Genomic DNA, 135,175 nt, shown 5'->3' on the forward strand with positions numbered 1-135,175 from the left:
TTGATGCTTTTAAAGCATTCATGTCGTTGGATGTTTGAGCTGATAAATGGTAGGTCTGAGATCTCTAGATTATTGCAAAGTGCTTGTTCTACATCTAGCCAAGGTTCATCTAAGAGGGTGTGTTTTAGCCATCCTGAGATAAACTGAAGCCTGTTGGCTAAGAAGTAGTGCTGAAAGTTAGGCAGTTCTAGTCCTCCTTTATCCTTGGTCTTTTGTAGTGTTTTTAAGCTTATACGTGGGGGTTTATTTTTCCAAAGGAATTTGGACATACATGAATCTAGAGATCTGAACCAATCTTGTGGCGGTTTAGTTGGGATCATTGAGAATAAATAATTTATTTTTGGTAAGACCATCATTTTTATAGCGGCAACCCTTCCCATGAGTGATATGGGTAGACATTTCCATCTAGCCAGATCATCTTCTACCTTCTTTAAAAGTGGGATATGGTTTAATTTAGCTAGATCTGCAAGCTTGGGAGAGACATTAATACCTAAATATTTTATATTTCCCGATTGCAGTGGTGTAGAAGAGGAATTATGGAAGGAGCAATTAATCAGTAGAACTGTAGATTTTGACCAGTTAATTGAGTAATCTGATATTCTTGCAAAAGAGTTTATCAATTCAATCACCCCAGAGATATTGGTTTGTGAATTTTGGAGAAAGAGTAACACATCATCCGCATAAAGGCTGATTTTATGTTCCACGTTCTTGCATTTTATGCCCTTAATTACTGAATTCTGTCTAATTGCTGCTAGTGGTTCAATAAAAATTGCAAACAGTGAAGGGGAGAGTGGGCATCCCTGCCTGGTGCCCCTCAAGAGACAGAAGCTGGAGGATGTCTGGTCATTTGTTCTAACACAAGCTGTTGGGGAATTATATAATATTTTTAACCAGTTTATGAAAGAGGATCCAAAACCAAATTTGTGTAAAGTTGCAAATAGAAATTTCCAGTTAACTCTGTCGAATGCTTTTTCTGCATCTAAAGAGAATATTGTAGTTTCTAGGTTTTTACTGTAAGAGTAGTCTATCAAATTAAGTAATCTACGTGTATTTGTTGATGAGTGCCTGCCTTTTATGAAACCAGTTTGGTCAGGATGAATTAAGAGGGGGGTTATTTTCTCCAGTCTCTTTGAGAGAGCTTTGCAGATTATTTTAAGGTCTACGTTTATAAGGGATATTGGACGATAGCTTGAGGGATATACAGGGTCTTTGCCTGGTTTTAGCAGGAGATTAATGTTTGCAGAATTCATATTTGATGGAAGTCTGCCCTTTTCTTTAATTTCCAACAACGTTCTGTAGAAAACTGGTGCTAGAATCGACCAGAATTCTTTGTAGAATTCTGCAGGAAAGCCGTCTGGACCTGGAGCCTTATTATTGTGCATACTTATCAGGGCTTCCTGGAGTTCACCTGGTGTCAGTGGTGAATCCAGTGCCATTGCTTGAGTGTCCAATAATTTTGGAAGAGTTATGTTGTCCAAAAACTGATCAATTTCTTTTTTAGATGGGTTTATTTGTGGTGAATACAACGTTTTATAGAAATCCCTGAAAATGTTGTTTATTTGTATCGGATCATATATTGTGTTCCCAGAAGGATCTTGAACAGCACATATAGTTGTTTTTTCTTTATTTATTTTTAGCTGGTTTGCTAGAAATTGACCGGATTTATTACCATGTTCGTAATTTTGTAGGCGTAGTCTTTGTACTAAGAATTTTGTTTTTTATCAATTATCTCATTTAATTCTAGTTTTGTTTTGCGTATTTTGTTCATTATTTCTTGATCTTGGTGGGACGCGTAGGCTTCTTCTAGTGATTTGATGTTTTTTTCTAATTCCTGAATATTTTTGTTTTCTTTTTTCTTTTTATGTGATGAAAAAGAAATTATTTTACCTCTCATCACAGCTTTCCCTGCTTCCCATAGAACAGAAGCTGATGTTTCGGGAGTGTCATTATAGTCCAAATATGAAGTCCACTCTTTTTTAAAATATTTAATAAAGTCTTCATCTTTAAGTAGTGATATATTAAATCTCCAGTTTTTTCTTGGCGTAGTATTATTCTTGTGCATTAGTGTTAAAGATACAGGACCATGATCGCTGACAGCTATAGGATGAATCTCAGTGTCTGAAATGTCGTTCAGCAGTGAGCTGCTGACCAAAAAATAATCCAGACGAGAGTAGGAGTGATGGACATGTGAGAAAAAAGTATATTCCTTACTGGTGGGGTGAAGGGAGCGCCATGCATCGCAAAGACCAAAGTCGCTCATATACTGTTTGATTATATTTATGGACTGCCAATTACGCTGAGTTCCCGCTGTATTGAGCCTATCCATGTCTTCATTTAGTCCAAGGTTGAGGTCGCCTCCAAGAACAAGTGTGCCATCTAAGTGTTCAGAGAGTGCACTGACAAAACCGTGAAAGAATGAGGGATCATCAACATTTGGACCATATACACTTGCAATACATAGCTTTTTATCAAGTATAGATATTTTAATGATTAAGAATCTGCCCTCTGGATCTATAACTGTATCGAGTACTGTGAAATTAATATTTTTATGTATTAAAATTGCTGCTCCCCTTTGTCTAGAATTATAACAAGCTGAGAACACATTGGGAAACTCAGGTGTTTTAAGTTCATTCGAACCTCTAAGAGGTCTGTGGGTCTCTTGTAAAAGGACAACATCTGCCTGTAGTTTTTTGAGTTGGTTAAATATTTTTAACCTCTTTACTCTGGAGCCAGCTCCATTTATATTCCATGTAATGAACCTCAGTGTACCCATAGATGTTTGTGTATAACTAGGGATGTATGCTGTGTGCGTCGCTTAGCCAGGTGGAGAGAATACGTCACTTGTTCATAAATAAAGAGAAGGAGAGAGAGAAAAAATGTGTGGCGAGATGCTCCCTGAGTCTGACTTTGTGTATGCATAGTTACTAATATGAGTAGGCTTGGCTTAAGTGTGTGTGTATCTTATATGACTGTGTGCGCTGTCTGACTGATGTAAATGTGCTGCCGTTGAGCGCATGGTGCGTATGTGTCGAAATAAAGGATGTTTGCGGATGAGTGTCGAAGCAGGTGATCGAGGCAGTGAAAGGAATAAAGAAAGAAACCAAGGACAGGGGTGAGCAGCATAAAACCAAGAGGGGGAAAAGAGAGGGAAAAAAAACGAGAAGAAAAAAAAAACAGAAACAAAACGTAAACATTCCAATTAAATCACTGACGGAGAGTGACGGTGTTAATTCTGCTATGAAATCACACTTTAAGATGCGATTTGATACTGGTAAGTTAAACAGATGTTAATGCAAGTTAGTGTGAGTGGATAGGGAAATGGTGTAGCTGATTCTTATCTGGTGTGAGGTTAATACAGCCACGGAGTGATGTTGGGGTCGCGGTGGAGCTGTCCGTCCACGTACAGCCGGTCCACAGCGATGACAGCGCGGGAGCCCTTCTGGATGAAGCCGCGTCGGATTGGGAAGAGGACCCTGCGTCGTTCCAAGATCTCTTTGGGGAACTGGTCGTTCACGCTGAAGTCCGTTCCTTTTAATTCCCTGCCGCGGCTTTTCACATGTTGCTTTTGTTTGAAGTGGCCGAATTTGGCCACGATAGGACGTGGTCTCCCGGCCGTAGCCCGAATGGGGCCGAGGCGATGTACCCGATCGAAGACGATGTTCTTCACAGTGTCCTCCGGCAGCTTCAGGTGGGTTTTGATGAAGCTTTTTACCGTGGTCTCCGCGTCGTCTCCAGCGGCTTCTGGAATACCAGAAAATACCAGATTATCACGCATGCTACGAGCTTGTAGATCGATAACTGTTTCTTTTATTTTTTTATTTTCTCTATTGAGCTGGGTAACATTATCTGTGAGACATTTCACCGACTCCCTTAGCGTGGCATTTTCAGCAGCAAGCGTTTCCACCTGCTGCTGGCTGTACTCCAGGGATTCTCGCAAGCATTTAAATTCTCGGTGAAGAATCTCCACCAAGGACAGCCTTGCGTCGAAACTGGACAATCGCTTGTCGATTGACTCCAGTATGTCAGCAATATCTTTGCCGGCTGGCGATGTTGAGCCGGGGGAATCTGCCGGGCGTTGTCTTTTCGACGACGGCGTCTCAGGTTTGGCCGGGGGAGCTGCACACTGGGTCTTCTTCATCACGAGATCCTGAAAGCACTGATCAATATAATCTTGGAGAGTCTCTAAACTCTCCTCGTTGTTCTCCAGGGTGTTGGAGATTATTTAGACAAATAGTGTTAGTTATAAGACAATTGATAAGTGTATTTGGTAATACTGAAGCTTAAATGAATTTGTTCAGATCTAAACTACCATTTGCTTTAATTTTCCGCCAAAATCTCCGGCGTCTGACGTCAGTTACAACATGAGTCGCTTACCTTGTCCGTCACTTCCGTCACTTACCTCACTTACCTTATCAGAAGTTTTCCATAATATCAAAAACATACTGATTCTCCTTCAGCCTCCTCTCTTTGCTTGAAGCATAAGCGTGAGTGTCATGTTCGGAGGCAATAAGACGCAGGGTTCTCAAGCACGAACCACTTTTTATTGAATTGTAGCAGCAGTGTACGTGGCTACATCAATTTCTGGAAAAACACATATACACACCGGTCTGCTAGCGACCTCTAGTGGCTGCCCTCATGGTAGCCTTACTAGGACAACATAAACAGATTTCACAACATCTCCCCCTTTAACAAAAGTACTTTAAACATAAAACAGTGTTGTCAGAACGCAGGACATCACGGGGGTAGACTACCCTCAGTCCTGATAAGGGATTATTCTGCCCTTAGAACATAGAAAGGAGATAGTCCTCAGTCTCTGAATCTGAGAGGTACTTTAATCTCCCGCCCCCTGGAAGTCACTCTCACAGGTGTGGTAGGGTGGAGAGGAGACCCCGGGACAGGGATTGGCAATGTCTGCCTTACTAGTGGTTCTCGGGAAGCGGCCGCCCCTTTAGTTGGAGTAGTCGGTGTAGCTGGAACAGTGCTCTGCTGCTGCTCCTCAGGATCAGCGGTGCCTGGGACAGGCTGAAGGTGTCGTCTGTTGCGGCGAGTCACGTTCCCATTTGCCATCTCCACCAAGTAGGATCTCGGCTCCTTAGACTTACTGATGACCTTGGCTGGAGTCGTCCACCCCTTTTCCCCGTCAAGCTTCACTACAACATCCTGGCCTGGGAGAAGCTCAGGAAGTGGACGAGCTGAATGTCTGCGGTTGTAGAAGAATCTGTAAGAGTCCTTAGCTGCAGCATCTCTTTGGCACACTGTGTCCCTATTGACTGGACTGGGCAGCAATGTCTTTTCGAGTACTGGGACGGTGGTGCGGATTTGACGTCCTGTCATAAGTTGAGCTGGGCTTGCACTGGTTGCTGCAATTGGTGTAGAGCGGTAACTCATTAAGGCTAAGCAGGGGTCAGGCTGTTTGAGAATGTACTTGGCCGTTTGGACAGCTCTTTCAGCAGCTCCATTTGACTGGGGGTAATGAGGGCTCGACGTAGTGTGGGTGAAGCCATAACTCAGTTTGAAGTCTTGGAACTCTGATGATGTGAACTGCGTCCCATTATCACTGACCAGTTCTAACGGGATGCCCCATCTAACGAACATGTGTTTAAGCTTGTTAATGACCTGTCTGCTGGTTGTTGTAGTGAGGGAAGCAATCTCAATGTCTCTTGAAAAATAGTCAACAACGACAAGAAAGTTCTTACCCTCAAGCTCGCAAAGATCAGCTGCAATCTTTTGCCAGGGGCCATTGGGCAGAGGAGTAGTCACGAGAGGTTCCCGTCGCTGTGTAGGCTTGTGCTCTCTGCAAAAGTTGCATGACCTTAGAGCTGGGCGATATATCGAGTTTTTAAAACATATCGATATTTTTTTATACGAGATATAAGATGTGACAATATCCTTTATATCGATATAGTCTATGTTACGTTATAATTATAGTTGTGGAGCCGCAAGTTTGCCTCTCTTTCGTCCACTTTTGTCTCTACGCAAATTTCCCCGCCTCGCCTTCACTGAAGACAACTCCCCCTCCTACCCCATCGCTTCACGTGCAGGCAGCGACAAGACGGACACGGCAAATCTCCGTTAACGAGTTACTGCGCATCGCCCCATGCGTGGGGCTGGACGGCGTCAACGTGCTAACGAGCTAAACATGCTAACGAGCTAACAGCGCTAACCCTAAAATCCTTTCATTCTCTCAAAAGTTGATAGTGCGCCTTATGTATGAATTCTGGTTGTGCTTGATGGCCGCGAACTGATTTTATGTGGTACACGGCGCTCAGCAATCTGTCACAAATGTTTGAGTACGACTTTGGTAAACTACGGAGCTGCACTGCTTGATAGATTGTCGGCGCATTACGGCTACCGAAGAGCTTCGCGGAGTGATACGTACTGTGCTTCAACGTAATATTACCGTACTGTGTGTGTATAAGGACCATAAATGGCACCTGTAAGAGACGTGGTTATGAAGCGGATTTCAAACTCCAGGCTGTCAGTCACGCAGTAAAACTTGGGAACCGAGCAGCTGTGAAATCTGTCTGTCTTTGTTATTACGCTCAGCATCTTTTAGTTTACATTTTGACTGCACAATTGTGAGCTCTTTGTTTAGCACAAAAACAACCTTGTTTTCTTTTATTTATGGAGCATTATTATTTAATGAATGCTCATAATTTAATTTTGAGTAATTTTTCATGTACATCTGTGCTGTATGTTAATAAAAGTGCCTGTGTGACATCTGGGACACAGCTTTGACTAAGAACTCTCTTTTTGTTCTTACTTTATGGCTTAAAAAAAAATATATCGAGATATATATCTTATATCTCCATCCAGCTAAAAAATATCGAGATATGAATTTTGGGTCATATCGCCCAGCCCTACATGACCTCACCTTATGTGTTATTTGAAGTCCAATGTTGGGCCACCACACTGTTGATCTTGCGCGCTCTCTACATTTAGTTAGTCCTTGGTGGCCTTCATGTAATCGGTCAAGGACACTGGGTCTAAGTGCTGTGGGAATTACGATGCGATCGTGGTAGAGCACTAGACCATCTGATTCTGAAAGGTGGCTTCTGGCTGCATAAAAGCCTTGCAGTGGTGAGCTCTTTGCCATTTTCCGAGGCCACCCTTGTCTGATGAAGATGATTGCTTTTTGAAGCTCTGGGTCCCTCTGTGTAGCTCTACGAATTTCCTCCAACTTATGTGACTTGATAGGTTTGCTTGTCACTACGTTGCTCACATATGCCTTGACATGGCTGTCTGTCTCGGACGGGTAGCATCCATGCAGTGGATGTCTGGAGAGTGCGTCCGCCACCACTAACTGTTTACCGGGAACATGCTCAGCAGTGACATTGAATCGCATCAGTCGCATCAGCAATCTCTGACATCTCAGTGGCGTTTTATCAAGGTCGTATGAGTTGATCAAAGGCACCAAGGGCTTATGGTCAGTTTGTAGACGTACATGACCCATGCCTTGGATGTAGCGGGTAAAACGTTCGCAGGCCCAGACAGATGCTAAACACTCTTTTTCGATCTGCGAATATCTTTTCTCTGCGTCTGTGAGCGTGCGAGAACAAAAGGCAACAGGCCGTAACTCCCCGTCATTGTCCTGTAACAGTGCAGCACCCAGGCCATAGCTGCTGGCATCCGCACTGACAACTGTTGGTCGGCCTGCATCATAATAACAAAGTGCTGGTGCAGCCACGAGCATTGCTTTTGCTTTGTTGAATGCTCGCTCCTGAGGCTCACCCCACACCCATACAGTCTCTTTTTTGAGTAGATTGGAGAGGGGGTGCAGCACAGTGGACAGGCCTGGCAGGAATTTTCCAACATAGTTTATTAATCCGAGTACCTGCCTGAGTTGTTCTACATTGGTGGGGCTGGGCATCCTGGCAATAGCCTCCACCTTGCCACCATCAGGTTTCACACCATCCGCACTGATGATGTGACCGAAGAACTGTAGTTCATTCTTTCCAAAGTGACACTTGGACCTGTTGAGCTTAAGTCCTGATGCTTTGATTGTCTGTAATACTGCACCTAAGCGTTGGTCATGTTCCTCTTTGTTAGCCCCGAAAACCAATATGTCGTCCATCACGACGACAGTCCCCTCTAGGCCCTTGAGCAAGGTGCTCATGAGCCGCTGGAAGATCTCGGGTGCTGAAGTTATGCCAAATGGCAGGCGTCTGAAGCAAAACCTGCCCATGGGAGTTATGAACGTGGTTAGTTTTTGGCAGCTGGGATCCAGTGGTATTTGCCAGAACCCACTGGAGGCATCCAAAGTGGAGAAAACTTTAGCCCCTGCTAACTTAGGAGTTATGTCATCCAATGTGGGCAAGATGTACCGTTCACGCTTTACTCCCTTATTCAGACGTTTTAAGTCCACACACACCCTGACCTCATCCTTGTTGCGCTTTGGAGCAGGCACCATTGGTGCACACCAGTCTGTTGGCTCGGTGACTTCCTCAATGATGCCAAGTTTGAGCATGCGCTTTATTTCCTTTTCCACTTTTGGGAGGAGAGGAAAAGGCACCCGGCGTGGGGTGGTTACACTGTACGGCACTGCATCTTCGGTCAGCTCGATTTTTACAGGTTCACAGTTCAGCAGGCCAATTTCTCCGAACACATCCTCTGTTAAGTCACTACTGATTTTGTTAACTCTAGTGACTAATCCCATGCGCTTTGCCACTGTCTTCCCCAGTAGGTTACTTGCATATTGCCCTTTTATAACTGTAATCCAGTACTGGTACTTTTGGCTTTTGTACTCTGTAGTAGCAAGGAATTTACCCATGCACTTGACTTTTCCACCAGGGCTGTACACAGTTGGCTTACACTGGATAAGTTTGGGTCTCTGCTGTAGCTTATTAAGGGTCGTTTCTGTCATAACAGTGGTGTCTGCGCCTGTATCAATTTTGAAATCAACTGGACTGCCATTTACCAATAGCTCAATGTCCCAGTCGCCATCTGAGCCTGACTCCTCAATGACTGTTGTTTTTGGCTCAATTACTGCTCCCAGGAAAAGCTCCCCTATGAAGAATGAATCCTCATCTGAGTCCTCTACAGCCTCAGCCCTGACCTCTTTTAGCATTTTGGTTTTGCATACAACTTCAAAGTGTCCCAACTTATTGCACTTTCTGCATCTTTTATTGCGGGCTGGGCAGTTTTCTCTTTTGTCATGCACCCTGTTGCATCTTTGGCATTTTGGTTTACTCTCACCATGTTGTTGCTCACGTACCTGATGAGGTTGGTAGTAACTCCTTCTCATGCTGTTATAATGCCTCTGTTTCACCTCATTCACCGTGCTTTCCACTCGGTCTGCACTTTGCCGTTTGACTTGTTCGCTCTGGCGTGCTAGTTGAATGGCTCTATCCAAAGTTAAGTCCGCCTCGAGCTGGAGTTTTTGTGAAACATCTTTGTCAATTAATCCAATGACGATACAATCCCGGATCTGCTCGTCTTTACTGCCGCCGAACTCGCAGTGCTGCGCGAGCTCGTACAGGCTCCGCACGAAAGCCTCGACCGTCTCCCCGGCCCTCTGGCTCCGTTTGTGAAAACAGGCACGGTCGTGGATAACGTTTCTCTTTGGGACAAAGTGCTCATCGAACTTTTGTATAACCAGATCATACTCAAACTGCGGACTTGGCCTGGCCTGCGTAGCAGCAGGAAACACAAACGAGCCATATATTGGTTCGGCATCTCTACCCATGGAGTAAAGAAGCGAGTTCACCTGCACTTCGCCGCTCTCCATCCCTAGCTTGGACGCCACTCGAAAACGGGAGAATCTCTGCCGCCATATCGGCCACTCTGCCGGCTGTGTAAAGTCGAACGGCTCCGGAGGTCCAAATTTAGCCATTTCTTCGCGTAACTTGGCGTGAAGTCCTCCATTCTGGCACGATGTCATGTTCGGAGGCAATAAGACGCAGGGTTCTCAAGCACGAACCACTTTTTATTGAATTGTAGCAGCAGTGTACGTGGCTACATCAATTTCTGGAAAAACACATATACACACCGGTCTGCTAGCGACCTCTAGTGGCTGCGCTCATGGTAGCCTTACTAGGACAACATAAACAGATTTCACAACAGTGAGTCTCAGTCTGAATCTGAGTCTCAGTCCTCTGAGACAAACAAAAGTGTGTTGTTTGTTTCAGAGGACTGTTTACAAACAAAAGCAATCAGGCAACTTACTAGAATATGAAAAAGTACAAGTGCACCAACAACTTTTAATGTACACCAAGTGAGTACACTACACAGCCCTGATAAAAGAGGTTTCTGTTAGTTGTCCTCTTACTAAATCTGCCCCATAGCATCTAAACCAGAATATTTTCTTGTTATCTGGTGCAACTCCTTTGCTCCCCTTTCCCTCCTCCCTAAGCTTCCAGCTGAAAATTTGAAAAGGACAGTAAAAATTAATTTCAACAAACTTTTCTTTTTGATTTTACAGAACCTTAAACACACTTTGATCAGTTCAGCTTACAATGAAATGGAAAATCCAGCTACAGCTAACATTTATATGATCTCCACCACTTTGTTTATGATGTTGACTGTTCGTCGAATAGTTCGCCGCGATGAATTATGGCATGACAGTCTCTCCTATTCTTTCTTAAAAGATGGTTCCAGTGTTTCCTGTGCAATAAAGGAAGCACTCAAGAGTTTTTCCTTTGTTTTTGGAAAATTAGAACAGCTCTTATTGTGGTGGCCACGCAGATACTTCCAGGTCACTTCTCTTGGCTATTGGAATACACCCTAAGACTAACACCAGGACACAGGGAATAAAGGGGAGGCTTAAAAAAGAGAAAACTCCAGGACTTAAATGTAACCTATGAGGAAACTCAAAAGACAACCTAATGACAAAAGCACAGGGTGCCAGTGGTGAACGTGTCATTTCTGGTATTCTATGGCAAATGCCAATCATGCTCCATGGTAGTGAGCACAGGACCCACTAGAGGACCTCAGGCTAAACTCATGAAGTCTGTTCCTGATTCACACCAGTGGCCACCTGAGGGTCATTTTGTAGCTCTGGCATGGCTCATCTTGTTCTGTCTTGCATAGAGGAGCAGGTAACAGTCCTGCTGATGGGTTATGGATCTTCTACGTCCCTGTCCAGATCTCGTAGGGTAACTTCCTGTCTCCAAGAATCTCCTCCATGCTCTTAAGAGCATGCTGGGAAACAGTAAACCTTCTGGCAATGCCATCCTCGAGTGGCTGGACTATCTGCGAAACCTCTATAGAGGCCATACTGCTTCACGCTAACGTCTTCTAGGACAATTACACAGTCTAATAAAATGTAGTCAATCAGATTCAAAAGCTAAAGGTCATCAGTTCTGTGCACATAAATTGATGAGCTTTATCAGACCTTCAGCGCTAAAGCTAAAACAAGCAATAATGGTGATTGTTGTGCTACCTGGGACAGTTCGGCGAGTATTAGGAAAATGTATGGAACAGTCTGGTGATCTGCTGTGAACACACAACTGATATTCAAAGGTTATTTTGAGATTCTTGGATAAGAGTTCATTCTTTGAAGACTTGGATCACATGGGTAGTGTAGGACACCAGATATCCAGCCCCATCCCGGAGTAAACTGGAAATAATAACTAAATCAAAACTGTTTTTAATGTTACGGCTTCCTCCCCAAGACCCGAGACAGCTTTTGATCATTCACGGTGACTAAAATCAATAAAAGAAACAATTCAAATAATGAACACATGAACAAGCAAAGCCACCTGTTCTGGTGACGCATACACATGCATGGTAAGGAAACATTATATCAACACTATTCTGCTTCTCGCCTTGTGGCATTGAAGTCATTAAGTGAAAGAAAATGGATGGATGGATAGTCCCAGGATACCTGGAATATAAAACTCAATTTACAACATACAGTTCACTTTGATGATGAGAAGTGAACTCCCCTTCTGCATGACTGTTTGTGCTTAAATTGTAAGAAATTTGTTTGTAAAATACTAGAAAAATGTGATTTGTTCATCTTTCATTTATTTACTTTGTAGTATTAATGGTCATTAATTGGTATCAGCAGAAAAAGATGTAAAAACACAAGTTTTACTATTTAGTTTTTTTCTTTCATTTGAAGGCGACTGTGGGCTGATAAACTGCTTTAAAAGAAGTGCAGTCGAATCAAATCAACAAACAAACAAACTACAGAGACCTACTTGTTTTAAACGGCTTGTGTGGACACAGACGTGAATGTTTGTGTTGAAGGAGCTGATTCTGAAACTGCTGAGTTATAAGAGTGATACGAACACAGGGGAGGGTGCCGTTGAGCAGATCAGAATGGGTGAGGAAATGTGTGCGGGACAATTCCTGATTGAGAGATGAATGTTTGGGAAATTCCAAATTGTTTCTGAAAGATCAGAAGTATTGTGTAATTTTACAGCCAAAATTGCAAAATAATTCCAGGCGGCCTGTTTGATGCTTGGGTAATAACATTCATTGATGAGCCGAGGGTGTAACAGCCTGTGCAGCCTGAGAACATATCAGCAGATCATGCCATGCCTTTAAAAAGAAAAAACACTAATTTTTCCAAGATCTGTGATTTGTCAGTCATGTTGAGAGCTTCCTGTCGTAAAACATCCTCCAGCGCTTTCACAGATACTTGCGGGTAATTTCATTAATCGTCGCAAACATATCTGACAACACCATGTTTTTACTCCAAGCTGATTACCTCTGAGCTTTCAGTTACAGAATCTTCACCTATCCAACATCAAGATTGCTTCACAGATAAAACTGAAATCTTTCCAAGTTTTGAAAACATATTAATTTCCCACCAGACACAAAGAACCAGCAGCTGGCAGCAAATGGAGCCAAGCCTGGAAAGCAGTTCAGACAGGTAAATCGAGCCACACTGGAACCACACACTCTAATGTATCTCACACTCTCTGTATTAAACACCTAGAGTCCCAGAGAGCAGCCATTTGGCTTTTCTACCTTTTAAAACCCGCCTTCCAGCCAAATGGCTGGTAGGCTTTTAGCTAGGCTTTAGCTTCAGCCAAGTGGAAGCTAAATTGTCTAGTCATCAATTTATATTGAAATTAAGTTGTTACCTGAGAATTCTAACTGCCAACTGCCTCTTTGTTTGTCTGGGGGGGGGGGCTGCTAAAAGCTGTGAACTTCCTTTTGTGTTCGTCTTGATGCATTCTCAATCATCCAGGGAAATAAATCTCCAAAAGTCACCAACTTGGAGTGGTTAGTTTCCTGAGCCACAAGGAAACTTGTGTTTCAGTTTGCCATCTTAGGGAGAAATCATCACACATGGGTGTATGTCCTTTGTTGCTGAGATTGATTGATAAAAACAGTACAAAAAACCCAACTATTTGTACACATATTTACAAATAATAGTAAAAAGTGAGTCAGCACATTTCAACATTTTCAGCAATCACTCACAATCCTGGCACTGCCATGGTATCTGTAGTCTGCATTTACCACATGTGTATCTGTAGCAGTGAACACATCGCATTTCCCGGCGACTCTTGCTGGCTGTGCCGAGGATGGTGGTTTTCCGTCTAAGAAGTTTTTGCTCAAGTGAAAGCGATGTGAAGAAATTGTCCGTGGTAACATTTCTGCCCTTGTCTAGGAATGGTTGCACAGAGGAAATCTGGCAGTCAGTCAAAGTTGTAAAATCACTTCTTGCTCTTTCATCATCTTCACTGCCCTGAGGTAAGGCAAGGCAAGGCAAGTTTATTTGTATAGCACAATTCAACAACAAGGTGATTCAAAGTGCTTTACAGAGACATTAGAAACAAGAACAAATAAAAAGCATGATTTAAAATTGAATAAAACAAGCAAATAAACTAACTAACTAATTAACAAACAAACAAACAACAGTATATAAAATCAAAACAGATAAAATCAGAACAGTAGATAAAATCAGTAGTTAAATGTAAGTTTTGAAATTTAAGCTTAAAGTGTGGATTTGGTACTTTATTCAAATGCAGCTGAGAACAGGTGAGTCTTCAACCTGGATTTAAATAAACTGAGTGTTTCAGCTGATCTGAGGCTTTCTGGGAGTTTGTTCCAGATATAAGGAGCATAAAAGCTGAATGAGGGACCATGGTTGGTATTTACTGCACTGGCTGTTGTTGGTTAAAGTAACTTTAAAGTAACTCCAGGCTTCTCTACAGTCAGAAATCTTCTCCAACAAGATAATGAATTATTATGAGCGTTTTATGTGTTTATGATATATGGCAGTCCTTTTGCTGCTATGTTTGTTTCTTGTCCTTTTTCTAAAAACATTTGGTTTTCCAGAATAATGTGAAGAGGCATTGCCTCGCTTCACTCAACAGGTGCTCATTAAGCAGGAGTTTCACAGAGATTAGAGGCTTTGCTACAGGATTAGCAAAATGTGAAGTGTTATTAATATTTTCTTTTCCACCTTCGAGCGATTTCCCTGTTATAACATATGTCATCGACACCTGAAACTTACCTGTAATTACTACATGGTGTGTGAATATTTCAAAATGTCAAAGCACTCAATCAATCTGACAGGTCTAACAACTGCTGAAACATCTGCTTTAGAAAAGAAAAATAAACATGAACTGTGGGGCAATAGCCTGAGAAAACTTTCAAACAGGTTTTACAGACTTCAGGCCCTCCAGATTATCCTTGTGATAACTGAGGATTAATGGAAAAACAACACTAAACGACTTTATGAATAACACTTTTATTGCTGCAGTATTATTTTTTAAAGAAACATCACAAACTGAACAAGACTTCTGCAGTTTCATGAAGACACTACGGGCATGGTGACTGTGAGGATCTGGGGGAAAGAAAACAGAAACACATCGTACAGCAGGTTAAAAGACTGAATTTGACTGAGTTGTGTGTGTGTGTATGTTTGCTGCAACGTTAAGCTGTTCTTTGCTGGTGTGGTTCCTGTGGCTGCTGCGTCATTTGAATTCTGAACTGTTACTCGTCATCTCACGTTGTGCAGTCTGCTAATTCACTCATTTTTATACTTATTTCAGATTTATTTTGACTGTTCATCATTTGGCACTTGCAGATTTGGGTCGTACATCACCACCTGCTAGCATCTCCTCCTCTTATTCCAGAAAGCATGTCCAACAAACTGTAACGGATCAACTCGCAACTCGGGTGTTCTCGAGCAGAAAACTCCAAAACATCCGAGTGTTTATCCTGAGTACTCCTACATCAGTAGGGAAAGAAAGCATCCAGCAATGCAGCTTTGAGATCAGGATTCACCATGGCAACAGGTAAATGGAGGGCTGACCATGATATTTATCAACCTCGTTTCATTATTTCTGAATTATTAGATAAAAATGATTAATGACATTCACAGCAAACCTTGCTTTAATGCTCCACAGTTTTCTAATCTGATCTAATGTCAGCCTTCACTGATAGATGTTGGCTCTCTAACAGCCACAGCAGGGATGCTTTACTGAGTTTCTGTGATAACCAGAGCTCTGTAGTCGTTTCACGTTTAGCTGAAAAAATGCAGGGCAGCTGCATTTAAAAGAATGTTTTAACACTTCACCTCAATACAGATGTATTGTACTTGGTCCAGCCCAGAGTCGATCATGACCAATTGGCTAATCCACCACCTTTCATTGTTTATACCGTTACAAAAACAACAAATAAACATAAAAAGAAAAAATCACCATCGGCCCACCGGGTGTGCCCGATGGGCAGTCCAGCTGTGCGGTCAGCTGGTGGGTAACAGGCATCTCGGAAAACGTTAGAACACTTATGCAAATATGTGACGTCTTGATAAATCGAGCAGGTATTTGAAGTTTACACAACAACATTCTCGCCTGAAAATACAGTGGCTTGCAAAAGTTTGAACTTTCCCACATTTTGTCACATTACAGCCACAAACATGAATCACTTTTATTGGAATTCCGCGTGAAAGACCAACACAAAGTGGTGCACACGTGAGAAGAGGAACGAAAATCAGACATGATTCCAAACATTTTTTACAAATAACTGCAAAGTGGGGTGTGCGTAATTATTCAGCCCCCTTTGGTCTGAGTGCAGTCAGCTGCACATAGACGTTGCCTGATGAGTGCTAATGACTAAACAGAGTGCACCTGTGTGTAACCTAATGTCAGTACAAATACAGCTGCTCTGTGACGGCCTCAGAGGTTGTCTAAGAGAACATTGGGAGCAACAACACCATGAAGTCCAAAGAACACACCAGACAGGTCAGGGATAAAGTTACTGAGACATTTAAAGCAGGCTTAGGCTACACAAAGATTTCCCAAGCCTTGAACATCCCCCGGAGCACTTTTCAAGCAATCATCCAGAAATGGAAGGAGTCTGGCACAACTGCAAACCTACCAAGACAAGGCCATCCACCTAAACTCTCAGGCCGAACAAGGAGAGCGCTGATCAGAAATGCAGCCAAGAGGCCCATGGTGACTCTGGACGAGCTGCAGAGATCTACAGCTCAGGTGGGGGAATCTGTCCATAGGACAACTATTAGTCATGCACTGCACAAAGTTGGCCTTTATGGAAGAGTGGCAAGAAGAAAGCCATTGTTAACAGAAACCATAAGAAGTCCCGTTTGCAGTTTGCCACAAGCCACGAGCTTCACCTTCCAGCAGGACAACGACCCTGAACATAAAGCCAGGGCAACAATGGAGTGGTTTAAAACAAAACATATCCATGTGTTAGAATGGCCCAGTCAAAGTCCAGATCTAACTCCAATCAAGACTCTGTGGCAAGATCTGAAAACTGCTGTTCACAAACACTGTCCATCTAATCTGACTGAGCTGGAGCTGTTTCAAAGAAGAATGGGCAAAGATTTCAGTCTGTAGATGTGCAAAGCTGGTAGAGACAGACCCTAAAAGACTGGCAGCTGGAACTGCAGCAAAAGCTGGTTCTACAAAGTATTGACTCAGGGGGCTGAATAATTACGCACACCCCACTTTGCAGTTATTTATTTGTAAAAAAATGTTTGGAATCATGTCTGATTTTTGTTCCACTTCTCTCGTGTTCACCACTTTGTGTTGGTCTTTCATCTGGAATTCCAATAAAACTGATTCGTGTTTGTGGCTGTAATGTGACAAAATGTGGGAAAGTTCAAGGGGGCCCAATACTTTTGTATGTTAAAAGTTTATTTTGTGATCCAGAAAGAGTAATATTTTAAACTCCGCCACTCTGCGTTCCTCCGCCGCTGCCTCATTTGAGGTTTGGAAGAAATGCATTCTGGGATATTTGCCTGGGTTTGGCTACAGTAGCTAGCAAGCTGATTGGAGACCAAAACAGCCAGTTAGATTTTTTTTGCATCCAAGTCTGTGATTGGTTGGTTTTGTGACACACTTCTAACGGTGTACAGAAAGAGTTGAGCGCACATGAAGCAGAAATGTTGTGAGCGCGAACGACACACTGAGAGCAGGTCCGCAGAGATCTGAGCAAGAGCAAATGCCAACAACTGAGCGAGAGGGGCTGCTATTGTGAGTGTGTGGATACTAGCAAACACTGAAATACATTTCTTACATGCAGAAATTAATTTGTTCGCTCAAAATCATTTTCTCCTCAACACACAACATTTTTTTTACGTGTGCTCAGAATAGAGGCACTAAAACAACGCCATATTTTCCCATCAGTGTGATCACTTATACATCTAACGATTGATCACTGATCAGTGTGTAGCATATTATAAAGGGGAAACTGACAGTCTCTGTGGACTAGCGCTACCATCTCACACTTCTGTTTAATCATTTGTCTGCTTGATGTTTATTCAGCTGTGTAAAAACTATAACTTTAATCTCAGCCAAACCGATTTACTCAGGAACAAATAAAATACTGAAAAAAGCCAAACAATAACATTTTTAAGTTATCAAAGTGACTTATATATGTTTAACCTGAGTAGCGAAAAGGATGTGCAGGGAGTTCGTTGTTCTCGCCAGTTCTCGTGAGCCTCGAACCCCGGCTAGCTACGAGCTGGTGGGTAACAGACGTGTCCGAAAACGTCGGAGCGCTTTTGCAAATATGTGATGTCTTGATAAACTGAGCAGATATTTGGAGTTTACACAGCAACATTCTCACCTGAAAATATGTTAAAAGTTTATTTTGTGACCGAGAAAGAATAATCAGAGTAATATGAAAATAAATAGCTGCTACCATTGTTGGAAACTGGAACTGGCTGGGCCGCGCTATGAATTCTGGGATAGGTTGGGCCACAAAGGATACACCCGACCAATCCTTCAAATCCAGGGAAATGAAGGCCGCATTTGGAGGAGTCTTCGAATTTGGACACCCTTCATCGCGACACTGTAAAGTAATCGGCCTACAAATGCGACCTCCGAAGGATGCGGCCCCTAAATTTGGACACAACTACGATACCGGACACAGCTTCTTCTTCTTTGGGCTTAACAGCAGCTGGCATCCTTGTACATGCAGTGCTGCCATCTTCTGTTTCAGTCCGTTATTACACTCTTAAATCCTACTACTTATTCCTGCGGCTTTCAGGATCTTGCAAAGCTTCAAGCGACGCGTCGACTATTAAATTAGTCGTCGACGATTTTAATAGTCTAGACTATTTGTGGCAGCCCTACTGTGGACATCATCACTGTCTCAGAGTCTCAGAGTTACAAAGATGCAGAGCAGAGATCTTTTTCTGAGACGATATTAAATCTGTGCTGTCTTCTTATAGTTCAAGGACTGAACAACTATTAAAGTGCTCGTGTTAAGGACACAAAGTTACAAATTAACATCTGACTGGGATTTCAGTGACTGTAAAAACATAAACTTTTACAGATCAACTTGCTCTTGAACTGAACCTGCTCACTCTCTTACCCCGGTAAGATGAGTTTACTCTCTTTCCAGAACAGAAAACCAGAGTTTCCCTAATGTGAAGGTTAAACAAACTAACCAACCAGCTTCCTGGAATAAGGCCCACACAGTGTGTTTTTGTCTCAAGTTTCTGAGGCTGACACACTGCTCTTGCACTAAGGAATGTGTTGCAATAGCAATGATATTGCTGTATAACATTTCTATAGCACATTAATATTTAAACTGGTGTTACTGCAGTCGACATGACATGGCACAGCTTGTAGTCTGAAGCTTGCAGGTTCTTCTTGTGCCCGTTTGAATTTTCTTCAACTGCTCTGTTTTCTCTCCAGAGTGAAAGGATGTGCATGATGGGTTAAAAGGTTTTACAGAATGACCTCAGAGCACATTTAGTCCTACGCCGCAGTTTCCAGAAACATAGCCACACTTAAAGTGATGCTGACCTCAGCAAGCTTGCTGTTGCTGGTGGCACTGCTTGGTAAGAAGCTCGTGTATAAATCCCAAAAACAACAATGGGCATCGAACACAATCCTGTATGTGACAGGGTCCAAGAACAGGGTGTATATTTTCTGTACCTGTGTGCTGCTGTTGTACTGTGCCACGCTGTTCTCCTGGTCAACCAGGAAGGGGTGGAAGATGTCAAGATGGAAGAGCGAGGGCCGAGCCGTTAACACCAGTCGATCCTCCCCCACATCCAGAACCAGAGAGCGAGACGACCCCTGTGCAGGAGACATCAACATATCGTATCATCGTGTTTAAGAGCAGAGCTGTCGATCTCTACTTTTAAGATGGTTTTGAGCAAGAATAACTAAGAAAGCAACTTTTTAATTTTAGCCAACTGGCACAGACCTCTCCAGCTGTTTGTGGAGGCCATCAGGTACATGTGACTATTGTAAGCTTGGTGTAAATATTTAAACAACAAGCATATTTTTAACTTTATGCTGGACTTTGTTAAATGGAGAGTGGTTTCCACACTGAAGTGTAAGTTAACCACTCAGGTTGTTTCTTGTTTCTGATATATTCAAAGACAAATATATCAGTGTGTTTTGGACAGACGTACTGCTCCTCCTCTATGTTTTCTCTAGGCTGGGGTAAAGCTCAAGGTAAACGCAAACCCTAACACTTACCGTATTTTCACGACCATAAGGCGCACTTAAAAGTCTTAGATTTTCTTCAAATAGTGCGGCGCGCCCTATAGCGCGGTGCGCCCTATGTGTTGTAAGGAGGACGTAGTAGAGAACACCATGAGAACGTTAAAGGGTGAAGTGTGGGCGTTGATCGTATATACCGGGACAATCGCACATACCTGTATAAAAGAACAGGTATGTGCATTATGCAGGACATCGTTGTTTTAACAACCCTGAAAATGGCAAAGAGACACGCTTATGAAGCACAGTTTAAACTGAAGGCCATCAGCTACGCGGAGGAACATGGAAATCGAGCAGCGGCGAGAGAATTTAAGATTAACGAATCGATGGTTCGCAAATGGAGGAAGCTGGAAAACAAGCTCCGGCAGGTCAAGAAAACGCAGCTGAGTTTCCGCGGACATAAGGCGAGGTGGCTCGAGTTGGAGGAAAGACTCGAGCGGTGGATCATCGAGCAAAGCGCGAGCGGGAGAAGCGTTTCGACGGTCACCATTCGGCTAAAAGCAGTTTCACTAGCTGAAGAGATGAACATCGAACATTTCCAAGGAGGTCCGTCTTGGTGCTTTCGTTTTATGAAACGGTGCCATTTTTCCATCCGGACCAGGACTACGGTAGCGCAGCAACTTCCAGCGGATTATAAGGAAAAGCTGGCCATCTTCCGCTCCTACTGCAGCAAACACATCGGCGACAAAAACATCCAGCCCAGCCACATCACTAACATGGACGAGGTCCCGCTCACTTTTGACATCCCGGTGAGTCACACTGTGGAGAAGAAGGGGACCAGCACGGTAGCGATACGCACAACGGGGTATGAAAAGTCTTCTTTTACTGTTGTGCTTGGCTGCCATGCTAATGGACAGAAACTGCCGCCTATGGTGATTTTTAAGCGAAAGACTTTGCCTAAAGAGAAGTTTCCAACAGGAATCATCATTAAGGCAAATGAAAAGGGCTGGATGGATGAGGAAACGATGAAAGAGTGGCTGAGGGAGGTGTATGTAAGGAGACCAGGTGGTTTTTTCCACGCATCACCATCGCTGTTGATCTGTGACTCTATGCGTGCCCATCTCACAGCCGATGTGAAAAAACTAGTGAAACAAATGAACTGTGAGCTTGCTGTCATTCCGGGAGGGAGGCCTGACAAAGGAACTCCAACCGCTGGACATCGGTGTGAACCGCCCGTTCAAAGTAAGGCTGCGAGCGGCCTGGGAGCGATGGATGACCGATGGAGACCACAGTTTCACTAAGAGTGGAAGGCAGCGCCGGGCGAGTTACGCCACAATTTGCCAATGGATTGTAGATGCTTGGGCTAACATGTCTGCTGGCACTGTTGTTCGAGCTTTCGCAAAAGCCGGCATCGTTTCCGAGGAGCCGCACGGCACGGAAAGTGACTCTGACGGTGAAGAAAGTGAACCTGGCATGTTTGATGGAGATTTAGCGCAGCTGTTCAATTCAGACACAGAGGATGAGGACTTCCATGGGTTTGATTGATGATAAAAATGTGAGTACCAAACTTTGTTTTGCTCCTGCTTTATTTTTAAATACGCACACTTGTATGCTTGTGTGTTGTTGATGATGACGATTACCGGCAATAGAAATGTGAGTAAGGTACCGAACTCAGGTTTGCTCCCGCTTTATTTTTAAATACGCATACGGTACTTGTATGCACCCTATGGTCCAGTGCGCCTTATGTGTGTGTTAAATACAGTAAGGGCACACATAACTGAGACTGCGCCTTTTAGCACAGTGCGCCTTATGGTCGTGAAAATACGGTAGATATATACACACACCAGTGCCTTGCTAAGACACCTCAGCTCTGTGACAGCAACAACAAAAAATGACCTTCAAAACATTTTTAATCTCATCTCATTTTCCCTAACAGCAAAGTAAAGCTAAAATAAACCAGCCTGTATTTGAGGATGACGTCTACCCTGAAAGAAACAGGTAGGCAGAGAGGACTGAAATAAATGTGTGGTTAATTATGTGTGTTTGTTTAATATCTCACCACTCCGGGAAGCTTTATCTCTGCAATCAGATACTCTGGTTCACCAGCAGGAGGCTCAACAATCATCGTGAACTCTGGTCTGCGCAAACTGAGGAAAGGGTTGACATTTCAGATCACGTTGCTTTTCGTGGAAAATGAGACAAACAGGACAATGAACAAAGGTTCACCTCTTAGTGGTTGCGGGTGACTTCTCCCTGCGGGATGAAAGAAAGCCAAAGAAATTTCAACATGTGTTGCAAATTATACAGAAACAGATTCCTGTGATGCAGGCCAATTTGCATCACTACAGCAGTGATGCAAATTGGCCTGCATCTTTATTGAGTAAGCCGAGTGCAATGATGTGTGTCAGTGTGTTTTCTGTTGAGCACAGTGGGGGTACATACGGAGGCTGCAGCTCTTCAATGACCGGCCTGCTCTTTGTGCGGATATTCTGCTCACTGACAGAACCCAAAAACTTTCTGTTTTTCAGGACCTTCCACTCTGCAAAAACACACACAACAAGTAGGGCTGGGTATCGTCACTGATTTCTAGAATCGATTCGATTCATAAGGTCCTGATTCGATTCCAATCGTGGAAATTTTGCCTTGAACAGTCAGAAATATTATAATTCTTATCATTTATCAGTACATTTCCATATTTTTATATCTATAAAAAAAAAGCTGACACTTCTGAGACTTTATCAAAGGTGTGAGCATCACAGCAGAGCCCTTTGTGTCAAAGTAACTGAGGATAAAACACAGAAAAACGTGAAGGAGATTTTCCTGGCCTGGGATTTTATAGCAGATGACCTTAAAAATATTCTGCAGTAGATCAAAAACAGAAGAAAACCATGAATCAGCATGTGAACATTACCTGATGCTGCTGAAGTGAAGCAGAGCAAAGTTACAGAGGTTTTATTAGAGACACAGTTAAGCATTTTGCAACTCTGCATAATTTTAAAAAGTTTAAATCTATTTAGTAGCCGATTAAACAGCAGAAATGAGGCTTTCTTGTCAGAAGTAAAAAACACAGCGGCCGACAGCGCTGTGAACAACGGTAGACTGGTGGGTGATAAGCAAGCGAATAATGCAGAAAACAGATTTTTAGATGGGAAACTGTTCATGAGAGAGAGAGAGAGAGAGAGAGCTGTGCATGAAGTGTGATTTTTATCGTGGTGGAAGCAAAACAGCAAAAGTCAGAGTGAATTCATGACGATGTTTGTGTGAAGCGAAATGTGAAGTTTAGTTTGGATCTTCTTTTGCTGCTGGTTCAGTCAATATTGTTTGGAGAGATAAAACCTGCAGCTTCAGAATCAAATGCAAAAAGGACGTAAACACACAGCATGGACCCCCCGAAACATCAACATCAGTGCGCCGGCGGCTTTCAGCCCGACCGTGTCCGTGTTCGTGTCGTCAGGTGAGAAAGGCGACATCTCACTGATTCTGATGCGTCGGCGGTCCGCACTTTGTGTTTATGTCTTTGTGCAGAATCTGCTTACATGCTCTGGTTTGCTGTTTTAGCTGTTTAGTGGTTGTTGAAATTTTGTGAGGTTTAACCTGAGATTCTGGCGTTTCGGGCAAAATAAATTTATATTTAAAAATCGATTCAGGATTTTAATGAATCTGATAATATGGCGTTATTCAAGCTAGACTCGATTTTAATTGGAAACGCGATCATCGAAACCCACCCCTAACAACAAGCGCGGAGTACGTCCAGAACAAGAATTATTAACACAGACACACACAGACACACTAACCTCTACTCAGCTCCAGATTGTATTTGTTTTCTAAACCCTCTACAGACACGAGGATAACAAACTGCTGGAATAAGGGATCCTTCTGCAAGACAAAAATCATACAACACTTTTTATGCAGAGTTTATAAATTAAGAAAGTTAATGAAGGTCAGTGCAATGAGGAGTCAAAGGAATATAAAATAAAAAATTCCTTTTTGATTGCAAAAGGAAAACAACCACAGGCACATGAACACACCTGACACTTCTGGAAGAAGTCCTGGTTAATGACAACGTCATAAGCTGTGCAACCCTGAGAGCCTGAAACAGACAAAGAAACATTAAAAATACTTTCACCACAACACAGGAAGCTGAAACGCTTCCATCCTGTCGGCAAATTGAATCAGGAAAGACGATGAATACAGACTGATGTTGTGTAGACCTTAGACCAGTCAGTCACAACATTAAAATACACAACTGAGAGATGAGGTAAACAACACGTACCGTACATTGTTACAATGTTATCGTTATTCAGAAACACTGTTTCATTAACCTTTAAATTAACCATTGACCTTCATTCATTCTGGTCGGTGTGTGTACACCATCGTATATACACCATCGTATATACACCAGGCTCAGTGCTCACTTGCCAAAGAATCGCAGACTTCTTAGTTATTGTTCTTGGTGATTTTAACAGAGGAAGCCTCAGTCAGGAACTCCCCAAATAAAGACAATTTTAATAAATCCAGGCAGTGGACTAAAATGTAACTTATGATCCTGCAAATGTGCCCATCCGTGCTGGAACATAGAAGTGACCAACAGCTCAGGTTAAGCAGTTTGAGGCAAGACTGACATGTGCAGAGGAGGGCTATTGGATATACTGGGCAAAGAGGAAGACTACATAGTAGTCAGACTGAGCAATAATGCATTTCTTGCATTTCTCATGGGTTCTAATGGGGGCCTTTCTTAAAATGACTGGTCCCAGTAACAAAGGCGCTTGTCGACTCAGAAATCGAGAGAAAACCAACAACACACCCAGCAGAACATTATGTTATTTACACGGGTGCACATAAGTGGTCCGCATGTGCGCATTCGCTGTCAAAATAAAAGACACACCAGATAAGAAGTTGCAACGCGCGTTTGCGTCCATATAAAAAGCACTGTTTTTGTCCTAGAGTGGGATTTTCACGGCACATTCTGCACCACATCTCTGTGCGTTCATCATTTGTTTGAAGCCAGCTCACCTCCTGCAACCACTTTTCCGAGAATACGTGCTTCTTTTGTGGTCCGGACTCCTTCTGACATTTCTTTGGAGGTAGAGGAACACCAAAGTAATTGCTTAAAGGAGCTTCTTCGACATCTTTAAGAGTTCTAAACAAATGTCTGTCCTCCTCCTGAAAATCTTATGTACGCAAACGCGCGTTGCAACTTCTTATCTTGTGCGCGTTTTTTTTTTCGACAGCGAATGCGCACCTGCGGACCACTTATGTGCAGCCCTGGTTATATAGCTCGTCATATTGCAGCCACAGAAATTCTTTTGTCCATGAAACCATAAAGCTGCACTTTCTTTTTGCCTTATAGTCTGATTTGGGCGACCGTGGCTCAGGGGGTTGGGAATCGCATCTGTAACCGGAAGGTCGCCGGTTCGATCCCTGGGCTCTCTGTCCTGGTCGTTGTGTCCTTGGGCAAGACACTTTACCCTACTTGCCTACTGGTGTTGGCCAGAGGGGCTGATGGCGTGATATGGCAGCCTCGCTTCTGTCAGTCTGCCCCAGGGCAGCTGTGGCTACAACTGTAGCTGCCTCCACCAGTGTATGAATGTGAGAGTGAATGAATAGTGGCATTGTAAAGCGCTTTGGGTGCCTTGAAAAGCGCTATATAAATCCAATCCATTATTATTATTATTATTATTATTATTTGTCATAACTTTTCCGTTTCGTGGTAAGCTTTTCTTTGGCTGTCACTTCTTCACCCTGACCTGTCTTATTTGGCTCAGCAGAACTAAAATATATATCCTGCTGCTTTTACACACGCACTCACATAAGCTCAGCGATTCTCTGCACAATCAACCTCTCACATGTTTAAGCTGCGGGAGATTTCACTTGTCATGTTTGCATAGTAAGCTAACGATTAATAAGACGATGTCAGAGGAATTGGTGCACAAATTATCATCACTCACAGATCAGTGCTGTCGCTCTCTATACACAGTTCGCACGATTGCAAAGTGAAAGCAAAAAAACAAGCGCAAATTCAAACGCGACTTCAATATGTCACATACAGTGGGGCAAAAAAGTATTTAGTCAGCCACCGATTGTGCAAGTTCCCCCACTTAAAATGATGACAGAGGTCAGTAATTTGCACCAGAGGTACACTTCAACTGTGAGAGACAGAATGTGAAAAAAAAATCCATGAATGGCACCTGTTTGAACTCATCATCTGTATAAAAGACACCTGTCCACAGCCTCAAACAGTCAGACTCCAAACTCCGCCATGGCCAAGACCAAAGAGCTTTCGAAGGACACCAGGAACAGGATTGTAGACCTGCACCAGACTGGGAAGAGTGAATCTACAATAGGCAAGCAGCTTGGTGTGAAAAAATCAACTGTGGGAGCAATCATCAGAAAATGGAAGACATACAAGACCACTGATAATCTCCCTCGATCTGGGGCTCCACGCAAGATCTCATCCCGTGGGGTCAAAATGATCATGAGAACGGTGAGCAAAGATCCCAGAACCACACGGGGGGACCTGGTGAATGACCTGCAGAGAGCTGGGACCAAAGTAACAAAGGTCACCATCAGTAACACACTACAACGGCAGGGAATCAAATCCCGCAGTGCCAGACGTGTTCCGCTGCTGAAGCCAGTGCATGTCCAGGCCCGTCTGAAGTTTGCCAGAGAGCACATGGATGATACAGCAGAGGATTGGGAGAATGTCATGTGGTCAGATGAAACCAAAGTAGACCTTTTTGGTATAAACTCAACTCGTCGTGTTTGGAGGAAGAAGAATACTGAGTTGCATCCCAAGAACACCATACCTACTGTGAAGCATGGGGGTGGAAACATCATGCTATGGGGCTGTTTTTCTGCCAAGGGGACAGGACGACTGATCCGTGTTAAGGACAGAATGAATGGGGCCATGTATCGTGAGATTTTGAGCCAAAACCTCCTTCCATCAGTGAGAACTTTGAAGATGAAACGAGGCTGGGTCTTCCAACATGACAATGATCCAAAACACACCGCCCGGGCAACAAAGGAGTGGCTCCGTAAGAAGCATTTGAAAGTCCTGGAGTGGCCTAGCCAGTCTCCAGACCTCAACCCCATAGAAAATCTGTGGCGGGAGTTGAAAGTCCGTGTTGCTCGGCGACAGCCCCAAAACATCACTGCTCTCGAGAAGATCTGCATGGAGGAATGGGCCAAAATACCAGCTACTGTGTGTGCAAACCTGGTAAAGACCTATAGTAAACGTTTGACCTCTGTTATTGCCAACAAAGGTTATGTTACAAAGTATTGAGTTGTATTTTTGTTATTGACCAAATACTTATTTTCCACCCTGATTTACGAATAAATTCTTTACAAATCCTACCATGTGGATTCATGGATTTTTTTTCACATTCTGTCTCTCACAGTTGAAGTGTACCTCTGGTGCAAATTACTGACCTCTGTCATCATTTTAGGTGGGGGAACTTGCACAATCGGTGGCTGACTAAATACTTTTTTGCCCCACTGTATTGACAGTGGCTCACTGATGCCAATGACATAATTACCCAGCTACATTTCTGAAAGAATGCAAAAGCATTGACATACAAAATCACATGTTTGGCGGTTACGTACTATTGTCTATTTCTGTGTGTGGCTCGCCAAGACTCATGGGAACTCGAAAGCCGCTAGGATCGTCTGATTGGAGCAGCTCCACAAGCTTCTCTCTGGAGAGTTCTGGAGGAGGCGGGACTGAGTTCGACTGACAGACGTTTATAAATACCTTCTCCTTGTTTGACTCTGAGAAAGTCTTCACACACATGCCTGACACGTGGGACAGGAAAGGCAAAGGGAAAAACACACAAAAAGAAATTTTTGTATTAATGAGCAAACTTAAGAGTATTGTTCCAAAATGTAAAGATTATATATACTATCTATCTGTGACATAGCTCACCAGGCTCCGGTCGGATTACTTTGGAGTCTGGACTTTCACTGTTGATCTGTCCAAGGGTCTAAACAAATATTACACATATTATTTATTGTTTGGCAAACTCACAGCAAAGAAAAAAAACACCTGTAACATCAAATGTCATCTGTGATTCTCACAGTTTTTGTGCATGGAGATTTTTCAATAACATTTTCTGTACAAATTTATTTTCCCAAGATCGAACAGAGGACAATATAAACAATGCAAGTTTTCTGAGTGCACTTTAAATGTCACAGGCCAGCTCTGTTTATGGGTAGGCTTCCGTTCACATGTCTATCTTAAAGTTTACATGAACGTCGCAATATTCAGCACAGCTATGACTTTTGATTTTAGCTGCAGATGGTTCTACATGACGTGTAGTCATCATCTGGAATGCATATATGCCAACAATGTCTGTGCTTTCTACTCGAGCAGTGATGAGCTCTTCTGTTTATTTAGAAAAAGAAACACCTGCTTTATTTGGAGAAGAAAATACAGAGGAAACCCAGATGTCCCAGTTTTCCCACTGGGACTTGAATGCACCGTACATTTTCTGGATCTGCGGAAGGCTGGAGGGTGATATCTCTCAAAACCCCATGTGGGCCTGCAAAGTGACTTGTGCATATCATGCGATTGGTCCATGTGCATTTAAGTTATTGTAAGTGAGCGAGGTATGTTACTAGCTGTGTCCCAATTCAGGGGCCGCACACTTCGTAGGACCCGGGCTTCGTGGTCTATATGGGCCGGGTACTCCGAAGAGCGAGGAGGGCGGAAGTGCGAGGCTTGTGAAATGGGACGATCTAGCCTCTGTCGTGCTGCTCAGGTTGCCTAGCAACCATGAAAATAACCGCTAGAAAGGTTTCATAAGCATTGTTTGACAGAAATGAAGGAAAAAAATGTTTTTGTTCATTTGTTTTTTTATGAATGTTCCTTGATGTCACTCATGAGACTAGTGTATTACACTTTGGTAATGTAAATATAATATGGCCAATATTATATTTATTATTATATTAATTATGATTTATCACAGCAGTGAGCTTGAACTCTGTTTCAAATACTGAGCTTCAGTAAAGATTCAAGTTGATTCAAGACTGAATTCACAGAAGATGAAACTATCAGAATGAATATGAAGGATGAACAAAATCTGGAAATAGATGAAAAACACATACCACAACCAAGAGTGAGCACCAAGGGGGGAGAGAACTATCAGCATATTATTGGTCTTTATTGGCAGGCACAAGCATAAATACCTGGGACGCCATTGGCCCATTTATCTAGGTTATATTATAGACTTGACAAAGATTGCCCACTGAAGTCTAAATCACAGGAAACAATGAAAAAGAGAGAGAAGACATCCAGGGAGGAGAGAGCTGTATGCAGCATGTAAGAACTGATGAAGGCAGGAATCTTTCAATGTTTATACAGTTTCCTATTTTTCTATCAAAATATTAAGAAACACGGGGTTGCTCAAGACTTCTGTACAGGACCCTATATTTACTGTTCAAGAAACCCACCGTTTAACATGAGTGCTTTAAGTTTAATAAATATAACTTTAATCTTAGTAGCAAAAACACAATTGTGATTAGGATTTTTGACATAGTCAGTCAGTCCTACTATGAAAACAGAGTTTTAGGGACAGATGAGACCAACATTCTCAACAAAAAAAACGATGAGATCAAAATTTTTTTGTTGACAATGAAAAAAAGAAAACACATTCCACGTTTATCTCATATATGAGTCATAATAGTGAGCTCATAATGGTGCAGCTGCATTATCATTGTGAAACAAAGAGCTGTGAATGATAGCAGCATATCACAAGAAAATAACAGAACATCTGTTTGTAAACAACAGAGTTTGGCTGATGCAGCAAGACAACACATCTCAGCCTGTAACGCATCTTTGACGAGAGGCTGATGGGAAAAAAATTAAAATGAGTCTTTCAGGGCTGACTAGCAGTTACTGCAAATGCTTCCATTGCATTTCACCCACACATATGAAACAAATTTTCCTCCATGACCAAATGTAACATTTTGTCAGATTTTTGTTTCTCATGTAGCACGACTAAGTCAGAGGGCCAGCTTTACCTCAAAACAATTCACCTTTGTTCCTTTATTGTGTTTTACTATTTAACACCCTGTGGGGATTTCTGTCTCCAGCTAGGATCGAACTGCTGACCACTTGCCAAGTACAGTGGAACCCCGACTTACGAATATCCTGTTTAGTGAAAAATTCAAGTTACGAAGGCACTTAACGGCAATATTTCTGCCCGTGTTACGGCAAAATGCCTGCATAACGAAATCCGCTGGCTCTGATTGGCTGAGCCCAGAAATGCCCACAATGCGTTCCGAATCATGTGCCAACCCCCTTGGCTTTGGTACTTGCACTTCGTTCCACTTGAACGACATATTGTTGTTGAAGTTAGCAATTAGCCTGTAGCCTATCGTTCACTCAAAAGGTGCGATGGGTGCTTCGAGTTACGAAAATTTTTGACTTACGAAAGACCCTCGGGAACGAATTAATTTCATAAGTGGGGGTTCCACTGTAAATGCGTTACCATGTGATCACAGTTAACATAAAAGCAAACTTACCTGTAACAGTAGTTGCTGATACAACTCTTCCTGTTGCTGTAAGTCCAGCTCAGAGTTAAGAAGCGACGAGTCCGTCATCATTCAGCAACTCCTACAATCATATAAGAAATCAATTGTTTAATTGACTCATTTCTAATAATAACAATGTTACTAAATTTGCTCATGCTTGCAGCTATTCTCATAAACTTTACAAAACACTGACAACCAAAACAACCAGTTTCAAGAGGCAGATTTACAGGCAGAAGCGTAAAGCTGTGGTCAGAAATTTATGCACACTCATCATCTTCATCATCAGTGGACATTCAGCCGCATGAAGGTCTGGTAATTTGGGCTTTTTAATCCTTAATTGTTTTTTCCAGGGTGGAATGATTGTGCAGTATACATCTTTAATAAGATAAAATGGATGTGTAATGTAAAATGTGAATACAACCTCAAATATCTACATATCCCCACTAATACTTGGTTCATTCCGGTTCCAAAAAAGTCATCTCCCTCCTGCTTTAATGACTACCGTCCTGTTGCACTTACTCCCATCCTGATGAAGTGCTTCGAACGACTAGTCATGCAGCACATCAAGACTGTCCTGCCCCCCTCCCTGGACCCCTTCCAGTTTGCGTATCGGCCCAATCGCTCAACCGATGATGCCATCTCCACTGCACTCCACTCAGCACTCACACACCTGGACAAAAAAGACTCATATGTTCGAATGCTGTTCATAGACTTCAGTTCAGCATTCAACACCATAATCCCCCAACAGCTCACTCAAAAACTGGTCCAGCTGGGGCTCAACACCTCACTGTGCAACTGGCTGTTGGATTTCCTCACCGGAAGACCTCAAGCAGTACGGGTTGGCAGTAATACATCCAGCACCATCATTTTAAACACGGGGGCCCCGCAGGGATGTGTGCTGAGCCCCCTCCTCTTCACTCTGCTGACCCATGACTGCACTCCATCACACAGCTCCAACCTCTTCATCAAGTTTGCGGACGACACAACGGTGGTGGGTCTCATTAGCAACAGGGATGAGACCGACTACAGAAGTGAGGTGAGACGCCTGGCCACGTGGTGTGCTGACAACAATCTCTCTCTGAATGTGGAGAAGACGAAGGAGATTGTTGTGGACTTCAGGAGAATGCACACCCAACATGCTCCTCTGACCATTGACGGAGCGTCTGTGGAGAGAGTGAGCAGCACCAAGTTCTTGGGTGTGCACATCACAGAGGATCTCTCCTGGACGTACAACACCACAGCACTGGCCAAGAAATCACAGCAGCGTCTCTTCTTTCTCCGCAAACTAAGAAGAGCAGGAGCTCCAGCCCCCATCATGCACACTTTCTACAGAGGCACCATCGAGAGCATCCTGTCGAGCTGCATCACTGTGTGGTTTGGAGCCTGCAATGCGTCCTGCCATAGAACCCTCCAACGCATAGTGAGAGCTGCAGAGAGGATCATTGGTGTCTCTCTCCCCTCCCTCCAGGACATTTACAGCACCCGTCTCACTAAAAAAGCCCTTTGCATAGCGGCTGATCCCACGCACCCAATGCAAAGCTTCTTCAAGCTGCTGCCGTCGGGGAGGAGACTGCGGAGTCTCCAGGCCAGGACCAGCAGACTGAAGGACAGCTTCATCCATCAGGCTGTCAGGAAGCTAAACTCCCTCCCGATTCTGCCCCCCTCTCCCCTCTTCTCCACCACGGTCTCACTGAACTCTGTCACACACACACACACACTCACTCTCTGACGCACTCACTGGCCTGCTCCAGTCACTTTGTGGAGCATTGGACTGCTTAAGCATTGGACCTCATAAGCCTTTGTTGTTACACTATCTCTTACCGTACACTACTAAATCCCCATTTGCACTATATTGCCTATTTTGCACCACTATGCCTTCTTACTTGAATATTGTATATTGTATATTGCATAGCTTTTTTTTGTTATACGTAAAATTGTATTGTATTTATTTAAATTTATTTAAATTTTTACTTTTTAATTATTTTATTTGCATTTTTCTAATCACTAGGGTTTGAGAGTAACGCAATTTCTATTCTGTGTATGTCCTGTACATGTGGCAGAATTGACAAATAAAGTTGACTTGACTTGACTTGACTTGACTTCAGTGTCTCTTAGCAAGTTGCTCCTCAACCAGACGCTTTTGATAGCCATCAGCAAAGTGCTGCACAATCACGTCACCAAAGCGTGTTAAAACGTTTAATAATGCACAAAATACTAGTTTCCGCCATTGCTACCTCTGAATAGCAATAGCAGGTGCATCTCCTTTCAGTAGATGTTGACCTCTGACCTTGAGGTCAAGATTATCGAGGTTCAAACTAGTCTGAGATTTTTAGTAGATGCATCTATGGTGTCATTTTGAAAGTCATGGCATTCACAAACTACTCCATCAGCCTTTTAGAGCTCAAGGATGAAAAAACATTGTACTAATCGGTGCATGCTCCTGCATGGAGCTACTGCATTCAAAGATAATGATTGTATGAGTTTTTCTCCCACTGTAGCCAAAGCGCTTGCTCATAGGGGTTTGTATGACTGTTAAGTTTTTCTCATGTATGTATTATTGTAGGGCCTACCTTACAAAATAAAGAGCCTTGAGGCAACTGTTCTCATAATTTGGAGCTGTATAAATAAATACATAAATAAAATTGAATAAAAAAAAATAATTTCACTTATGGATCAGTTCATGGGCATAATTATGTGTCATGTGCAAGGTATAAAATTTCATGCAGAAAAGTGTATGGTAGTGTCCTACCTGTGTACCACAGATCACACATTAAGAACAACACAGGTAGCAGATCTACACCAGAGAAACACAAGCACTGAATTCACAGAAGATGAAACTATCAGAATGAACGTGAAGGATAAAAAAAGAAACAAATATGAAAAAAAGATACCACAACCAAGAGTGAGCACCAAAGAGCAAAAGAATTATCAGCATTTTATTGGTCTTTATTGGCTGGCATCACGTATAAAACATCAGGTCATGACCACACGGCCATTAACGCATAATGCACCACAGACAAGCATAAATACCAAGGATGCCACTGGCCATTTATATAAGTTACATTATAGGCTTGACAAAGATTGCCCACTGAAGTCTAAATCAGGCCTGGGCGAAAGAGAGCAGGCATCAATCCCACAGGAAACAAAGAAAAAGAGAGAGAAGACATCCAGGAAGTGGAGAGCTGCACGCAGCATGTAAGAACTGATGAAGACGGCCAGAGAGATGATGTCATGTTATTACACTCAGTCTGACAGCTGATCACTTTTGCTCAGTTAGAGTTGAATGTGGTAAAAGCTACAAGACAAAGGTGCTTGTGCACATGGACGCGTGCATGACCAATGAAGTCTCCTATTTAAACAAGTAGCGCTACACCTCTGATCTGACCCATACACAGTGCTGTGAAAAAGTATTTGGCTTAGCTTTTTGCATATGTCACACCTAAAGGTTTTAGATCATCATAGTAATTTTAAATATTATACAGATTAACAGAGTAAACACTAAAATCAGTTTTTAAATGATAATTTTTATTTATTAAGGTCAAAAAGCTATTCATACCTCCCTGGCCCTGTGTGAAAAAGCATTGCATGATGTTATTCAAGATTCAAGAGCTTTGTTCTCAATACAGTAACATACACAGTGTACAGTGTACCGGAATTCTGTTTCCGGTACACTGGAAACACAGCCCCCCATGGTGCATTTACAAGTATATATCATGCCAATATGTTCAATTCAATTCAATTTTATTTGGATATAGCAAAATCTTTGAAGAATGTCTCCAGAATTTTACCAGTTTATACCAAATAAAACATCAGATGAGCATCAGAGAATTAAAGTGAACACAATAATAATATTAGTAGCAAAACTGACACTATTAGGTGTACAGCCAAACTGGCGAATATGAACTCTTTCATGTTCCCAAAGCGCAACATAAAACTACTGGCTAGATCGTAACTACTTGTTTATGCACATGTTTGTCCATGTTGCTACCCGTATAAACACGTTAGCTTAGCCTTAGTTTACTAGCTTACCAGCCGAAAACCTCTCCTTTTAGCTTTCCGTTTCCTGTCATTTTCACTTCTGTTATGCAATTTATTATGTTTACAAGGTGCGTAAATAGATGTCTGTTTACCTTGTTTCTCGTGCCCGTAATCGCTATTAGATGTCGCGCAGTTGTTAGACGTCACAGCGTTCCAATGGCAACTTCCGAACCAGAAATTTCAGAATAAAATCATCCGTAAACTGAACTGACCGAAAACGACTTCCTACAAATGGGCTGAAGCGATTCATTTGTAAACATAGCCTTGCTGCTACTGTGTAAATTGAGAAATTTCTTAGGTAGAGAGGTCGAAATTCAGCCATTCATCATAAATATTTGCTGTATTATTTTCACTGTTCCAGCACAAAATATATGGCAAACTAATCGTATGCACTCACCAGTAGGGTTGCCAACCGTCCCTTAAAATACGGAATCGTCCCGTATTTCGAAACAAAAGTACACGTCCCGTATTGAGCTAATAAGGGACGCACTTTGTCCCGTAATACAGTGAGAATCAAAAGTAGTCTATAAATGTTTATGGAATTAACGCTTTGTTTGAAAACATAATTCCCAGCCCCTCTCCTGCTTTGTGACCAATGAGCTGACAGCACACTTATGACAATTCGAGTATGACAATTCAGATTACCGCTCATCTCATTGGTCGAGGAAAGGTCGCTTGCGGAGAAAATACCGGAAGACAACAGATGACCACAACAAGAAGCATGGCCAACAGGGAAACAAACCCCGACACTGCGGTGCAAGTCTCGGATGACAGTAAACCTAAAGCTGGGCAGACACTGTGCGATTTTTTTCAGTCACGTTATTCAGCTCTTGCTCAAACTGCACGATTGACTCGCAGGGATTAGAAGTTTGCAGGTCACGATGCAGGGTCTCACACTATACGGCCCGATGCTCTGATGCGACCTGAGTGCTCACACTGTGCCTCCATAACATGAAGGTTATAACAGAAAATCTGTCGCTCCCTCTCTCTCTCTGTCTTTCACTCACACAGACACACCACCACCATCAACTTTGCTAAATTGCTAATGAAAAACATGATCAGGCAGCTGTGATTGAGCAGCAGTGTAAATCCAACTATTTTCACGGTTGTTGTGGTCGTGATAATTTTGTGATGCCACATCGAAAAGGCTCGGATGAGCTTTCCAAAGTTCTACAAGTGCCTCCATCACTTGTGTCCAGATCACACGCTGCACAGCCGTGCTGCTCCGTCTTTTTCACCGATGTTTACGTGTTTGCGCATGAGCAGTGTGAGCGGCTGTGGTGACACCCTCACGGGCGATTGATGATCGGGAGCTGGTCGTGAGGTGTTAATCGCTTCTCGTTACCCCACGTATACTACACGATGCACGATGAAGGCCACAATCGGGCCGATCACTCAAAAATCGGCTCAAAATGGGCCAAAAATCGCACAGTGTGAGCCCAGCGTTAGAGCAGCAATGTTTGTTCCCCTCAGAGAAAGAAAAGAAAAAAGGCTGCAAAAGTACAGGGAGGACTGGGAAAAGGAAAACACCTGGCTGGGAAAGTGCACGATAACACCTTTAAAGCGCACTGCACTGTGTGCCGGCGCACTTTTTCCATAGGCATGCTTCTAGTGGTGGGCACATGAAGAACATGAGAGGCGTGAAAGCTCGGGGAACCCTTAACCAATTTTTTGTCCACCAGGCCACGGCAGAAGCAGATATGGTATGTAAACACTGGTTTGTTGTTTAGACCCTCTGGTTAAGGTTAATATGGGCATGTGCGGTGAATATCAGCGCTATGTGGCCAGAAGTGTGATAATATCATTTATTTTGTGTAATAAACAACTGCAAGGATGGATGATTACAACAAATAGATGAATAATACATAAAAGTAATACATAGATGAATAATGATGATGAGTTAATGAGCGTTAATGATGATGTTCATGGGAACAAGCGGGTTTACAAACAGGAGCAGCTGATTAGCATTAGAAAAGCTGAAATAATACCTCAACTGAAGCCAATTGTACTAAATGCACTATATGTGCACTGTTACAAGAATATTTTTCGTTCTATTGCTTTCTATTAATTTATATAATTTTAAGTTAAGCAGGACAGAGTTCTTTTAAAGAAAGATTTACTTATATTCTCAAAAGTTAAGCATGACAGGCTTCTGTTTAAGAAGGAGACCTGTTTTACTGTGTTAATGTTGTCATTTTGAGCTAAAAATAAATGGCTAAATGATCATTTGTTTCCCATATGGTCATATCACAAAGAATATGCATCTGCTTAAATCAAATTCAAGTCAAATGGTTAAAAAATAATTTCACACACACAAAAAAAGAGCTACCACACTGGGAAGGGTGAAGACAACTGGGTTGCCCGGCCCTGGCCACGAGGTGTCCCTTATTTATTTTTCAGGGAGTTGGCAACCCTACTCACCAGCCACTATATTTGCTTTATGTGAGTGAAGTTGCCCCCCCCACCTTCTTCAAATCTAACAAAAGTGGTATCAAACGTTTGTGCCACGTTTGTGCTTCAAAGATTTTCGTTTGTGCCGCTTTCATTTTAAAGATATTAATAAAAATTTCTAGAGGTCATCAGAGGTCAAACCAGCCCCCCCATGTTAATTAAATCAAACAAAACTGGTGTCAATCAACTGTGCTACGTTTGTGCTGGTTTGTGCTAAAATTGTCGTTTGTGCTGCTTCTGTTTTAAAGATATTAATGGTCAAAAGATCGACCACCCACATTACCCAAATCAAACAAAATTGATGTCAAACGTTTGTGCTGCAAAAATTTTTGTTTGTGCTGCTATCATTTTAAAAATATTAATAAATGAATGTCTTAATGCGGGCTTAATCATCCAGATAAGTAAATCCCAAAAGGTTGATTCTGCAGATCCAGTTTGTGAATGATGGTGTTGAAAGCTGAACTGAAGTTCATGAACGGCATTCTAACGTATGAGTCTATAGTGTCCAGATGTGTGAGGGCTGAGTGAAGGGCAGTTGAAATTGCATCATCGGTTGAGCGTTTTGACCGGTATGCGAACTCAAATGGATCCAGGTTGGGGAAAAGAGATTATTTGATTTGATGCGTTACAAGCACTTCATAATGCTTGACTCCCTCAAGGTGGTGTCGGAGAGGCGGATGCTGTCCAAGATAAAGACAATGTTGGATAACACCTCCCACCCACTCCATGACATGCTGGTCAGTCACAGGAGCTCGTTCAGTGAGAGACTGAGATTACCGAAAAGCACCACTGAACGACACAGGAAATCATTCCTGCCTGTGGCCATCTCCCTGTACAACGCATCCACTTAACACATTGTTTGCTGCTACAACTACACATGTTTCTTTTCCAGCTATTTATTTATGAGTGACTTATATCTATGTATGTATTGTACTATTCTTAGTTAGCGTATTGTCTGTCTTGTCTTAATGTTGGTTTATAATGGAGCACTGTAACAAAAAAATAATTTCCCCCAGGGATCAATAAAGTATTCTGATTCTAATAATGATTATTATCATTATTATTATTATTATTCATAAGGATTAATTGTTGTGTGTATGAGGGTACAGTTGTCCATTTGTTTGTTTTGTCTGTTGTGTGTGTGTAGGTGGTTGTGGGTGTGTGTATGTTCAGTCCATGAGTTTAATGTTGGTCAGATGTCAGGAGTTCAGGAGTCTGACAGCTGTGGGGAAGAAGCTGTTCCGGTACCTTGTGGTACAGGATTTGTAGTGTGCTAGGACCAGCTGCTCTAAGCACTTTGTAATGATGGTGGTGAGGGCTACTGGGCAGTAGTCGTTTAGGCTTGATGGGTTGGAGTTTTTGGGCATGGGGACGATGGAGGTGGATTTGAAGCAGGCCGGTACCACAGCGTGGGCCAAGGACAGGTTGAATATGTCTGTGAGCACTCCTGCAAGCTCCCCAGAACACGCTCTGAGAACACGCCCGGGGATGCCATCAGGACCTGCAGCCTTGTGGACATTAATCCTGCTCAGCACCGCTCCTACGTCGGTGGGGGAGAGAGTCAGTGGTTGGTGGTCCGGCGTCACTTCTGCTTTGGTTGTAGTTGTTGGATTCCCTCGCTCAAAATGAGCATAAAAGTTGTTGAGCTTGTTGAGGAAGGAGGATGCGGGGGAGGGTTTGGTGGTCCTGTAGTCTGTGATGGTCTGGAGTCCTTGCCACATGCGTCGGGGGTTGGAGTTGGAGAAGTGTTCTTCTACCTTCTTTTTGTAATGGTGTTTGGCTTTTTTCATACCCCTCTTTAGCTTAGGCTGTACAGTAGGCGTGTGCATCTCCTGACCTGAAGGCGGTGTTGCGGGCCTTCAGGAGGAGAATGTGGCGTTAATGTGATCCGTAAAGGTTTCAAACTTTCCAGGCCTCAAACCACATGTGTGTTCTTCCAAGTAGTAAATCTATAAAAGTAAGGCCTTTATGAAAACACTGAATACATATTCAGGGTTTAAAATGTTCAATCGTGGTTTTGGTCGTGGCTATTATAAAGGCTTTATGGCTTTTCCTATAATACCTGGTGGGCCGGTCACTAGTCAAAATGCCTGGGCTGATTTTTTGTCCCAAACCAGCCCTGACTGATGCGCCAGCCTCCGGCTCACGCCAAGCCGCACACTGTCTACCCTTACAATAATCACACGGTTGCTGTAACAGTAAAGCTGCAGCTCTCCTGCTGCCAGCGTTACCCATCAACACAAAAACAACAACAGCACAGACAGCGCACAGGTTTTAAGCCGGCGAGACCTGATTGCAGACCACGACCTGCCACAATAATAAAGCATTTTTTAAATTTAATTATCAATAAATGATTTCTCCTAATTATGTACTGGATTTTAACTATTTAATAATAAAAAAGGAAACATCACAAAAAACACTTAAGGTCATTGAAACTAATAGCGATTTAGCAATTCAATCACGCATCCACCTTATACGATAGGGCGAGCGTGGCTCAAGAGTTGGCAGTTCGTCTTGTAATTGTAAGGTTGCCGGTTTGAGCCCCGGCTCAGACAGTCTCGGTCGTTGTGTCCTTGGGCAAGACACTTCACCTGTTGCCTACTGGTGTTGGCCAGAGGGGCCGATGGCGTGATATGGCAGCCTTGCTTCTGTCAGTCTGCCCCAGGGCAGCTGTGGCTACAACTGTAGCTGCCTCCACCAGTGTGTGAATGTGAGAGTGAATGAATAGTGGAATTGTAAAGTGCTTTGAGGGCCCCGAAAAGCACTATATAAATGCAATCCATCATTATTATTGAAAAGTATTGGTATCGCTGATACCAGCCTTATTTACTTGGTAACGGATCGATACCAATATATGCAGCATCGCACACCACTACATGCAGGTCATGTCTATATCTGGTCAGTTGGTCCATAACACATTGGATACAAACTAAATTCAAATTCAAATTTTATTTGTCACACACACAACCATACACAGAATGACATGAGGTGAAATGCTTATTGCTGTGCAATGCCTGATCATTAAATGACAGTAATATTTACAGATTCATAGATTTAACTTAGAAAGTTACAGTAAAATGTGCAAATAACAGTTGATGTAAGAAATGATAAATTATAAGAAAAAACCAGAGATGTGACGTGTGTGGGAGAGTCCAGTCCTACACCTGGTTCAGGGCCTGAATAGCCTGGTGGAAGGAGCTCCTCCTCATTCTCTCTGTTTTGGCCTTAAGGGAGCGGAAGCGCTTCTCAGACATCAACAGTGAGAAGAGTCCATTGTCGGGATGCAAGAGGTCCATCATGATCTTCCTGTCTTTAGTCTTGCACCGCTTTGTGCAGATGGACAACAGGTCAGGGAGCTCTGATTGAATGATGCGTTCGGCCGAGCGCACCACTTTTTGCAGATCTTGTCTGTCCTGCTTGGTGCTGTTCCCAAACCAGGTGCAGATGTTTCCCGTCAGGACGCTCTCCATGGTGCAGGAGTAAAACTTTTTAAGCACCCTCAGTGGCAGATGGGCAAACTAGGTCCGCAATTTGGACGTCCAACCATGACCCAGTTTGGACATCAACATGACGTTAGACCTTTGAACTTTGGACTGGGTAACTTTTTTTTGTGAACATCAATGACAGGTGTAGGAAATTTACTTAACTAATAAATGTAATATTTTTTATTTACAAATGTCAACATTGTTGTTAGCAATATGATACATGCACCTGTTGTTCACCCGGAAGAACAAATTCTGTATAATCACTAAAATAAGCCTTATTTATCATTCATTGTGTGTTGGAACCAGTGTTGGTCAAGTTACTTGAAAAAAGTAATCAGTAACTAATTACTGATTACTTCCCCCAAAAAGTAATCCTGTTACTTTACTGATTACTTATTTTCAAAAGTAATTAGTTACTTAGTTACTTTTTAAAAACACGATTTACAACCTGAAGAGGTGATAAAGCGATAGATCTTTCAGCCCAATTCTACTTTTCCTACATAATCCATCATACAAAATGTAATCAAATGGAAAAGTCTCTTTTTTTTAACTTGTTTTATCAGTTTTAATCTTTTAACTTTATGCATCAAGCAAAAATTTAATTATATGCAACATTCTCTGACGTGATTAAATTAGTTTAACATTTAAACCTATTTTCTGCACATTCCAGCACATAAAATAAAATATTTTTTGTGTTTACACTCAGTCTTTCAAATAGATGCAAGTAAAACACAGCAGAAAATAAATAAAGTCAAAGACTCAGCGGTCCTGTTGCTCTATTTTCACCTGTAAAGCAGGAGTGGGGTAGGCGGAGGTTTACCCTGGTGCAGGTGTGCCGCGGTCAGTTGAAGAATCCGCGACTTTCTCTGTGAGTTTCCCATTACGTCGTAGCTACTCGGTGCTTGCTTGGAAGTTTAGGGGTTTTTTCGCTGTAAAAAGAAGTTTTCTTCCCACGCACAACGGACGCTAATGTTTTTGTCACTTTTTATGGAATCAAAGTCAAAGTAAGGTCAGTACTTCCACGCTTTAAACGCTGCACGCTCACACTCTCTCCACTCTCATATATGATCCATTGCTGATCTGCACACAGCTGTTGTCACTAACGGCGCACTCGCTTACGTCACTGTCGTGAGACATTCTCGCAAAAAAATCACGGTTTTAGTAACGCAGTAATGCAGCGTTTCTACGGGAAAGTAACTGTAATCTAATTACCATTTTTGCAATAGTAATCCCTTTACTCGTTACTTGAAAAAAGTAATCAGATTACAGTAACGCGTTACAAGTAACGCGTTACTGCCCATCTTTGGTTGGAACACGACACGCCGTGACCCGGCCCCAGCAGATGAAGATGGATGGATGTGTCTTGGAAACGGTACATAGATGATGTGTTTTTACTCTGGAAAGGACCGGTCTTTATATTACTACAGTTTGTAGAATTCCTTAATGTACATTTTGCAGGGTGAAACGTAAGCCTGCAAAGATTATATAGAAATTGTTCTTGCAGGCAACCAACAGGTGCCTTTTTGTTGGTCCCCTGGAAGAACAAATTCTATACAGTTTTTCCAGGCTTACCTTTCACATTCAATTACAGTACTGGTTTTTATATAGCGCTTTCCCACTGCGAGAATTCAAAGTGTTCTACACAATCTACCTCACTCACAAGCACTTTTCCCTCTCTGCTCTAAGTGCTTCTATCTACCTATTCAACCACATTCATACTCCAGTGGTGTTGATATCCTGCCAGAGGATATTTGACATGCAGACTGGAGCAGACGGGGCTCAAACCACCAACCTGACGGTTAGTATGTCACATGCTCTACCACTGGCTTGTAATCCAGAGAGAGACAATGAGATCGGTAACAAGGAGTCTTTCAAATGTATAAAATATCCTGCTGCACATATAATCATGCTGAAACCACATGCTCTTGTTTTATTACCCCATCAGCAGGGCTATGTCCTTGCTTTCAATTAGTTTAAGGGTCACTTTCCTGTTTCAAAAGCTGCTTCTAATAGTTAATTTTAGCATTCAGGTCACAGTCTAAAAAACAAGTAGGTCTTCCAATCAGCAATAGCCTTATTGTCTAAATTAAAATTAGTAATACTCATATAAGGTTTTATTCTCCATGGTGTCAGGATAAAGCAACATGAAATAATGGATCCTCTACCAGAAATAATCAGGGGACAGTGGGGTGGTTTGTGCCATCCCTGGTTTCTAGGGAACCATAGAATAAATTGGTCATGTGACCGCATATTTTTGAAGCATCAATCATTCTACTCATCCAGCAAAGAAGACAGCTTTATTGCATAAAAACCTTTGTAGTTCAAAAACTACTTTTTGCTTTTAAAGTAAAATTTCTATGATCAAGTTTTTTTATTGTTTTGCCCGAACAGTTATAGATAAGTTTGAAAACATTTCACAAATGTTTTAGTGCTTTGGTAAGCTACAGTCTACACACCTAGCATGAGTTTAGATAGAAACTGCTGGATAATGCATTTTTTGGGGGTGAATTGTGTCAAGAGGCCTGGGTTAAGCTTATAGATACATATTAGTTTATTGTAATTGTGATTGCATTTTTACTGTTTTTTTACTGTGACATTCTAAACATGCCTAAAAACACTTCACACACCACAAAAACACACAAAGACCTCAGCCATCCCAACAACAGACTGTTCTCTCTGCTGAGGTCAGGAAAGCGATTCCGCTCCCTGAAGACCAACACAGAGAGACTGAGGAGGAGCTTCTTCCCGCAGGTGATACAGTCTCTCAATCACAATCACACCACCACACAGTACTGACCCACACATATGGTTCTTACACACACACTGGACTTTCTGGGTTTTTTTTTACACTAATTCGATTAGATGCGTGGTCATCTAATCGAATCACTTCATCACTAAATCACTTTAAGCATATTTGCACTGCAAAAGACACTTACAAATGTGGATTGCACAACACTGGACATTATATTTCTTCATTTCCACTTAATACTGTACAGCTGCTGTTATTGTGTATATATATTTATATTTATATTTCTTCATACATTCTTATATATTTCTATACTGTGTATTTGTGAATTGTGTATTTTGCTGTACAGTTATTTTATTTTTAACTTTAATTTTTATATTTTATTCCTTCCTAGTTAAATTGACCCTTTTTAATTTTCATATTTATTTCCTATCTTATTCATAGCCTTTTTTTTCTGTCTCTTTAGGTCAGGAGCAGTTGTGTAGCATTTCACTGCATATCATACTGTGTATGACTGTGTATGTGACAAATAAAATTTGAATTTGAAACTTGGTGGTACAGCAAGAAGGGAGCATCGGGTAGCATCAACAGGTGTTATGGAGGAGGCCAGATATGTGCAGACAATTGCAGTTAACTTCATCTTCATTTGAATTTCATTTTGTTCTGTGCAAGGTGTAGCGCCACGCTACACCTTGTTTAGGAAAATTGACTTTTGGTATGTTCATGTGGCGCAATGGCCTTTGATGTTGTAAAATAACTGTAAATAAACCTTAGATAAGACATTTTTGTTGACGTTGTTTAGCCTTCGTGGCTCAAGAGTTGGGAGTTCGCCTTGTAATCGGAAGGTTGCCGGTTTGAGCCCCAGCTTGGACAGTCTCAGTCGTTGTGTCCTTGGGCAAGCCACTTCACCTGTTGGTCAGAGGGCCCAGTGGCGCCAATGTCCGGCAGCCTCGCCTCTGTCAGGGTGGCTGTGGCTACAATGTAGCTGCCATCACCTGTGTGTGAATGGATGGATGACAGGTTGTGTAAAGCGCTTTGGGGTCCTTAGGGACTAGTAAAGCGCTATACAAATACAGGCCATTTACCATTTAGCCTTTTATACAGCATTACAATTTTTGAGATGAAAAAGAGTTTTACTTTCATAATCAATGGCACAACTTACCCTGCACCGGGGCAAGTTGTGCCGCAAGACCACTTTTTTTCAGGAAGCTACATTTCTTAAAAACTATATTTCAGATCCATAGTGATTGTTTCCCGGGAAGTTTTGGCTGGAAGCTTTACTGTCATGGCCTCACTTTAAAGTCACTTTAAGTAAAAACTCACCCCACTCTCCCCTACAGTTTGTATAAATTCACACTGAAGACCAAAATACTCGTATGACACAAATGACACACGCACTAGGAGGAGACAGGGGCTGACCTAGGATGAACAAGCAAAAGTACCAGATATACTGTATATACTCAGGATATTCAACTAAAAACTAAATATTTTTATTTTTAAGTATATTCAAATTTCATAGTACAGAATATCTATTTTACCTGCATTTCATATTCACTTCACTTGCATGATTTCAAGTAATAAGCTCGATGAAACACGTAATAGCAAAACATAAACCCAGTGTATTTAAAATTCAGTACTGCATGATGTCATTTCTTACAATATTATTTCATACTAATAATATGTGTTAACATTTTCAAATATGCACTGCTTCACTGTTTAATAAATGTATTTCTACTTTAATTGCTAATTATTAAAATAGCATTAAATCCATGTTGTGGCTCATTGCTGTTGTGTGTTGCCATGTGTGACAGTCACTATTGCTTCTTTTCATGCCTACGTGCTGTGGATGACAAAAGTTCAAGGATCACTAAAAACACAGAAAATAAGTTGTTGGCAGTAGCTCAAGAATTCACAAGCTGTCAAAAAATAATAGAAATGTCTAACAGGACGAACTTTTGTCGCAATGATATTTTTACATCCAAAGGGTGAAGAGTTGAGTTCACAGTCTCATTTGAATATTGCGGTGAGAGAGAAACCTGGCCAAAAGTAAGTAACGTCACTCAGGAAGCAACTTCTCTTCAGGAAGAGCAGTCTGGGGATTTCCTTCCTGAAAAAGGACATCAGCTATGTGAACCTATCTAGGTTTTTTCTTTGCCTTGTATGTAAATCAAGAAACAGATAGCTCCTGTTTTTCTTGCAAAACAGTCTGGAGTAGAGTCTTTCCATTCTGCAGGAATTGCAGGGCAATGACCTGTTCATACTTTCCAGCTCAGCAGCCATACCTGGTGACACTTTTGGCAGTTCAGTGAAAAAAGAATTTAGGAAATCAGAGTCCCCTGTATACTCCGATTGGAAGAAAGTTTTACAGAAACCAGCAGCAGGAATCAATTATCTTCCTCTGCCCGATTCTCCTCTCCAATTCAAAAAAAGAAAAGGTGAGAAGGAGCATCCATCAGGGTGACATTCTGAAACCTACTGCGTACCACAGCAACCCTACCAGACACGACCAGCAGATTCACTAAAGTGGACTTTTTATTTTTAAGGACCTCAATATGCCCTCGTTATCCTGTAGAATCTGCTAAAGACTGCTGCTCCACTCACTCCCTGACATGAACCCGTCTCTTCCAGTCAGCAGCATTACCCTCAGTACTGTGTGGTTCCCGGACAAAGGTGGCATTCGTTTTTTTAAGAGTTCAATTCAATTTTATTTATATAGCACCAAATCACAACAAAAGGCGCTTCATATTGTACTGTAGATACAGAGAAAAACCCAACAATCATATGACCCCCTATGAGCAGCACTTTGGCGACAGTGGGAAGGAAAAACCCTCTTTTAACAGGAAGAAACCTCCAGCAGAACCAGGCTCAGGGAGGGGCGGGGCCATCTGCTGCGACCTGTCGGGGTGAGAGAAGGAAGACAGGATAAAGACATGCTGTGGAAGAGAGACAGAGGTTAATAACAGATATGATTCAATGCAGAGAGGTCTGTGAACACATAGTGAGTGAGAAAGGTGACTGGAAAGGAAAAACTCAATGCATCATGGGAATCCCCCGGCAGCCTGCGTCTATTGCAGCATAACTAAGGGAGGATTCAGGGTCACCTGGTCCAGCCCTAACTATATGCTTTAGCAAAAAGGAAAGTTTGAAGCCTAATCTTGAAAGTAGAGATAGTGTCTGTCTCCTGAATCCAAACTGGAAGCTGGTTCCACAGAAGAGGGGCCTGAAAACTGAAGGCTCTGCCTCCCATTCTACTTTGAAATACTCTAGGAACAACAAGTAGGCCTGCAGAGCAAGAGCGAAGTGCTCTAATAGGGTGATATGGTACTACAAGTTTATTTACACTCAACAAAAATATAAACGCAACACCTTTGTTACTGCTCCCATTCCCCATGGGATGGACGTAGAGACCTAAAATTCATTCCAGATACACAATATAACCATCCCTCCCAAACAGTGGTCACACATCAGTCCAAATGTGTGATAGTGGGCACATCTGCTATATTGAGATAATCCATCCCACCTCACAGGTGTGCCACATCAGGATGCTGATCTGACATCATGAGTAGTGCACAGGTGTACCTCAGACTACCTCAGACAGTTAAGATAAGTGAGATATGTGGATAATTCTACAGAGGCTATATAAAGTGCTGGTGGTTGTGAGTCAGTCCATGTTATTATTGTGTGTTTGAGGGTACGGTTGTCCATTGTGGGTGTGTGTGTGTTCAGTCCATGTGTTAACTTGGGTCAGATGTCAGGAGGCAGAGTTCAGGAGTCTGACAGCTGTGGGGAAGAAGCTGTTCCGGTACCTGGTGGTCTTAGTCCGGAGGCTCCTGTGGCGCCTCCCAGAGGGCAGGAGGGTGAAGAGTCCATGTGATGGGTGACTGGGGTCTTTGCTGATTTTCCCAGCCCTTTTCAGACACCACTTCCTGTAGATGTCTTTTATGGCAGGAAGTGGTGCTCCGGCGATGCGCTGGGTAGTTTTCACGACCCTCTGCAACGCCTTCCGGTCCGAGGCAGAGCAGTTCCCGTACCAGACTGTTATACAGTTGGTCAGGATGCTCTCGATGGTGCAACGATAGAAGTTCACCAGGATGTCTGAGGACAGGTGGTTCTTCCTCAGAGTCCTCAAGAAGAAGAGGCGCTGGTGAGCCTTCTTGACCAGCTTGGAGCAGTTGGTCGTCCAGATGAGATCCTCGGAGATGTGGACTCCCAGGAACTTGAAGCTGCTCACACGCTCCACAGCCCTCCCCTTAATGTGGATGGGTGGATGTGGGTCAGCATTCCTCCTGTAGTCCACGATGAGCTCCTTGGTCTTCTCGGTGTTATGCAGCAGGTTGTTTGTGTCGCACCACTCAGCCAGACGATCCACCTCCTCCCTGTAGGCGGCCTCATCGTTGTCACTGATGAGGCCAATCACCGTGGTGTCATCTGCAAACTTAATGATGGTGTTGGAACCATCAGCAGGTCTGCAGTCGTGGGTGAAGAGGGAGTAGAGGAAAGGGCTCATCACACAGCCTTGTGGTACACCAGTGTTCATCGTGACTGTAGATGAACAGCGGTTATCCAGCCGGACATGTTGGGGGCGGTTGGTCAGGAAGTCCAGTAACCATTTGCAGATTAGGGAACTGATGCCCAGGTCTGTCAGTTTCCTGATGAGTTGTGAGGGGTGGATTGTATTGAATGCTGAACTGAAGTCTATAAACAGCATTCTGGCGTAGGTGTTGTTGTTGTCCAGGTGTGAGACAGACAGAGTGCAGTGCGATGGAGACTGCATCCTCTGTGCTCCTGTTCTGGCGGTATGCGAATTGGTGGGGGTCCAGGGTGGGGGGGAGACAGGATTTGAAGTGTGCTAGGACCAGCTGCTCTAAGCACTTAGTGATGATGGGGGTGAGTGCTACTGGGCAGTAATCATTGAGGCAAGATGGGTTGGAGTTTTTGGGTATCGGGACGATGGAGGTGGATTTGAGCAGGCCGGTACCACAGCGTGGGCCAAGGACAGATTGAATATGTCTGTCAGCACTCCTGCAAGCTCCCCAGAACACGCTCTGAGAACACGCCCGGGGATGCCATCAGGACCTGCAGCCTTGTGGACATTGATCCTGCTCAGCACCGCTCCTACATTGGTGGGGGAGAGAGTCAGAGGTTGGTGGTCTGGTGTCACGTCTGCTTTGGTTGTGGTTGTGGGGTTCCCTCGCTCAAAACGAGCATAAAAGTTGCTGAGCTCGTTGAGGAAGGAGACATCAGAGGATGCGGGGGAGGGTTTGGTGGTCCTGTAGTCTGTGATGGTCTGGAGTCCTTGCCACATGCGTCGGGGGTTGGAGTTGGAGAAGTGTTCTTCTACCTTCTTTTTGTAATGGTGTTTGGCTTTTTTGATGCCCTTCTTTAGATTAGCCCTGGCTGTGCTGTAGGCGTGTGCATCTCCTGACCTAAAGGCGGTGTTGCAGGCGAAATATTGAAATATTGATTCCTCCAGTACAAGTTATTTATGTTCTAGAATCGATTCTCATATTAAAATATCGATATTTTAGTAATTTGGAGTAAATTTGTAGTTTATCATACAGGAACACAGTGGAAAGAAACTATATCATTCGGATCATCTAACCTTAAAGGAATTACTTCGTCTTCCACCTTACGGCAGTGTAAATGTGTCGCAAAAACATTACGTTTTTGTACAAAGTATCGGTATCGTCGATACCACCCTGAATTGTACTTAGTATCAGATCGGAAAGGAAATCAGTGGTATCGCACATCACTACTGCATGCTCCTGCTCTGTGGAGGTGTGTGTGTGTGTGTGTGTTTGGTTTTTTAGCCGTACTGACAAACCTTTAAGTTTAGTGACCAACTTCTGGGTTTTGTTATTTCCTTTCTTTTAAAGGTGATAGTGGCTTTTCAAAAGTCAAAGTAAACTTTATTGTCATCTCTGCTATATCCAGTGCAGTATACAGAGAGACAATGAGGCTCAGTTTACATCAGTGCAAAAACAAGCTAATAAATCGATATAAAAAGGAGAAGAAAATAAATAAATTTATGCATAAGAGTTACAATTAGAATTTACACTTTGGTGTGGTTTAAGGTGACTGGTGTAGCAGCTTGTAAACCCGGAGTAAAGAAGATTGTCCATAGAGCAGCATCAATTGTCCATAGGTCAGCGTGTCTTACAGGGGTAGTGCTGTGTAAAGTGCAAAAAAGTCAGATCACAGATTGTATGGGTGTGTGTGGTGGGGAGAGAGGGAGGGCTGATAGTGAGTTCAGGAGTCTGGTGGGTCAAGCACGATGCCTGCAGCCTTACTGATGCAGCGGTTTTGGAAGATTTCCTGTATCACACGGAAATGCAGCTGGTCAGAACGCTCTCTATGGTGCCTCTGTAGAACGTGGTGAGGATGGGAGGAGGAAGGTTGGCCCGCTTCAGGGGTCACAAGAAGTGTAGGCACTGCTGGGCCTTTTTGGTGATGGAGGTGGTGTTGGTGGTCCAGGTGAGGACGTCTGAGATGTGAATTCCTCTTGATGCTGTTAACAGTCTCTACCATGGAACCATGGATGCTGAGTGGTCTGTGGGTGGAGCGAGTCTTCCTGAAGTTAACGATCATCTCCTTGGTTTTGTCCACGTTCAGTGACAGATTGTTTTTGCTGCACTAGAACGGCATCTACTGAACCTCATCTCTGTGTGCTGACTCGTCGTTGCTGCTGATGAGTCCAACTACGGCTGTGTCGTCAGCAGGGTTGGTCAAGTTACTTGAAAAAAGTAATCAGTAACTAATTACTGATTACCTCCCCAAAAAGGTAATCCCGTTACTTTACTGATTACTTATTTTCAAAAGTAATTAATTACTTAGTTACTTTTTAAAAACACGATTTACAACCTGAATAGGTGATAAAGCGATAGATCTTTCAGCCCAATTCTACTTTTTCTGCATAATCCATCATACAAAATGTAATCAAATGGAAACGTCTCTTTTTTTTTAACTTGTTTTATTAGTTTTAATCTTTTAACTTTATGCATCAAGCAAAAATTAAGTTATATGCACCATTCTCTGACTGGAAGAAATTTGTTTAACATTTAAACCTATTTAAATAGGATTAATTTCAGGGATAAATTTTTGGATTAGCTGCTGGATTAGCTGCTGGATTAACAACCTTATTTTAAAAATCCTGCAGCTATTCAAATTAGCCACACCGTGGAATGTAAGGAGCTCTCTGATTGGTTGGATCAACAGCTAATCCAAAAGTTAATCCCTGAGCAAACAGGAAAAGGAATTTGAAATGCAGTTTATTAAAGTGCAATTGGGAAAAGGGGTTGGAAATGAAGTTTATTAAATTTGAATTGAAAAATGTTTTTTGAAATGAAGTTTTTAAAAAGCATTTTAAAAATCAGTTTATTAAATTGGAATTCAGAAATGAATTTACAAATGGAGAATTTATTCTACAATTCATTATTTAAGCGCAGAATTCTTTATTTCGATGAACGTGGCTGTTGTGGTCCTCCATACTTTAGTAGAATGTAACAACCACCCATCGGCCTCATCCAGATGCAGGATGAATTTTTAACTGAAAGCGAGCCTTTATTTTGGTGGCTGTACAAAAAACACTTCACAGCAATGAATGAAGGGATGAACTGAAAACACTAACAAAACTAAACTGGGTGAAGCTACACAAAAGAACATGATGAACAATGAAAACCCTAACAAACACCTGAAACCAGGAGCCCGAGCCATGAAACACTGAGGAGGAAATGCAGTAGCAACATGGAGGATGACGAATCAGCAACAAACAGGTGGCAACAAACAGGCTTAAATACACAGCAGGACAACAAGAGAATGGGGAACAGATGGAGACACAGCTGGGGCAATCAGATCACTTATCAAATCACTGAGAATCACAAAGCTAGAAACACAAAAGACTAAACTCTGGAAAACATAAAATCAAAGGAAAACCAAACATAAACACTGCAGACCCAGGACCATGACAGATGTGGCGTGAACCGCACTGACTTTAGCATAATTAAGAGTTTTGTAGATATTAACAAGCATCTTTTATAAGGTAGTAGTTGATGATAAAGTTCCAATCATTGTTATTGAAGTTCAGCCAACAGGTTTCGGAATGATACATTAGGAGAAAAGATCTTTGTTAAAGGCATTTTATTCTCTCTTTTTGCGTGTATATGCAATGGAAGCATATATGTTGAATATAAAATAAGAAGCCCTTCTCTCAGAATCAGCAGCACCAGAAAATAGTGTATGTAAGACTGCAGCAGTATCACCATGAGTGTAAAGATTTAAAAGAGGCACTTTGCAGTTTTACAGCCTTAATCACTCAGGATCAAATTACATAATGTCAGCAGGAAACCACTTAACCACATCCAAAAATAATCCATCCTTCCTGCCTCAAATCACTTCCTGAAATCACTACAAACGTTGACACAATTCCTACTGCCGATGATATAGAAGATGCAGAAAAGCAAAGGCTCCTTTAATATAGTGATGAAGTCTACTCAGCGTGAAATTATTTGGTGTAAGTTACACTGCAGTAGTTTTACACTGCACTACATACTGTACATACTGTACATTGTATGGTGTCGGAGAAGGAGGCAGCAGGTATCCGCAGGTTTGTGTGTGGTCAACTCCGTGACGAGGCAGACCTGAGCACGCTGACCTTGGGAATTTTAAAAAAGAGATATCAGACACACAACAAATGTGACTCATTAAGGCCAGAAGTAAAAACTTTCATGAAACAGGTGGTGCAAGAGGAACTGATGAAAATGCAGGATAATGATGAAAGTGAAAGTGACTCAGAGACTAAGAAGCTCCAGAACAAAAGGAAAAGAGAAAATGGAAATGACGAGGTCATGAGTGAGAGTGAAGATGAATCCTGGGCAAAGAAATCACAAAATAATCATTCAAGCTCATCATCAGAATCTGAGGTTCAAGAGGACAACAAAACAGAAAGTAAAGAAAGCAGCAATGATGAAGAAAATGCCAAATCTCAAGCTGATGGTGAAGAGCCAGAGGTGAAAAAATCACAACAAAAGAGAAATGAAAATCGTCAAATTGACAGTGACGACTCTTCTGATTCCTCAGTGAGGAAAGCAACTGCAGTGACAGTCCAAAGAAAATGGTGAGAATGAACGTCGAGACAGTAACCAGCAGTAAAGATGAAGGAAGGAGAACACCACTGAGTGATGCAGGAAACGAATCAGATGGAGACTGCAAGTCAGAAACGAGTGACAAAATTAGGAGCGACGAGTCTTCTGACAGTGAAAAAGAAGATACAAAAGTGGAAGAGAAAACCAGTGACCCAGACTCAGTTTCATCACTACCTTCTTTGGAAGATGAAAAAGAAAATAAGACTGATAAAACAAATGATAAAAAGATGAAGAAGAGTGTGAAGAAAGATGAGAGCACCAGAAAACCAAAGTCTGATGACAAATCGGTGGCGAGGCTTGAACGTTATATTGCCCTCTGCGGCGTGAGGAGAAATTACAAGAAGCTGCTGGAGGACTGCCGCTCCCAGGTGGCTGTTCTGAAGAAGGAGCTTGAAGAGCTTGGTGTACATGGTCAGCCAAGTATTCCAAAATGGAAAAAGGTCAGAATGAAGAGAGAGCAAGCTCAAGAACTGGCTGCTCTTGATGTCAACAACATCATTACCACACAAGGTCGACCTACACGCAGGGGTGCCTCAGCAAGTCAGAAACAACAGGACTGTCCGTCCTCTGAATATCTGAGTCTGGGTCACTGGTTTTCTCTTCCACTTTTGTATCTTCTTTTTCACTGTCAGAAGACTCGTCGCTCCTAATTTTGTCACTCGTTTCTGACTTGCAGTCTCCATCTGATTCGTTTCCTGCATCACTCAGTGGTGTTCTCCTTCCTTCATCTTTACTGCTGGTTACTGTCTCGACGTTCATTCTCACCATTTTCTTTGGACTGTCACTGCAGTTGCTTTCCTCACTGAGTTCCTCATCAGAAGACTCGTCACTGTCAATTTGACGATTTTCATTTCTCTTTTGTTGTGATTTTTTCACCTCTGGCTCTTCACCATCAGCTTGAGATTTGGCATTTTCTTCATCATTGCTGCTTTCTTTACTTTCTGTTTTGTTGTCCTCTTGAACCTCAGATTCTGATGATGAGCTTGAATGATTATTTTGTGATTTCTTTGCCCAGGATTCATCTTCACTCTCACTCATGACCTCGTCATTTCCATTTTCTCTTTTCCTTTTGTTCTGGAGCTTCTTAGTCTCTGAGTCACTTTCACTTTCATCATTATCCTGCATTTTCATCAGTTCCTCTTGCACCACCTGTTTCATGAAAGTTTTTACTTCTGGCCTTAATGAGTCACATTTGTTGTGTGTCTGATATCTCTTTTTTAAAATTCCCAAGGTCAGCGTGCTCAGGTCTGCCTCGTCACGGAGTTGACCACACACAAACCTGCGGATACCTGCTGCCTCCTTCTCCGACACCATACTAAAAACCTTCGCCGTCCCACCATCTACCCCCGGAACAGAACTATCATGCGGCTCAGAGCCGTCCGGAAACATTTCGGATATGTCCACCTCACCACCCAAGCGACGAGCTTGAGCACGAGTAACCACACATGCCGGATAAACTGTGGGGTCACCCAGCTCCGACGGGAATTGGCATAACCGATCCGAAGTAGGACACTCAATAACTTCCGGCATAGCCGGAAACACTTTTCCCCCGGCCAAGTCATTTCCCAAAACAAGATCAATGCCTTCAATTGGCAGCTGATCTCGAACCCCCACCCGCACAGCGCCCGATACGAAGGACGAGGTCAAAGTAACCGTATGGAGAGGCATGCGTAAAAGACTCACCTTGATACCCCACACCAGCAAATCAGAACCACAGTACGACTGCTGAGAGAAAGGCACGACTCCATGCCGCGCCACCGAATGCTTCGCCCCTGTATCCCTCAAGATGGTGATCGGAACCCGGTCCCCCGCATCACCAGACAACAATAAAAACCCCGTCGAAACAAACGGTCGAAACACCTCATCTATCCCCCGCGGAACGACGCCAACCGGCATTAAGCTAGGGCGGGTTACCGCGGAGCAACACTGCACGGCCCCCCCCGAAATGTCGGCCCGCGCCCCCTCCCTCGCCCTCAGCACGGGACCAGAAGCAACGAGATGACCGAGCTCATGACAAAAAAAACATCGGCGGTCTCCAGCGGCCACCGTAGGGCTACGCCGCGAGAGTGAATGAATAGTGGCATTGTAAAGCGCTTTGGGTGCCTTGAAAAGCGCTATATAAATCCAATCCATTATTATTATCTATCAATCGTTGGTTGTAAGATTCAGATAATTATTTTTTAAAAGTGAGACATTTTAAATGAGAATAAGAAAGAAAAGTATTTCTTTGTGCCCCCCTCTCCCTGTTAATGCCCTACCTGGCCCCTGGCAACACTTTGCTAGACCCGCCCCTGCACAGTTACCAGCTGTCGGCTACTTAGAAAAGGATCCTGGTGTTATTTGTCTCTCAGAAACAGTTCATAACTTCCCTTCAACTCATTCATGTCACCTAAAATGTAAACCTGTTTCTCCATCACAGCTCTGATGATTCAGTAAGGACATCTCCTGGTTTCATCTTCATGTTTCCCTCTCACCACATATCCAAACCATATCATGACCAGCAGCTTTTTTTACAGCTGTGGCTCCAGCAAACATCAGCTGATACTAGAAATTAATATTAAATAAATTCTAGCAACAGCTGATCAAGCTTAAACGTGCTGCTGTTGTTTAGCGCGACATCCGCTGGTTTCCTCTTTCGGCGCAAAGTGGGCGATAAACAAACAAGAGAGACGATCAGCTGATCATTGATCAGTTTCATGATTGAAGTAGAAACGGGAGAGGCAGGGGAGAGAATGAGAGAAGAAGAGGCAGCTGTGCAGCATAACGACAGAATAACTCCAGCTTTGTGTCTTTTTCATTGTAGCTGAATTACGGGACAAACTGTTCCTTTTCACCTCAATAAGAAACGCGTAATATTTTCTCTGAATACCAGACGGGACGGTTGGCAACTCTAATAACTTATGAACAAAATAAAGTGCAACATCATTAACTTCATAGCACCACCCAGCTGTATAGAAACTCCGTCATGCTAGCTAGCACGCAGCACGAAAAAGTCAGCATAACGAAAATAAACTCCACCTAAACTTGGTTCATATCTGACCCAGATAGACTGCAGGTCATAACTTCTTACCTGAAGTTCAGTTCACCTGACACTCGGACCAGCGCCCGCCTCGGGTCTCTCCTCTTGCCTTCCTTTTCCTTCATCCACCTGCTGCCTCCACCACCTGCTAATGTTACTGAATCTGTGGAAGCTCCGCGATAGCCACCACACAAAGTAACGAGTAACGACCCTATCTAAATCCCAGTAACAAGTAACGCGTTCCTGATTTTGGCATAATAACTAGTTACCGTGCTCGTTACCACAATAATAACGTAGTTACTGTAACTCGTTACTTAATAACGCGTTACTTAATAACGCGTTAGTCCCTACACCAGGGGTCGGCAACCGACATGCGGTTCTTTAGTCCTTATACTGCGGCTCCACGTGGTTTGGAAAAAAATTATAAGTATTTAACTGAAGTGTATTTTATTTGCGTTAGTTCTTTTTAAACTTGCAGTTCTAAATTGGAAGATTATTGTGATCTTGAAATATAAAAATAAAACTATGTTATTATTTTTCATCGCTCAAAATAAGCGTCACACTCGCATAAACCATACCCGCTGAAATGCTGTGCATTTATCAAGACTTTCAACCCCAGGTAGGCCAAGTGGTAAAAACAAACACCGCTCACACCTCACAGATGACAGCTTACTAGTGACTTCGTACAGCCCCGGTCTGCAGACGCTGTGCGCAGTAGGTCGGGAGCAGAAGTCCCCTTGTCAACATACCACGGCAGACCCGACGATGTTCGCATGAACATGCTTTTTTCCTTTATTGACTACTTTTCACACAGCCAGCTGTAGTTTTACAGCTCACAGCCTGATACATACCAACACAACAGCAGAGAGAGCACAGAATTTAAGCCGGCGAGGCTTGATTGCAGATGCCGCTCAGGTGCGTCCACCTCCCCTGAAGCGGCACTGCAGACTACGCCCTGCCACACACATTAACCACGTAAAATAAGTATTCATGCAGATATTTTGCAAATACTTATTTTTCATTTTTTAGCAGCATATTGCTAAAAGAGGATATAAGATATTTTTTAGAGGTGAATGTTGGATCTACGAACAGGCTGGCTATTGTATGGGATGCTTTGAAGGCATTTATTCGTGGAAAGTGCATAGGCTATAGTTCTAAGAAAAATAGAGAAGATAAGGAAAAGACAAAAACTTTGGAGGAAAATATAAGTAAATTGGAAAAACAATTAGCAGGAAAATTTGATGATAATAAATTTAAAGAGATTTGCCAGCTTAAATATGATCTTCATAAAATTTATAACAAAAAAGCAGAGCATGCCCTCTTTCGTCTTAAAACTAATTTCTATGAGAATGGTGAGAAGACAGGCAGGCTATTAGCCAGACAACTTAAGCAAATGGACAATCAGAATGTTATTACGGCAGTTAAAAAGGATGATAAATTAGTTACATCTTCTTCAGAGATTAACACAATTTTTAAAATATTTTATCAAGATTTATACACGTCCGATAACAAAGTAAGTATGGATCTGCTGAGTCCATACTTTGATAAAATGAAAATACCAAAAATCTCACAAGAGGGTAGGGACAAATTGGAAACTCCACTAACTGAGGTAGAAGTAAAAGAAGCTATCCGTGCAATGAAAGCTGGGAAGTCACCAGGAATAGATGGATTCCCAGCAGAATTTTACCATAAATTTATAGATTTGCTATGTCCTTTTCTAACTGAAGTAGTACATGAAGCCTTTGAATTTGGACGACTCCCTGCAAGTTTTAATCAGGCAGTAATATCACTAATTCCAAAAGGCGACGAGGATTTAACTGATCCAGGTAATTACAGACCAATAAGTTTAATCAATGTGGATTGCAAAATTCTATCCAAAGTTTTAGCAACAAGGTTGGAGGTTGTAATACCACAAATTATTCATCAAGATCAAGTAGGGTTTATCAAGAATAGATCTGTTTCTGATAATATGAGGACATTACTACACCTGCTGTGGCTGAATAGAAATAACACAAATCCTGTATTGGCTATATCTTTAGATGCACAGAAAGCTTTTGATAGGGTGGAGTGGAACTTTCTGTTCACAGCCCTGGAAAAGTTTGGAATAGGTGACAATTTTTGCAGATGGATTAGAACCATGTATTCTGGTCCAGAAGCAGCTGTATTTACAAATGGGGTACTTTCTCCTTTTTTTAGTATTTCCAGATCAACACGTCAAGGATGCAATTTAAGCCCATTGCTATTTATAATATTTTTAGAGCCATTAGCTATTCAAATCAGAGAAAATGCAGAGATTAAAGGTGTATTTGGGGGAGGCAGAGAACACAAATTATTCCTGTATGCAGATGATGTGCTGATATTAAACCAAGACCCAACTAATTCTATCACAAAACTATTAGAGGTGATTAATACATACTCAATGTTTTCGGGGTACAAAATTAATTGGCATAAATCAGAGGCGATGCCAGTTTCCCAGGCTTGCAGTCATAACTTAATATCGGGCTTTAACTTTAAGTGGGTGGACAAGGGAATGAAATATTTTGGAATTGAATTGGACCCCAATATTGAGGATATTATGGCTAACAGTATGGGAAAATTATTAAACAAGATCAATAAAAACTTGGGTAAATGGAGTAAACTAAATTTGACATTGTGGGGAAAAGTGAACACAGTTAAAATGGTTGTGGCACCGCTCATCAACTATTATACAGGAATGCTGCCTATGTGTATCCCGCGACGGATGTTGTAAAGCTACAATAATATGATAAAAGATTTTCTTTGGAAGGGTGGTAAACCCCGTATTAACATAAATCGACTGTGCCAACCTAAGAAAGAAGGGGGACTAGCCCTGCCCAATATAGAGTATTATAGCATCTCTTTTGAAATGGCTAGATTAGGCAAACATTGGGCAGGGAAAAATAATATAGACTGGATTTTAATAGAACAAGAGCTTGCATCTCCATTCACACCAATTGATATTTTATCACAAAAAGTGAATAATCACGGTAAGACGCAAAACCCTATTTTGAAATTTTCGAAAATGGTATGGTTGGAGGTGCATAAGAAATATAAACTTGTGCCATATGTACAGAAGTATGCCCCCTTGTGGTATAATCCTAAAATTAAAATTGGTAAGCAGACTGTTTACTGGACACAATGGCTGAGAAGAGGTATCAGAACTGTTAGTGACCTATTTGAAGGGGGTGTTTTCATGTCGTATGAGGATATTAAAAAAAGTTTTGTTTAGAGGGTAACAGTCATTTCTGGAAGTATTTGCAAATAAGAAACTGTTTAAAAGGAGGAGTTACAATAACATGTGAAAGTAACTCGATAGAGAATTTCATGCTACTACCCCCATTTCTGTGTACAGCTGCGAAATGGTATAATATTTGCCCATGGATTAAAAACAATATAAATAAGAGCCTGAAAAAAGTATGGGAAAGGGATCTAGGGCGTACAATGGATGAAGATACATGGGATTCTATATTGTCGAACAATGGATTATACATTAGGGAAGCCAGGGGAAAATTTATTCAATACAAAATTCTTAACAGATACTATTATACTCCTTCAAGGCTGTATAGAATGGGGATTGGTAGAGATGACTTGTGTTGGAAATGCCAAAAAGCCAAAGGTACTCTGATACATGCCCTCTGGGAATGCCCGCTGGTTTTTCCAGTTTGGAACACTGTACTGAATTATTTGCAGGGGTGGACACTTTGTAACCTACCCAGATCACCTAAATTATGTTTACTAGGAGACAAAGGAGAGGTGCCGCAATTAAGTAAACACCAGTTTAGAGTGTTAAGTACTGCATTGGTAACTTGTGCCCGTGTCATTTTGGAACACTGGAAGGACTCTCATATTCCAACGCTTAAAATGTGGAAAGACAGAATGATTGGGAATGTTGCGTGCGAAAAGATGCTGGGAAAAATACATCATGTGACAGAAGCTGCGCTGGAACAGTGGGACAATTTTTGCACCTACATGTCTACCTGACTTGGACATTTGAGTTTAAGACAACATATGTTAAAACCTCACTTGTTTTGTTTTGTTTCGTTGTGTTTTTTTTAATTAATTAATTTATTTATTTATTTCAGTTATTTATTTTGTTTGTTTGTTTTTGTTTGTTTGCTTCTTGCTTTTGGTTGTTGCATCTCTGTATTTGCTGTTATAAAATGCAAAATCTAATAAATACTTGAATTATAAAAAAGAATGAATCTTTTCTTATGGACTCAAACACGTTTTGCTGAAAAACTGAATATGGAACAAGCAAAGCTTAATACTAAACAATATATATATTAGCTGTATAATACCAGTAGGCCAGCTCTAATAGTAATTTGGTATGGCTTTGCCAAATTTGGCCCGCGGGCCAGAGTTTAACACCTATGCCATAGAGCATGTTCTTGGTGTGCGTTTTGATGTGCGCAAAGATAGAACAACAGGGACATACAGGCAAGTTCCTGTCAATGATAAATTCATGTACGTTCCTATCATGGGATCCTGTTAAGAGATATACTCTAAAACACTTCTTCAGTAGAGAATCAGAGAAGAGAAACACGCAGAATTTCTTGCTAGCAAGGGCAGCCTCCAGAAACTGAGACTCGCACTGAGAAACTGCCCCGGTCTTTATTTATACTTCAGTGGGTGCCTGTGTGTGTGTGTGTGTGTGTCCATAAACGACTTCCCTAAACCTGCTGGACTGGAAGTCCAGCAGTTCATCTAAACAAAAAGCACTTAGACTAGAACAGACATAGCTACGTTAATCCTACCGTAAAACAATAAGACAAGGTATGACCTCTCCCATACTCCTAGGATGTGGGGGTGAAGCCAGAACACCCTGGAATGTTACAGACCTCCTACACTCTCAGAAATAGAGGTACGAGAGAAGAACATTTTTGTACCTATAGGTACATTTTTTTAAAATGTTCCCTTAAAAGTACAATACTGGTCTTTAAAAGTCCAGAAATGCCCCTTTAAAGGTACAATTTGAAATAAAGTACAAATCTGTACCATTTTGACCTGTACTGCAGTGACAGTGGCAGAACGTGGTAATGGGTCAGCATGGGAAAATCTGGATGGGCCTGGTTAATTGTAAAATTCATATGAGATGTGAGTGTGCTCATAAAAGCTACATGTTATAATCAAATCTGTTGGTCCTCTCCTCTGTACGTAAATTATCCTATTGTGGAGGTAAGCATTAACGACACAGAGCTCTCAGTCCTCACTCCTTCTTTATTCGTCTCTCCACAACAACTGAGCATATCGCGCCACAAAACACAGGAACACACTTCCTTTACACTGGGTGTGAGTGGAGCCCTCTAGTGGTCCACCACACATGCCCCCCCCGAACACCCAGCAGAACTAGTCCAGGACCCGGGGCTTAAGCAAACGGCCAGAACGGCTGAACTGGGGGGGTGGGGAAACGACAGAGGGCAACCCAGCCTGGGAGCGAGGCTGGCACTGGCGGTCAGAAAAAGCTGCAGACGACTCCGTTGATTGTGGGTCGCTCCTGGGGGAAAAAACAGAATCCATCAGCTCGGCGGCAGGTGGGCGGCCGCGGCGAGGGGCCTGGGCCGGGACCACCTGATCCTCTTGCATAACATATGCAGGCTTAAGCCTGTCAACAGAGACAACTTCCTCCCGACCGCCAAAGTCCAAAATGAAATGTTTGTTGCCTGGTTTAAGAACCCTGTATGGCCCGTCATATGGTGGACGCAGCGGAGTCCTATGGGCATCGTGCCTGACGAAAACGAAACGAGCAGAGTCCAACGAACTCGGAACAAAAGTGTCAGGCAGGCAGTGGTGCACAGGACCAGGAACAGGAAATGAGTCTCTTGGGGGGCGAAAAGGCAACAAAGAGGTATCGAAACATGGGGGAGGGCTCTCAGGTAAGAATTCCCCGGGGACCCGGAGAGGCTGGCCGAGGACCAGTTCAGCCGGGGAAACCCCGAGGTCTTCTTTAACCGCGCTACGCAATCCCAGCAAAACCCACGGAAGACGGTCGACCCAGTCGCCACTCGTTAAGGAAGCCCGGAGCGCGGCCTTAAGTGACCGGTGAAACCGTTCGCACATCCCATTAGCTTGCGGGTGGTATGCTGTGGTGCGGTGGACCTTGACTCCCAGGCCGTCAGCCATAGCAGACCAAAGCTCGGAAACAAACTGGGGGCCCCTGTCCGAGGTAATGTCAGCAGGGGGGCCGAAACGTGAAACCCACGTTGACAAAAATGCCCTGGCCACCGTCGCCGCTGTCATGGACGCCAGGGGTACCGCCTCCGGCCACCTGGTTGTGCGGTCCACCACAGTCAAAAGGTGCGTGAAACCCTGTGACTGCGGCAAGGGACCAACCAAGTCCACATGAACGTGATCGAAACGCCTACCTGGGACACGGAAAGGTTCGAGGGGTGCCTGTGTGTGCCGGTGGATTTTCGAGCGTTGGCATGGGATACAAACCGCCGCCCATTCTTTCACCGTCTTGCGAAGGCCCGGCCAAACAAACCTGGCGCTGACCAGCTTGACCGAGGCCCGTACGCCGGGATGAGAGAGGGCATGCACCGAGTCAAAAACACGACGACGCCACGAACGGGGAACCACCGGGCGGGGGCGGCCGGTGGAAATGTCGCAAAGAAGGTGCGGACCGCCGTCCCACACCGGGGTGTCCTCCAGCACGAGGCCCGTTTTCGTTGACTGAAGGGCAAGGACGTCCGGGTCAGCACGTTGCTCGGCGGCCATGGCAGCGTAGTCGATGCCAACAATACACCGGAGAAACCAACACACGTGAGAGACAGTCAGCGACGTGATTGGACTTACCAGCCACATGCTGAATGTCTGTAGTAAACTCTGAAATGGCCGCCAACTGGCGCTGCTGGCGTGCGCTCCATGGGTCAGAGACCTTGGACATCGCAAACGTCAAAGGTTTGTGGTCAACGTACGCAGTAAAGTTGCGACCCTCGAGGAAAAAACGAAAATGTCGTGTTGCGAGGTGCAGGGCCAGCAACTCCCTGTCAAAAACACTGTACCTGCGTTCAGCATCCCTGAGCGTACGACTGAAAAAGGCGAGCGGTTGCCAGAGACCTGAAACCCGCTGTTCCAACACCCCACCCACTGCCACGTCAGAGGCGTCGGTGGTCAACGCGATCTCTGCCGACGGAAGCGGGTGGGCCAGCAGGGCGGCGTCAGCCAGCGCAGACTTAGCTGCGGAAAACGCACGGACGCGTTCTGGCAGCCAGTCAACCGGATCTTTGGCTGTTTTACCCTTTAAGGCAGCATAGAGTGGCTGTAGCAGGTGGGCAGCTCTGGGGAGAAAGCGGTTGTAAAAATTTATCATCCCCAAGAACTCCTGCAGCGCTTTAACTGACGTGGGACGCGGAAAAACCGAAACGGCCTGGACTCTGTCGGGCAACGGAACCACACCTTCAGCGGAAATGCGGTGCCCGAGGAAATCCAGAACAGGCAACCCAAACTGGCACTTGGAAGGGTTGATGATCAGGCCGTGCGCTGCCAAACGCTGGAAAACCTGGCGCAGATGGGACTCGTGCTGGCTTGCTGAGCAGCTGGCCACCAATATATCGTCCAGATAAACAAAAACGAACGGCAGCCCACGCAAAACGGAGTCCATCAGCCGCTGAAAGGTCTGGGCAGCACCTTTCAGGCCAAACGGCATGCGCAAAAACTCGAACAAGCCGAAGGGGGTAATGACAGCGGTTTTAGGAACGTCTTCGGCGCGCACGGGAACCTGGTGATACCCCCGCACCAAGTCAATTTTAGAAAAAATCGATGTTCCCGCGAGATTGGCAGAAAAATCCTGAATGTGGGGGATGGGGTAACGGTCATTGTCCGTGGCATTATTTAAACGGCGGAAATCTCCGCATGGCCGCCACCGACCGTCCGATTTGGGCACCATGTGAAGCGGAGAGGCCCATGCACTGTTCGAACGCTGTACAATGCCAAGGCGCTCCATGGCTGCAAACTCTTCCCGAGCGACGGACAGTTTCGCGGGGTCGAGGCGGCGCGCGCGTGCAAACACCGGGGGCCCGACCGTGGGAATATAATGCTCAACCCCATGCTTCGTTACCGTGTTAGAGAAATTAGGGACAGACAGCGATGGAAACTGTAAAAGCAAACGCTGAAAAGCATCCCCGGAGGTCACTACATTAGCTCGAATCAGGGGCTCGGCGGCCCGGGTAAAACAGGGTAGCGAAGAAAACGAAACAGCATCGATTAAACGTCTGTTAGCCACATCGACAAGCAGTCCATTAGCACACAGGAAATCAGCTCCCAAAATAGGTACAGAGCTAGCGGCAACAACAAAGTTCCACTGGAAATCCCGGCCATGAAAACAAACAGTCACCAACCTTTCCCCAAACGTTTTGATGGGAGAGCCATTAGCTGCAATGAGCTGCGGCCCACAGTTCGCTGCTAGTCCGTCGGCAGCGGTAGGGGGAAGGAGGCTCTTCTGGGAGCCGGAGTCCACAAGAAAACGTCTCCCGGAGCGCGAGTCCTCTATGAAGAGCAGCCTTTCTGTATTGCCAGCGGTCGCGGCCGCTACGGCGCGGTGGCGGGTCCGTTTCCCTGGGCCGTGAAAGCGCAAGGCGGCAGGCAGCGACGCGCTCTGTCGCCAAAACGCTGATGGTAGAAACAGATGCTCTTTCCGCGGCGACGGCGTGTAGCAATCCCTGCCGTCAGCAAGGGGGCGGATGCTCCGGGGGAGGCAGGTGGAGGCGTGGAAGGTGCCGCCGGCGTGTCCGTAGCCAGGGCGTGAACGTCGAAAGTGCGGCTAGCCAGGAGAATGCGATCCGCTTCTTCAGCCAGGGAGCGATAATCCTTCGCAGGCAGAAGTGGAGAGTTCGCGAGGACAGCTCTCACGGCGGCCGGTAGTTGGCGGAGGAAGAGGTGGGCGAAGAGGAAACCACCGTCATCTGGCCCGAGCAACGATAGCATGTTCTCCATGAGCTCGAGCGCAGTACTGCCACCTAAGCCTGACAGGTTGAGGAGCTTGTCGGCTCGTTCAGCGTCAGAGAGGGCATAGCGCCGAAGAAGCAGCTCTTTGAGGGCGGCGTATTTCCCTTGGGCGGGTGGGTCCCGGAGGAGCGCCATCGCGCGGCGGGTGGCCAGCGGGTCGAGCGAGGCCACCACATGGTGATACTTCGTGTCGTCAGCCGAGATGCCGCGAAGGGCGAACTGAGCCTCCACGTGTACAAACCATGACGGGGGGTCATGGAGCCAAAAGTCCGGCAGTTTCAGCGCGACAGCGAACGTAGCTGAAACAGGAGGCGGAGGTCCGGCGGCCGCCAATATATCCATAGCGGGGTCTGTGTTATCTGCGGCCCGTTGCATGCTCGAGTCAGGGGTCACCAATGTGGAGGTAAGCGTTAACGACACAGAGCTCTCAGTCCTCACTCCTTCTTTATTCGTCTCTCCACAACAACTGAGCATATCGCGCCACAAAACACAGGAACACACTTCCTTTACACTGGGTGTGAGTGGAGCCCTCTAGTGGTCCACCACACTATGATGCAAAGAATATCTGTAACCTACCTTTGTGTAAGTTATGTTAAATTATATTTTAAAAAAAACACACAATGACATGCAGGCACAACCAAATGATGTTAAAAAAAACTGGTCCATTTCCATTTTATTAAGTTCCAGTTATAATTTTTTAATGTTTTAAATCTTTCAAAAACGTGAAATCATTTTACTGTTATGTTTGGCCATTTACTTTTTTGCTTTTACTACATCCTAGAATTGTTCATTAATTGTGAGGTTTTTATGGAATTTGCAACATCAAGTTAAACCGAGGTTCTTTGGAAGTTAAAATGTCAAGCAGATTTTTATGTTACGGTGACTACATTTTGTAAGTTACAAATATAGTTCGCCAAGACAGCATAACTGTTTCTAAACAACTGCGCATTAATACCACAATGTTGTATTTCCATGTATCAAGTTCGCAACGCGCATTAATCCCAAAGGCTGAAAAGCCAGCAGCGATGAGTGCTCCGCCTCCGCGCTGACTAGCGTTGACACAGAAAATGACTCTCAGGGGGTTATCGATGGAGGAGCTCCTTAAAAAGTTGATGGAAGAAGGCGTTGATGTGTCAGACGACGAGGCGCAAAGGTTTAGAGGTAAGTCGGGTGTGATTTTGTGTTTTTATAAAAATTACAACGTGTAATTTTACAGTAGAGTTAGCAAAAGTCCGAAGAGCTAGCTTTAACATGGGTGAATGCTAGCAGTTAGCTAAGTTTTAAACAAAGAAAGGTACAAATGTGGACTATTTAGACTGTTGGTGGAATGTTCAACGTCTGTCTGCCCGCCGTATTCCAGTGTTTTATCAATAAATAGTCAGTAACCGTGTACAACAATGTAAAAAAATCAATAATTTCTCAAAACATGCTAGTATGTAAATATAGCTATTAACAAAAATGTTTTCTAAGCAAAATTTATCGCATCTAACTTGTTTCCCGCTCAAAGGGATTTTAAACAATGGAAGGTACACATTTGTACCATTTCACCTACTTAGTGGGATTTGGGATTTTCGAATATGAGAGCTGTAAGCTCTGTGCAGGGACACTGTCTGCAACCCAAGAATTGTTAAGATGATTGGGGAAACAGCTAATGATTTTTTTTGTCTCTAAATCTGATTATTATTATTTTCTGTACTAACTGATTAATCAATCTGTTTATTAGCTTTAGAATTTTTTGTTCAAGGGTTACAGCACTTTACATTTATCTCCAGTCTGTGTCTTTAAACATGTCAAAAGTTTAAATCCTCAATGTAAAATGTCATTCTTTTGTCTATTCTGCTCTTTTCATTTCCAGTTGTGTGATGAGGTTGATTTAATGCATCCCTGCCAAGACAACATCTGTCGCCGCTTTAGCAAAAACTTCACTGCTGTTCTTCAAATGACCAAGGATTTGCCACTGAAGAAGGTCTACATGGAGGCAAGAGAGAATGCACTGGCTGAAGACATTACAGGTGCTAATTTGACCTCATACAAATAGTAAATTTTGTGACAATTCATTTGCTCTCTCTTCCAAAGATAATTGATGTACCATAGTGTCATGTGAAGAGCATGTTAATGGGAATTTGCATGCTATCAAAATCTAATGAAGTGCATTTGCATCTGTATGACCTAGGAATTGACTTCAAGGGGGCACTTCTCTTGCCATCCATCTTCAAGGAGAAGATAGAAGATTTCATCATCCTTGGAGAGGTAAATGCATGATGCATAGCCTTTGGCCACAAGTTTCATTCTCGGTGTTTTGTTGGCATGGAGCTGAATTCAGCTGCGGTTCAGCATCACAGCTAAGCTAATGTAGGGGAAACACTGCTGTTAATCCACAGTGCTGCTGTGCTCTTGGGTTTTGTCTGGTGTTTATATAGATAGATAGACCTTTATTGTCCCCTTAGGAAAATTCTTCTTCACAGGTACTGTCACTGTCAGGGGTGATTGCTTTTGCCCTTGAATATTATGTCAAACTTTAGCAGCTTATCAAACACTACCACAACAGTCATTGGTCAAGAAGCTTTTTGTTTGGAGTAGGGGCCATGTTTACAGGTTATCAGAATAGACAGTTTTGTTTTGCAGCAAATAAAGAAGGTAATTTGAGGAATCTGTTGAAAATCCACTTGGCACATATTGCTTAAACATACTGTATACTAATGTTTTTCTTCCTCTTCTGCAGAATACTCCCACGAGTCCATACCCAACCATTCGAATGAAGGATAAGAGTTGGACAACTGCCCTCTTAAGACAGTGTCGCTGTGTTGTAACAGTTGAAGGAGTGGATGTTTGCTCGTGCCGCTCGCTGGATGAGGCCTACATCTCAGCATTCTCCACCTTCTTCGTGTTCAACATGACCTACCCTGCATACTTCAAGAAAACACTTGTCTTTCTTCAGAACTGCATTGTCAACATAGGAGACCAGGGAGACAAACCCCTGCCAGTAAGTGTCACCAGGGTACTTAACCAACTCTATTAAATATGCCCCCACCCAAGTGTCACTACCTTATTCACTACCCAAGGCTGATTTTGATGCATGGTCCTCTTCGCCCTTTGTGGTGTATGGGATATGAAAGCAAGCATCAATATTTCAAAAATCTAGCGAGTAAATGCAAAAACTTTGTAAACATCACTGCAACTCTTAACAATCGTCATCAAATGAAACAGTGCTGGGAGTTTTCTTCAGATAAGTTGCTTGTTGACTTTGAACATTCACTCAGCACAAGTGTCAGTGTGCCATTTTCATCTCTGCCAGGTGACTTACAGAATGCTCTGGAAATGAACAAAAGTTTTACAGATGTGCATTTTCAGGATAAAGTGCTTCAGTGTGTGTCTGCTATATCTGTCAGCAGTGTCAAATATGAACTTGAGGATGTTTTTGTAGTTGGCCATGTACACACTAAAGCCATACCTATATTCCTTAAAATCAAGTATATTTTGAATGTTGATATTTGTTGGGTATTGTGTGGGAAACTGTTACTTCCTTGCACTTATGAATGTCATTTCCATGCTTACCAAGTGGCAGTTGACAATGACTGGATCCTGTTCAATCCAGGAAATGAATTAGACTTTCAAGCTCTAGACACGTATTTAGTTGATGATAGGCTGTTTGTGTCCTTGAGGTATTCTGTGTGACGTGATTGCAAGCACATTTTCCATTGTGTTCAGGTGTTTAATGTCTTTATGTGATTGTTTACTTTTTTTTTTTTTTAAATGAATGTATTTTTCTTGACATGTCCTATGGCAATATACGAATGTAATCAAGGATGTATTTCTGTGGTTGTTTAAATGCTTTGATGTGATTGTATTATCGAAAATAAATGGTTAAATAACCAAATATTTTGGACTATTGGGGGTACATTTTTGTCTCTTTAGGTATGAAATAGGTTGTCGCTGGGGGGGTACCCTCATAGGTACCCTATTGTACCCTTTTCAAGGGAACATTTCTGTACTATAGTTTCAAGGTACATTTATGTCTTAGGAAAGTACATGATTGTACTTCAGATGGTACAATTTCATAAGGTACAAAAATGTACCAAGCCTAAAGGGTACAGAAATGTCCTTCAAAAAGGAACACCCCCAGCGACAAGCATTTGTACCCTTTTTGGTACACTTTGGTACCCCTATTTCTGAGAGTGTAGGATGAGACATTCTTTCAATATGCCACCAACTATATACTTCTAAACACAAATGATTACATGCAGTATTCTACCATATGTAAACTCATATCATTAAAAGATTATACTGACTACTAAGTAAAATTTTCCATTGACAGATCCCTTTCATCTATGTTTCGAAACAGTGAACTTTGTAGCAGTTTCCAAAAAACAAAACTAAACATGGAGGGATTTTACAGAGATTTAAATGACGGCTCCTACTTCAAAAATCACAGTTTATTCTCACAACAAGAACATGCTCTCCAGATCCAGCTCTACTATGACGATTTTGAAACTGCTAATCCTCTAGGCTCAAAAAGGGGAGTGCACAAACTTGGTTGTATTTATTTTGTTTTGAGAAATTTGCCACCAGAGTTAAGTTCTGTGTTGATGAACATTCATCTTGTAGCCCTTTTTCATTCAGAAGACTTAAAAAAATATGGGTTTGATCCTATCCTAAAGCCACTTGTTGATTTTAGAGACTGAAGGAATGCCCTTTTCAGCCACACCTGTGAGAGGTTCGCTTTTTCAGATTACAGGTGACAACTTGGCTTTACATAGCATTTCTGGTTTTGTTGAATCATTTAGTGCAAACTAGACACCCTTGATAGGAAGAAGTGGAGGAAGGCATGCAAGATAGCGGACCCTGCGTCGCGAGATATAAACCGCTAGGAAGAAGAAGAAGATTTAGTGCAAACTATTGTTGTAGATTTTGTTTAACTGATAAGACAGAGTTGCAGTCAGTTTTTAGTGAAGATCATGTAGGCTTAACACTGCGTTACAAAGAACTTCATTACAAACACTGTGGTGCCATTCAAGGAAATCCTGCTTTGGTCTCAACATTTGGTGTAAAAAGAAATTGTCTACTCAATTCACTTCAGCTGTTCCATATTTCAGACAACTATGCTGTAGACATAATGCATGATCTACTAGAGGGAGTGGTGCAGTATGAGTTAAAGCTTGTGTTTCAGTACTTGATTAAGACCTCTTTGATATCCTTGAATTCATTGTCACAGAGAATTATAAGCTTTAACTACGGATATGCACAGAGAAGGAACAGGCCAGGTGGGCTAAAACTGGATGACAACAGCAAAGATCTTGGGCTTAATGCTGTGCAGTCATGGTGTCTTTTGCGGAATAGCCCATTGATTTTTGGTGATATCGTTTGCAGAAATGATGGACATTGGAACTTGCTACTTTTGTTAGTTCAAATTGTGAACATTGTTTTTTCACCCATTATAACTCATGGCATGACTTGCTATTTGAAACATCTGATTGCCGATCATCACAAGGCTTTCAAATCTCTTTTTCCAGAACGGAGTTTGATTCCAAAGCATTGTTTTAGGTGTATTTGACCAAAAGTTTGACTGAAAATTCACATGCAAGCTTTTTTCAAGGCTGTGGTATTTGCCCGCAAACAATACCTTTCAGCTAGCTAAAACAGAATATTATGCTATCACCGAGCAACATGGCTAATGCCTTTCACACAGCTTTGTCTCAACTCCAAAGAGCCACAGAAGTAAAAGCTCATAATAATAATTGAAACAATCTTTGAAAAAATGACTTGCCAAGCATGGCAAACAACTCAAATATGTAGAGCAAAATGTTCTGAAACGGCTTCACTTCAGCTTCGATTGGAGCCGTGCTGGGGGCGGAGTCTGTGAATTCACTCTATTGGTGTTAGAGATGGCACGATACCACTTTTTTATGTCCGATACCGATACCGATATCATAAATTTGGATATCTGCCGATACCGATATGAATCCGATATAGTGTTTTTTAATCAACAAAACTGTTTTTTAAAATATCTTGCTGCATTTTGCAAGTCTGCAAGTTCATACTCAAGTTTAAAACAACAACTACACTAAAGCTATTCTGTTATACCTGTATACAAAAAAAATATTTCATAGTTCAGCAATACTGATCAATCTAATAAACTTAAACCTACACCATCCTCCCTATTCTGGTATTTTAAAGAGTACTTAGCATAAATATTAAGCAACCTAACTAATAGGGTTCCAACTCCCAGCAACAACAAAAATAAATAAATAAAAAATAGGGAACCACCCCTCACGCTCCACCTCATGATGCTTAATCGACGTAATCAACCTTAATTTGATGCAGTGTGAAAAAAAATGCACAGAAATCAATTATTTTTCAAGAAATATTAAATAGATTCAACATCTTTCTTCAACAAAATTGCAGACTGCACAGATGGTACCTTCCCAAAGGAAAAAGTACTATAGCTTACTAGGGTATATATATTAGACTTAATAGTTACTATATACAGTAATTGACTTCTATTCATTTTACATCAAATTAAAACTTTGTGTGTCAGATAATTATTTATTAAAAGCTAGACATTTTAAATGAGAATAAGAAAGAAAAGTATGTCTTTGTGCCCCCTTTTCTCTGTTAATGCCCTACCTGCCCCCCTGCATAACTTTGCTAGATCCGCCCCTGCACAGTTACCAGCCGTCAGCTACGTAGAAAAAGATCCTGGAGTAGAAAGTAATATTAAATAAATTCTAACAACAGCTGATCAAGCTTAAACGTGCTGCTGTTGTTCAGCCGCTGGTTTGCTCTTTCTGGTGCAAAGTGGGCCAAAAACAAAGACGGACTCGCGACAGAAAAGCCGATCAGCTGATCATTTAAGCAGTTTCACGATTGAAGTAGCAGCCGGAGAGCGAGAGGCAGTCGCTCGTTAAGCTTAACGCAGGAATGCTTTACAAACATTCAGAGATGGACTTACACACTTGCTTTACTTCTCTCGGGGATAACTTTGTCGGAGATGAAATGCCAGGTTGCTAGCGAAGCTCCAAATGCTATCCAGACCACAGGTCCCCATGCCACAGCCGCTCTATCACGTGATGCATACTGCTCCGACGTGCTAACATTCTGAGGTGAGTTACGGCGTGTTGCAAGTTTTGTGAGGTCCTTTCGTGATATTTAATGGATCGGATTACATTTTTTATTTTTCTCCGATATCCGATCCAGTCATTTAGGTCAGTATCGGACCGATACCGATACGTAATATCGGATCGGTCCATCTCTAATTGGTGTCATAGCCCCTGTAGGAGTTCAGAGTTAAGAGGTCAAGAGTTAATGCTTCCATTGTAACACCTCCAGATTTGACAGAGAAACACTCATTTTTAACACTCGATTTTAACTACTATCATTTTACACCTCAGAGTTACATTAAAAGAATGTGACTCTGCTTAGAGTAAAATTAACTCTACTTTTGCAAGAAGACTATTAACACCAAAACATTTAACACTTTTGAATTTGCTGTGTACCCTCCATAAAGGATCAAGATCAAGGCAGCACAGAGTTTAGTTAGCCCACTATCGGAGCTTCAGAAAGGTATGATGAATAAAGATATGCCTAAGAAGTACAGCAAGCTGGCCATACTTGAGGCCTTGGAACACTCAGTGTTGGGGAGTAACGGAGAGCATTTACCAGCATTACACATTTAAAATACAAAATATGTTCAGTTACCGTTACCGTTTAAAAAGGTGGTATTCATAATACAGTTACTTTGTTGAAATAAATGGATTACATGGCAGTCCTTTCCTGTTTCATATGTTAGGCTATGCCCTCTCTACTTGTGATAGACAAACAAAACAGGCATTAAGAGGCTCTAATGCCTGGGTCTCAATCTCCCGGCCCATGTCACCCCTACTTGTGGCCCACATAATGACATGAAGAAACATTTTTAAGAATTATTATTCAAAAAATGATTTAATATGAAGGCAACAGGCAGAGTGCTACAGTCCTAAAGAATGTAGCCTCATGGGCAGTGTAGTCCGTGCTGCAGGGAGAATGGACTGCCATACCTGTTATGTGTCTTTGAGCGCGAGGAGGGAGAAAAAGGAGAGTGGAAAAGTACGAGCTGTCTCCGAGCAGAAACGGGAGCTGCAGCAAAATCGCTGGTGTGAAATTAACACTGTGAGTGTTAAATTTAACACTAGAAAAGTGTCTATATCTGTCCACTCTTTTGAGTTTTAAATTAACACTTTTCAAAGTGTTATATTTCTAACATCTACCCATTACAAAGAAATACAAGACATTAACATTCCAAAATACTTTGTATTCAGATACACCACAAGTAAACAAGTTATACAAAATAACAGTATGGGACAATGTACATTTTGTCATCAGTGCCATTTGAAAATCGCCTATCATAAGGTCTATAGTACACCAGATCATCTACAGAGATCAGTGCAAAGACATCTAATCCATCCTCAATAACAAATGCATTTAAGTGATCATTGAAATATATATAAATATACTGTTGAGACCTTACAAGTTAGAAGATAAGCATTGAAATCTCTAACAATTATATTGACAATCTTACTGAACAAAGGCATCTCATTTTCAACACCAGAACAAACATACATCCCAACGTGATATTCTGTACCATAACTTTTGACCCAGGAAGCTGTAGAAACACTAGAAGAAACGTCAAACGTTTTATTCAGTGCTTCACTGCGTTTAAGCTGCTGGCCAAGACTTCATTAATGGAGCCAAACTGTAATCTTTTAAATAAAAATTTTCAAAATGAAAGGCTAATTGATTCTGATGTTTTTTTACTAGTGTTTTTGTGATATTTTTTAAAGTTCTTTACAGATCTTTTGAAGAATTTGTGCTTTGCTTCAAATCTCATGCACCACATATGTATGAGTGGCCCAATTTTTCTAATGCAGCGTGGGTAATGGATCATTAGGTGGTGCTTTGGAATCAAACTCCGTTCTGGAAAAAGAGATTTGAAAGCCTTGTGATGATCGGCAATCAGATGTTTCAAATAGCAAGTCATGCCATGAGTTATAATGGGTGAAAAAACAATGTTCACAATTTGAACTAACAAAAGTAGCAAGTTCCAATGTCCATCATTTCTGCAAACGATATCACCAAAAATCAATGGGCTATTCCGCAAAAGACACCATGACTGCACAGCATTAAGCCCAAGATCTTTGCTGTTGTCATCCAGTTTTAGCCCACCTGGCCTGTTCCTTCTCTGTGCATATCCGTAGTTAAAGCTTATAATTCTCTGTGACAATGAATTCAAGGATATCAAAGAGGTCTTAATCAAGTACTGAAACACAAGCTTTAACTCATACTGCACCACTCCCTCTAGTAGATCATGCATTATGTCTACAGCATAGTTGTCTGAAATATGGAACAGCTGAAGTGAATTGAGTAGACAATTTCTTTTTACACCAAATGTTGAGACCAAAGCAGGATTTCCTTGAATGGCACCACAGTGTTTGTAATGAAGTTCTTTGTAACGCAGTGTTAAGCCTACATGATCTTCACTAAAAACTGACTGCAACTCTGTCTTATCAGTTAAACAAAATCTACAACAATAGTTTGCACTAAATCTTCTTCTTCTTCCTAGCGGTTTATATCTCGCGACGCAGGGTCCGCTATCTTGCATGCCTTCCTCCACTTCTTCCTATCAAGGGTGTCTAGTTTGCACTAAATGATTCAACAAAACCAGAAATGCTATGTAAAGCCAAGTTGTCACCTGTAATCTGAAAAAGCGAACCTCTCACAGGTGTGGCTGAAAAGGGCATTCCTTCAGTCTCTAAAATCAACAAGTGGCTTTAGGATAGGATCAAACCCATATTTTTTTAAGTCTTCTGAATGAAAAAGGGCTACAAGATGAATGTTCATCAACACAGAACTTAACTCTGGTGGCAAATTTCTCAAAACAAAATAAATACAACCAAGTTTGTGCACTCCCCTTTTTGAGCCTAGAGGATTAGCAGTTTCAAAATCGTCATAGTAGAGCTGGATCTGGAGAGCATGTTCTTGTTGTGAGAATAAACTGTGATTTTTGAAGTAGGAGCCGTCATTTAAATCTCTGTAAAATCCCTCCATGTTTAGTTTTGTTTTTTGGAAACTGCTACAAAGTTCACTGTTTCGAAACATAGATGAAAGGGATCTGTCAATGGAAAATTTTACTTAGTAGTCAGTATAATCTTTTAATGATATGAGTTTACATATGGTAGAATACTGCATGTAATCATTTGTGTTTAGAAGTATATAGTTGGTGGCATATTGAAAGAATGTCTCATCCTACACTCTCAGAAATAGGGGTACCAAAGTGTACCAAAAAGGGTACAAATGCTTGTCGCTGGGGGTGTTCCTTTTTGAAGGACATTTCTGTACCCTTTAGGCTTGGTACATTTTTGTACCTTATGAAATTGTACCATCTGAAGTACAATCATGTACTTTCCTAAGACATAAATGTACCTTGAAACTATAGTACAGAAATGTTCCCTTGAAAAGGGTACAATAGGGTACCTATGAGGGTACCCCCCCAGCGACAACCTATTTCATACCTAAAGAGACAAAAATGTACCCCCAATAGTCCAAAATATTTGGTTATTTAACCATTTATTTTCGATAATACAATCACATCAAAGCATTTAAACAACCACAGAAATACATCCTTGATTACATTCGTATATTGCCATAGGACATGTCAAGAAAAATACATTCATTTAAAAAAAAAAAAAAGTAAACAATCACATAAAGACATTAAACACCTGAACACAATGGAAAATGTGCTTGCAATCACGTCACACAGAATACCTCAAGGACACAAACAGCCTATCATCAACTAAATACGTGTCTAGAGCTTGAAAGTCTAATTCATTTCCTGGATTGAACAGGATCCAGTCATTGTCAACTGCCACTTGGTAAGCATGGAAATGACATTCATAAGTGCAAGGAAGTAACAGTTTCCCACACAATACCCAACAAATATCAACATTCAAAATATACTTGATTTTAAGGAATATAGGTATGGCTTTAGTGTGTACATGGCCAACTACAAAAACATCCTCAAGTTCATATTTGACACTGCTGACAGATATAGCAGACACACACTGAAGCACTTTATCCTGAAAATGCACATCTGTAAAACTTTTGTTCATTTCCAGAGCATTCTGTAAGTCACCTGGCAGAGATGAAAATGGCACACTGACACTTGTGCTGAGTGAATGTTCAAAGTCAACAAGCAACTTATCTGAAGAAAACTCCCAGCACTGTTTCATTTGATGACGATTGTTAAGAGTTGCAGTGATGTTTACAAAGTTTTTGCATTTACTCGCTAGATTTTTGAAATATTGATGCTTGCTTTCATATCCCATACACCACAAAGGGCGAAGAGGACCATGCATCAAAATCAGCCTTGGGTAGTGAATAAGGTAGTGACACTTGGGTGGGGGCATATTTAATAGAGTTGGTTAAGTACCCTGGTGACACTTACTGGCAGGGGTTTGTCTCCCTGGTCTCCTATGTTGACAATGCAGTTCTGAAGAAAGACAAGTGTTTTCTTGAAGTATGCAGGGTAGGTCATGTTGAACACGAAGAAGGTGGAGAATGCTGAGATGTAGGCCTCATCCAGCGAGCGGCACGAGCAAACATCCACTCCTTCAACTGTTACAACACAGCGACACTGTCTTAAGAGGGCAGTTGTCCAACTCTTATCCTTCATTCGAATGGTTGGGTATGGACTCGTGGGAGTATTCTGCAGAAGAGGAAGAAAAACATTAGTATACAGTATGTTTAAGCAATATGTGCCAAGTGGATTTTCAACAGATTCCTCAAATTACCTTCTTTATTTGCTGCAAAACAAAACTGTCTATTCTGATAACCTGTAAACATGGCCCCTACTCCAAACAAAAAGCTTCTTGACCAATGACTGTTGTGGTAGTGTTTGATAAGCTGCTAAAGTTTGACATAATATTCAAGGGCAAAAGCAATCACCCCTGACAGTGACAGTACCTGTGAAGAAGAATTTTCCTAAGGGGACAATAAAGGTCTATCTATCTATATAAACACCAGACAAAACCCAAGAGCACAGCAGCACTGTGGATTAACAGCAGTGTTTCCCCTACATTAGCTTAGCTGTGATGCTGAACCGCAGCTGAATTCAGCTCCATGCCAACAAAACACCGAGAATGAAACTTGTGGCCAAAGGCTATGCATCATGCATTTACCTCTCCAAGGATGATGAAATCTTCTATCTTCTCCTTGAAGATGGATGGCAAGAGAAGTGCCCCCTTGAAGTCAATTCCTAGGTCATACAGATGCAAATGCACTTCATTAGATTTTGATAGCATGCAAATTCCCATTAACATGCTCTTCACATGACACTATGGTACATCAATTATCTTTGGAAGAGAGAGCAAATGAATTGTCACAAAATTTACTATTTGTATGAGGTCAAATTAGCACCTGTAATGTCTTCAGCCAGTGCATTCTCTCTTGCCTCCATGTAGACCTTCTTCAGTGGCAAATCCTTGGTCATTTGAAGAACAGCAGTGAAGTTTTTGCTAAAGCGGCGACAGATGTTGTCTTGGCAGGGATGCATTAAATCAACCTCATCACACAACTGGAAATGAAAAGAGCAGAATAGACAAAAGAATGACATTTTACATTGAGGATTTAAACTTTTGACATGTTTAAAGACACAGACTGGAGATAAATGTAAAGTGCTGTAACCCTTGAACAAAAAATTCTAAAGCTAATAAACAGATTGATTAATCAGTTAGTACAGAAAATAATAATAATCAGATTTAGAGACAAAAAAAATCATTAGCTGTTTCCCCAATCATCTTAACAATTCTTGGGTTGCAGACAGTGTCCCTGCACAGAGCTTACAGCTCTCATATTCGAAAATCCCAAATCCCACTAAGTAGGTGAAATGGTACAAATGTGTACCTTCCATTGTTTAAAATCCCTTTGAGCGGGAAACAAGTTAGATGCGATAAATTTTGCTTAGAAAACATTTTTGTTAATAGCTATATTTACATACTAGCATGTTTTGAGAAATTATTGATTTTTTTACATTGTTGTACACGGTTACTGACTATTTATTGATAAAACACTGGAATACGGCGGGCAGACAGACGTTGAACATTCCACCAACAGTCTAAATAGTCCACATTTGTACCTTTCTTTGTTTAAAACTTAGCTAACTGCTAGCATTCACCCATGTTAAAGCTAGCTCTTCGGACTTTTGCTAACTCTACTGTAAAATTACACGTTGTAATTTTTATAAAAACACAAAATCACACCCGACTTACCTCTAAACCTTTGCGCCTCGTCGTCTGACACATCAACGCCTTCTTCCATCAACTTTTTAAGGAGCTCCTCCATCGATAACCCCCTGAGAGTCATTTTCTGTGTCAACGCTAGTCAGCGCGGAGGCGGAGCACTCATCGCTGCTGGCTTTTCAGCCTTTGGGATTAATGCGCGTTGCGAACTTGATACATGGAAATACAACATTGTGGTATTAATGCGCAGTTGTTTAGAAACAGTTATGCTGTCTTGGCGAACTATATTTGTAACTTACAAAATGTAGTCACCGTAACATAAAAATCTGCTTGACATTTTAACTTCCAAAGAACCTCGGTTTAACTTGATGTTGCAAATTCCATAAAAACCTCACAATTAATGAACAATTCTAGGATGTAGTAAAAGCAAAAAAGTAAATGGCCAAACATAACAGTAAAATGATTTCACGTTTTTGAAAGATTTAAAACATTAAAAAATTATAACTGGAACTTAATAAAATGGAAATGGACCAGTTTTTTTTAACATCATTTGGTTGTGCCTGCATGTCATTGTGTGTTTTTTTAAAATATAATTTAACATAACTTACACAAAGGTAGGTTACAGATATTCTTTGCATCATAGTGTGGTGGACCACTAGAGGGCTCCACTCACACCCAGTGTAAAGGAAGTGTGTTCCTGTGTTTTGTGGCGCGATATGCTCAGTTGTTGTGGAGAGACGAATAAAGAAGGAGTGAGGACTGAGAGCTCTGTGTCGTTAACGCTTACCTCCACATTGGTGACCCCTGACTCGAGCATGCAACGGGCCGCAGATAACACAGACCCCGCTATGGATATATTGGCGGCCGCCGGACCTCCGCCTCCTGTTTCAGCTACGTTCGCTGTGGCGCTGAAACTGCCGGACTTTTGGCTCCATGACCCCCCGTCATGGTTTGTACACGTGGAGGCTCAGTTCGCCCTTCGCGGCATCTCGGCTGACGACACGAAGTATCACCATGTGGTGGCCTCGCTCGACCCGCTGGCCACCCGCCGCGCGATGGCGCTCCTCCGGGACCCACCCGCCCAAGGGAAATACGCCGCCCTCAAAGAGCTGCTTCTTCGGCGCTATGCCCTCTCTGACGCTGAACGAGCCGACAAGCTCCTCAACCTGTCAGGCTTAGGTGGCAGTACTGCGCTCGAGCTCATGGAGAACATGCTATCGTTGCTCGGGCCAGATGACGGTGGTTTCCTCTTCGCCCACCTCTTCCTCCGCCAACTACCGGCCGCCGTGAGAGCTGTCCTCGCGAACTCTCCACTTCTGCCTGCGAAGGATTATCGCTCCCTGGCTGAAGAAGCGGATCGCATTCTCCTGGCTAGCCGCACTTTCGACGTTCACGCCCTGGCTACGGACACGCCGGCGGCACCTTCCACGCCTCCACCTGCCTCCCCCGGAGCATCCGCCCCCTTGCTGACGGCAGGGATTGCTACACGCCGTCGCCGCGGAAAGAGCATCTGTTTCTACCATCAGCGTTTTGGCGACAGAGCGCGTCGCTGCCTGCCGCCTTGCGCTTTCACGGCCCAGGGAAACGGACCCGCCACCGCGCCGTAGCGGCCGCGACCGCTGGCAATACAGAAAGGCTGCTCTTCATAGAGGACTCGCGCTCCGGGAGACGTTTTCTTGTGGACTCCGGCTCCCAGAAGAGCCTCCTTCCCCCTACCGCTGCCGACGGACTAGCAGCGAACTGTGGGCCGCAGCTCATTGCAGCTAATGGCTCTCCCATCAAAACGTTTGGGGAAAGGTTGGTGACTGTTTGTTTTCATGGCCGGGATTTCCAGTGGAACTTTGTTGTTGCCGCTAGCTCTGTACCTATTTTGGGAGCTGATTTCCTGTGTGCTAATGGACTGCTTGTCGATGTGGCTAACAGACGTTTAATCGATGCTGTTTCGTTTTCTTCGCTACCCTGTTTTACCCGGGCCGCCGAGCCCCTGATTCGAGCTAATGTAGTGACCTCCGGGGATGCTTTTCAGCGTTTGCTTTTACAGTTTCCATCGCTGTCTGTCCCTAATTTCTCTAACACGGTAACGAAGCATGGGGTTGAGCATTATATTCCCACGGTCGGGCCCCCGGTGTTCGCACGCGCGCGCCGCCTCGACCCCGCGAAACTGTCCGTCGCTCGGGAAGAGTTTGCAGCCATGGAGCGCCTTGGCATTGTACAGCGTTCGAACAGTGCATGGGCCTCTCCGCTTCACATGGTGCCCAAATCGGACGGTCGGTGGCGGCCATGCGGAGATTTCCGCCGTTTAAATAATGCCACGGACAATGACCGTTACCCCATCCCCCACATTCAGGATTTTTCTGCCAATCTCGCGGGAACATCGATTTTTTCTAAAATTGACTTGGTGCGGGGGTATCACCAGGTTCCCGTGCGCGCCGAAGACGTTCCTAAAACCGCTGTCATTACCCCCTTCGGCTTGTTCGAGTTTTTGCGCATGCCGTTTGGCCTGAAAGGTGCTGCCCAGACCTTTCAGCGGCTGATGGACTCCGTTTTGCGTGGGCTGCCGTTCGTTTTTGTTTATCTGGACGATATATTGGTGGCCAGCTGCTCAGCAAGCCAGCACGAGTCCCATCTGCGCCAGGTTTTCCAGCGTTTGGCAGCGCACGGCCTGATCATCAACCCTTCCAAGTGCCAGTTTGGGTTGCCTGTTCTGGATTTCCTCGGGCACCGCATTTCCGCTGAAGGTGTGGTTCCGTTGCCCGACAGAGTCCAGGCCGTTTCGGTTTTTCCGCGTCCCACGTCAGTTAAAGCGCTGCAGGAGTTCTTGGGGATGATAAATTTTTACAACCGCTTTCTCCCCAGAGCTGCCCACCTGCTACAGCCACTCTATGCTGCCTTAAAGGGTAAAACAGCCAAAGATCCGGTTGACTGGCTGCCAGAACGCGTCCGTGCGTTTTCCGCAGCTAAGTCTGCGCTGGCTGACGCCGCCCTGCTGGCCCACCCGCTTCCGTCGGCAGAGATCGCGTTGACCACCGACGCCTCTGACGTGGCAGTGGGTGGGGTGTTGGAACAGCGGGTTTCAGGTCTCTGGCAACCGCTCGCCTTTTTCAGTCGTACGCTCAGGGATGCTGAACGCAGGTACAGTGTTTTTGACAGGGAGTTGCTGGCCCTGCACCTCGCAACACGACATTTTCGTTTTTTCCTCGAGGGTCGCAACTTTACTGCGTACGTTGACCACAAACCTTTGACGTTTGCGATGTCCAAGGTCTCTGACCCATGGAGCGCACGCCAGCAGCGCCAGTTGGCGGCCATTTCAGAGTTTACTACAGACATTCAGCATGTGGCTGGTAAGTCCAATCACGTCGCTGACTGTCTCTCACGTGTGTTGGTTTCTCCGGTGTATTGTTGGCATCGACTACGCTGCCATGGCCGCCGAGCAACGTGCTGACCCGGACGTCCTTGCCCTTCAGTCAACGAAAACGGGCCTCGTGCTGGAGGACACCCCGGTGTGGGACGGCGGTCCGCACCTTCTTTGCGACATTTCCACCGGCCGCCCCCGCCCGGTGGTTCCCCGTTCGTGGCGTCGTCGTGTTTTTGACTCGGTGCATGCCCTCTCTCATCCCGGCGTACGGGCCTCGGTCAAGCTGGTCAGCGCCAGGTTTGTTTGGCCGGGCCTTCGCAAGACGGTGAAAGAATGGGCGGCGGTTTGTATCCCATGCCAACGCTCGAAAATCCACCGGCACACACAGGCACCCCTCGAACCTTTCCGTGTCCCAGGTAGGCGTTTCGATCACGTTCATGTGGACTTGGTTGGTCCCTTGCCGCAGTCACAGGGTTTCACGCACCTTTTGACTGTGGTGGACCGCACAACCAGGTGGCCGGAGGCGGTACCCCTGGCGTCCATGACAGCGGCGACGGTGGCCAGGGCATTTTTGTCAACGTGGGTTTCACGTTTCGGCCCCCCTGCTGACATTACCTCGGACAGGGGCCCCCAGTTTGTTTCCGAGCTTTGGTCTGCTATGGCTGACGGCCTGGGAGTCAAGGTCCACCGCACCACAGCATACCACCCGCAAGCTAATGGGATGTGCGAACGGTTTCACCGGTCACTTAAGGCCGCGCTCCGGGCTTCCTTAACGAGTGGCGACTGGGTCGACCGTCTTCCGTGGGTTTTGCTGGGATTGCGTAGCGCGGTTAAAGAAGACCTCGGGGTTTCCCCGGCTGAACTGGTCCTCGGCCAGCCTCTCCGGGTCCCCGGGGAATTCTTACCTGAGAGCCCTCCCCCATGTTTCGATACCTCTTTGTTGCCTTTTCGCCCCCCAAGAGACTCATTTCCTGTTCCTGGTCCTGTGCACCACTGCCTGCCTGACACTTTTGTTCCGAGTTCGTTGGACTCTGCTCGTTTCGTTTTCGTCAGGCACGATGCCCATAGGACTCCGCTGCGTCCACCATATGACGGGCCATACAGGGTTCTTAAACCAGGCAACAAACATTTCATTTTGGACTTTGGCGGTCGGGAGGAAGTTGTCTCTGTTGACAGGCTTAAGCCTGCATATGTTATGCAAGAGGATCAGGTGGTCCCGGCCCAGGCCCCTCGCCGCGGCCGCCCACCTGCCGCCGAGCTGATGGATTCTGTTTTTTCCCCCAGGAGCGACCCACAATCAACGGAGTCGTCTGCAGCTTTTTCTGACCGCCAGTGCCAGCCTCGCTCCCAGGCTGGGTTGCCCTCTGTCGTTTCCCCACCCCCCTAGTTCAGCCGTTCCGGCCGTTTGCTTAAGCCCCGGGTCCTGGACTAGTTCTGCTGGGTGTTCGGGGGGGGCATGTGTGGTGGACCACTAGAGGGCTCCACTCACACCCAGTGTAAAGGAAGTGTGTTCCTGTGTTTTGTGGCGCGATATGCTCAGTTGTTGTGGAGAGACGAATAAAGAAGGAGTGAGGACTGAGAGCTCTGTGTCGTTAATGCTTACCTCCACAATAGGATAATTTACGTACAGAGGAGAGGACCAACAGATTTGATTATAACATGTAGCTTTTATGAGCACACTCACATCTCATATGAATTTTACAATTAACCAGGCCCATCCAGATTTTCCCATGCTGACCCATTACCACGTTCTGCCACTGTCACTGCAGTACAGGTCAAAATGGTACAGATTTGTACTTTATTTCAAATTGTACCTTTAAAGGGGCATTTCTGGACTTTTAAAGACCAGTATTGTACTTTTAAGGGAACATTTTAAAAAAATGTACCTATAGGTACAAAAATGTTCTTCTCTCGTACCTCTATTTCTGAGAGTGTAGGAGGTCTGTAACATTCCAGGGTGTTCTGGCTTCACCCCCACATCCTAGGAGTATGGGAGAGGTCATACCTTGTCTTATTGTTTTACGGTAGGATTAACGTAGCTATGTCTGTTCTAGTCTAAGTGCTTTTTGTTTAGATGAACTGCTGGACTTCCAGTCCAGCAGGTTTAGGGAAGTCGTTTATGGACACACACACACACACACACACACAGGCACCCACTGAAGTATAAATAAAGACCGGGGCAGTTTCTCAGTGCGAGTCTCAGTTTCTGGAGGCTGCCCTTGCTAGCAAGAAATTCTGCGTGTTTCTCTTCTCTGATTCTCTACTGAAGAAGTGTTTTAGAGTATATCTCTTAACAGGATCCCATGATAGGAACGTACATGAATTTATCATTGACAGGAACTTGCCTGTATGTCCCTGTTGTTCTATCTTTGCGCACATCAAAACGCACACCAAGAACATGCTCTATGGCATAGGTGTTAAACTCTGGCCCGCGGGCCAAATTTGGCAAAGCCATACCAAATTACTATTAGAGCTGGCCTACTGGTATTCCAAACAATGACTGGGTTCTACGTTAGCATAGATCCCTCCAGAGTTTTGTGCACACAGTTTAGGTAAAAATGAAAAAGGTTGAGGTTTTACATTTAGTTCAGTATTACCTGTTGCCTGTGTCTTTGTCTTTTGGGAAAATACTTTACACAAGTAATGGCTCAAAGAGGATTCCTTTTTTTTTTACTGTGCTGCAATTGTTTACTGGATTATTTGTGCCATTAATTAGTGTCAACTAATTTTTATTCAATCTCCGCACAGGATTTGCTTGTGAAGATGGAATATGCGGGAGAGCAGAAGTGCGTTGAAGTTCCACAAAGGGATGAATGAAGGACATGCATATTGTATTGAAGAAATAAGTGATGAGAATGCTATTATTTGCATTTACCATGTCAGACCTTTTGATAAACAAAATTCTAATGAAAGTGAGAACATGTACACTGTTACATCTTTCAGAAAATGTTTTGAAATTGTGGTGCACAGTTCAGAATAAATGTTTTTCAAAAACCATTGCATCTTTTTAGTAAATGTTTATTTCCAAAAGAAATTTCTAGAAGTTCAGAACAGGAAATTTCCCGCTTTTTAGAATGAATTAGAAGATAACTCTTACGTAGTTAAACTAAAATACTCTTTGAGAGTTAATATATAAACTCTTAACACCAAGTGTTAAATTATCAACTCCAGACAGATTTGGTGTTTAACACTAAATCAGAGTTAACGTACCAACTCTCCAAAAAGAGTTAAATTAACACTCTCTGGTGTGGACCCATATAGACACTTTAATAGTGTTGAAATCAAATCCGACAGTGTTAATTTGGACATGCTGGATTTGCTGTGTACCTCTGCTTGTACCTTCTAGTAGACCTTCAGAGTGTGTGTATGTGACATGTTTCAGATCATCAAATGTTTTGAATCATTAAACAAATTTTTATATTGTCTAGGCTTGTTACTCTGTTAATTATTTCACTAAGAAAGTAATTTGGTGTATTACATAATATAAACCTATAGGATACACTTCCACACACCAACACAAAATATCATTCTGTCATGCTCTTGGATCTTTTACCCATGTTTTTCTGTCATAGCCTTTCAAGTTGTTTTTTTTTTTAATATCTTCCGATGATTCTTGGCTTGCTTAGTGTTTATATGCATTCTCTTTGCTGTGTTTGGTCTGGTCTTAGTTCCTTCCTTTTTTTTTTTTTTTTTTTTTTTTTTTTTTTTTTTTTTGCCTGATGTGTGTATCTTAAAAACTTACTGCTCTCAGAGCCTCGAGCTGCTGACCATTAAAGTCAGGCCTTTTTACCTCCCGAGGGAGATCAGCTCAGTTCTCCTCTCAGCTGTTTACATTCCCCCACATGCTGATAAAGCTAAAGCTATGGACGAACTGTATGACATCATTACTGGACTTGAGAACAAAAATCCAGAAGCTGCCTTTATTGTGTTGGGAGACTTCAACAGAGCCAACATGAAGAAGGTTCTCCCCAAATACTATCAGCACATCTCCTTCCCCACAAGAGGTGATCAAACACTGGACCATTGTTACACTCCATTCAAAGAGTGCTACAAACACCTCCCCCACCCAGCTTTTGGTAAGGCAGACCATTGTTCCATACTGCTGCTGCCTGCATACAGACAAAGACTGAAACAGGAAAAACCAGCTTCCAGGGTTATTTACAAACGGGACAGTGAGGCTGAGGAGGTCCTGCAGGACTGCTTTGACACAACTGACTGGCAGATATTTGTGGATGCAGCTGATGGCAACATCAATGAACTCACAGACTCTGTCATTGGATATATTGGAAAGTGCATGGATGATACCATCACAAAAACCACTGTCCGCATATATCCAAATCAGAAACCCTGGGTAAATAAAGACGTTCGCGCCAAGCTAAAAGTGCGGACCTCTGCCTTTAACTCCGGGGACGCTGATGCATATAAAGCAGCCGGGTACGACCTCCGAAAGTCCATAAAAAAGGCCAGAAAGGACTACAGGGACAAAATGGAGTCCAGCTACCACAGCTTTGACACCAGGCGACTGTGGAATGGACTGCACTGCATCACTGACTACAAGAAGGTCAACACAGGCAGTGTTCAGCCCGCTGCATCTCTTGCAGATGAGCTCAACAACTTCTATGCTCGTTTTGACGCAGACAACAGAGAGCAGATCCTCTACCCTCAGGAGGACAGTGAGGCTGCAACTCTAACTCTGAAAACAGAAGCTGTGAGATGGACTTTTAAAAAGGTCAATCCTCACAAAGCTCCAGGACCAGACGGCATCCCAGGCCGGCTACTCAGAGTGTGTGCCGACCAGCTGGCAGAGGTGTTCACCAACATCTTCAACCTCTCCCTGAGGCAGTCAGTGGTCCCCACGTCCCTCAAAGCATCCACCATCATTCCCGTTCCCAAAAAATCAGTGGTCTCCTGTCTGAATGACTACCGTCCTGTTGCACTGACATCCGTCATCATGAAGTGCCTGGAGCGGCTGGTCAAAGGTCACATCTGCTCCTCCCTCCCTGACACACTGGACCCTCTTCAGTTTGCCTATCGGACAAACAGAGCCACAGAGGATGCCATCGCCCTGGCAACACACACCACCCTCACTCACCTGGAGAAAGGGAATACATATGCAAGGATGCTCTTCATCGACTACAGCTCGGCATTTAACACCATCATCCCCTCAAAACTTGCCATGAAGCTCGTCGACCTTGGGCTGGGAACACCGATCTGCAGATGGATTCTAAACTTCCTCACAAACAGGCCCCAGGTGGTGAGAGTTGGTAAGCACACCTCCTCATCACTCATCCTGAACACAGGTACGCCACAGGGTTGTGTGCTTAGCCCCCTCCTATATTCCCTGCTCACACACGACTGTGTTGCTAAACACGTGTCCAACATCATCATCAAGTTTGCGGATGACACAACCATCATAGGCCTCATCACAGACAACGATGAGACGGCCTATAGAGAGGAGGTGATGGCGCTGTACGAGTGGTGCCTGGAAAATAACCTGACTCTCAACATCAGCAAAACTAGAGAGATGATAGTGGACTACCGGAAACGCCCAGTCAGAGAACACCAGCCCATCCATATCAACGGTGTCAAGGTCGAAAGGGTCAGCAGCTTCAAGTTCCTTGGAGTCAACATCACTGAGGACTTCTCCTGGACCCTTCACACAGACGCTGCTATCAGGAAAGCTCGCCAGCGGCTTTACTTCCTGAGGAGGCTGAGGAAGTTTGGCATGAACTCCAACATCACCTCAAATTTTTACAGGTGTGCAATCGAGAGCTTGCTGACGAGCTGCATCACAGTTTGGTACGGAAGCTGCTCTGCCAGCAGCCATAAATCACTACAGAGGGTGAAGGCAGCAGAGCACATCACTGGCACGAGGCTTCCTGCCATTCAGGACATTTATCTCCAGCGATGCCTCCGTACAGCACACAGCATCATCAAGGACCACAGCCACCCAGCACATCAGCTGTTCTCCTTGTTACCATTTGGCAGACGTTACAGTAGCCTGTCTGCTCAGACTACAAGACTCAAAAACAGTTTCTACCATCAAGCCATACGACACTACAACACTTAAACACACACACACACACTCCACAGGACGCACTCAGAAGCTACCCTTCACAAGTACTCGGTATAATCTGCACTGGTTACTCCACTTTGTTGATATTTATATTTTTAAAAAGTGCAATACTGTAACAACTGCCACAAAAAAGAAAGACTTTTGTACTGTTTAGTTGTACTGCTGCTCATTCCTGTGCAATATCCCATCTGGCCCCCCTCCCCCCTTACATTCCTATTTAAGATTTTCTTTATTTAATCACTAGTGTGTACATATATTTGTATATACAGGGTGGGCCATTTATATGGATACACCGTAATAACATGGGAATGGTTGCTGATATTAAAGTCCTGTTTGTGGCACATTAGTATATGTGAGGGGGCAAACTCCTCAAGATGGGCGGTGACCATGGTGGCCATTTAGAAGTCGGCCATCTTGGACAAAACTTTTGTTTTTTCAATAGGAAGAGGGCCATGTGACACATCAAACTTATTGGTAATGTCACAAGAAAAACAATGGTGTGCTTGGTTTCAACGTAACTTTATTCTTTCATGAGTTATTTACAAGTTTCTGACCACTTATAAAATGTGTTCAATGTGCTGCCCATTGTGTTGGATTGTCAATGCAACCCTCTTCTCCCACTCTTCACACACTGATAGCAACACCGCAGGAAAAATGCCAGCACAGGCATCCAGTATCCGTAGTTTCAGGTGCTGCACATCTCGGATCTTCACACCATAGACAATCCATGGTCACCACCCATCTTGAGGAGTTTGCCCCCTCACATATACTAATGTGCCACGAACAGGACTTTAATATCACCAACCATTCCCATGTTATTACGGTGTATCCATATAAATGGCCCACCTTGTAGATATATATATATTTAGTCAGTTAACTGAAAATCTCAAATTCAAATTCAAATTCAAATTCAAATTTTATTTGTCACGTACACAGTCATACACAGTACGATATGTAGTGAAATGCTTGGACAACTGCTCGTGACCTAAAGAAAACAAAAAAGGAAAAGGCTATGAATAAGATAGGAAATAAATATGAAAAATTAAAAAGGGTAAATTTAACTAGGAAGGAATAAAATATAAATTAAGGTTAAAAATGAAATAACTGTACAACACAAATTAGAATGAAGGGTAAATTTAACTGGGAAGAATAAGATAAAGATAAATATATAAATTAAAGTTGAAAATAAAATAACTACAACAAAATACACAATACACAATATAGAACTATATAAGAATGTATGAAGAAATCTAAATATAAATAAATATATACACAATAACAGCAGCTGTACAAGTATTAACCGGAAAGGAAGAATATAATGACCAGTGTTGTGCAAAACCAAAGTCCAGAAAGTCCAGTGTGTGTGTAAGAACTGTATGTGTGGGTCAGTACTGTGTGGTGGTGTGATTGAGAGACCGTATCGCCTGCAGGAAGAAGCTCCTCCTCAGTCTCTCTGTGTTGGTCTTCAGGGAGCGGAATCGCTTTCCTGACCTCAACAGAGAGAACAGTCTGTTGTTGGGATGGCTGAGGTCCTTCACGATCTTCCTGGCCTTGGTCCAGCACCGCCTGCTGTAGATTGAGTGCAGGTCAGGGAGCTCGGAGCGGATGGTGCGCTCAGCTGACCGCACAACCCTCTGTAGAGCTCGTCTGTCCTGCATGGTGCTGTTCCCGAACCAGGTTAAGATGTTTCCCGCCAGGATGCTCTCTATGGTGCACGAGTAAAAGTTCCTGAGCACCTTGGAGGGCAGTTGGAAGTCTCTCAAGCGTCTGAGGTGGTAGAGACGCTGTCGGGCCTTTTTCACCACGGTGTTGATGTGACAGGACCATGACAGGTCCTGCGTGATGTGAACTCCGAGGTATTTGAAGCTGTCCACTCTCTCCACTGGGCACTCGTTGATGACGGGGGTCTGGTAGTTCCTCTCCTGCTTAGTGCTGAAGTCCACTATCAGCTCCTTTGTCTTACTGACGTTTAGAAGGAGGTTGTTCCTCTGGCACCAGTTCTCCAGATTCCTAATCTCCTTCAGGTAGGCCGTCTCGTTGTTATCAGAGATCAGGCCCACCACGACGGTGTCGTCAGCAAACTTGATGATGGTGGTGGAGCTGGTAGTGGCCACACAGTCATATGTGTACAAAGAGTACAGCAGGGGGCTCAGAACACACCCCTGGGGGGCTCCAGTGCTGAGAGTGGTGGAGGCTGAGACATGTCCGCCCATCCTTACTGCCTGTGGTCTGCCAGTTAGGAAGTTGGAGATCCACTGACACATAGATGAGCTGAGTCCCAGATGCTCCAGCTTGGTGGTGAGTGTGGAGGGAATTATGGTGTTAAATGCAGAGCTGTAGTCTATGAAGAGCATTTTAACATAATTCCCCCTTCTAGTGTCCAAGTGAGTGAGTGATGTGTGGAGGAGATGAGAGATGGCATCGTCTGTGGAACGATTTGGACGGTAAGTGAACTGTAGTGGGTCCAGTGTGTCTGGTAGTGAAGAAATGATGAAGTCTCTGACCAGGCGTTCAAAGCACTTCATCACTACTGAGGTGAGGGCTACAAATCTCTTTTTTCTTTTACTACATCTTATTAATATTTTGCTCTTACTATTTTTCTATTTATTTTTTATTATTTTAATTTATTTTATTTTTTTCTACTGTACCATTCTGCTGAGTGACTGCTCGTCAAATACATTTCATTGCGATGTTGACCCTGTGCTAACTTGCATATGACAAATAGAACTGAAACTGAAAACTGAAACTATGTGAAAAAGTAAGTCTCCATCTTCTTAAATCCCAAATTAATATGAATTGTGATTTAACCACATTTTTTGGAAAGCTGGAAAGCAGAGTTCAGTTTCACCACTCCATGGGGTGAACCTTGTCCTGCAGCTGTCGTTGGGTTTGAAGTGCACTGGGATGCCATGCTTGTTAAACATACTCAGGAGATCCTTGGACAAACCTACTACAGAAGGAAAGCCAATGTTGCTTTTATTCTGCTTCTTCCTAGTTGGCGTCTGATCTTCCTTCTGTACATATTCCCTGATTTGATGAAGGCCATATTTGTGTTCTAGAATATGGTGGGAGTTGAGCTCATTAAATCACCAGTAAACAACAGGGTCTGGTTGTGGGGCTGGGGTTATTCAGTGTTATCATTACTCTGGGTTCTTATCTAACTTTGTGATAAGCTGCGGTCACTGCAGATCCTTTGCAAGGAGTTGTGTTAGCAGTATAATGTGGTTGTTTCTGTACCGGACAGTTTCCACTGTGCCATTGTGCACTCGCCGTTTTGTACCATAAAAATAACTGTAACGTCTCCACTCCTGAAAAGCTGCATCGCTGCACTGCTCCACCATTCTCCTCCAGTACATCACAAAAGGAAAGTTTTTAAAGCAGAAAAGGTTATTTATTTACAAAAATTCTAATGTTAGAGATCCTGCAACTGGCATTTGGGCTGTGCAGGGGTCTCTCTCTTCCGGAAGATGATTGAATAAAAAGAAAAATAAAATGTTTTGACCACTATGAGTCGGGTTTTCTCTCTTCTATCATGGGGACAAAAGAATCGGGGTTAATATTTGGTGTTTCCGCCCGGTTCTTCGTGTAACAGAGAAAACAAATGTGGCCGAAGGTTGGATCTGATACGAGGCGACTGGCCTAAAAAGATTTAAAGGTAGGCACAAACCTGTTCAGAGAAAAAGCAAATCTGTGCATATTGGATGAATTCTAAATTATCTGTTCGCTGAGTAGATGATCTTAACTATCAAATTGGCTCAGTAGTGGTAAAACTAAATTCTTGAGAATAAAGTAAAACTTTGAAGCAATGAGAAACTTTGAAGTAATGATAATGAAACTTGGAGAATGACAGTACTGGGTTAAAAGGGATATGGTATTTCATGGTAAAAGAGGAAAAAGAAGTAATGTGCGTTTAGGATGTTAGGTAATTGGTCATTTTATGTGTTTGAGTCCCTATTGATCATAAGGTTGGACCTGCATCGGTCAAATAGTTCTGGTGGACTTTTGATTGTTGTTTCAAATTAAAGTAAAGTATCTTAGTATCTTATCTTTACAGACGTGTAAAAGGACCCTCCGGCGTGAGGATTATCCCAGGTAGCACCTGCCAATGACTTGGGACCTTGGTTAAAAATAGCTAGTGATTGGATCACTTTGCCATTTGGAACGGTATATGCACTTTTTTGGGCAGCAGAGGTTGGACCTTGGGCGTTCGACGCTTTTAAATTCACTTAGGGTTTAAATGAGGCCAGAGACAGTTTGGAACTGATACTGGTTAATTGATCACAAAAAAGTTGGACTTTTATCTGTTGGATGGTTAATTTAAATTAGTCAAAATTGTGTAGGTTTTCGGAATTAAGTATGTCAGGCCTGATAATTGTTGTTGTAATTACTGGACGTCCTTGTAATATAATATAAGAGATTCTTATGTGGAGGGAGTCTGTAAGCTGACAGTGAGTGAAAGGACTGATGCTATGTTCAGAGTGTGTGTGAAAATGCAAATGTGGAAGCTGTGAACTGCTTAAACCACCGTTGGTTTCAAAAATGGTGCTGTGAACATTGTTGAATGCGTGTATTTAAGACGCCGTTTAAGTTTATTAGGGGGCTATAAATAAAGTTTTGAGTTTTGCATTATATTTATAGTAATTGACTGAGTTTTGATATATATTGAGTGCACTGTACATACCTAAGACCAATATATTACTTTCAATAGTAACCTCTCTTCAGCAATAAATGCTGGTGTGTTTTAGGTTTTCCATTTTGGTGTGTGATGTGAGAATTATTAGAGGCTTAAATTGTTTTTCTTTCACTTTTCAAAGTATCCATCCATCCATCCATTCGCTTCCGCTTATCCTTTTCAGGGTCGTGGGGGGCGCTGGAGCCTATCCCAGCTGTCATAGGGCGAGAGGCGGGGTACACCCTGGACAGGTCGCCAGTCTGTCGCAGGGCCAACACACAGAGACAGACAACCATTCGCACTCACATTCACTCACACATTCACACCTAGTGGCAATTTGGATTATCCAATTAACCTATCCCCACAAGTTACTTTTCAAAGTATGTTTGATAAAATACTCTTGGGAAAAGAGGAAGTCTGAGAGAAGAGAGAGAGAGAGAGAGAGAGAGAGCGAGAGTGTGTGTGTGTGTGTGTGTGTGTGTGTGTGTGTGTGTGTGTGTGTGTGTGTCAAACAGGAAGTCTGAATACAGCTTGTGAGCTGGTGACAGACGTTGCAAGATGAAAACAGAGGAATTAGAGACTGAATGTCTTAGAAAGTAATAAAATGATATTAATTACATGTTTTAGTGTGTCAATACAGGTGGAGTCTTCTCAACCTAAAAACATGAGTACAGAGGCAAAAGATTAACAGTGTAAGATTAACAGAATTGGGAGGAAAAATAGGTCTGTCACGGTCTGGCTGGCAGACCGTGGGGATGTGGGGAAGGAGGACCCAGGCGCGGAGCTCAAAGTTCAAGCAGTGCGTTTATTCACAGTGAGGTAAATGTACACCACACAATAATTCTCCAAAGTGCTCCCTCGACTCCCGTGACGTGTCTTCTCCCAAGTGCTGGTATCCCGTGCTCTCTGCCCCTGTGCCTTCACACACCCCGTGTGTCTTGCAGTCCTGTGTTCCGCTGTCCTCCTGAGGAAAAACAGACACAGCCGTTATGGCACCAACTCCGGCGGGCATACACTTAACAACACTAGAGACACTGACGTGGAGTCTAACTCAACGATCCTGCACCGGAGGAAGCTCCATCGCTCTGTTAAGTAGCTCCCCCGATGATCCTGATCAAAAGCAGGTGTGTGGGAAGCTAGGCGTGACCAGCAGCTGGCAGGGCCACACCCATCAGGCCTGCAGGTGGCTGTCCTTCATCCTCCAGCCACACACACACACACACACACACACACACCAGCATGGAACACAAGAGCACAGTGCAGCAAACATACATCCAATACACTAATAACAATAAAGGTCCACACTGTTCACGAACCCCGAGTCCCCGGAACCGGGTCCGTGACAAGGCCAGATTTTGGCTTAAAATTTTACAGCTTGACCTCCCACTTGTCCCGATCCTGAGAAGAAGCTCATAGGACAGTTAATCTCCTGATGAAGACCGACAGAACATCGTGGACTTGAAGAATTAACAGCAGACAAAAAGACAGTGCAACTGACGATACCAGCAGCAGGATGGAAGAAACCGCGTGATGGAAAATGCACGGTGAACTGGAGGCTGGTAAGAACAGTGTGACATAACTGTTTAAAGGCACTGAATGTGATATTTTGCCAGGCTGGGACTTAATCTAAAAAGAAAATACTGAAGAGAAACAGAGAAGAAACAGACTGTGTTGTTGGAGATTTGACGGCCACACAGGACACTGTGAAGAGAGGGACAGGGACCAGTGAGAGGTGAAGCCCAGACGAGTTCGACTGCGAGAATAGAGGGTAAAATTGGGTTGAAATTGAAGCCGGAACTCAGGATGGTTTAGGGATGTCCACGTCACAAACAAAGAGGTAAACAAAAAGAAGGTAAAATAAAGAGAGAAAATAACTAACAATTACATTAATGAATAGAAAACACACATACACAAATTGTTACATGTGAAATAATTTTTGGAAAGAATCAGAAGTGAGATAGTTTGAATCAGAACTCAGTGAAAAGATGCATGAATTGATGCAAGTGTGAACCACTAGACAACTCTGTCAGAGAAACAACTCTGGCAGAATGGATGGCGAAACTACTAGAAAATAGGGATATTGTTTTGAACAATAAACTGCCGTGCGACGCTTCTCCAGTCTCTTGCAGGTTGAAACCAGGCGATTGGGTTCTTATCAAGTGTCATTGACTACACCCACAGCCTGTAAAATTGCAGAGAGACCATTTTGGATTCATCAGAGCCACTGCAAGAAAGCAGAGCTTGAAGCCCAGACCAGCAGAGATTCACGAGTGTAAGGGGTGTTTCACCAGGTATCAGTAGGTCCAGTGACGAGGGAGGAGTGCTGATTGAGCTCAGCTCGCACTCTCATTCACTCTCATGTTGGCCAATCAGAAGTCTAGAAGCCTCGGTGGGAAATAGTAAAGAAAGATGGGGCATAGAAGCAGAACCCAGTCCTATGTGTGTAGGGACAGTAACTGTGTGTGTATATGTAAGCATTTAAACACTGCAGAGAGTACAATTAACAGTAACAGTATTGTAGAAATTCATTTCACCGAAACAATAACGCAGCGCACAGTGTGACGTCAAAAAAGGCGCACACCTTTGACGCTACGTTTTCTCCGTTTTTCTCATCCGCACCTACAGTATATGCAAAAACGGAGTTTTCGAAAATATCCACCCTGGCAAGCGTTTTTAGAAATCTCCGTTTTCAGTGACCAAAAACGCCGTTTATGTGTGGACGGAAGGTGCAAGCGAATCACAAATATAATACTTTTTCCAGTCAATGGGAGGAAGGTAATTTAGAACCTGTGGAGCAGTCAGGAGGGAATATAATGGAATAGAGTATTGTTTTTAAATGGTAAATATTAAATTATGTTTCTTGTGTATCCTGTTTGTTACCCAAGCAAAGCTGTCAGCTGGCTTGCACATGAGGGTAATGCAATGTAGTGATAATTGGAAACTCCTATTGCAGAAGCAAATGTTGGAGAAGACCTGCTCTCATCACTTTCACGAGATGACATCAAAGATCTGTTTCCTGGTCCTGAACATTTCCTCAGGCGTCGGGCTCTATGGCTTGCAGTGCACAAATGTGAAGAAGTAAGTTCTGTCCTATCGCTGTGTGATAAAACTGAGAACACACCAGCTTGTTTTATGCAGTTTCAAGTAATTCCACCAATACTCACTTAACAGATAGACAGTAGAATCTTCTTTAGTTTTGATTTAAATCAAGTGGCCTACACATTTGTTAAATATACATATTTTTTATTGTTCAACACTTTACTGATATTTTGTTGTACTTTCTTTCATATTTAGAGACCTAAAGTTCTTGTGCAATTTTATGTGAAATTAGCCCCATGTACACTATTTTAGAACAAGACTGCTGCTGAAAAAACGCTAACAACTACTGGAGATGGTGACTTCTCCAGAGAGGAACCCAGCACTTCTAAGTTTGTGACTATGTCCAACCCAGAGTACATAGTCTTCACAGACAGTGAACTTGAGCAAGCTCGACATTCTTACTTTGAAAAGAAGCGGCTGGGGACAGAGTGTGCTGAACCTTTGTCAAAGGAACTCTTTTGTCGACTCGTAAGAAACACCATGACAAACATGATTTCGATAGCAAGAGCAGCTGACGACTCCAGATACCCCAGCAAACATGAGGTTGATGCCATGGCAAAGCGATTAATGGAGTACTACCCAATGCTTAAAGAAACGTGTGGTGAGTGGGTAAGTAGCATTTGCTCAATATCACTCTGTGTTAATCATGAGTGATGTATCTTATCATCTTTTAATTTTTACCGTTTGTACCTGTTTGGAGCATGTTGATAAAAAGCTAATGAAAAGACTCTCCAATGTCAAATGTCCAAGGAAAGACAAAAAACCTCCTGCGAAGAAGCCAAGAAAGGATGGGAATGAAAGCGTTGCAAAAAGTGACAGCAGTGGGGAGTCCAGTGCATCAACTATTATTCTAGATAAATCACCAGTTAGATCGATGGGCACCCCAGTGCACCACCAGGATGGCAGTGATGAAGAATGTAAGTATAATATGATGCACCCTCTTATTACAGCCTGAGTGTAAATGTGGTTTGGACGATACTTTTTGTTTTTTTGTTAAAAATTCTGCTAACAATGGAACACAATTACTTCACTGTTTATCTTGGAGTCTTTGTGTTCCATTTAATAGTGACAACTTCACAGGATTAATGAACAATTTTAAGATAGGTGGTTAGTTAATTTGTTGATCTAATTTACAGATATATTTTGGTATTTTTGTTTTATTGTTTTGCACCAATAACATATATATAAAGCCTTACTGTGGCAATAAATGATTTGCACACCTCTGCTCTGTGTGTTTAGCTGGTTCAGCTGACTTCTTTGACAGCCAAAAGACCCAGGCAAGACACTACAATACACTTCAAGAAATATACAAGCCCAAAAAACCAAACAAAGCTGCTGTTACCCAACTGCTGAACCTGGAGTTTGAGTCTAGAAGACAATTCATTAACTCTGATGCTATAAAGGAGCAGGACAGAGCAGTGAAGATACTAGAGGCATATCCTTGTTTCAGAGAACTGGATCATGTAAGCCGCACTTATTTCTTTTAGCCATCCTGTTATTCCTTTGGGGACATTTTGATATGATTTTCAAATTTCTTAAATACTGGCCCTCATGTTTAAATTGTTATCACTTATTGTCAAGACCAGATACAGAGCTAGACAGATCTATCTCAGTTGGGTTTCTGTCTGTATTTTTCAGGTCCTTGATGAGCTGCGGAGAATTATTCAACCATCCAACTTGAAATACATTTCTGAGATGAAGGATAGATGGGAAATCTTCTACTCGAAGGTGCAGTTTTATGGTGTCATGAAGAAAGTTATGAAGCCGCCAAAAACTTTGGATGGAGGTAATGCTACAGTATCTTGATTTGTCTACATTTATGTTTTGCAGATTACATTATTTGCAATGCTTAATGGTGTTGCCCTGTCTTATTTTTCTTTTTTCAAACCAGTGGAGCATGCAGCAGCTGTGTTCAGAGCCCTTCCCGTGCTTTTCCCTTCCAGCACAGTACCACCTAAGAAGCTGGGCATCTGTAGTGAGGCTTTTTTCCATGTCCTAAAGGTAAGGCTGGAATATTCTATGTGTATATATTGTTGAATTTTGCAGTTACTCATGTTTTCATTTTATATATTTTACTGTGGAGTCAGTCAAATATTCTTAAAGTTCAGATCCCCATAACATGTTGATGTTAGTAAAACCTACAAAAAAAGTTGATCTATTTTAAACTCTAATGCAACGCAAAAATTGTGTTTCTTGCGGTCTTGTTCTAATCCTCTTTTTTTCTGTCATGTAGACTTCAGAAGACCCTGAAGGTTACCTGCGTCAGCGACCCCTGGCTTGTCCAGTTCTGCTTGTCTCTGAAGGCAACTGCATGATAGCTGTTGGAACCACACCGGTGAGCACTTTTGACCGGAAGGATCTTAATGAGGGACTGCTCTATCTGATGGCATATTACTATGCCCTCCACCTCACATATCCAAAGTGCATTTCCACGCTGCTGTCTGTCTTGCAAACTGAAATACTCAAAGACTCCATCCATGACCGAGATTCAACCCCTTCTTACAAGAAGGCGCTTGGTGAGTGGAAGTCATTCATTGAGTGAGTCTCTCAGATGACAGACTCCATCTGCCTTGTTTATCAGACTCAGTGTTAGTCAGTGAGGTTGTTTTTTTTTCTTTAGAAAAGTTGTTCAAATGTAAAACACATGTTTGTTTGTGTGGTCGTTAAACTTGTTCTTCTAAAATGTTATGTAATATAGGATTTGAAATAGTGATTGTTTTAAGCTTCAGCAAAATTTATTTTTGATACCAGCCATGAGTGTGTTATACTGTTATTATTCATGTTAAGAGTATCTGGAATATGCACTTCTTATATTGGCCATGTTACACAGTACCCTGCTGAAATGTATAATTTTAGACATGATTCTCCTGGAACAGACCTCAGTGAGTTACTGACCCATTGCTGTGTCAATAAAAGCGCAAAAACTAAGAGTGCTTTTGCTGTCTTAATTTAAGATGAATTCCCTTATTTTTAGTAGCTTTTTGAAGAGATGGTGTCTTATTCTCAGGAATTTTTGCTGATTATTGTTCTCAGAGTCGAAACATAATTCTTATAGTTAGCTCAATCAAGAAAGAAACAATTCAGTTTTAAGAAAATTTGTCCTATAGTAAGGTGTTTTTTTTATGTGAAAAATCTAAATTAAGGTGTAGAATCTTAAAGTAAGCAAATAATTCTTGAAAACAGCTTGTTCAAGAAAGCATAATACTCATTTTAGGTACATATTTTCTAAATATCAAAGTGTCTTTTACTTATAATAAGTCACATTTTCTTCAAATAAGCATACATTTTAGACAATTTTGTCTAGTTAAAAGGCATATGGCAGTTAGATTAATTTGCTAGTTTTAAGAATTCTAGTCAAGCAACTTTTGCTTACCCCATTGGCAGATTTTTTTTGCTCAAAACAAGAAAATTTTGTCAGATTTAAGAATATTTAGCGTGTTTCAAGTATAGCTGTTTTTGCAGTGCAGCCATTGACCAAATTTAGGCTTACTGATACATTTGGGTGAAACCAACCATTCCAATGTAAGGAACAAACACCCACCGATATATAAATAAAGACCAGGGCAGTCACAGAGCTGCGAGTCTCAGAGCCCTCACTCTCAGTGCGAGTGCTCTGTGCTGCCCTTGTATACAAGTAAAACTGTGTTTCTCCTCTCTGATTCTCAACTGAAAAAGTGTTTAAGAATGCATCTCTTGACAGTCTCTTATATATAATACATTTATACATACAGTGTCAAAGGAACCTGTCTTTGAATGAAGATTTAAGGTGACAGGAAATATAAATAAATACTGAAGCTCAGTATTTGAAACAGAGTTCATTCACTGCTGTAATAACTAATAATGATTGAAATAATAACTTATTATATTTGCATCACCAAAGTGAGATGACTTTAGTCTCATGAACAACATTAGCTAATTGTTATTTACTAGCTAATCTTAAATGATTGTTCAGTACAGAAGTGAAGCCCAATAATCATGATTTCACAGTCCTGTGGTCTCAGCCTCAGATACTTATCAAATCAAAGCTCATGTAGAAACAAACAAACAAATGAACAAAAGATTTTCTCCTTTATTTCTGTCAAACAAAGCTGTATGAAACGTTTCCAGCAGTTAGTGTCATGGTTGCTAGGCAACCTGGGCAGCGCAACGGAGGCTAGACCGTCCCATTTCAGAAGCCTTGCACTTCCAGCCTTAGCAGTCTTTGAGTACGCGGCCCGTGTGGACCGTCAAGGCTGCGTACTTTAAGGCTGCAGACCCTGAATTGGGATACAGCCAACATGTCCTGAAGTTCTCCAGAGGCCTGGTAATGAACTAATCACGTGATTCAGGTGTGTTGACCCAGGGTGAGATCTAAAACTCAGGGGTTTGGGAAGCGCATCTGTAACCGGAAGGTCGCCAGTTCGATCCCCGGGCTCTCTGTCCTGGTCGTTGTGTCCTTCACCTGCCACCTACTGGTGTTGGCCAGAGGGGCCGATGGCGCGATATGGCAGCCTCGCTTCTGTCAGTCTGCCCCAGGGCAGCTGTGGCTACAACCGTAGCTGCCTCCACCAGTGTGTGAATGCGCGAATGAATGAATAGTGGCATTGTAAAGCGCTTTGGGTGCCTTGAAAAGCGCTATATAAATCCAATCCATTATTATTATTATTAAAACCTGCAGGGACACCGGCCCTTGTGGACGGGGTTTGGGGACCCCTGGTGTAGATGAATCCTTAATGTGACTGTTTCAATTAAAGAAATGTTTTTGTTTGATTTTTCTTTTTTATTCATTTCTTATTTATTACTTGGTTTTAAATATAGCTTTTTATACACTTTACAAGTCTGGCTCCTGTGCTCAGATATGTTCACCGGGTCCGTTCTATTATCTGCTTACATTTTTCTCTTTTCAGTCTGGACATTTTTGTTCCACACCAAGGAGTATGTATGGGAATCATAGATGCTTGTCTAAACTCACATCTACACATTCAAAAACAAAACAAAAAAACTCCTACTCAGTCTCTATTACAAACACAATAAATAAAGTGGTTGGCTTAAAAAATATATAAAAATAAAAATTTTTACATAAACAAAAACTAAAATATATTCCACAAATGCATCAAAAGCCAAAAACTGAAAACACAGAACAATGTCTACAGTCTTCCATATGTGAGGGACAGATATGTGGGATAATTACACATACACAAGAGTGGACCAAGTAAAGCGCTATACAAATACAGACCATTTACCATATATAAGAGTGAAATAACGTGACAGTATGAAAATGAAAACGTGCAGAGAAGACCGCTTTTTTCACATCTCTTTGTTTTTGCAGTGATTTATGAAAATAATAAAAGCATTGCGGTAGGTAATTTTCTATTTATACTTCCATGAAACACAAACACATTCGATGGATGTATGAGGACTGTACGGTGAGAACTTATCTAGAACAACTGTTAACAGATAAGATCACATTTTAGGGGTAAAGCTAGCACAGCTGGCTTAGAAAAAGGTAAAAGTTCAATTTTTTATGGTGGCTTCGCTTAATGTGCATTGTGCAATAAAAAAAAAAATAATATTTAATTTTTTTTAGGCACTTTTAGCTTTTCAGCTGAAGCTTTATCACAACATACTTAATACATACAAGGAATAGAAAAAAAGCCACCAAACCTTTCCCCAAATATGCACACATGAACAGAGGCAATTAGTCCATTAGCCATAAAAACGTAACTTTTTTCTTTTGCAGTCGCACTAAATATAGTAGTCTGCACAGTGGAACACTTGAACACACAGAGACACACACATATATATGTTTACTGACTACATGCATAATCTGTGTCTTTGTGTTTAAAATTATTCTAAATATGACAAAAAACCAACTCGTTATTGTTCGTGTTAAAACAGATTTTCTGCAGTGCACTTCTTCTGGTAAGACTTTGGTCACTTAAAATCAGCACAGCAGTAAAACATTTTGCATGAGGCGGACAGAAAACAATCTTGATGTGCGACTGCAGAGCAGTTACATGAACAGGCATGCTGCGGCTTGTTTGGTCCCACTCTTCTTCACATTGGAAGCTTATCCACCTTTGGGCGCAGAGGCCTTCACAGACCACCTTTACTTCACCTGGACTGTGTAAGTCCAGATCTGTGTAAGGCAGATCCTCGTATCCAGATTTATCCAGATTCTCAGCAGCTCAGAACTTCTAATGGTGTGTTCTATTTGGGCAAGGGCTTTAAATTATGGTGTTTTCAGGTGAATTTATGATGATGGAACTCTCGGGCGTCTGTATGACAAAGAGAAAGAGAAAAGCACTTAGTCAAGTGTGTCTTGTTCTAATCCTCTTTTTTTCTGTCATGTAGACTTCAGAAGACCCTGAAGGCTACCTGCGTCAGCGACCCCTGGCTTGTCCAGTTCTGCTTGTCTCTGAAGGCAACTGCATGATAGCTGTTGGAACCACACCGGTGAGCACTTTTGACCGGAAGGATCTTAATGAGGGACTGCTCTATCTGATGGCATATTACTATGCCCTCCACCTCACATATCCAAAGTGCATTTCCACGCTGCTGTCTGTCTTGCAAACTGAAATACTCAAAGACTCCATCCATGACCGAGATTCAACCCCTTCTTACAAGAAGGCGCTTGGTGAGTGGAAGTCATTCATTGAGTGAGTCTCTCAGATGACAGACTCCATCTGCCTTGTTTATCAGACTCAGTGTTAGTCAGTGAGGTTGTTTTTTTTTCTTTAGAAAAGTTGTTCAAATGTAAAACACATGTTTGTTTGTGTGGTCGTTAAACTTGTTCTTCTAAAATGTTATGTAATATAGGATTTGAAATAGTGATTGTTTTAAGCTTCAGCAAAATTTATTTTTGATACCAGCCATGAGTGTGTTATACTGTTATTATTCATGTTAAGAGTATCTGGAATATGCACTTCTTATATTGGCCATGTTACACAGTACCCTGTTGAAATGTATAATTTTAGACATGATTCTCCTGGAACAGACCTCAGTGAGTTACTGACCCATTGCTGTGTCAATAAAAGCGCAAAAACTAAGAGTGCTTTTGCTGTCTTAATTTAAGATGAATTCCCTTATTTTTAGTAGCTTTTTGAAGAGATGGTGTCTTATTCTCAGGAATTTTTGCTGATTATTGTTCTCAGAGTCAAAACATAATTCTTATAGTTAGCTCAATCAAGAAAGAAACAATTCAGTTTTAAGAAAATTTGTCCTATAGTAAGGTGTTTTTTTTAATGTGAAAAATCTAAATTAAGGTGTAGAATCTTAAAGTAAGCAAATAATTCTTGAAAACAGCTTGTTCAAGAAAGCATAATACTCATTTTAGGTAGATATTTTCTAAATATCAAAGTGTCTTTTACTTATAATAAGTCACATTTTCTTCAAATAAGCATACATTTTAGACAATTTTGTCTAGTTAAAAGGCATATGGCAGTTAGATTAATTTGCTAGTTTTAAGAATTCTAGTCAAGCAACTTTTGCTTACCCCATTGGCAGATTTTTTTTGCTCAAAACAAGAAAATTTTGTCAGATTTAAGAATATTTAGCGTGTTTCAAGTATAGCTGTTTTTGCAGTGCAGCCATTGACCAAATTTAGGCTTACTGATACATTTGGGTGAAACCAACCATTCTAATGTAAGGAACAAACACCCACCGATATATAAATAAAGACCAGGGCAGTCACAGAGCTGCGAGTCTCAGAGCCCTCACTCTCAGTGCGAGTGCTCTGTGCTGCCCTTGTATACAAGTAAAACTGTGTTTCTCCTCTCTGATTCTCAACTGAAAAAGTGTTTAAGAATGCATCTCTTGACAGTCTCTTATATATAATACATTTATACATACAGTGTCAAAGGAACCTGTCTTTGAATGAAGATTTAAGGTGACAGGAAATATAAATAAATACTGAAGCTCAGTATTTGAAACAGAGTTCATTCACTGCTGTAATAACTAATAATGATTGAAATAATAACTTATTATATTTGCATCACCAAAGTGAGATGACTTTAGTCTCATGAACAACATTAGCTAATTGTTATTTACTAGCTAATCTTAAATGATTGTTCAGTACAGAAGTGAAGCCCAATAATCATGATTTCACAGTCCTGTGGTCTCAGCCTCAGATACTTATCAAATCAAAGCTCATGTAGAAACAAACAAACAAATGAACAAAAGATTTTCTCCTTTATTTCTGTCAAACAAAGCTGTATGAAACGTTTCCAGCAGTTAGTGTCATGGTTGCTAGGCAACCTGGGCAGCGCAACGGTGGCTAGACCATCCCATTTCAGAAGCCTCGCACTTCCAGCCTTAGCAGTCTTTGAGTACGCGGCCCGTGTGGACCGTCAAGGCTGCGTACTTTAAGGCTGCAGACCCTGAATTGGGATACAGCCAACATGTCCTGAAGTTCTCCAGAGGCCTGGTAATGAACTAATCACGTGATTCAGGTGTGTTGACCCAGGGTGAGATCTAAAACTTTGGGAAGCGCATCTGTAACCGGAAGGTCGCCAGTTCGATCCCCGGGCTCTCTGTCCTGGTCGTTGTGTCCTTCACCTGCCACCTACTGGTGTTGGCCAGAGGGGCCGATGGTGCGATATGGCAGCCTCGCTTCTGTCAGTCTGCCCCAGGGCAGCTGTGGCTACAACCGTAGCTGCCTCCACCAGTGTGTGAATGCGCGAATGAATGAATAGTGGCATTGTAAAGCGCTTTGGGTGCCTTGAAAAGCACTATATAAATCCAATCCATTATTATTATTATTAAAACCTGCAGGGACACCGGCCCTTGTGGACGGGGTTTGGGGACCCCTGGTGTAGATGAATCCTTAATGTGACTGTTTCAATTAAAGAAATGTTTTTGTTTGATTTTTCTTTTTTATTCATTTCTTATTTATTACTTGGTTTTAAATATAGCTTTTTATACACTTTACAAGTCTGGCTCCTGTGCTCAGATATGTTCACCGGGTCCGTTCTATTATCTGCTTACATTTTTCTCTTTTCAGTCTGGACATTTTTGTTCCACACCAAGGAGTATGTATGGGAATCATAGATGCTTGTCTAAACTCACATCTACACATTCAAAAACAAAACAAAAAAACTCCTACTCAGTCTCTATTACAAACACAATAAATAAAGTGGTTGGCTTAAAAAATATATAAAAATAAAAATTTTTACATAAACAAAAACTAAAATATATTCCACAAATGCATCAAAAGCCAAAAACTGAAAACACAGAACAATGTCTACAGTCTTCCATATGTGAGGGACAGATATGTGGGATAATTACACATACACAAGAGTGGACCAAGTAAAGCGCTATACAAATACAGACCATTTACCATATATAAGAGTGAAATAACGTGACAGTATGAAAATGAAAACGTGCAGAGAAGACCGCTTTTTTCACATCTCTTTGTTTTTGCAGTGATTTATGAAAATAATAAAAGCATTGCGGTAGGTAATTTTCTATTTATACTTCCATGAAACACAAACACATTCGATGGATGTATGAGGACTGTACAGTGAGAACTTATCTAGAACAACTGTTAACAGATAAGATCACATTTTAGGGGTAAAGCTAGCACAGCTGGCTTAGAAAAAGGTAAAAGTTCAATTTTTTATGGTGGCTTCGCTTAATGTGCATTGTGCAATAAAAAAAATAATAATATTTAATTTTTTTTAGGCACTTTTAGCTTTTCAGCTGAAGCTTTATCACAACATACTTAATACATACAAGGAATAGAAAAAAAGCCACCAAACCTTTCCCCAAATATGCACACATGAACAGAGGCAATTAGTCCATTAGCCATAAAAACGTAACTTTTTTCTTTTGCAGTCGCACTAAATATAGTAGTCTGCACAGTGGAACACTTGAACACACAGAGACACACACATATATATATGTTTACTGACTACATGCATAATCTGTGTCTTTGTGTTTAAAATTATTCTAAATATGACAAAAAACCAACTCGTTATTGTTCGTGTTAAAACAGATTTTCTGCAGTGCACTTCTTCTGGTAAGACTTTGGGCACTTAAAACCAGCACAGCAGTAAAACATTTTGCATGAAGCGGACAGAAAACAATCTTGATGTGCGACTGCAGAGCAGTTACATGAACAGGCATGCTGCGGCTTGTTTGGTCCCACTCTTCTTCACATTGGAAGCTTATCCACCTTTGGGCGCAGAGGCCTTCACAGACCACCTTTACTTCACCTGGACTGTGTAAGTCCAGATCTGTGTAAGGCAGATCCTCGTATCCAGATTTATCCAGATTCTCAGCAGCTCAGAACTTCTAATGGTGTGTTCTATTTGGGCAAGGGCTTTAAATTATGGTGTTTTCAGGTGAATTTATGATGATGGAACTCTCGGGCGTCTGTATGACAAAGAGAAAGAGAAAAGCACTTAGTCAAGTGTGTGCTTGACTGGCGAAACGCATGGCTGATAATTTTTAATGGAGGTTTCTGTGGCAGAGTGACTGTAGTCAGCTCTTATCAGTCCCAAAGATCTGACTGAGTAGTCCATATCTTTGGGTAAGCTTTCAAATGGAGCATCCTGGGCTGTGTATTTGAACTGTGATCTTTTCCCAAAACCTGAGTAGTTTTCTTGCTTAGACCTCCATGTATCAGACAATACAATAGAGATAGAGGTAGTCAGTAAGTGAAAGTACATTTAAAATAAAAAGTCCAAAAGACATGCTTCAAACTAAATGACTGCGTTGAAAGTCTTTTTCACACCGTGATTTCTTTGGACTGTTATAAAAGCGTACATCTTTTATAACTTTATGAAAACAAGTATTTGGTGCACAAGTTTGAATTTATTTTGGACTTTCTCTAATCCGCACTGTGTCAGAATTATACATGCGTGCTCCAATATATAGATCAGCCACCCTCATTAATATTAATGTAAATGTCCTTTAGCCACATCAACCAAGTGCTTTTCATAGCCAAGAACGGTCTTATGGCTGGATATCTGAACCCTCTCCTTGACCAAACTGGTAGAGTCATTCGTGTCAAATTCTGTAGAATTTTAGCTTTAAATATCACACATACTTTACATACTACATACTGACATTTTCAGTGGCCTTTCTTGCCATCAAAATAAACCTGGATCTGTAATTTGGGACATTTAAAAAAATGTCTGCGTGCTTGCTAGTTGAAAATATGTAAAAGAAAGATATTTAAACAGACACTAGTAAAAAATAATAGTAAAAGTCAGCTTGTGATCATCTCTGATCAACAGCCTTATTAAATGCAGAGTAGTTTGGGCCCATTAGCAGGATTCATCATGTCATCACTTAAAGACCAGTTACAATAGAAACAGAGGTGAGAGTCAAGTTACAAAAAAATAAAAAGCCAGTTAAAATGAATGTGAAGTCCAAAAGACACGCATCAAACAAAATATCCGTGTTGTGTCATGTGGCCTAAATCTTTTTTCACGTCGTTGGCAAAGATGTTGTGGAAATTTGGGGACTCCTGCAGAAACCCATATTTGAACAGACTCAATAGAAAGACTTGCAAAAGTCAGCTGGTGATAATTTCTGAATGGTGTATTGCTGAATTTCACAATAATGCAAAATAAAACAGGTAGATTATTTTTCAACATGAAATTGTTAGTCACAAAAAATAAGAAAATGCTACTTTTGTCTAACGTTTTTTTAATCAGCTCCTCACAAAGGAAACTTAACCCAGTGATCTGTGCGTTTCTTCCCAGCTGAGAGAAGTCCAGTATCGAGCACATAAGCAGACACAGTTTTGTTTTGTTTTGTTTTTTTACCTACAGTTGTTGGAAAAATAGATTTTTGTAGTTACAGCTGGACCTCTGCTGACAAAAAAAAAAAAGCACACTTAGTGGGAACAAATATCAAATCAGTCAAGGCTGTGTTTCCATTCGGGTCTTGTCTGGTCTCATCAGTCAAGGAAACCACGTGTTTGAAACATTAAGTCTTTTACAGGCACCGTTATGAAAGTAGTAGTACAGTAAAAATTACCGTTAATAAAATGGGACCCTCTTCAACATCCCTGGGAAATGTGTTTTGCTAAAAAGAGAAGAAAATAATACTGTTAAAGCAAAAACACGCAGACCAGGGTTTAACACAAAGTTGACTCTCTACCAATGTTAAGAAACAGATAAATCACTTCTGTTGTTCTTATTAATGAAATGTAATATCTAAGTAAGACTATCAAATAACTGCAAGTTTAGTTGTATCCTAATCCTCTGTGCTTCAGTTACAGTGAGTTAGCATCCACATTCTACAAAAATACCTGCATCTCTGTCATTCTTACTTCTTCCCTCAAGTTTGGAATCTGAAGCAGAAATGAAACAGAAGCCATGGTCAACCTTCATTTCCGCATCAATGTGACAAATTTGTGCTATTACATAAAAGGTTTAACACTCTGTCATACTCATGTTCTCACAGAAACTGATTCAAATCAAAAATCTACGTGTAAAACTCTCAAGTTCCCTCGCTTGCGTGTGACTTTCAACTTGCAAGTACAAATTCGTTTAAGTCGATTGGTCTTTAGATTGTTAAATTTGTGGTTGCCATGACAATCAGAAATCAGATGAGTTTGGCTTACTCAGCTTTACTGAGCTTCAGGTCCTGGAAGGGTGATACAGTTTGAAGCTGGAGGATCTCTATATTAATATCCCATGAGGCTCATACAAGCTAGGTCCCTTAACTTTCGGTAGCTGTTGGAAAGATAAAGTTGTGCTATACCAGTCAGAAATACCATTATTACTTTAGTATTACGTTAACACAAAGTCAGGGCTCACCCGGGACCTTTGCTGTGAGTCACACGGTGCAGCATAAAGGCCCTTTTACAACAGATACGGCATGCGCTGCACTCATCGCTAACTAAGAGTGAAGGATCCAACATTTGTTGCGCTGGCCGCTGTCGTTTTTTTGCAGCAGCTCTTCGTGTACTAGATGCGCCTGCTCCTTGTCGTTTCAAAACATGTACCTCTCTTACTTTATATCCTCTACAAGAATTTGTGTTGTATTATGTTGAAATGTTCAATAAAACACGTATCGCTCATTCATAATGAAGAAAGCTTTGTAACTGTCCCGACTAGTGAGGAGTCTGTTGTTTCCACAGCACTGCTCTCCCCCTGAACTGAGCAGTTGAAAAGGCTCTGGGTCTGTATAAACACATAAACCTGTGACTCAAAAAATTTACCGAACTCAGACACGCACAAAATGTTTTCATTCGTGGTGATGAAGGAAAACACTGGCACATGAAAGGGCATTTACCCTTCAAGGGCCTGAGGCTAAGTAAAGCCCACCCATCTGTTATCTGATTGGATTGTTAAATTTGTTACATGACATTGACCGATCTGCTGAAAGGAACCGGGTCAAACTTCATAACTGCAAGTTGAAAGTCACACACAGCCTTGAGAGCAGAGTTTTACACATAGTTTTTTGCTTTGTATCTGTAGCCAGACCTCAACAAAAATATTTGGAACTTGTGTAAATAGTTTTTACAAACTCATAAATTCTCATCTATCACAAACATAAAATTTTCAGATATTTTGGTTTACAAAGTAGTCAGTCCACAACTACACATTGTGATTTACAATTGTGATTTACAAGTACAAGTACAAAAGTCTTCAATCATTTTGTTTTTCAGTGGGGTTTTTTTGTTTTTTGTTTTTTTAAACAGGAAATGTTGGTAAATTTATGGAATTACCCTCTTTTATCTGGAATTTTACACATTTATTTATTTTTATCAGCATTTGCTGTCCTGCTTTATTGTATTAAATTAAATGTGTAGTTGAACATCCTTACATCCCTGCATTAAGCAACATTCACATCTGAGCTGCCACTCACCTGCTGAATCTGGTTACGCATGTACAGATAAATTGCCATGGGGACAATGATGTTCGTCATGATAAGAACTCCTATTAAAATCTTTTGGATGTCACTTCCTGTTTGAGAAGAAGTTGAACATGTATTAATTTTCAAAGTAACACTCCCTTGATAACACATATTTATGCATGAATAAAGTTTTTAAAGTGCATGAACTATTAATTTTTGTCTTGTTTTCTATAGTGTGGCCAATCTGTAAGATTCACACATTTAATAAATATCGTACATGCTATATGGTTGTTTTAAAACAATTATGTTGAATTCTGTATTTGTTTTATCAGTTTTTGGAACCTGAAAAAGAAAATGAGGACTTGGGCTCTTTTGGAATGTCGGTACTACAACAAACTTGTCAATATACATTTTACTGAAGCAAAGAATAAATAAATAAACAAAAAACACAAGCTTACCCGTTTCTTTTTCTGACCCTATGAAAAAACAGGAAAGACTGTATGAGAACATCTGCAAACTAAACGTGTGTCGAGAGTATTGCGGTTTGTTTCTTTCAGTACATAGCTTGTTATAGAATGTTAATTATAATGCCAGTGCAATCTTGTTAATATATATAATTGTATCAACCCAAATAAACACTAAAATATTAATAAACAATAAAAATGAACTAAAACTATACAAGTGGACTTGGAGAAGGCATTCGACCGTGTCCCTCGGGGTATCCTGTGGGAGGTGTTGCGGGAGTATGGGGTGTCTGGCCCATTGCTACGGGCCATTCGATCCCTATACAACCGTTGCAAGAGCTTGGTTCGCATTGCTGGCAATAAGTCGGACTCGTTCCCGGTGGGTGATGGGCTCCGCCAGGGCTGCCCTTTGTCTCCAGTTCTGTTCATAATTTTTATGGACAGGATTTCTAGGCGCAGCCAAGTGGCGGAGGGCTTTCGCTTTGGTGGCCTCAGAATCTCATCTCTGATTTTTGCAGATGATGTGGTTCTGTTGGCTTCATCGGGTGAGGGCCTCCAGCTCGCACTGGAACGGTTCGCAGCCGAGTGTGAAGCAGCGGGAATGAGGATCAGCACCTCCAAATCTGAGGCCATGGTTCTCAGCCGGAAAAGGGTGGAGTGCCCACTCCGGGTCGGGGATGAGTTCCTGCCCCAAGTGGAGGAGTTCAAGTATCTCGGGGTCTTGTTCGCAAGTGATGGGAGAAGGGAGCCGGAGATCGACAGACGGATTGGGGCTGCAGCTGCAGTAATGCGGACGCTGCACCGGTCCGTCGTGGTGAAGAGGGAGCTGAGTGTAAAAGCGAAGCTCTCAATTTACCGGTCGATCTACGTCCCTACCCTCACCTATGGCCACGAGCTGTGGATAGTGACCGAAAGAACGAGATCGCGGATACAAGCGGCAGAAATGAGCTTCCTCCGAAGGGTGGCTGGCCTCTCCCTTAGAGATAGGGTGAGAAATTTGGCCATCCGGGAGGGGCTCAGAGTAGAGCAGCTGCTGCTCCACATCGAAAGGAGCCAGCTGAGGTGGTTCGGGCATCTGACAAGGATGCCCCCTGGGCGCCTCCTGGGTGAGGTGTTCCAGGCATGTCCCACCGGGAGGAGGCCCCGGGGCAGACCCAGGACACGCTGGAGAGATTATATCTCTCGGCTGGCCTGGGAACGCCTTGGTGTTCCCCCGGATAAGCTGGAGGAGGTGGCTGGGGAGAGGGAGGTCTGGGCCTCTTTGCTTAGGCTGCTGCCCCCGCGACCCGGCCCCGGACAAAGCGGATGAAGATGGATGGATGGATAAAACTATACAAGTACAACTGCAAATTAAAGTAACTCTTAATTTCAGTATCAAAAGTATATTCAAAAAACTTACGAATTCCTCCCTGTGAACCTATGGGAGAAAGGAAAGACTATGAGTACAATCGCAAGGAACAGTTTTTAAATCAGAGTACAGCATCAAGTTAGTTAAACTGATCTGTTCAGCTGTAAGTACCAGAGGGGGGATGTGGATCAGTTTCATCTGCTTTAGTGTTAAAGAAATTGACGACTGGTGCACTACAAGGGCAGCAATGAGAGATAATGGTTTCACATGTGGGGGACACTTTTCCCTTCTCATCTTTTCTTACTGTTTGTTCACTAGTTTTGCATTTGGCTGCTGGTAGCATGAGGCGATATGGATACAGAGGTTGCACAGGCAGTTCATCTCATCCAGGATACGTGTTATTGTCAGAAGGTTTGCTGTGTCCCAGCACAATCTCAAGAGCATGGAGGAGAATCCGGGAGATAGGTTTTTACTCTAGAAGAGCTGGACAGGGACAGAGAAGATCCTTAACTCATCAGCAGGGCAGGTATCGGCTTCTTTGTGCCAGGAAGAACAAGATGAGCACTGCCAGAGCTACAAAATGACCTCCAGCAGGTCACTGGTGTGAATGTCTCTGACCACAAAATCAGGAACAGACTTCATGAGGGTGGCTTGAAGTTCTCTAGTGGGCGCTGTGCTCACTGGCCGACACTCCGGAGACTAATCATCATATCCTCCTATAAGATCTCACATCATTAGATGTTTCCAGGTCCAAACTTCTCTTCAGCTGCCAAACTCAAACAAATACTGCGGGCTTCACTGAGAGTTAAAATCTGTCTAAATTATTTCATCTTCAATATAATGATCAGTGTGGCTGCTCTACTAGATGAAACAATAAAGCTTAACATCCAGGCATCCCTTAAAAACAGGATTTATGAAATTTATGAAATATGAAATTTAACAGAGTTAGAAGTTAGCAGGGAGTTAGGGTTAGGGTAGATGGTTAGTTTCCATCTAAAGATGATACACCAGGTTCTTACTGAGGGATTTTTGAAAAATTAAAATGTACAGCTCTGCTGTCGCTTCAGACATATATAAAGACAGTAAAATAAACAGCAGTAAAGTTTGTAGGGTTACTGAAGCTAGCTCTGTAGCCAGCCACCGTTATATGCCAGCAAGCCTATGGATAGCATAATATAAACACATTATCACAGTAATGCTGGAGGATGAACAATCCCCCCCCCCCCAATAAAAGTGAAAAAAACAATACAAAACATCGGGTCCCTGATCCCAATCACATAACAGAAAAAGGATGAAAGACGACCAAACTTCAGCCAGGAGAATACCTGATATAATCTATCCACAATACGAGGTTAGTCATTAATATACTGCTGCATGGTTTTGGATATAATATAATTCCTGATCCTCAGCTGCCGTTAAGGTTTCAAAAACGGAGCTTTAAAACATGCTGCAGATGAATAGTTGTAATAAAACCTCAGAGGCCAACAGTGATTACTGACTATTTTTCAAGGCCTGTTAAAAAGAAAATAGTCTTGTTGAACACTGTGTAGTTTGCACCCAGAACCTGGACCAGGACTTGAACACAAAAGCGAATCTAAGTCCCTACCCTCACCTACAGTCATGAGCTTTGGATTGTGACTGGAAGATCGAGACTCCGAATACAAGCAGTGGTAATGAGCTTGCTCCAAAGGTGGCTGGCCTATCAGATTAGACTCTCTACTCGTGCATGTGGAGAGTTTTTCAGAATCATTGTTAAACTTAAGTTATTTATTTGAACTAAAACTATTACAATATATTTTCCATGACACATCAAATAAAGTTCTATTAACGTAACTTACGTGAATTCACCAGGAATGATGCTGCTGTTGTACTTGTTGTTGACGATGTCGTTGATGGTGCTGTTGTTTTTGTTGTTGATGCTGTGCTTGGGTTTTTTGTTGTTACTTCAATGGTTGGTGTTGCTTCGATGGCTGGTGCTGTTGATGATGTTGCGTCGATGGCTGGTCCTGTTGGTGGTGTTGCTTTAGTGGTTGGTGTTGTTGGCAGTGGTGTTGATGGTGTTGCTTCAATGGTTGGTGCTGTTGATGGTGTTGCTTCAATGGCTGGTGCTGTTGATGGTGTTGCTTCAATGGTTGGTGCTGTTGATGGTGTTGCTTCAATGGCTGGTGCTGTTGATGGTGTTGCTTTAGTGGTTGGTGTTGTTGGTAGTGGTGTTGATGGTGTTGCTTCAATGGTTGGTGCTGTTGATGGTGTTGCTTCAATGGCTGGTGCTGTTGATGGTGTTGCTTCAATGGCTGGTGCTGTTGATGGTGTTGCTTCAATGGTTGGTGCTGTTGATGGTGTTGCTTCAATGGCTGGTGCTGTTGATGGTGTTGCTTCAGTGGCTGGTGCTGTTGATGGTGTTGCTTCAATGGTTGGTGTTGTCGGTGAAGGTTTTGGTGGTGCTGTTGGTGGAGGTGGATTGAGTAAACACAAGAGTTTGTAGCTATTTTTTTTCATGTGTTAATTATGTTAGTGGTCATAAAATTACATTTTTGGGGAAATTCTAGACTGTTTCCAAATTAATTATTTAAAATTCAATATCACTACTTATATTTAGTTTGAATAGAAGGGTAATTTAAAAGGCTGGTGTAAGTACTACAGAAACTGCTGATCTCCTGGGATTTGCATCTATACAGTGGGGCAAAAAAGTATTTAGTCAGCCACCGATTGTGCAAGTTCCCCCACTTAAAATGATGACAGAGGTCAGTAATTTGCACCAGAGGTACACTTCAACTGTGAGAGACAGAATGTGAAAAAAAAAAATCCATGAATCCACATGGTAGGATTTGTAAAGAATTTATTGGTAAATCAGGGTGGAAAATAAGTATTTGGTCACCTCAAACAAGGAAAATCTCTGGCTCTCACAGACCTGTAATGTCTTCTGTAAGAAGCTTTTCTGTCCCCCACTCGTTACCTGTATGAATGGCACCTGTTTGAACTCATCATCTGTATAAAAGACACCTGTCCACAGCCTCAAACAGTCAGACTCCAAACTCCGCCATGGCCAAGACCAAAGAGCTTTCGAAGGACACCAGGAAAAGTATTGTAGACCTGCACCAGACTGGGAAGAGTGAATCTACAATAGGCAAGCAGCTTGGTGTGAAAAAATCAACTGTGGGAGCAATCATCAGAAAATGGAAGACATACAAGACCACTGATAATCTCCCTCGATCTGGGGCTCCACGCAAGATCTCATCCCGTGGGGTCAGAATGATCATGAGAACGGTGAGCAAAGATCCCAGAACCACACGGGGGGATCTGGTGAATGACCTGCAGAGAGCTGGGACCAAAGTAACAAAGGTCACCATCAGTAACACACTACAACGGCAGGGAATCAAATCCCGCAGTGCCAGACGTGTTCCGCTGCTGAAGCCAGTGCATGTCCAGGCCCGTCTGAAGTTTGCCAGAGAGCACATGGATGATACAGCAGAGGATTGGGAGAATGTCATGTGGTCAGATGAAACCAAAGTAGAACTTTTTGGTATAAACTCAACTCGTCGTGTTTGGAGGAAGAAGAATACTGAGTTGCATCCCAAGAACACCATACCTACTGTGAAGCATGGGGGTGGAAACATCATGCTATGGGGCTGTTTTTCTGCCAAGGGGACAGGACGACTGATCCGTGTTAAGGACAGAATGAATGGGGCCATGTATCGTGAGAGTTTGAGCCAAAACCTCCTTCCATCAGTGAGAACTTTGAAGATGAAACGAGGCTGGGTCTTCCAACATGACAATGATCCAAAACACACCGCCCGGGCAACAAAGGAGTGGCTCCGTAAGAAGCATTTGAAAGTCCTGGAGTGGCCTAGCCAGTCTCCAGACCTCAACCCCATAGAAAATCTGTGGCGGGAGTTGAAAGTCCGTGTTGCTCGGCGACAGCCCCAAAACATCACTGCTCTCGAGAAGATCTGCATGGAGGAATGGGCCAAAATACCAGCTACTGTGTGTGCAAACCTGGTAAAGACCTATAGTAAACGTTTGACCTCTGTTATTGCCAACAAAGGTTATGTTACAAAGTATTGAGTTGTATTTTTGTTATTGACCAAATACTTATTTTCCACCCTGATTTACGAATAAATTCTTTACAAATCCTACCATGTGGATTCATGGATTTTTTTTTCACATTCTGTCTCTCACAGTTGAAGTGTACCTCTGGTGCAAATTACTGACCTCTGTCATCATTTTAGGTGGGGGAACTTGCACAATCGGTGGCTGACTAAATACTTTTTTGCCCCACTGTAACTGTCTGTAGGGATCACAGAGAGGACCCTTCTGTGAAGGGTTGCACACTGACCAGTACATTTAAAACATGACACTGTTTTACAAATGACTGTTGTCCACTCGAAGAGACCAGATCCTTAAAAAACTAGAACTTTCTGTTACAAAATGCTTATTTAGCTATTTGACAACAGTTTGGTGTTCTCTAGCACAAAACAAAGAAAAACTTACTAACAAAACTTGAATTGTCATTGAAATGTTAATCTGAACAGATAATACTTAGTAAATATGATCAAATATGTATTTTGTCCATGTGTGAAACTCAAAGCTTCTTTAAAGTCAAAATATTTTTTACGAAAAAAAAAAAACCCTTGGAGGTTTCTTTAAACATTTTTCTTGAATGGATGGAGTTTGACTGCGTTTAATCTCATTTTTGGGCAAAGAATAGAAAGACAACAGCAGCTGTCAAGCACTGAAAAAAAGGTGAAATATTCGTCTTTTGCAATAAAATGTCAGTGTCTGGTCTGCGCTTCCACAGGCCCCACTGGTTTTGAAACTTATTCCCGTTAACGAAGTAAGGAAGCAAGACGAACAGTTCAACCGGTTTTTCACATGCTAGTAAGGGAAGGATCTCAGAGCAGCCCTTCTGCCCTCAGTCTCAGACCACTTCAAAGAACCATCACCCCATAGCAGCCTTTTATTCTGTTACACACAGTTTACACAAACACCCATTGTAAATCCCCCCATGGTCACAAAAGGTTAAAAAAACTGTGTGTGTGTGGGGGGGGGGGGGGGGAGTCAGAAACAAGAGAATGCCTTTAATCATATAGTTCGAACTAAGACTTACAAATTTAAGTCTTACAAATTTAAGTGACACAATGACATTATTTAACAATTTTAACCTGACAGTCAGTAGCACTGTACGTGTATGTGTGTCCTCTTTTAGATGTGTTTTAGTTTTTCTGCTTTTAATGACTAATCTTGGTCGAATTTAACGTTTATGGCCATATGAGGGTCATTTGGGCGTTTTTTGTTTTTGTAAAGTAAATTGTCCTGACTTCTTTGAGAAAACATCTCTCTGTATATCTGTATATCTTCTGTCCTGTACCTTTAAAGTGATATTTACTTGAAAAGCTGCACTAAGAGCAGCAGTCTGTCCACAACGTGGAAGTCAGAGAGAATGCATGAAGTAGCAAAAAAATGTTGAGTGAAAGCCTGATTCAAGAAAGTGGGGAAATAAATAAGATGCAAAAGTTATTACACAAAAAGAGCTGAAGTATATTTTAAGATGGGAAACAGCAGTAGTGCGGCAGTCGGCGTGATTTATAAGATCTAACATCAGCTAGAAGCAAAACACAAACATGTACTGTTTCAGCATTAATATCCAGTCCAAGCCAACTTTATTTCTGGAGCACTTTAAAATCATCTTTGACCAAAGTGCTTTCCAGTAAAAAACAATGAGAAAAGTAAAACTGTGACAAAACTATAAATAAAATGTGTTTCCTACCTGGGGTGGCAGAATCTTCCCCACAGACTTTTTCTAAACAAAAAAAGAAAAAAAGAAAGAAAAATACAAGCAACAAGTTGTGAATTTTAAAATCAGCACACCGAAACAAAACAAGAGGAAATGTGGATGTAGGTCTCAGTACCTGTACACACATCCACACTGACAGACACAATAGCAGCATGGATACACATCACACACACCCACACACAAAGTCTTGATGTTTTGAATGTCTCTGTTCATGGTGTGTGTGTGTGTGTGTGTGTGTGTGTGTGTGTGTGTGTGTGTGTGTGTGTGTGTGTGTGTGTGTGTGTGTGTGTACTTACTGTACACTTCACAGACTTCAGGTGGTTTTGTTTTATCTTTGGTGAAAAGAAGAAAAACATTAGCAGTAAGAACCAGAAGTTCATTTTAGGTTTATTGTAGGAGATCCACATTTTACGGTTTGAGGAAGACCTGCTCCTTTTCTTTCTCTGAATTTCTAAAACGTCTAAGCTCGTTACAACAGTTGGTGTCACAGTGTTGCTTCTCACAAAGACATTCAAGCAGCAAGTCTTTAAACTAACCACAGCTGAATGTTAGACAAGTATCAAAATGAGGCGATACCTCGTAGACCCTTGGCTATATTTGTCAAGCACATGAAGTGGTAGAAAGGGACACTGATGTTCTCATCCGCCTCGTTACATGGCGGTTTATAGTCCTGCAGGACAAACAACATGTTTATCAGATATAATCCTTGTTTAACCTGAGCAGGAAAAAACAAACAAAACTTGAAGAAGAAGAGATTTTTTTCCTTGCCATGTTATTCTCGTCCTTAAAACAGTCCCGTAGAAAGCAGGTATTTTCTGTTTTGCTGTTATCACAGTCTTCAGCTTCCGTTAAACTACATACAATGATGTCCTGCAATGAAAGGGCACATTTATCATTAACCAAATATAAGTCACTCCAACATAAACTTAAATACATTTGGACATTTTCTAGTTTTTAAACAATGTTTCACAAAGTTACCTCAGACTTGTTCATTATTTTGACAGGAATATTCTCTGGCAGCTCACTTGATGCGTTTGCCTTCCAAGTACAGAGAGATGGTAAAGAAGCAAAAGACATCATTAGTTATATATTTGTTTATTATTAGTGAGTGATCATCACAACTAAAACTGCAACATGTCCAAAGAGAGTTAAATATACAAACACACAAATCTGCTGGGGTTAGAGGCTCCCAGAGGGCTGCAGGTTGTCAAAAGCCTGATCCCAAAACCCAAATCTGATTTATATCATCCTCATATTACCTTTTATCTTAGCAGCCTTGTCATCCAGCATTAGAGATCAGCCTATTAAGAAATTATAATAATTAGGGAAAAGAACATGTTTTTTTCTTACCAATCCTTTTTTTGTGAAGTGGTCCATACAACCTGCTTTTGATGGCTCGATCGGGATTACCTGGTAGACAAAAGGTTGTTTAATTAGACGGACAGAATTACCACCATATAATGAACATAACTTGTATAACACTATATAAACTAAACTAATGCAGATGTAAATTTAAGGAGGACAGGCTACCAAAAAAATTACTAATGAGTACTTTAGGTCTCATAGCTTTTTAATAAAACCAGAAGTTACAGTAATCAACAAAACATTAAAACTAAAAACATTCGCGCGCCTCTTGAAACTATTAAGTTCGGATCACCAAGAGCACATTTTACAGCACTTATATAAAAGCAAATAGAGTAAAACTGCAAAGAGAACACTCACACTTAAAAGCAACAGGCAGAGAAAACAGCCGTGTGACGTCATGATGCCCTCTGTGATCTTTGCAAACTACAGTGAAACAAAAAAAAGCAGGAGAAAGGTATATTATGGACACAGACGCACAGAAGATTTAAACAGATTTAAATAATAAACAATAATAAAACAAAACCAATAAAACTTGTTTCCGTGGCCAGTGCTTTGCAAAAGCAAAGTGTTCACATTTTAAACATCATCTTGATGACATGTTAAGGCTTCAGGGTTAGATCAGTGTTGTAACGACTTCCATTTAGAAAGTCGTTGAGAGAAGAAGTAGGATTTGATGTGCCATACGAAGTCCATTATGAAAACTAGTTGTCTTTGAGGATGCTGATTTCATGAAAGTAAAATGTCAACAGTTAATAGACAAAAGCTCAGATGACACAATCAACAGGCAGGTCAACAATATCTGAGGCCTTCTCCCTCTCCCACCATCCCATCGCAGGGAGGATCTCCGCTGGTCTTGGACATGATAAATATTGTTTATTAAAAGAAGCTAAAGCTTAGGGCTTTGACCAAGTAGCTATAACACTGATATGATCTCTAAATATGTCCCATGATGTTATCAACACAGCTTTTCTCCAAACTGCGTTCTCTTTTTGTGAACAGCAAGTGACTCTGAGTGCTCTGCAAGAGCATCTTTTAAGTATACACTGTGAAAGCTATGCACTGAAGGCATTTCTTGTTTTAGCACAGACAGCTGACTGTCACACTCTGAGAATGGCTTAAAGGTAAGTGTAGTCAGCTCCACAAATCATGAAAAATAGCATTTACATAAATGTACATGAAGGGCAGAGAAACAATCAGTTCATGTGTATCATTTCACGTTGTATTGGGCTGTAGTATAGGCTGAAACCTGCGGTTAACATCCAAAACTAAATCATATAATCATTTAATCATATAAGCATAAAACACATGTTCAATCTGAATTTATCCAAGGACGAGGGATCAGGAAGGCTGGACAGATGTGAGTATGGATGGTGTACCAGGAAGAGGGGATAAGGCAAAAGAAGGAGTCCAAGTTGAACCGAGGCAAGCAGAAGAAGAAGAAACAGGCGTACAATCCTGAGCCAAAGAGACGATACAGCCAGGACGAGAGAGGGGAGGAGACACTTCCCTGAGATTATTCCCAGTGCTACCCATATTAAAATGTCAGAAGTTCAATAAAAGTTGGAAAAGAAAATGCTGTGTCATGTAAAAATGATAATAATCTTTTGAATGAGTATTGAGCAATGTCGCTTTAAAAATGCAATGAACTAACTTGTGCTTATCAGATTTAATTTAGCAAAGAGGATTTTTTTCCAGTGCACTGTTGAACTTCATGCAATTTTTTTTGTATGTGCATTTAGACAAATTCAGCACAGCTGCATGAGCGGCGTTCACACAGAATGAATATTACCTGAGTAAAGACTTTTTTTGTGTTTTCTTCTTTGATGCCTTCAAAGTTATTTTGACTTGATTTGTGGGATAGACTCCTGAAAACCAGCCAATTCATTTATGTCCTCTGTAATGGGTGTTTGTTTTTGGTCTACATCTTTTGACTTATCTGTGCTACACTAAGTCCTGATGTAATAAGGGGCGTAAGGGGCGATCGTGGCTCAAGAATTGGGAGTTCGCCTTGTAATCGGAAGGTTGCCGGTTCGAGCCCCGGCTTGGACAGTCTCGGTCGTTGTGTCCTTGGGCAAGACACTTCACCCGTTGCCTACTGGTGGTGGTCAGAGGGCCCGGTGGCGCCAGTGTCCGGCAGCCTCACCTCTGTCAGTGCGCCCCAGGGTGGCTGTGGCTACATTGTAGCTGCCATCACCAGTGTGTGAATGTGTGCGTGAATGGGTGGATGACAGGTTGTGTAAAGCGCTTTGGGGTCCTTAGGGACTAGAAAAGCGCTATACAAATACAGGCCATTTACCATTTACCATTTAATTGTCACGGTTCTGGGCCTGTTGGACCCAGTATTTTGAGTTTATTATGTTTTGGTTTAATTTTGCATCATGGATTGTTTTCTTGTTCAGTACCACATAAATATAGTACACGCCCAGGAAAATGTAGCCACATGTGCAAAAATATCTGAGACTGCAGAGGTGAAGCAGGAAATAAACGTGAGAGACTTTATCTCCAACTCCAGAAGTGGATCAATGAATTCACCATGCACTTGGACAGTAGGCTGTGAGTATGCAGTGTCCTCAAAGCATATTCCACATGTCTTTTGCAATTTTCCAGCAGGCCCATGATTTAAAACTAACTACATAAACTGATAAGTGACCTCTTTGTTTTTAAAGTGACATGAAGGAACTTCTAAAAGTCTGGCCAACTTAATATTCACTCAGCGTCCTCATCAGTCCCACTGCTTACCATGACTACTGAAGAAGCACCTTTTGGTAATATGTGTTTTTAAGTTTTTCATTATATGTTATTAACTTATAGTTGAAGTATATCTGTACACAAAGGCTAAAATTTACAGAAAATATAGACGATATAAAGGGTTGCACAACAGTTAAGGTAAACAAACACAATATATAAATATTAACACAATCTCAGAAATGTTAGTCTTGACCTCTTCAGAAAATATAGTTTTCACTCGGTCATATAAAGAATCAGTCAGTTTAAAGGTCAGTAAATCTGAGCAGAGACTAATACAATACATGAGTTTCCTGGGGGTGTCAAGACACAGAAAATTATCATTGTTTTGATGATCTGCCGACAGATATTGTGCAGAAGTGAAAACAGTGGCGTCTCATGGCACTAGAGATGGACTGATCCGATATTAGCTATTGGTATCTGTCCGATACTGACCTAAATTACTGGATCAGATATCACAGAGAAATAAAAAATGTAAACTGATCCATTAAATTTCACAAAAGCACCTCACAAAACCTCACAAAACAAAAAGCTCATGACCATAGCACGTCAGAGCAGGATGCCTTGTGGTGTAATCTATATTGGTGAATATCATGCGCCACTAGGGGGCAGTACTTACCCTTCTAGACAGGAGGTGATGCTATGTCATGAACATAGAGTGAGCTGGAATAAAGATGGTGGGATTCCACGTTATCGCCTAAATGAGGAGTTTTATTAAAAGAGCCCAACGCAACATGGTGTCAGAAGTGCACTCGCTCTAAGCGGCGAAGAGAGACAGTGGAAAAAAATAACCGTCAGCTTGGCGAACGGCTAGTGACGAAAATGACGGAGCAAGCAGCAGCATTACCGGCGACTCCTGGCCCGGTTACGGCAGCTCCACCAGCGGCTACTTTCACCATCAAGCCACCGGAACCGTTCGACTTCGCAAAGCCCCAAGAATGGGAGAAGTGGATCAGACGTTTCGAGCGTTTCAGAATGGCAAGTAATCTGAATGGTTCAACTGATGCTAACCAAGTGAACACATTAGTATACTGCATGGGAGACGAGGCTGACGACGTGCTAAGGGGACTAGACCTAACAGACGGGCAGCGCCAGCAGTACGATGCAGTCAGAAACGCATTTGACAGACATTTTGTCCCCAGAAAGAATGTGATTTATGAAAGAGCAAAGTTTAATAAGCGAGTACAACAGCCAGCGGAAACAGTTGACTCCTTCATAACAGCTCTATATGCTCTCGCTGAAAACTGTGAATATGGTGAACTCCACGATGAACTTTTGAGGGATAGGCTCGTTGTGGGTCTTAAAGATTCATCACTGTCGGAGAGAATGCAGCTCAACAAAGATTTGACGCTAACCAAAGCTATCACAATGGCGAGACAATCTGAGGAAATAAAAAGACAGCAAACTGACCTCAGAGGCGAAAGCAGCACAGGCAAAACAGCCATGGACGCCGTGCATGTCAGAAAGTCACAGCCCAATAAATTCAGAAGCAGAGAGCAAAAGCAGTTCAAGCCACGAAAACCACAAATAACAAAACAAGAAAATAAAACGTGTTTTAAATGTGGAAAAACACAGATGCACCCAGCAGCACAGTGCCCAGCTAAAAATGCAGAATGCCACAACTGCGGGAAACGTGGACACTACGGGAGAGTTTGTAGGTCTACAGCTGTGCATGAGGTGGCAGACTGTGCAGATGGACTCTTCCTAGGTGAACTGGATTCAGGAGAAGACCCGTGGCTTGCTAACATCTGCGTGAGAGGCAAAAGCATGACCTTCAAATTAGACTCGGGGGCAGATGTCACAGCTATCTCAGAAGAGACATTCAAAGACATTAAGCAGCCAAATGAGCATCTGCAAAAAGCTGAAAAGCCACTGTATGGACCAGGAGGTGCAGCACTGACCGTGCTTGGGTCCACAAAGGAGGACATTTCCTACAGTGACAGGAGCACTGCAGAGACAATCTATGTAGTCAGAAATCTGCGTGTAGCTCTCTTAAGCAGGACAGCTTCTGTGAGACTGAAACTAATTGCCCGAATGGACAATGTTGACCTTGAGACAGTGAAGAAAGCGTACCCGAAGCTATGGGATGGGCTCGGGCTTGTTCAAAAACCGTACACGATTAAGCTGAAGCCCGACGCTAAACCTTATTCACTGAAAGTGCCCAGGTGTGTTCCGCTCCCACTACTGGGCAAAGTCAAAGCAGAGCTACAGAGGATGGAACAGTTGGGGGTGATCAGTCGTGTGGAGGGGCCCACAGACTGGTGTTGCGGCATGGTCGTAGCCCCTAAAAAGGACAAAGAGACAGTCCGCATCTGCGTGGACATGACACCTTTAAATGGGTTGGTGTGTCGTGAAAGATATATTCTTCCCTCTGTCGACCAAACACTAGGCATGCTCACAGGGGCGCAGTATTTCTCCAAGCTCGATGCTAACATGGGCTTTTGGCAAATACCGCTGTCCAAAGAATCTGCTCTCCTCACCACGTTTATTACGCCATTTGGGAGGTACCATTTCAACCGTCTGCCATTTGGTATTTCCAGTGCACCAGAGCATTTCCAAAACATGATGGTGACAGAAGTGACAGCCGGCCTCGCGGGAGTCGTATGCCACATGGACGACATCCTGGTCTGGGGATCTACGAGAGAGGAGCACGACATGAGACTCCACGCTGTCCTCGACCGTGCAGAGAAGGCAGGCGTCACCCTGAACATGTCAAAATGTGAGTTTGGCAAAAGAGCAGTGAAATTCTTAGGATTCATTGTGTCATCTGAAGGCATGAGCCCCGACCCTGACAAAACTAGCGTGGTGCAGAAGATGAAAGAGCCAAGCACTGTGAGTGAGCTTAGGAGCTTCTTAGGAATGGTGAACCAGCTGGGGAAATTCATCCCAAACCTTTCTGAGAAAGACAAACCACTGAGAGACTTGCTTTCAACTAAAAACATGTGGTACTGGGGGCATGAGCAACAAAACGCCTTTAACAGTTTAAAACAAGAACTGTCATCTGCACCAGTGCTACAGCTCTACAACCCAAACAAACCCCAGAAGATCTCAGCAGATGCTTCTTCATACGGGTTGGGGGCAGTCTTACTACAGAAAGACAATGACGTGTGGTCACCTGTCGCGTATGCCTCGCGATCATTGACAGCCACAGAGCAGCGCTATGCTCAGCTGGAAAAAGAAGCGCTAGCGCTCACCTGGGCCTGTGAAAGATTCAGTGACTTTATTCTAGGGCTACACTTTGAGCTTGAGACCGACCATAAGCCACTAAGATAAGATAAGATAAGATAACTCTTTATTGTCATTGCACAGTCATACATAGTACAGTAGTACAATGAAATTGGAAAAACTGTCCTACGTCAGCACTACATATAACACAACACGACACGATATGACACATCACAACGTAACAAACAACACAACACAGTATATTAACTTAGTATAAAAAAGAAGAATAAGTGTATGTGTATTGCACACTGTTATTATTGCACATTAATTATTATTGCACCTTGTTATAAATATAAATATTATTGTTATCGTTTTAAACATTGTTACCTCCCCCCTAAAAAGTCCAGGGAGGTATCCAGTCAGGTCAGCTATTTACATTGATCAGGGCTATTGCCCTGTTGTAAAAGCTGTCCTTGAGTCTATTTGTTCGGGACCTCAGCAGCCTGAACCTCCTGCCAGACGGCAGCAGCTTAAACACCCGGTGTCCTGGGTGTGTGCAGTCCCGTAGGATGCTGCGTGCCCTCTTGAGACAGCGAGTGCTGTACAGGTCCTTCAGGGAGGGAAGAGGATGTCCAATGATTTTTTGGGCCATGTTGATGACCCTCTGGAGTGCCTTTCGGTGTGCTGTGGTGCAGCTGGAGAACCACACACCGATGCAATATGTCAGCACACTTTCAATGGAGCAGCGGTAGAAGACGGTCAGCAGCTCCTTCTTCAGGTCCATTTTTCTGAGGATTCTCAGAAAGTGGAGACGCTGTTGGGCCTTCTTTAAGACCGCAGAGGTGTTAGAGCTCCATTGGAGGTCTGTGTCTATGTGCACACCCAGAAACTTGAAACTGGAGACCCTTTCCACGCACTCCCCGTTGATGCTGACAGGCTGCAGCTTGGACTTCCTCCTTCTGAAGTCAACTACCAGTTCTTTTGTTTTGGTGGTATTGAGGTCCAGGTTGTTGTCTGCACACCAATCTGACAGCCTCTGAACTTCAGCTCTGTATGCAGTCTCATCTCCCCCTGAGATGAGCCCCACCACAGTGGTATCATCTGCAAACTTGATGACTGTGTTGTCTGGGTGGGAACTAACACAGTCATGTGTGTACAGAGTGTACAGTAGGGGACTCAGTACACAGCCTTGTGGAGAGCCGGTGTTGAGGCTGAGGGCTGAGGAAAGATGAGGCCCCACTCTAACTCTCTGTACACGGTCTGAGAGGAAGTCTCTGATCCAGCGGCAGGTGGTGGAAGGAAGTCCAATTTCCAGCAGTTTATCTATTAGTCTGTCCGGGAGTATCGTATTGAAAGCAGAGCTAAAGTCAACAAAGAGCAGCCTGGCGTAACGGCCCTGCACTTCCAGGTGAGAGATGGTGGTGTGGAGCGTTGTAGCAATGGCATCTTCAGTTGATCTGTTAGCTCTGTATGCAAACTGGAGCGGGTCGAGTGTGGGTGGCAGGCAGGACATGATGTGACGTCGGACCAGTTTCTCAAAGCACTTCATTATAACAGGTGTTAGTGAGCCTACTCGGAGGACAAGCCCTGGATTTGCTTCCACCGCGGATACAGAGATTCCGCATGCGCCTGATGAGGTATTCTTACACTATAAGGCACATTCCAGGCAAAAGCCTCACCACAGCCGACACGCTGTCACGGTTGCCGTTGGCAGGCAACGTGATTCCCAGAGACAATGACCTTATGGAGGACACTGATATCTACGTTGACACAGTGCTGGAGGGCCTTCCTACTAGCAGCAAATACCTTTCAGATCTCCGTGAGCAGCTGCAGTCTGACAGCGTCTGTTCGCAAGTCATGAAGTACTGTGCAGAGGGCTGGCCGGACAGGAACCAGCTGCAGGGAGTGGTAAAGCACTACTGGTCTGAAAGAGCAGTTTTGAGTGTACACAATGGACTACTACTGAGAGGTACAAGGTTGGTCATACCTGCAAACATGCGAAACGCAGTTCTGGACAAAATACACGAGGGACACCAAGGAGTAGTCAAGTGTAGAGAACGTGCGCGACAAGCAGTGTGGTGGCCAGGCCTGAGTAACCAGATCGGTGAACTTGTCCTTAAGTGCAGGCTGTGCATTCAGGAGAGAGTTAATGTGAGGGAACCTCTTATGCCCACACGTTTACCTGAGAGGCCATGGCAGAACTTAGGAGCTGATCTGTTCACACTAAAAGACAAAAACTATCTGTTAGTAGTGGATTACTTCTCGAGATATGTCGAGATTGCTCAACTCAGTCCAACTCGTTCAGCCAATGTGATTGTGCATTTAAAGTCAATATTTGCACGCCATGGAATCCCTGAAGTATTGATCACCGATAATGGGCCACAATTTGCATGTCAAGAAATCAGAGACTTTGCAAAGGACTACTGCTTTGAGCATGTTACCAGTAGTCCCAGGTACCCGCAGAGCAACGGCGAAGCGGAGAGAGGCGTCCAGACCGTCAAGAATCTCCTCAAAAAGGCTAGCGATCCATACAAGGCGTTGCTGGCATACAGAACAACAGCACTGGCAAATGGCTACAGCCCGGCTCAACTTCTCATGGGGCGCAGGCTTCGTACTACCTTCCCAATGCTTCCTGAAACCTTACAGCCCCGTCTGCCTGATTTTCAGCAGGTTAGTTGTTCGGAGAGAGAGAAACGGCTGAGACAAACCGAAAGTTTTAACAAGAGACATAGAACAAGAGAACTGGATAAATTGGTGCCAGGACAACCAGTCTGGATCACGGACGCAAGAGCACAGGGCACAGTGACAGCAGTCCACCCGACTCCACGATCGTACGTCATCAGTGGGCCCCAAGGGACAATTAGAAGGAACCGCAGTCATCTTGTGCCGATCCCGCAAACAGAGGCTCAAACGGAAGCCACACAGATCCAAGCTACTCCTACAGAGACAGTTTCTGAGCCAAGCGCACCCCATACACCAGGTGTGGTTAGAACCCGGTCTGGTAGGGAGGTGATTAAACCGAAAAGACTTGATCTGTGACGCTGATTGTTTGAAAACGGAAAAGTGTGTTTCAAATGCTAAGTTGTGGTTTTAAGAGTAGCATGTTGAAAAGAAAAAAAGTGTTTATTCTGTTACAGGAGGAAAAGAAAAAGTGTTTATGACAATACTGACTTTATGTTTCCTGAAATGTTGGGGTATGCCTGTATTGAAAAAGCTATATGCAGTTATGTTTTGTTTGAAGAACAAAAGAATATACCAGTCTGACTTCAGTAAGGGGGATGTGGTGTAATCTATATTGGTGAATATCATGCGCCACTAGGGGGCAGTACTTACCCTTCTAGACAGGAGGTGATGCTATGTCATGAACATAGAGTGAGCTGGAATAAAGATGGTGGGATTCCACGTTATCGCCTAAATGAGGAGTTTTATTAAAAGAGCCCAACGCAACAGCCTCACGTGATAGAGCGGCTGTGGCGTGCGAGACCTGTCAGCGGTCACTCCACGGAGCCTCGCTACGTGCTTCCAAACCGGCATTTCATCTTGGAGAAAGCTAACCCAGAGAAGTAAAGCGAGTGTGTAAGTTCATCTCTGAATGTTTGTAAAGCATTCCCACGTTAAGCTTAACAACCGATATATGGAGCGACTGCCTCTCTCTCCCTCCGTCTCCTGTTGCTACTTCAATCATGAAACTGATCTGTCATGGTCATTTTGACCCAGCGTTTGTGTTTCCTTTTGTATCGCCTTGCGTTTTGTGTTAATTCTGATTTTGTATGTGTGGGTTGGTTTTGGTGTTTAGTGTTTTATCATCCCTACCTGTGTCTTTCCTCTGTGTTAACTGGTATTTATTCCACGTCTCTCTGCCAACATTCTCCGTGCATTTTGCTCCTTCTCCCGTGTGTGTTTGGTTTCAGGTTAGGTCTTTAGTTTTCCCCAGTTTAGGTTTGTTTACTCCCCGCTCTGCTCTTCCTGTTTTTGCCACTTTGTCACTTCTGTAAATAAACACTCACTCGCACCCCGGCCAGTACCTGCATTTTGGATCCTTTTTCTCAATACACCACACGACTGCTGCCCCAGTCGTGACATGATCAATGATCAGCTGATCGGCTTTTCTGTCACGAGTCCGTCTCTCTTCTTTGTTTTTGGTCCACTTTGCACCAGAAAGAGGAAACCAGCAGCTGAACAACAGCAGCACGTTTAACCTTGATCAGCTGTTGTTAGAATTTATTTGCTTTCTACACCAGGATCTTTTTCTACGTAGCTGACGGCTGGTAACTGTGCAGGGGCGGATCTAGCAAAGTTTTGCCAAGGGGGCCGATAGGGCATTAACAGGGAACGGGGGGCACAAAGACATACTTTTCTTTCTTATTCTCATTTAAAATGTCTAGCTTTTAATACATAATTATCTGAATCTTACAACCAAAGTTTTCATCTGATGTAAAATGTATAAAAGTCCATTATTGTATATATTAAATATTAAGTCAAATTTATGACCTAGTAAGCGATAGTACTTTTTCCTTTGGGAAGGTACCATCTGTGCAGTCAATTCTGTTGAATTATTGTAGAAAAATGATTGATTTCTGTGAATTTTTTATTTTTTTATTTTTATTTTTTTACACATGCATTAAATTAAAGTTGATTACGTCAATTAAGCATTATGAGGTGGAGGGTGGCTCCCTATACCAGAATAGGGAGGATGGAGCAGGTTTAAGTTTATTGGATTGATCAGTTTTGCTGAACTATGAAATATTTTGGGTGCAGTGTGTTTTTTGCATACAGGTATAACAGAAAAGCTTTAGTTTTGTTTTGTTTTGTTTTTTTAATCTTCAGTATGAACTTATACAAAGTGCCGCAAGATATTTAAAAAACGACAACAACATTTTATTGATTATAAAAAAGGCTATATTGGATTTATATCGGTATCGGCAGACATCCAAATTTATGATATCGGTTTCGGACATTAAAAAGTGGTATCATGCCATCTCAAAACAGTCCACGCAGGAAGCAACAAAACTTAAAGATTGCCTCCTTACTTCTACTCTTATTCCTAACTTGACATCTGAAATACCTCAGAGCTGACAAGTCTCAGACTTGCAAAGAGTGATGGTTCCTACCGCTCTCCCACAGTGTGGGAGTTTTTCAGATCATGTTGTTCGAACAGTTCAAGCTCCCCTAACTGTGGCATTGCCTGTCAGCAGTGCATCTTATCAAAGGCCCTTTTCTGCTGAAAGGATAATCAAAAGTCATTTGCGATGAACAGTGACTGAGGACAGACTATCCAATAAGTCTACACTCCTTCCTTATATGAAAGACATTTAGAATTTAGAATTTAAATGCAAGTCAAAGCCTAAGAGGACTCAAATATTATTAAAGATTTCAAACAGTAGACTAAACAGAAGCAAGTGCTAAATTGATTTTAGTATGTAATTCAGGAGGATTGACAATCACAGCCTTGTTGGAGTTTAAAACATGGCAAAAGTGGACAACAATGGACAGCCAATCCAGCCGGCAAGGCTTAAAAGACGTGTAACTAAGTGTTGTCTGCATAAAAATGATGAGAAAATGTCATTAAAAGATTGAAGGATCAAAGCAGAAGGAATAACGTTGACAAAAAAAAGAACGCACCCAGGATTAAACCTTGTGGTCTCATGGTCTCATTGGAGCTTTTGAGCCCAAAAACACAGCCACGAATAAAGAATGGCACCAAAACACCCTCCAACAGCAACTTCTTCCAACCATCCAACAACAGTTTGGTGAAGAACAAAGCATTTTCCAGCACGGTGGAGCACCGTGCCATAAGGCAAAGGTGATAACTAAGTGGCTCAGGGAACAGAACATTGAAATTTTGGGTCCATGGCCTGGAAACTCCCCAGATCTTAATCCCATTGAGAACTTGCGGTCAATCCTCAAGTGGCGGGTGGACAAACAAAAACCCACGAATTCTGACAAACTCCAAGAAGTGATTATGAAAGAATGGGTTGCTATCAGTCAGGATTTGGCCCAGAAGTTGATTGAGAGCATGCCCAGTCGAATTGCAGAGGTCCTGAAAAAGAAGGGCCAACACTGCAAATACTGACTCTTTGCATAAATGTCATGTAATTGTCGATAAAAGCCTTTGAAACGTATGAAGTGCTTGTAATTATATTTCAGTACATCACAGAAACAACTGAAACAAAGATCTAAACGCAGTTTAGCAGCAAACTTTGTGAAAACTAATATTTGTGTCATTCTCAAAACTTCTGGCCATGACTGTACATTATTATCATTGTTTTATGTCACATGACAGGACTGGCTTCTAAGTACTTTGCCAAGCAGCCGACGCGCTCTGGCAGGACTCTTGCTTTCACAACACTTTATAATGATAGTTTATCTTTGTTTTTACACACATAAAAAAGCAGATATGTGAAACATACTTGTGGTTACTTGTAGTTTGCTCAATCAGTAGTGCTTTTTGATATTGGCGACATGGGCGGTTGCCCAGGGCGGCATCACAGGCATCGGCAACCCTCGGTGTGCCTGCTCGCTGCTGAAGTCAAAGTAAACTTTATTGTCATCTCCGCTACATACAGTCCAGTATATAGAGAGACGAGACAACGAGGCTCCAGTTACAGCAGTGCAAGTAAACAAACAATAAATATAAGAAGAGTAAGAAAATAAATATATACTTCAGGACTCGGGGTAAAGGATCAATAACAATTTAAAATTTATAATTTACAGTTTGATGATTTAAAGTCTCACACACAACCCGTCGAAAGGGGCGGGGCCGGCTGCTTCCAAACAGAGCACATTTCATTTATAATGTAAATCCAAGCCCATCATGTATTCATGATTTGAATCCTGATTTGTGCAAAATACCAGAAATAAAGACAAAGTGAATCTGTGAACTAAGGTGTAGGGTTGTTAGGTTATGTTGTGGTGATCCTCGGGTTGGGGGATTTGTGTTCATACTGGAGTGCAAAATTAAAACCAATGGAAGATGGACAAGAAAAGTTCAAAGCCATCAGGTCCTCAGTTTAGAAAAAAGAGAAAAGAAGAGGAGGAGAAACGAGCAAAAGATGCAGGTAAGCAGATGTGTGATTGGATAATGGCAGGTCATCCTGAAACAATCAGAATCAGAATAGTTTATTAATCCCGAAGGAAATAATGTGGGTTACAGTTGCTCCAAGAAGAAATTCTAAAAATAGTAACAGTAACAGACTGAACTCCAACCAATACATTATGTTACAGATGTTACACATTTAAGAAATAGCACTAATATACGCAGATAACTCAATTATAATTATGAAGGATTAACAGAGGGGATTATAAATAAAGATCAAGAAAATTGACAAGAATATTACAGAGTAGAAAAGAGCGTGTGTAAAAAGGATGTAACCATTGCAGTGTTTACAGTGTATTAGATGGAGGAGCTGTACAGGGAGATGGCCACGGGCAGGAATGACTTCCTGTGTCGTTCGGTGGTAATCTCTGGCTGTATCCCAATTCAGGGTCTGCAGCCTTAAAGTACGCAGCCTTGACGGTCCACAAGGGCCGCGTACTCAAAGACCACTAAGGCCGGAAGTGCGAGGCTTGTGAAATGGGACGGTCTAGCCTCCGTCGCGCTGCCCAGGTTGCCTAGCAACCATGATACTAACAGCTGGAAACGTTTCATACAGCTGTGTTTGACAGAAATGAAGGAGAAAATCTTTTGTTCATTTGTTTGTTTGTTTCTACATGAGCTTTGATTTGATAAGTATCTGAGGCTGAGACCACAGGACTGTAAACATGATTGTTGGGCTTCATTTCTGTACTGAACACTCATTTAAGATTAGCTAGTAAATAACAATCAGCTAATGTTGTTCATGAGACTAAAGTCATCTGAGACTAAAGAAATGAAGGACGCATTTCGAGCAGCCTTTGTATTGGGACAGCCTTCGTCGCGTCGCTGTGACGTAATCGGCCTTAAAATGCGGCCTTTAAGGCTGCAGACCCTGAATTGGGATACGGCCTCAGTCTCTCACTGAAGGCTAGGACCGCCCCTGTGCTCAGTATAATAAGGTGATCCATGTCCCCCTTTCATCAGTGTTAATTAGTTCATGAACAGCTCTAACGTTTGTCTCTGTGCTGGTAAATCACTGCATACAAATTAATGACAGAGTAAATCAAGGCATTCATTATTGGGATCCACGGCACCACGCGCCACTAAATGTTAATGCGTTTGTTTTACTTAGCATCAATGTGTTACTGTGCTACAAATGTCCTCACTGTCAGGGTTTTGACTAAAGGCTGTTTTTATTGTTTCTGCACTCCACACATCACGAGTCTGCATCTCTGATGGGGTGTGGGGGTTGAATGGCACCATAGACGTATCACAAGAAGATTTGTTGAATGTGTTTGGCTGGATAAGTAAAAACAACATGATCTTAAATGTATCTAAATCCAAATCTATGTTAATTGGAAGTAGATTACGCTTAGTCAACAGCCCACAACTAAATCTTTCCATAGCTGTTCCATCATTTGGTCAGCAGCTAATAAGACAGATCTGAACAGACTTCAGTTAGTCGAGAACAAGGCGACCAGATTAGTGTTAAGGTGTTCATACTATACAAATATCAAATAAAATGCATGATAAACTTTCCTGGCTTCCTGTACAAGCTAAATTATACTGTGGCTTAGTTGTATTTTTAAAGAAAGCAATACTGTTAAACACACCACATTTTTTTCTGCTCAGTTGCAGCATCCAGATAAAATACATAATCATACTGATTATTAACAAACCGCAATTTAGTAATTCCTCGAGTTAAAAGCAACTTTTTGAAAAACTCTGTTATATTTAATGCAATTAGAGAATTAGCTTCTATTCATAATTTCAAAAATCACTTAAAAGCCCTGCGACAGACTGGCGACCTATCCAGGGTGTACCCCGCCTCTCGCCCTATGACAGCTGGGATAGGCTCCAGCGCCCCCCGCGACCCTGAAAAGGATAAGTGGAAGTGAATGGATGGATGGATGGCACTTAAAAGCCTATTTAGGCAGCTTTTAATTGTTGTAAATATTGTAAGAGGGAGATGTGATTTGTAATAGAAATTTGTGTATTTTGTCTCAGAGTTATTAATATTTATATGCTCACATTTTCCAAATTGTAAAACCTCACTGTGGATGTAAGAGCCAAATTATGTGGATATTTTGCATCCACTGTTTTGCTTAATATTTTTATTTGATTCTATTTCATGGCTTGGGCCCCAGGAAGACTGGCAACCACTGTTGTGGAAGCTAATGGGGTTCCTTATAAATGAACAAATGCTGAAAGCTATATATGCAGGTTTTCAGAACAACATCTCCTCCCATCCAGTGACGCCTGGGAAGGCTTTGAATATTTCAGCAAGATAATGCTAGACCACACACACTGCATCTGTTACAGCAGCATGACATCATAGTAGAAGAACAGCCTGTCTGCAGTCCAGACTTTTTACCACCTCAAAACATTTGAAGCGTCATAAAACCAAAAATGTATAAAAGCAGACCCAGGACTCCTGAGCAGCTAGAATCCTCCAGGACTCCTCAAACATTCATCTCCAGCATCTGCTTCCTCTGTTCCCAGCCTGTTGTTACAAGAGGAGCAGATGCTATACTCTGGTAAATGTGACACTGTCCAAACAATTTTGAGACACGCTGTAGTTATCGATTTCCAAATGAGCTCTTTTTTCTATATAAATAAAATGAGTGAAATGTCTCAGTTTAAACATTTTTTTCCTTGTTCTGTTGTGTAAATCAGATCGGTAACTGGCAAAGATCAGTCCCAACTTTGGTTTGAGGGGTTTTAAACGATCATCACATAAACTTTTGTTCTTAAACAAGCAAAGATCAGCTGAAGAATCCTCATTTACACCTACATAAAATTTACTTGGGACAGAATATTAAAATTAAACCTTGTTTCACAACAGCTGTACTTTATTTTGAAATTTCTTACTTGGTTACGGCGTTTAAAAAAATTTCAGAAGCAATGACTGAAATCTAAAAATCCCTTTTCCTCCCCACCAGCATAGCCTGCAGCTCTACTATATGGTGAATTTTGACCTTTTGCTGATAACTAAAAATGGTCTTCACTGTGCTTTTCTACAGATAATTGAATATACGCAGAGTAGTCGAGGAGCCTTCCTTCAAATGCTTAGCACGTTAATTACAGCAGAGCACTCTGTAAACAGCAGTAGTCAGTTCCTACAAGGCTGCAACAGGAAGAAAAACTGTGTGCTGTGTGACACAGACCGCACCATAACGAAAGGAGGGGGGACGTTACCCTGGACATGCCAGATATCTGTCTAAAGATCATTTCCATTCACAAAGGGAAAAAAATCAGCTGTTAAATAAATATTATTATAAATAATAACGCAATTGTTTGTTCTGTGTTATCATACCTGTTCTGTGTGCAACACTGTAATCAACCCAATCCTGTTTGGTCACTAAGAATATGTTTTTATTACTGTTCCTAGCAATTTGAGCTCCTGGCCGTAACTCTCATTGCCAAAGGGACTGCAGCTAATCAGTTGATATGCGTTTGACAAACTCCATCGCACCCAGTTTCACCACCAATGCCACCAATTTGGCTGATGACCAAGTTTCGGCAACAAGAGAAAAGTACTTTTCCCTGCTCGTATTTAATGTATCACTGAGTGATTGTTAATCATTGTCTTGACATGAGGACTCAAAGCGGCCAGCAAATTCCTCCAGGGAGACCACCGAAACAACAAGAATGGAAAGGACGTGGGGAAACTCGCGGCACAAACGGGGCTGAGGTGCCAGGATTTTACTGCTTTAACCGCTTGGATATGACCCCAAACTGATTGTTCGAACACGGGAAACATGCAGCAGAAGCATGAATGCTGGTGACCAAGTTCACCACGTATGTGCGTCACGTGGGAAGCGATAATCATGCTGGTAGTTATGATACCCGCCTATATCCTTTCTACGTGTTTTCTATCATTGACGGTGAACGGCGACGGGATTTACCCCTTCCCCTCCTGCTCCCCTGCTCCTCGCGCTCCCGTGTGTGTGTGTCATACATGAGAAACAGCTGACCTTGAACACAGGTATGGTCTGCTGACAGCGCACACATTGTATGTCTGAGTCTCCCCTTTGCGCAAATTCCACATTACTTTGGTCCGTCACGCTGAGCACAAGATAACTTGACAGCACCTCTGTACCACAGATCAAGCACATTTCTGTCCTCTGTCACCACAGTCCAACTAAGACATGCAAAAGCGATTTCTCAGAAAAGCTAAAGACGGCACATTTCAGCGACACACAGTGAACACACATTTAGAATGCAGAATGCTCTCTGCAGCCTACCTCGCCTTGGAGAGGTGCTGATCCATTCTGGCATCTTTACTTTCACTTTCATCTTATGTAGTCTTAGATGTCGTCATCCTCCGGAGTTTCCACACTACTACCCGGGGGCTATTTAAATAGACTACCTAATTATGTGTGTATACATTTATTTTTACCAGTTAATGGGGATGAGCTTTTGGAAAGTTATGGAACTTCCAAATACTTACTTGGCTCCATCATCTATAAGATCACGACCCGAACACTACTAGACATTTTATACAAATCAACTCTTCCAAGTTTGTGTTTTTCCTTCTGACCAGATGCAGCTCTGGATGCAGCTCTTTTTAACGTATCTGTGTTTATCACTGTGTTCACGTGTCCTTGTCACTAAAACAGACTCTGAAGAATGATTTCGCCAAGTCAGAGCAGCTGTGGCAGTTTGTCTTGAAACAACTACTTCAACGTTTCAAACTTCTTTTTGAAATAAAATTACGACTTTAATCTCGAAGTTTCGACTTTATTCTAAAAAT

The 135,175-nt window shown here is 42.5% G+C and overlaps 3 protein-coding genes and 1 pseudogene across 5 annotated transcripts; 1 reads left to right on the forward strand and 3 right to left on the reverse strand.

Annotated features, from left to right (window-relative positions):
• Positions 1-13,653: 13,653 nt before the first annotated feature.
• pih1d1 (PIH1 domain containing 1) lies at positions 13,654-34,594 on the reverse strand. Of its 2 annotated transcripts, none has more exons than XM_085453210.1 (11): positions 34,490-34,594; positions 30,351-30,441; positions 27,751-27,808; positions 27,432-27,620; positions 23,858-23,919; positions 23,624-23,705; positions 22,272-22,368; positions 22,056-22,082; positions 21,889-21,976; positions 19,317-19,460; positions 13,654-14,746 (listed from the first exon to the last, which is right to left on the reverse strand). In XM_085453210.1, exons 2-11 carry the CDS (start codon positions 30,429-30,431, stop codon positions 14,711-14,713), a joined length of 864 nt encoding a protein of 287 aa, XP_085309336.1. In that variant the 5' UTR covers positions 30,432-30,441; positions 34,490-34,594; the 3' UTR covers positions 13,654-14,710. The 2 variants fall into 2 exon arrangements, with proteins under 2 accessions (XP_085309336.1, XP_085309337.1); XM_085453211.1 differs by lacking the exon at positions 34,490-34,594 and adding an exon at positions 34,389-34,464.
• A 17,052-nt stretch (positions 34,595-51,646) lies between these two features.
• Positions 51,647-52,797, forward strand: LOC146710616 (uncharacterized; annotated as a pseudogene).
• Position 52,798: 1 nt separating this feature from the next.
• Positions 52,799-54,147, reverse strand: LOC146710617 (uncharacterized; the record flags this gene model as incomplete). Its single annotated transcript, XM_085455367.1, has 1 exon — positions 52,799-54,147. A coding segment is annotated over exon 1 (1,317 nt), but the record flags the coding sequence as incomplete, so codon positions are not given.
• A 49,253-nt stretch (positions 54,148-103,400) lies between these two features.
• On the reverse strand, positions 103,401-134,719 carry LOC146710618 (uncharacterized). 2 transcript variants are annotated; one of them, XM_085453213.1, is made up of 15 exons: positions 134,667-134,719; positions 117,792-117,857; positions 117,420-117,479; positions 117,048-117,107; positions 116,838-116,939; positions 116,646-116,739; positions 116,366-116,401; positions 116,043-116,075; positions 112,114-112,719; positions 108,922-108,939; positions 108,476-108,573; positions 106,911-106,952; positions 106,637-106,684; positions 106,423-106,467; positions 104,965-105,022 (listed from the first exon to the last, which is right to left on the reverse strand). In XM_085453213.1, exons 2-14 carry the CDS (start codon positions 117,831-117,833, stop codon positions 106,423-106,425), a joined length of 1,284 nt encoding a protein of 427 aa, XP_085309339.1. In that variant the 5' UTR covers positions 117,834-117,857; positions 134,667-134,719; the 3' UTR covers positions 104,965-105,022. The 2 variants fall into 2 exon arrangements, with proteins under 2 accessions (XP_085309338.1, XP_085309339.1); XM_085453212.1 differs by lacking the exon at positions 106,423-106,467 and having other exon boundaries at positions 103,401-105,022.
• Positions 134,720-135,175: the final 456 nt, after the last annotated feature.

This window comes from Copadichromis virginalis, linkage group LG4 (genome assembly GCF_057382275.1).
Source record: "Copadichromis virginalis isolate Kocher_CV1m ecotype Utaka linkage group LG4, C_Virginalis_male_GT1.1, whole genome shotgun sequence".
Classification (NCBI taxonomy): Eukaryota; Metazoa; Chordata; class Actinopteri; order Cichliformes; family Cichlidae; genus Copadichromis; species Copadichromis virginalis.

Bases quoted from the DNA above. Each gene is read 5' to 3' on its own strand.
- pih1d1 (XM_085453210.1), bottom strand. From the start codon at position 30,431: ATGATGACGGACTCGTCGCTTCTTAACTCTGAGCTGGACTTACAGCAA. The intron at 23,706-23,857 runs GTGTGTTCATGT...TTTGTCTTGCAG, and splicing joins ACTTCTTCCAGAAGTGTCAG to AAGGATCCCTTATTCCAGCA. The intron at 14,747-19,316 runs GTACAGAAAATA...TCTTTCCCCCAG, and splicing joins AGTACAACAGCAGCACACAG to ATCCTCACAGTCACCATGCC.
- LOC146710618 (XM_085453212.1), bottom strand. From the start codon at position 117,833: ATGACGTCACACGGCTGTTTTCTCTGCCTGTTGCTTTTAAGT. The intron at 117,480-117,791 runs GTGAGTGTTCTC...TTTGTCTACCAG, and splicing joins TCTGCCTGTTGCTTTTAAGT to GTAATCCCGATCGAGCCATC. The intron at 116,940-117,047 runs GTAACTTTGTGA...CTTTCATTGCAG, and splicing joins AAATAATGAACAAGTCTGAG to GACATCATTGTATGTAGTTT.